Source organism: Symsagittifera roscoffensis, chromosome 2 (assembly GCF_963678635.1).
Source record: "Symsagittifera roscoffensis chromosome 2, txSymRosc1.1, whole genome shotgun sequence".
NCBI lineage: Eukaryota > Metazoa > Xenacoelomorpha > Acoela > Convolutidae > Symsagittifera > Symsagittifera roscoffensis.
Genome location: NC_087063.1, coordinates 27,730,887 through 27,858,706, shown reverse-complemented (window position 1 = coordinate 27,858,706; position 127,820 = coordinate 27,730,887). Strand labels below are relative to the sequence as shown.

At 39.2% G+C, this 127,820-nt stretch overlaps 4 protein-coding genes across 9 annotated transcripts; all 4 read left to right on the top strand.

The window, feature by feature from the left end:
* The first annotated feature begins 22,298 nt into the window (after positions 1 to 22,298).
* LOC134840519 (AP-3 complex subunit delta-1-like) lies at positions 22,299 to 117,200 on the top strand. 5 transcript variants are annotated; one of them, XM_063856372.1, is made up of 33 exons: positions 22,299 to 22,308; positions 86,732 to 86,835; positions 87,348 to 87,443; positions 87,606 to 87,686; positions 87,843 to 87,923; positions 88,004 to 88,180; positions 88,424 to 88,487; positions 89,431 to 89,570; positions 90,016 to 90,089; positions 90,282 to 90,331; positions 90,847 to 90,875; positions 94,194 to 94,217; positions 95,288 to 95,336; positions 96,324 to 96,469; positions 96,671 to 96,819; positions 100,985 to 101,111; positions 102,730 to 102,936; positions 103,819 to 104,016; positions 106,509 to 106,637; positions 107,156 to 107,362; positions 108,116 to 108,284; positions 108,608 to 108,875; positions 109,326 to 109,467; positions 109,761 to 110,081; positions 110,274 to 110,396; positions 110,691 to 110,729; positions 111,266 to 111,454; positions 111,726 to 111,884; positions 112,209 to 112,346; positions 114,476 to 114,561; positions 114,966 to 115,087; positions 115,390 to 115,472; positions 116,015 to 117,200. In XM_063856372.1, exons 2-33 carry the CDS (start codon positions 86,740 to 86,742, stop codon positions 116,111 to 116,113), a joined length of 4,062 nt encoding a protein of 1,353 aa, XP_063712442.1. In that variant the 5' UTR covers positions 22,299 to 22,308; positions 86,732 to 86,739; the 3' UTR covers positions 116,114 to 117,200. The 5 variants fall into 5 exon arrangements, with proteins under 5 accessions (XP_063712442.1, XP_063712441.1, XP_063712445.1 ...); XM_063856371.1 differs by having other exon boundaries at positions 90,826 to 90,875; XM_063856375.1 differs by lacking the exon at positions 94,194 to 94,217.
* On the top strand, positions 43,541 to 57,525 carry LOC134839284 (protein SCO2 homolog, mitochondrial-like). Of its 2 annotated transcripts, none has more exons than XM_063854782.1 (4): positions 43,541 to 43,807; positions 43,907 to 44,050; positions 52,958 to 53,163; positions 57,129 to 57,517. In XM_063854782.1, exons 1-4 carry the CDS (start codon positions 43,585 to 43,587, stop codon positions 57,408 to 57,410), a joined length of 855 nt encoding a protein of 284 aa, XP_063710852.1. In that variant the 5' UTR covers positions 43,541 to 43,584; the 3' UTR covers positions 57,411 to 57,517. The 2 variants fall into 2 exon arrangements, with proteins under 2 accessions (XP_063710852.1, XP_063710854.1); XM_063854784.1 differs by having other exon boundaries at positions 43,667 to 43,827; positions 57,129 to 57,525.
* On the top strand, positions 57,748 to 86,610 carry LOC134839784 (uncharacterized). Its single transcript, XM_063855406.1, has 13 exons — positions 57,748 to 60,529; positions 65,329 to 65,384; positions 70,284 to 70,493; positions 70,778 to 70,910; positions 72,473 to 72,590; positions 72,956 to 73,041; positions 80,390 to 80,581; positions 82,621 to 82,774; positions 82,978 to 83,202; positions 83,944 to 84,138; positions 84,569 to 84,930; positions 85,363 to 85,515; positions 85,908 to 86,610. The coding sequence occupies exons 1-13, from the start codon at positions 57,806 to 57,808 to the stop codon at positions 86,037 to 86,039; spliced, it is 4,740 nt and encodes a 1,579-aa protein (XP_063711476.1). The 5' UTR covers positions 57,748 to 57,805; the 3' UTR covers positions 86,040 to 86,610.
* LOC134840520 (mediator of RNA polymerase II transcription subunit 8-like) lies at positions 66,611 to 70,198 on the top strand. Its single transcript, XM_063856377.1, has 4 exons — positions 66,611 to 66,871; positions 68,375 to 68,616; positions 69,032 to 69,294; positions 69,750 to 70,198. The coding sequence occupies exons 1-4, from the start codon at positions 66,665 to 66,667 to the stop codon at positions 69,998 to 70,000; spliced, it is 963 nt and encodes a 320-aa protein (XP_063712447.1). The 5' UTR covers positions 66,611 to 66,664; the 3' UTR covers positions 70,001 to 70,198.
* Positions 117,201 to 127,820: the final 10,620 nt, after the last annotated feature.

The window sequence follows — 127,820 nt, the reverse complement described above, 5'->3', positions numbered from 1 at the left end:
ATGAGCAAGACCGAATCAAAATTGGCAAGAAAAACAGAAAAAACGACTGAATATGGATGTCAGTCAGATCCAATCGAAGTGAAAAAAGTCATAGTTTGCTTTTAAAAAATTGGTTGTCTAGGGGCGCAACATTGGCGTTAACTTCAGCAAATCATAAAGATGAACTTGAAAAAGATTTTTTTTATTTGACTACACCTATAAATGTTGTAAAAACTGAACTCTAAATGCAATCAAAAAGTTATCTACAGAACAAATGTGGTGGATTGTGAGGGTTGATTAAAACTGGTCTTGCAAAGTATGCCTAAATGAAAAATTTTGATAAGACAATGAAAATTAACCCGAGCTGTGGTTGGAAAACCATTATCCACATAACTGACTTCCTGCGGTTGCATCTTCAACCCTCAAAAACGCATGGGGGAGAACTAAAGGCAGTGACCTATGCCGTCCATGATCCCTTGAATGCGGCTTATCGACATTCAGTGAAACATGTCAGCTTGATCAGCGTCCGAGATGGGACGGCACTGGATTGGTACAAGCAAGAGCACTTGAGAGCACAGATGAGCGAGACGGTGCTGTTTGGAAAGATCAAGGATCTTCAACTGATTGTATGGATTTTTAGAGGGCAACTGCAATGCAGAATGGGCGGAAAGCGACAGGGATCGATTGAGGCCTACCCAAAGTTCTGGAACTTGAATCCTGTTGAGAAGCAGGCTGGAGAGATCTTGAGAATCCCGGCTTGGACGGAGACTTTTGAGTTGATAAGGGGGTAGCTGGGTGTAATTCTTGAGCGAGATGTGATACCCAACGCACTTCCAGAGTTCCCCATCGTTAGGAGGATGACTCTTGAAATGGCCAGTCCCTGTTTGGTCCCGTCCGTGCATGCTAGGAGGATGGTGGAGCGACAGCAGAGAGTGTTCATGCATGGCTGGGATCCCCTCTTCTTTGGGTATTCCCTAGCTCTAGTGAGATCAAAATACATCCTGGACCGACGCGGCAAGAGTCATGAGGGGTGATCTGTAAGCGAAGCTGATCTGTAGCACTAGGGTATATCTGGTGCCTTACGGGTTGGAAGAGTTGGAGCTGCAGATCTAGGGACACAAGCTTGATGCAGCTGGCGCCCTGTACACACCTCTTAGGGAAAATAAGAAGCTGAACAAGATTACACCTCGCCTCTGTTCCTTTCTTGACGAATTGAACATCATGCGAGCCAATGGAAAACAATAAAAGTCAAGGCTTGACTATTGTTCAATATATTCAATTTTTCTGGATGGAAAGCCCCTAGCTGTTTACCTCCACATACAACATTTTCAGGTCTCTAATGATCTTTTACTACCCTAGCATACCCGCAACAGAACCCAGTCTGACTATTGGATTCTCCCAGTCAGCAAATGATACAGCATTTAGAATGCTTTATGAGCAAGACCGAATCAAAATTGGCAAGAAAAACAGAAAAAACGACTGAATATGGATGTCAGTCAGATCCAATCGAAGTGAAAAAACTCATAGTTTGCTTTTAAAAAAATTGGTTGTCTAGGGGCGCAACATTGGCGTTAACTTCAGCAAATCATAAAGATGAACTTGAAAAAGATTTTTTTTATTTGACTACACCTATAAATGTTGTAAAAACTGAACTCTAAATGCAATCAAAAAGTTATCTACAGAACAAATGTGGTGGATTGTGAGGGTTGATTGAACTGGTCTTGCAAAGTATGCCTAAATGGAAAAACTTTGATAAGACAATGAAAATTAACCCGAGCTGTGGTTGGAAAACCATTATCCACATAACTGACTTCCTGCGGTTGCATCTTCAACCCTCAAAAAATCATGGGGGAGAACTAAAGGCAGTGACCTATGCCGTCCATGATCCCAGTCCCTGTTTGGTCCCGTCCGTGCATGCTAGGAGGATGGTGGAGCGACAGCAGAGAGTGTTCATGCATGGCTGGGATCCCCTCTTCTTTGGGTATTCCCTAGCTCTAGTGAGATCAAAATACATCCTGGACCGACGCGGCAAGAGTCATGAGGGGTGATCTGTAAGCGAAGCTGATCTGTAGCACTAGGGTATATCTGGTGCCTTACGGGTTGGAAGAGTTGGAGCTGCAGATCTAGGGACACAAGCTTGATGCAGCTGGCGCCCTGTACACACCTCTTAGGGAAAATAAGAAGCTGAACAAGATTACACCTCGCCTCTGTTCCTTTCTTGACGAATTGAACATCATGCGAGCCAATGGAAAACAATAAAAGTCAAGGCTTGACTATTGTTCAATATATTCAATTTTTCTGGATGGAAAGCCCCTAGCTGTTTACCTCCACATACAACATTTTCAGGTCTCTAATGATCTTTTACTACCCTAGCATACCCGCAACAGAACCCAGTCTGACTATTGGATTCTCCCAGTCAGTAACCAAACACGTAAAACGTACAGCAGTTGTTACGACTGCCGGCGCCAACTCGCCTATGGACTTCAACCTGAAAATTTCTCCTCTCCCATCATTTCCATTTCCATCCGTTAAACCATTCCGCCTTGAGCGAACTGGTTTCACAATTTTGCACTCTTCGCGTCGTTCAACTCAACAATCTACAATAAAAACGGTATGAACTGACTTTTATCTGTAAGACTACTAGCTCAGTTCATCTGGAAATGTGCAATGACATATCATCCGATGCAGCTCTGACAGCCATCGGCCGCTTCTTTGAAAGAAGAGACACCGCTTTAGAAATACACTCCGTCAACGCTACGAACTGTACGGCAGCAGAAAGAGAACTGTTGACCACAATCGACAGCTCCTCAATTAACATTTTTTTTGGATACCACCAAATATCTCAGAAAAACAACCACACCTATGCATCACTTTTTAGAGGCGTATAGGAACGTCTCATACATAGCCGTAAGAACCATTCTAGGCGACCATTGAATCAAAAGCCATTACAGATGATACTTTCAACACATTTTTATGTGAGATTAAACAGTTCATCAACGCAACGACCTATCACGATCACGTGCAAATTTGCTGGGGGTACGTAACAAGAAACGCTGAATGTTTTTCTATTAGCTACAGTCCCATAGCAGATTACTGCGGAACCATTCGTGTAAATTACCAAATCTCCTTTTTCGACCAAAAAGATGAATTAACGCATATCATAGTTCCACCAACCATGCGATGTTTGACCGATTTTCGATTTACGATCCTAATGAAAGCGCAGTTATGTTTATCTAAGAACAGCTCCTGTGATGTCTTCAATACCTCGTGTGATGTCCTCATGACATTTCCCACCACCCAGATTCACACCAGAAGTTGAGAATCCATTGCACAATGATTTGAAATTGGAGGCTCTTTCGAGGAAATGAAGTCTCTCGATGAAGACCCCATGCAATGGCTGTGTGTCCAGTTGTTGCAGGTCTCGCACCTCAGGCAGTTCCCTGTTGACCGTGCACAGACTGTGCACGCTTCTTGTTGCTGTTTTGCAGCTATTCTAGTCCCCGTTTTCGAAGGCATATTTCATTCAAAAAGATGGTTTGGTTATGAGATAAACTTTGGCGTTAATTTTAGGAAATCGTTGGCTGAAAAATTATGAGGATAATCTTTAAAAGTGATTTTCAATTATGTCTATACACATTTGTATTTGAAAAGTAATGAGCTTCTATTGCAAAAACAAGCCGTAAAGGCATTAGAAATTTTTGGAACTAAAAGCCTTGAGCCTTTATTGCCTTTATTTTTGATCTTGTTGTAATTATTAATTGGATTTATAAAGCTGAATGCACTAAAATTGTGCAAAAAGATTTGTTTTGTTTCACATTTTTGAGGTATTTGGTTATTTTTATATCATATGCTTTCTCTGATATATAGCAACAGCATTTGACTTCTTGTCTGGAAAGGTAACAATCGCTCGCTTCGGTCACGTATGAGGTTAAGAGAAACTTGCCCTATAGCCATTGACTCAGGGGTCAAAGATACTACCTCTTGTGTTTTTTTACCTCATTCTGTCGGAGCCAGTTCGTTTCGCACATGGGAACTACAAAATCATTTTACAGCTTTAAAGGCCACTACCAAAAAACACCCCACTCTAGAAACAAGAACCTCCCATGGCTAGGTCTCTAAGTACCTGAAACACGCGAACGCCGTTCAAAACAGGGTTGGAAACTCAAACATACCATCGGTTTTTATTGACAGTGAGCCTTTGATATATTTCAGATGCATCAACCTAAACTCGCCTTATCTCAACATGACCGTGTAAAATACACTCAAACGAATTAAGTTCAGTACTCACATACTGACGCGACTTTAGAATTAAGTAAATAAGATAAGTAAAGCAACTCTAGAAGTTTTAATAAATATCTAGTTTCAGCTCAAGTAGTTTTGTTCTCTGGACCCTTGGGCAGATTCACTCGGGGACCTGCCCAATCGTTGTTCTCTTTTGCCCAGCGATGGCACTCTCGTAGAATTTCTCGATGTTCTCTATCAGGAACAATACAGCTGTACTCGAACAGGTTATTTCAGTAAAATTGCTAACAGCATTTTTTCTAGAACAACTTTTCGTCAAATTTTCCGCAATTATAACTTGAGTGTTCTGATTTTTTTGACTTGTTATTTCAGGTGCTGTGATAACTTTGAGCATGACATGACCAATTCGAATTTTTCAAAAATTACCGTTCCCCCCAAAATCAAGATAAACTTTACAGCTTGACCAACTGGCACATACCCGGAGTCAAGATCGATGTTATCATCGCGCGTCGTCGTTATGTCATCAGCCTTCAGAATGTTTAGTTTATCCACGATATAGTGCCAATAGTCATTTACAGAAATTTGCAGGAGACTCAACCTTATCTACATCCCCAAAATTGCGGCCATATTAAATTGTCGTTCTATAGCTAAACAGCACTCAAAATGTTCATGCAACTGCACCCTGGATTTCATCTTTAGAAGACATTTTGAAAATTTTTTTGATTAACCCAGTCAGGCTATTGTCATGCAAAATTTTGATATACAATAAATATGGTAGAATAGATAGCAATTTTTTGTAGTTTAAAACTCAGTTTTATGCTCGCTCAGATTTCATCTGATTTCACTCTCAAGCCCAATTCCTTTCCCTGCGCAACACTCAAGAACTCACCACGAGTACCTGACTTAATTCCTGCCCCTTGCCTTCGAAGTGCTGGGTCCAGACGCATCATCTGCCTCATCAACTCTTCTTCATCCTCGAGATTAATCACAATTTCTTCATATGCCTTCAGTCGCTCATAAGCCCGCATCTAATCTATCTGTTCCCGCAATCTTCTGGAATGGTTCGGTAGTTTCTTTCACTTGGAATCTGTTCAAGCAAAAGGAATGATGTAGGCTCAAGCTCACTTTTTCCGCTAGATCTTCCTCCAGTATCGACTCCCTCGCTTTAGTGTTATACCTTCGCAACTCATTTCTATCCCGTGGTTATCTCAGTGTGATGAATGAGCAGCGACCTACTGAATGCCTCAGGCCCTATTTACTTCCTTCAGGAATTGACGGTACTCCTTTTGATGTCTCCCCATGTGGCTCTTTGTCAAGGCATACAGCCAAGAGGTCAATGTCGCCCTGAACCATGAGAAAAATTGCAGACGGCTCCAGACACGCTTCACTTCTATCGGTATAGTGAATAACCTGCAAGCAGTCTGAAACAACACTAATTCTCCTGCTGTAATCCATCGCATGTATCGCTTCCACAGTCGGCGCCTTCAACTCTTGGTATTTCATAAAGTTCTCCTCGATCCGTCATAGCACCAGCATCGAGCTGGCCACGAAGACGGTCACCTTCTGTTGGTGATCTGGTAAACCTATTGCCCGATTTTCCTGAACATTCAATATCAAGCAGAGGTTGCTCTTCTCTAGATACCACACGGTCTGTGCCACACAATGACATGAATAATATTCATGCGTCAAGTTGATACTCCGGAGACCGCGCCCTCCGGACGCTTTGAGTAAAGGTTCAAACTCCACCATCTTCGTGTGGATGGAGTCATTTTTGACCACGGCTGGGGCGTTTTCGAGCACATTGCCATTCGTACTTTGCTTTTCAAAATCCCTTCTCGAGACTCAATAGTTCTTCTCCCCAAGTATCACTCAACTCCTCTATTCTGGGTCCAGGCACCGCTCCCCACATATTCTTAAGCAGCTGTTTTGAGTGATGTGACATTGTTGCCAGTTGTACACATTTGGGTACCGAGAAGGTATTGTCAATCATAACCTTCTGGCTAGATGCTTCCACCATCGACATGTGTATTGGGTAATGGCTCCCGCAGAAATTTGCCATTACCGATCCTACCAAAGACTTCGCATTCATTGACAAGCTATAGGCCTCACTCACTGGGATTTCAATTTCTGCTTCCAATCCCACCTTCCAACCCTTGATATGCTTCTGAATCATCTGCAACACTCCAGGCCAGGTTTCCACACTCAATGCCGTGACCAGATGCTGTTGAGATTTTAGTATTTTTAGCGACTCTACACTGCACATCTTCGAGAAGAATCCTAGTGCCGTTGCCAAGCTCATGCTGGTGCTTGCGTAACAGTCAGATAAGATTTCTATCTCGCTTTTTTCCTGTTCTGTGACATCACCAAACCAAATACATGGCCAAGTCTCTTCTCTGGAATTCTCACGCATGATTGATCATCACATGAGTGCCGTGAGCCCCGACTGCCAGATCGAGACAAGTACTAACTCCCTCTTCTTCCCTAGTTTGTCTCTAGATTTATCCGCTGTGTCTTTGGACTCTTCTCGATGGAGCAAAATCAGCTTGTGTATTGCATTCAAAATTCCTAGATACTCATCTTTACCTGGTGACAACCTTATACGCTCGGTGGTCTCTTCATTTAGACTTGCTCGAGGATGTTGGCACCAAAGGGTCTCAACAGCTTACAGACCACTCCTAGGTTTGTGAAGAACACGTTGTTTTCACCGCCCAACTTTAATTGCACTCTTTTTTCTGATCGTGGCCCAAAGACAGTCTCGGGTTCAATCTCAAGAAGCAAGCCCAGGTTAGGCTTCTCCATCTCTGTCGCGTCGATCTCAATTTTTTTTCGCCCAGAGTTTCAACAACTCTCTGAACCCAAAAGAGTGGCTGGAATCATCGTCAATCTCAATCCCAGCGTTCTGGTATACATTCAAGATGATGCTCGGGACCCTATTCTCAAGTGACCTATTGTTCGTAGCCTTCTTCCATCGCATCGGGTATCACTGACATGATTGTCCCTGTACGCCGCAGTCTTCCTTCTCGCAAGAACTATCGAAGGTGTCTCTTTCAGGTTCACCTCCGACACCCCTTCCACTGAGGTACTCCCATTCCTCCCTATCGCTAATTTTTCCTTGACCTTGACTCTTTGTTCGGGAGTGTAGACACGATCATCACCGAAGCGGTCTCCTTCTCTTGACCCTCTTCTTCTGACTCTTGCCTTCTCTGTTCTCTCGTCTCAAGTACCTTTTCCCCCTTTTTAGTATTAGTTACAATAATATTTTTAGCTATAATAATGGGTTCATCTTTATCACTCCTCTTGGTCTCAACCTTTTTTAAAGTTTTCTTTTTAGAGTAGAGCTGTCTTTGCAGGATCTAGGTTGAGTATTTGGCCTAGTTTCTCGGATATGAATCATTCTGCTAAGCAACTCCTCTCTCGCCACTTTCCGGTCCAGTTTCCATCAAGATAGGCTCTTCGAACTCCACCACTATGTGAAACAGTTCCTCCTTGAACTCCTCGACATCTACTTTCCGCTGCACTTTCCGAATGGAAGCCGTCAAGAACTTTTGCCATCCTTCTTGATCCAGAGTATTTGAGAACATCGTTTTGTGTCCCCCGAAGATGTTGTTCTCTTTACTCTCGTTACTCAAGAATACCATGCCCAGGTCTGCTGGCTGACTCCTAATCTGTAACTCCAGATTCTTTCAATGGGATTTCAGAGGTGCCGTCGCCGTGTCTGCCCTTCCTCTCCAATCAGGTCCTGCAATAGCTCTGGCGTGGTGCCAGGACTGTACGTCTCTACCACCACCTCTTTAGCTTGGGTCGTGTCCACTTACTCCTCCGATTCACTGAGAGCTTCTTCCATTCTTTCTGCTTCGGCTACTCTGAGCGCTCTCGTTTCAAGGCACTCTTGAACCTATTTTTCTCTGGAAGATTTTTTTGTCTCCAGTAGTGTCAACTGACAGAGGTGAGGTTGTTACTGGGTTTGGCCTTCTGTACTCCGTGAGAGGTACGTAACGAAAATCAAGCCCATGCCCCTCGAGTTGTAACTCCGCTTTTTCCAATCCATAGAGCGCCAGATGCTTCCTCATGCTGCATCTCGGTTCCGCCTTCTGGACCAAGTGTCCTTCCTCCACTATTTTTCAGCCATCGTCCTATACTGGGTCCTTCTTTCGAACCCGGCCTTCTCAAGCACGCTTTTTACGTCACGCACGTCACATTTTGGTGGCATTGAGATCCTCATCTTTCTTGCTGTGTTCGTCCAGGCAAGAAGTTTGTCAAAGTTTTATTCATTCAGTTTTTCCCAGTAGCGTTATCGGTCATACTTTTGCTTGTGTATGCGGAATGCAACTCGCCTCTGTGTTTTTATATCTCTCGTTTTTCCTTTTTATTCTTCAATTGTAACATAATTCGAAGTTCTTTTTTTAATCAGGGAGCTCTCTCCCTATAATTGTTGAATTACAAGTGGTGAGAAACCCAATGAACAGGGGATCCAGGCATGCATGAACACCCTCTGTTGCCGCTCCATGATATTTCTGGCTTGCATCGACGGCACTAGCATTGAACTACTCATTCCCAATGTCAGCCACCTCATGGTAGGGTGTTCCGATAGAGTAACTGGTAGCATGTCCCGCTGAAGAATCACCTGTAGCTCCTTTCTTATAGAGTTGAAGGCCTGCATTAAATCAGGTTTGTTCAAGATCTCTCCAGCCTGTTTCTCCAGCGGGTTCAAATTCCAAAACTTTGTGTAAACTTCGATCGGACCCTGCCGTTTTCCACCGATACTGCATTGCAGCTGGCCCATGAAGTTCAGCACTATCAATTCAGGATCCTTGCGTTTTCCAAACAACACCATTTCGCTCATTTGGGCTCTCAAGTGTTCTTGGTCGCATCAATTCAGTACCGTCTCATCTAGAACGCTGATCAAGCTAACAAGTATCACCGAAGGCTGATACGCCGCAATCAAGCGGTCTGCAATGGTATAGGTTACTGTCGGTCCACAGACGCAGGTCGGCCTTTTTTCAGCGCTCTCACACTCCTAGAGAAGCAGATCGCATTGCTAGGCTCAGGTCCGTCCATACCAACATAACTTATTCTATAGCCTTCGGGTCCGTTTCTTCCCCCATCAAGTGCCTATTCTGCTTTAGAAGGTACTCCACCAGAAGCGTTTTCAATCCCGCAGCACATTACTGAGAGTAGGTTTCAAGACTTGGATGAGCTCCAGCCATGGCCATTGGGTCCACATACTTCATCAGAAGATGAAATACCGGAGTTTCCCTTGTGTTAGGAGGTTCAGCGTCAAGTGTCTGTCGATCCTCAGCGTCTCCACAACCCTGCTAAACATGTAGGAAGGGCCCATGTTGAACAAGTATCTAGGGAACACCAGGTATAAAGCCAGCAGTGGTTTGATTGACCTGCTCAAGAGGTCCGTGATGAACGTATCAAAGATGGTCTCCCCAGCGGAGAACAACCTATCCATATACTTCTTCTCCCACCACGAACTCAATAACTCCAAGATCTCATGTATCTTTCTCTTTCGCAATTCTCCCGAGGCGTGATCTTTCCAGAAGCCCTTGATGGTCGTCTTATTTGTCAAGGAAACGAATGTTCCCACCCTCAATCCCTTCTTCTCCGCTTGCGCGAGTTGGATCTGCATAAATTTTTTACAATTGTCTTATCAAGGGAGGCGCTGTGTCCTTCGTCTTGTCGCCCACACTCTCCAGCCTCTGTGTAAAGAACGGCCATCTTCCTCTCTCTTGAATCAGCTGTACACCTTTGATTCCAGTTGCTTTTCCGCACACATCAAGTTTCTTCGCTCATGGGCTGCATCGAGCAGCTCGTGGTGCCCACAATCGTGAGTTCCATTTTCCCGAACCAAAAGCACGCGGTCAAGTGGCTGATCACATTATGTTAATTTTTTAATCTCTGGCTTGAACTTGAGTTGCCTCGCGAGATTTGATGTATCTAAGAACAAAATTTCATCAAGTACTATCAAGATATCCGCCAGCTCGTAGAAGCCTCTCAGGGCATGAGATATGTCTGCCCAGGCTGCCGCCGCTTCCGACCTCAAGAGTCTCAAGCTCTTTGATTCTAGTTCCCGATTGGAGGCGGCCATCAGCATGTGCAGTCCGCTGCCTGTCGCTATTAGGACCAGCACCGCATACTCGAATTGAAGGGTGGCGGCGTGCTCGCGTGTCCTGGCGACGTCCTGAACGTCACCTTTGTCTTTGCACATTACTGAGAGTAGGTTTCAAGACTTGGATGAGCTCCAGCCATGGCCATTGGGTCCACATACTTCATCAGAAGATGAAATACCGGAGTTTCCCTTGTGTTAGGAGGTTCAGCGTCAAGTGTGTGTCGATCCTCAGCGTCTCCACAACCCTGCTAAACATGTAGGAAGGGCCCATGTTGAACAAGTATCTAGGGAACACCAGGTATAAAGCCAGCAGTGGTTTGATTGACCTGCTCAAGAGGTCCGTGATGAACGTATCAAAGATGGTCTCCCCAGCGGAGAACAACCTATCCATATACTTCTTCTCCCACCACGAACTCAATAACTCCAAGATCTCATGTATCTTTCTCTTTCGCAATTCTCCCGAGGCGTGATCTTTCCAGAAGCCCTTGATGGTCGTCTTATTTGTCAAGGAAACGAATGTTCCCACCCTCAATCCCTTCTTCTCCGCTTGCGCGAGTTGGATCTGCATAAATTTTTTACAATTGTCTTATCAAGGGAGGCGCTGTGTCCTTCGTCTTGTCGCCCACACTCTCCAGCCTCTGTGTAAAGAACGGCCATCTTCCTCTCTCTTGAATCAGCTGTACACCTTTGATTCCAGTTGCTTTTCCGCACACATCAAGTTTCTTCGCTCATGGGCTGCATCGAGCAGCTCGTGGTGCCCACAATCGTGAGTTCCATTTTCCCGAACCAAAAGCACGCGGTCAAGTGGCTGATCACATTATGTTAATTTTTTAATCTCTGGCTTGAACTTGAGTTGCCTCGCGAGATTTGATGTATCTAAGAACAAAATTTCATCAAGTACTATCAAGATATCCGCCAGCTCGTAGAAGCCTCTCAGGGCATGAGATATGTCTGCCCAGGCTGCCGCCGCTTCCGACCTCAAGAGTCTCAAGCTCTTTGATTCTAGTTCCCGATTGGAGGCGGCCATCAGCATGTGCAGTCCGCTGCCTGTCGCTATTAGGACCAGCACCGCATACTCGAATTGAAGGGTGGCGACGTGCTCGCGTGTCCTGGCGACGTCCTGAACGTCACCTTTGTCTTTGCACTTTACTGAGAGTAGGTTTCAAGACTTGGATGAGCTCCAGCCATGGCCATTGGGTCCACATACTTCATCAGAAGATGAAATACCGGAGTTTCCCTTGTGTTAGGAGGTTCAGCGTCAAGTGTCTGTCGATCCTCAGCGTCTCCACAACCCTGCTAAACATGTAGGAAGGGCCCATGTTGAACAAGTATCTAGGGAACACCAGGTATAAAGCCAGCAGTGGTTTGATTGACCTGCTCAAGAGGTCCGTGATGAACGTATCAAAGATGGTCTCCCCAGCGGAGAACAACCTATCCATATACTTCTTCTCCCACCACGAACTCAATAACTCCAAGATCTCATGTATCTTTCTCTTTCGCAATTCTCCCGAGGCGTGATCTTTCCAGAAGCCCTTGATGGTCGTCTTAGTTGTCAAGGAAACGAATGTTCCCACCCTCAACCCCTTCTTCTCCGCTTGCGCGAGTTGGATCTGCATAAATTTTTTACAATTGTCTTATCAAGGGAGGCGCTGTGTCCTTCGTCTTGTCGCCCACACTCTCCAGCCTCTGTGTAAAGAACGGCCATCTTCCTCTCTCTTGAATCAGCTGTACACCTTTGATTCCAGTTGCTTTTCCGCACACATCAAGTTTCTTCGCTCATGGGCTGCATCGAGCAGCTCGTGGTGCCCACAATCGTGAGTTCCATTTTCCCGAACCAAAAGCACGCGGTCAAGTGGCTGATCACATTATGTTAATTTTTTAATCTCTGGCTTGAACTTGAGTTGCCTCGCGAGATTTGATGTATCTAAGAACAAAATTTCATCAAGTACTATCAAGATATCCGCCAGCTCGTAGAAGCCTCTCAGGGCATGAGATATGTCTGCCCAGGCTGCCGCCGCTTCCGACCTCAAGAGTCTCAAGCTCTTTGATTCTAGTTCCCGATTGGAGGCGGCCATCAGCATGTGCAGTCCGCTGCCTGTCGCTATTAGGACCAGCACCGCATACTCGAATTGAAGGGTGGCGGCGTGCTCGCGTGTCCTGGCGACGTCCTGAACGTCACCTTTGTCTTTGATCCCAGTCTGACCGCAACCAACTCCTGTATCTCATTCATCTCATTCATTTTTGTGTGGTGTCTGTGATATTTCCCATCGACGTTCTTCTTGTAGTTTGCGATAATCGCACCCCTAACATGTTGTTTTCTCCAGGTGGGTGGCTCCCCATCCGAAAAATGGCTCTCGGGGGTTCTCGACTGTAGTTTCTCGTGCAATTCTTTGAGACGCGAATTTCTGGCGCTGACAGGGCGTCATGCCAGGTAGCGCCACATCCACTGCAAGCGGTTTTGATTCTGCTCTCTCAAGAACGGCGTTGGTTCCAGAGAGGGCCATGTCTCTATCTCTGCTTATTTGCACATGAGCTATTCGATCGAGGTCGAATCGGACCAGTCGCCCGCGGTGTTTCATCCACTTCCATCTTCGATTCCGGCCTTGATTCAACCATCAGAGTTTAATTCGGCGTGCTCATCTTTCGCTCTTTACTATTTTTCGCTTCTTGTTGCCGCCGCTGCATCTGTTCGAGTTCCGACTTCAGCTGATCGCAATTTGCCCTGGTCTCTTGCAACTTCCAGGTCTGCTTTAGCTCAGCCCTCAATAGATCTCTCTCAAGTACGGCTTGGTCCTTATCACGAGTGGCTTATTCTCGCTCACCTTGGGTCTCCTCTAATTCCCTCCTTACTGTGTTGGTGTCCGGATATGATTCTTCCGTTTGTTGGGCTCGAATCATCGACGTAGGTTTGCCGCTAATCGAAACCCCCCTCGTCGGGCTTGGCTTGGCAGGGAGGGGAAACTCGCCAGCACCATATTCCGTGGTGTTGCCCAGGCCAGGATTTTTTGCCAAGTCAAATCCTCTCTACCTCCGTCGGTGCCCCATGACAACCATCTGGCTTGCTCTTGGTTTGATATTCCATTCGACGTGTAGCCCACCATTACCACCACTTCCATTGCCGACTCCCTAGCTTCTTCTTGCGACTCCAGCTGCAGGATGGCTTTCAACATCACCGCCATCCTCTCATCCACCTGGGCCTGGGAATAATCCAGATCCCTCAGACGCCTGTACAGTTGGTCAAGCGTGGGCTTTTTTAGCGCCGCTAGCATTGATTTTGAGAAGCGATCGGTCATAGTCGAAAAATGCAGAGCACTCGAGAAAATACTGAACCAGATTACCACTCAAGAAAGTACCGAACCAGATTAGCACTCAAGAAAGCATCTAACCATTTCACTATTGAAGAATGTCTGCTTCAATGCCTCGTGACAGGACAGTGTGCATCACAAGATCCCCAATGATTCTCTTGCTTGTTTATTTTTATCGCATCAGTTCTGTTTCTTTCGACAATTTTCAATCTGAGTTTTCGTATTCAATCTGAAAACAAAACTGAGTTTTAGACTTGTGCGATTCTTACCACGGTTTTAATTCTCATTCCAAGGCTTCTGAAAAATATTTAAACAGTTTTGATAAAAAAAGTTTTTGGTCAATAAAAATATGCAGTTCTTATTATATTTCAGCATTGTCTGATTTGGATCAAAATTTTAATTTAACTCTTAAGCCAACTCGAGACCCTTGTACCAACTCAAGACTCAAGCAATGCTCAGGTTATATTTCTTGTGTAGTTGTAATGTTGTTTTTGTTTCAGCGAAGACCACGTGTAAGATGGCATACAGCTCCCGAGGTTTCAATTTGCCTCTCTTCGGATCATAAACTGGTATCGAGACCTCTTTTGTTTCGCTCTCGACCAGGAAGTCTCTTAGTCTCTTCAAAGTTAGTAGCACATGTTCAGGATCTACCAAATTCTTTTCACTGACCTTTGTTACCAAAAAGCACCAACGCTGCCAGTCCCATTCCCGGTCTCTCTCTGAACAGTAACTCAACATTTTGAAATTCTCTCTTGAAATTCGCCTCTAGCCTGCTCCTGAAGCTTACATCTGCTGTCTGCAATGAAGATGTTCTCCGAGTATTCGTTCGGTATTTCCAATTTGGTCTGGAAATTTTTTCCAGTAGTGGATTCAACTCTTCTTGTTCTACATCCAGTCTACTGGTTTCTCTTGTCTCCCTGAGCATCTTGATATTTAAATTTTTGGCGTGGGTAAGTCCTACCCCACTCCTCGGATAAAAAAATATCGACGTCCTCGTCGATGGTGCTGACTCTAGGTTACTTGAGGGTATGTCTAGTGGTCTTTCCGTCGCTACTCATCGAAACGAGGAGTTTCTTTCCTTAACATATTTGGCTGCAGATGGGCCGACTTGTTGCTTGCTGTATCCATCTTGTTCACCTACTGGTAGGCCAATATCCACACTAGAAATCTCAAGTTCGTCGGTTCTTTAATCTCACTTGCGATCTGTTCCAGATCCATCTCCCTTTCTGGTACACTGTGATCCTCCTGCCAGAACGATTCGTGACAACCCTTGATCTGCCAATCTTGGCTTGGGAATAAGTCACCTTTGCTCACCATCTCTACCACTATCTCCTCCGATTTTATTTTGTCTGCATAAATCCACTCTCTTGTTTTCTCTTGATTGCCTCTCTCACGTAAGCCTAGGGTGAAGTTTTTTGTCCTTCGTATTCTGGATAGAAGAATGTCAACGGCACAGTCTTCTGTCTGCCCTTGAACATCATGAAGGGACTGATTTCTATTGTCGAGTGTTGCGTGCTGTTGTATGCGCCCACTACTGGCGGAAAGTACCTGTCCCAATCCGCCATGCACCAAGAGCAGTACACTCTGAGCATGCTTACTAGTGTGCTATTCTGCCTTTCTTTAATTTGTCTGTGGATGATAGGTCGTTGAGTGTGGTTGAGTGATATGGGATCTCTTCATCATTTCTTTCGTTGGATCCCCGACAAAGGCTTTCTTGTAACCAATTGAAAGGTCATGGGACAACCATACCTTGAGATTCAGTTGGTGATTATGCGATCACAAGTTTCCTCTGCTTACGCTGTCTGGCAAGGTACTGCTTCCGCCAGTCTAAGATCACTAAGATCTGGTTGTACTCCGTCTCCGTCATACAGATTTTTTGGTGTTCTATCTGCACAATTTCAATGAATTCCGAGCTTTCACATTAATTGAGAGGGAACTTCATTTTTGTTTGGTCTTTCACCTGCAGGCATGACAAACATGCATTGACCCATCTCTCGCAAGCCTTCCTCATACAAGGCCAATCAAACCTATGAAGTATTCTCTGTTGCACCTTGTATATTCCCTAATACCCCATTTGATCCTGCGACCAAAGCAACACCTCGCTCTGATACAGCTGCGGTAGTATGTTCAGATTGTCTTTGTGTAGTATTTTTCATCATCTCTTCTCTTAAATACCACCACACCATCCCCCGTGTGATAAAGTAGTCCCTTCCGTTCCTTGTAGAACTGGCTCAAGATCATGCAGCTATCCTCCTCTATCTCCCCTTTTTCCTTCTCCCCCGTTCTGATCCATTTGGAGAGATGGCTTGGCAATTTGTCGTTCTTCTTTGCTCTAATCAGGCCCGATAGCCTGTACCTTGCATTCGCTTGATATTTCACTGCCATAATTTTCCCTGTCATTTCTTCCGGATTGTGGATGTCATCTCTAAATTTGACACACACTATCTTACTCAAAATTTTCCTGTTGCTCTCGGGCTCTAGATTCGTTCTTTTGTTCAATTTGCATGACAAATGCCTGAAGGGTTTCCTTGACGCCGCTATTATTTGCAGTTCTTGTCCTCTTGCATCGTCAGAGTCCAAGTTGTACGTTCCAGATGAGGGATCCGTGTGAGCCTCCCTGCCCCCATTCCTCATCTTTCATTCAGCTAATATCGTGCACAGGCTGTCTGGCTCGTCTTAACTTTCCGTTGAGTCTTCATTCGCCGCTTCTAACTCCCGGACAAATTTTCTCCTGCACTATCTTCCAAATGCATCATTCACTAACCGGACTCTTGATCTGGTCCGAGCTCTTCGGCCTCCTCTTTGAATGATACCCTTTTCTTTCTTAGTGTGGCCTGCATGACAAGTATCTTATCAGGGATCCTCTCGACTAACGTTCGCACCACTTCTTTTTTCTAGTTCTTTGTTTTCCGGTCAACCTACTATGGTTTTCTTCATTATCATGATTTCTGGTTCATTCATCATTCTTTTCGTTCGTGTCCACGGGTTTGTTGTCGAACAGCTTCGGCAGTATATTCTTCAGATCTTGTCCCACCACTGTTCTCCTTTCTCGACTTCCTCTAGGTCATAACCGTTTACCTTCAACGTCTCCCTAATTAGTCTTGACTTTAGCAAGAGCTCCATTGGCATTCCCGATTGCCTCCCTAAGTTTTTTTTCTCCTGGAGTTCAGCGGGTATCTCAGGGTGATCCTCGATTTGTTTCCGTGATTTATCGAGCCATCTTGTGAATGGTAAGCTGTCATAATTTTCCTTGTTCAGAAACAAAAAATTGTCATTTATTTCCGGATTGTCAGCTTCCTTCTGCTCTTGTCTGTCGTTGAATTCCGTTTCCTTACTCAAGTTGTCTGCATTCTGGTGCTTCTCTCTGGTCCTGTGCTCATTATCATATTTTAACCATCTAGACCCAATTTGCATGTCCCAATGTAACTTTGATTCATTGAGTATGTTTTCAGCCTAGACAGCGCTCTGTTAGCCACCCGTAGTTTGAATGATTCGCTGCCCAGATATGCTCTGTACTTTTCTACGAAGGTAACTACCGCAAAAATCTCCGCCTTGGGCGCACCGTACTTCATGTCCGTATCGCTCAGGACTTTGCTCGCGTACGATATTGGTCTCAAGACAGTTTTGCCATTTCACTCTTGCTCTTGATGGAGTATCACAGAAATCGCGACCACTGAGGCATCTGTATCTAGGACGTTTATGCCATTCATTGTTGGCATGCCCAATACCGGAGCCTCACACAACTCGTTTTATTCTCTGAAAGGATTTCTTTGCTGCGTTGTTCCACGTAAATTTTTTGCCTTTGTTTCTCATGAGTTGTTGCATCAGGTATACCTTATCCGCGTATCCTTTGATGAATTCTCTATACTAATTCGCGAAACCAAGAAAGCTCATCAACTGGTTCTCTGTCTTTGGCGACTTCCCTGTAAGGACTGCCTCAACTGCGTCTGGATCTGGTCTGATACCATGCTTGTCCATCATCCTTTCGAAATATTTCATCGAGTTCTTCAAGCTTCGCATTTTGAGGGCTTGCATTTCAATCCTGCCCTTTTCAAAAATGCAAACACATCTTGTCGCTCGATTTGATCTTCAAGGGTTGGTGTCGCTATCATCCAATCATCCACGTAACGCATTACCAAGTTTCCGTATTTCTTTGTTTTTCTTGTTAGTGCTTGTGACATCAATCTCTGGAAGGTGGCTGTTGCGTTGCAAAGGCCGAACGGCATCCTTTTCTATTGAAACAGTCCCAGCTCGCAAGCAAACCCTGTTTCCTCTCTATCTTGTTATCTAGGTGGTACCTGCCAAAAAGCCGATCCCAGATCAAGAGTTGTAAAATACTTTGCATCCCCAAATTTTGATCTATTCTCGGGAGATGGGATAAGCATCCTTCGCAGTGACGGAGTTCAGGTATTGAAAGTCACAACAAAATCTCAGTTGATCTTCTCTATTTTTGGCCAATCGTACTCCACACGCCCACGGTGATTTAGATGGTTCTATCATGTCATATTCTAGTTATGTTTCTTTTTCTTTTCGTGGGATCCGATTTGTGGGAAGTCATCCGCCTCGCTGCCTCCATGTGCGGTACAGCCGACTTCTCTAATTCAATTTCGTGTTCCACAAAAGTACAACACCCGAGATCCGCCTTGTGTTTCGAAAAAACGTCCTGGTTCCTGCCTAACACATCGTTTTTGGCTTCGAGCTGTTCGTCTCTTATTTTTACCCTTTAATGTGCAATTTCTTGTAATATCGGTTTGTCCATATCCAACTCCTCGGGTGTGGGTCTTTCTGGAAAATTTCAACAACTCGACAGTCCATCACCTGTTTCTGACTTAAAGGAGGTTATGATACTCGATAAAAGTTTTTCTCGCTTCAATCTACTCAAGATAAAATCTTGTCCTTGTGATCCGGACAGTCAAGAACTTCAAACTTTTTAACAATTTCAGTCAATTCATGTCTGGTTTTCAACGGCAAAGCATATCTAATTTGCTCCCTCGCTGGATTGTGATTGGTGTATCAAAAGTGTTCAACGAGACTCTGACGCAGAGACCACTCTTGGTGATCGAGAGTGATCTTTCTAAAATAGCAGCAGTTTGGCCATTTGGTTTTGGTACTACACATACCTGTTTATTATCACTGCGTTGATTGTAGTTCTTCATTTTCAAGCTTACAATTGCAGCCTCATTGGCTTTCAACTTTACCCTCCTACTCAAGAAAACCAGAGCTTTACACTCCTGTGTCAATATCATTTTCACCGGTTTTGTTACGTACTGCTTTTCCGGGTGTCGAATCCTGAACATCGCAATATTAGATATATTGTTACATTAAAATTTTTGATAAACTTTCGGCCTAAATGTCTTGATCTGTGTCATATAGATTTCCACTACCAGGAAGCTCATCCACGGATTAAGTTCCCCCAAAATTATTGTAATTATTGGTATTCTGGCATGCACCTTCAGCGCCCCTTTGTTCGCTGCTGATGGCCGGATTCTGAAGACTATCGGGTCATCTTTGTCAAATGCCATCTGTTTCCATGTTTCTACTGATATCCCACTGAAGACATCTCCCGTATCTACAAGCCCGTTCAAAGGCGTCTTCTCTCTGTTTATATCCAGTACATGTTCGGACACGTCTGCTTCCGTGTCCATATGTATGGCGTCCTCCTCAAGCATGGCGAACTGTCCAATTGATTTCACTTCGAGCTCCTCTCGACCCACGAAGATTTGGCCCGTCAGGTCATCATCACAAGTCATCATCGTCTCTGTATAAATGTTGATTCCATCTATATTTAGCATGACCTCGTGTGGACCATACGTCTCGGTGTTTCTGCTCTCTACTCTTATCAATTTTCCACCGCCTCATGTCAGTAATTTTCTGATCGCTTTCGACGGGGTTTGAGTACTAAAAGCGCGCAAATATTCCACATATACATCTATATGTATTAGTGTTTGGTCACTTGGTTTAATCAGGTTCCTCATTACTTCGTGACCATCTACGGTGATTAATGACATTTTTCTCGCTCCAATCTTCGTGATACCGAACGGCTTCCCGTTTTCCTTTTTCAAGTTATTGCATTTGCTCTTGATCCTGAGAGTGTCCCTCAACACAGGTTTGATTCTTACTCCTGACAAAAAATCTCCTCTTTAATGATTTTCAATTTCCTGTCTCAGCCCCTGTCCAGCTTCCTTTGTTGCAACATCTTGTTTTACCTTGTTTTTTGCATTTGCTGCTGCTTTCTTGTAATTTCTCCCCACTGTTCCTTTTGCTTCTATTCTTTTGGGTTCCTTTTCTTCGGTTACAACTTTTACGGATTTCCTCGACAGTTCATCTTTTATTACGTCCTTATTTTGCAAGTCATTTTCTGATTGTATATTTCTAATGTTCTGCGCTAACTTGTGCAGAACTTGTGTTTCGGGTGATTCTGATTCTTCACTGGTTTCCAAAACAGAGGACAACCCATTCTGAGGTAACGTTCCTGGCCACAGAAAAAACATCTCGCGCCAATCTTGATTTTCAAGCTACTGTAGAATCGTGCTATTCCCTTTTGTTCATGTCGTCCTCATCTGGTGCATAACTCGGGCTTTTTTATACCTGGTTTGTAAGAGGTGCAATCCGCTACGTCATGATCCGCTAACGCGCAATTCGCGCACATACTGCGCTTTTTATGTCGTCGCTCAGATTATACCACGTTGATCTTTGCTGTTAACTCCCCCTTCGAAGATTTCGGTCCGCTGAAAATGAATGCTTCTTTGGTAAAATTAACATGTTTTCTGTAGATTTCTGTCTCAATTACTATGGTTTTGGTGCACTGGATAGCGTATATTAGATTGCAGACATTGTTCTCAACTCGGTAAATTTTGAAGCAATACTACAGCTCCTCTGGTTAGTCGACTCTTCCGGGTCACTTTTTCTTCTCAAGCGCTCTAGATCATACAGAAATCAATCAATCGATTTGTTTTTCCTTTGCCTCCGCTTTTCAAACCGGAATCCAGGGACAAGTCTTTAAAATCCGGGGACAAGTCTTTAAAATCCAGGGACAAGTCCTAAAATCCGGCCAAACAACCCACTTTATCTCGAGTTGACTATAGGTTAACTTTGAGTTTTAACTCCTGTTTCTTGTCTTTCTTGCAATCAATTATGACTCTGATTAGCAACCAAATTGACGATGCCGATTGTTTAGTTACAGTAATAAATTCCCTTTCTTACAATTTCATACCACAACTTTTGTCTTAACCAACCCCCATGTCTAACTTCCTTCTTTATAGCTCCCCACTTAAGTGAAAAACGCTTAAGCGCGATGGGCTCTAAATCACTCAAGTGAAATCCCGTAGAACCTGTTTTCTAGCTCTAGTCGAGTAAAACTTTTGCCTGAGTCAAAATGTGGGGGTGCCGCTTTGTCACTTTTATGCCTTTATCCTAGAGTAAAAATTGGATGTTAACGGTACCTCTTTGACTAAACAGCCCACTCCGGTGTTCTCCTCTAGTAGTCAAGTTGCGCCGGTCACTTTCTGATAGCATTTTTCCCAGTTATGCCCTTCGTTGATTCCAGGGATTTCAGTAATCTAGAATGGGCTTGTAGCCCAGAGTTGTGTCAAGTGGGTTCGATCTTGTAGTCACGAGTTCGTAACACACTGAGGAGTGGCATGAAAACACTATGTAACAGTAGTCCGCTTACGTTATTTATGATGCTAGGAGAAATAGGCCCTATAACCATTGGCTCAAGGGTCAGGGACACTACCTCTTGTGTTTTTGTACCTCATTCTGACGGAGCCAAGTTGGTTCGTTTAAGAAATGGGATTAAAAAATCGTGTTACAGCTTAAAGACCATTATAAAAATACCCCCTCATCCCGTTCTAGAAATAAGAATGTCCTCATGGCTAGGTCTCTAAATACCTAAAACACGCAAACGCCGTTAAAACAGGGTTGGAAACTCAAGTATAACATTACTTTACAATAGACAGTCAAGATGGATGATCCATTTCAGATGGATGAACCTAAAACCCGCCTTATCTCAATATGACCGTGTAAATTATAATCACGAAATTAAATCCAGTACTCACAGAGTGACGCGACTCGAAAATTAAGTAAATAATGTAATTAAAGCAACTCTTGAAGTCTTAAGAGATAATTAGTTTTAACTCTAGTAGAAAAAGAAGGAGAAAGAATTTGTTCTCTGGACCATTTGGCAGCTTTGTTGGTCGACCTGCCCAATCAAGGTTATCATTTGCCAATCGATGGCACTCTCGTTCGATGCTCTCTGTCAGAAACACGACAGCTCTGCTCGAAAGGATTATTTAACTCTAGAACAATTTTCCCGCAATTATATATAGTGTTCTGATTTTATTGACTTCTTATTTCAGTTGCTGCGATAAACTTGAGCATGACATTGCCAATTCGATTTTTTCACAAATTACCGTTTCCACCAAAATCAAGATAGAACATGAGCGACTGGCGCAAAGTAAATTGTAAAAATCAAAGATTTCGCGATTTCCTAAACCCTTTTAATTTGATAGGTTTTGCGATTTGATCGTGGGTTTTTAATGTCGCCGAGTTTATCTGATCAAGTTAATCTTTTTGAGTTTCTTTCAACGCTGTTTTCTTATGGTTTGCATCTCGACTTTCTTTACTTTCCGTCACGTTATACTTTTCTTTACACTTCTCTTATTAAATTCCAAGGGTTTTGTCGACTGGTTGAAACGATAAAGGATGAGTGTAGAGATAATTTCTAACCTTTTGTTTTTTTAAATGAAAAGATGAAGCAGTATAGGTAAAAACAAACGCCACAATAGGCTTATTGTCTTGTGTGCCATTCTGCCAGATGACACAGCGCAACCTTCCGGGGACATGAAAAAGAACGAATAAAGGCCTTATTAACAAAAAAGTATTGCAAAGGAGGGTCAGAATATTCTGGAATTTTTATTTTTAAAATTTCGATTTTCAAGTTGACATTTCTGAGAAATACAAAAAGACGGCCATTTTGACCAAAAAAGCTGAGAAAATCAGAACAACGACAAATATTGTGAAAATTAGTCGTACAAGAGACGGAAAATACGAAGCCTCTTATCGTGGCAACAACGCACGATAAGACACTTGTCAGCGGATACTAGTGGAGAAGGAAGCTTCAGTGGGGAAGGAGTATTCCACGGAACCCTCCCGGGACGCAAATTAGAAGAGATAAGAGCGTTATCGCAGGAATATCACGGGAGCGGAGGCTTGGTCCCCCAGAGACTGTTTTATGTGAAGGGACTGTAAAAAAACTGACTGTATAGCTACTTGGATGTCGTGAAACTTTAAATTAACACCGGTGTAACTTGATATTTTAGAATATGAGTAGCTAGAAAGAGGAAAGGGTCAATCCATCTCCAATGGATTTAATATAGAACTGTCACACAAAAACATATTAAAATAGGTTGTTTGAGCCGTGTTTTTAATGACAATCACGTAGTCTGAGGATCCGAGACTCAGCTATGTGGTTGTGTTCACATGTAAACGAAAGCTGATCAAAAGTCGTTTGACTGATGGCCTAAAAATGGTAACTTTTTACTTTGCCCTAGACAGACCAGAAAATCAACTGGCAAGGTCGAGAGGGTGAAAAGCGAGTAGGATTAAGGTAACTGACGCCTGCCAGTCGTTAATAGGTACTTTTTCTACGCTCCGTCGCTGTGTAGTATTTGGGCGAATGTTACATAGACGTTTTTATGGCGCTCCTGGGTGGGCCTGTCAAAGGCATAAGACCATCATGATCAGCAAGCGTTTCAGCGACGAACCCTCCGCTCCGGGCGTATGCCCGAGGTAGAGGCCTTAATGACCGTTGTTGTACTGGGGGGAAGGTGCGTACCCTCCGTCCAGTACTATTTAGCTTTTTAACTTAGTTAACACCGAAAATTCCGGGGGCCGGAGGGTTAGGTGGGAAATCTAGAGCCCGCTTGTCCTGAGGTCCCAGGACCAAAAACAATTAAAGAGAAAGCGTAAAACCAAACAGAAATAGTGTATAACCAACAAAAAACCAAAAACAAATTTATTTGAAAACAAAAAAGTACAAAAAACAGTAAAAAACCCAAAAAAGACCAAAAACAGTAAAAAATGTAAAGTGACAGTTTATATATTATTTCCGGACGAGATGTGATCTGACCTTCCTATTTGTTGTTGTTTCAGATTGAATTATTTCGTTTCTGATAGAAAGATTGTGTGTTTTGGTGAAGGGTTGGGTACCCTCCCTCGAGTGTAATTTGAGTGTTTAAACACGTTAATGGTGATTTTGCTGGTGACCGGAGGGTAGAGTGGCAAGCTGATCAACGTGTTCCACACTCAACAGGGACATCAGGGACAACATCCGCAACGACTGTTGGGTATCGTTGAATCAATTTTAGTATCGTTCGGGTACTATTTCATTAAAACTTACGTGGTGGGGGGCACGATTGGCACGGTCCGATTGTACCCTCCATCGATTACAAATTTCCGAGTTAAGGGTCTTAATTCGGGTATTTTGGTGCAAAAGAGGGTATAGTACTATTCATTAACGACTACTAATAGGTTATTAACCTTATTACATATTACTTATCTCCTAAATTAGACCCAAAAAACACCCAATTTTGTCGAAAATCATCGATTTTCGATCAAACTGTAGACCCCCAAATTTTTGGATATCCGAGCTTTTCCGAACAACAAAAAGCTTTTATATAGGGAGTAGCTACGTAGTTCGATCCCCCTAACTAAAGAAACCGCGTGAGAAAAGACTCAGTCAAAGTTGGAAAGAACCAAAATTTTTCGGTCAAAATTTCGATAATGTTCTGGATTTTGTCAATCTGTTTTCGGGATCGAGTTTTTGAGTTTTTAGAGTTAGAGCAATAAAATTTTTTGTGTTAAGAGCGTGCTAGCATAACGTGCTCGGCTGCCAGAAAAATTTTTGAGTAACCCACCGATCAGCTCCGTAGATAGAGCTAACGACTTAAGGATCGGAAAAGGAAGGAATCGGAGGGTCCAAATTCGATAGTTATTGGCCAAATTTTTGCCTCCAAACCAATTTTGATCCGGTTTTTTGCACTATTCCAGTGCCGTACAGGGCTACTACGCTCGTTTCAGTTATTTTTAGGCACTTTCGATAGGAATTGCGGAAAAAGTTTCTCAGAACTTATATAGGTGGTGAAAAAGGGCCATTTGGACAAACACTTTTTTGGCAGTTTCTCAAAGACTAGCCAACCGATCGGGATAATTTTGGTACCATAAGTCGACGTTTTGTACCACTTTTTCGGACCGCAACCGTTTTTGGGTTGATAATCTCGGAAAAGAAAAATTTTTTAGAATTTGTTGGTTCGGAGGGTCCAAACTACAGGTAACCCTCCGAGCGGCAGAAAATTTTATCAAAACACCTTTTTATCCAACTGGGAAGGTTGACCGTGTCAGCCAACCTAGTTTTAAGTCAGGTAGACCGCTTTTGGAGACTTTATTGCGGTAACATAACCTTTTTTCTTGATTTTTGGGGAACCCTCCGAGGTAACCCTCTAGAGTCAGCTAAGGCCCTTAGCAACCCTCCTTAGTGGAAAACTTCCACGAGGTTATCCAAAGAAGTTAAAACAGCCCCCCATAGAGAATTTAGCTTGTTTTGACGCTTCCTGAAATTAATTGAAGGCCCTTCTAAGTGAGGCTCAGAAATTTGAAATTTGGAGGTACCCTCCGAAGTAACCCTCCGGAGCATATTAAGCATCTTATTGACCCTCCTTAGTAAATTTAGGGGGACCCTCCGAAGTGACTTGGGTGATTAAGGTACCCTCCGAAGTAGGCTAAGTGTCTTAACAACCCTCCGAAGTAACTCTCCGGAGTGTCTTATCCCTTCTAAACAACCTTCCTTGTTAGAAACTTGAGGAAATCTTCTGTGGCAATTTGGGAAACGGAAAATACCCATTTAATCAGAATTATATTAGGATATTAGGCGCTCATTAGGATTATAAGAGCCCATTTTGACCCGGAAATTTGTGATCAACTTTGGATTCTAGATCGGGTGTATCAGAAGTACCCGAACAAAATTTTTTTTATTGTGATTTTGGTTGTGTGGTTGCCTTGAGCTACTTAATAGGAAAGTTCGGGCAATCCGGGAACAAATAAAGGAATACCTCGGTGAGTGTATTAGGCGAATACACATTCACTTGAGAAGAAAAGTTGTTCCCTACTCTCGTGCACTTGGAGCAGTCCGGGTGTGGGAGAGCTTTTTCATAGACTTTAGAAATTTTCGATCAGAGGTTGCCTTGAGCCACTTAATAGGACAGCTCGGGCAATCGCAGGGCACCTGAAAGAAGACCTCGGTGGGTGTATTAGGCAAATACACACCCACTTGAGAAGACTGTGTCCTGGGCTTTGTTCTTTCGGATCGTTCCGATTGGGGGAAGTCTTTTTCTTTAAGACTAAGTTTTATTGATCTGTTTCTGAGTCATCACTGCTTTTTATCAAAGATTGTTTAATTTTAACAAAGCAGCGACTTGATAAAATGTGTGGCGATAAATTGATACTGACAAAAGGTCGCTGTCACCTGTAGGATATTCTTATCTGATTATCTATTGTGTTTTGTGTGTTGATTATATCTTGCGAAAATTTTGTGATACTGTTATACTATACGACAGGGTTGTGTTAGCATTATATCAATACTGAGCAGGCCCTGTGTGTGTTTAACTCTAACTGAGTCACTAAGATTGTCGTTGAGAAACCTAAGAGACACTCTTGATAATTACGAGATCGAGGAGGCAGCGTTAATTAATTTAGCTTGAACTTGTTTGCGGTACGTGTGCATCGCCACTAAATCATACGAATATTGTTTTTTGTCACAAAGCATGCAGCGCAGGGATTCGTTAGGATTGACTACTAAGATTCCCAGGCTGAGCAAGGGCAACACGTGAAAATTTAAAACTAGGCGTAGCCAGTCCTCGTTTAGCAGCGCCTCCGACGTGTTTACCGAAACCGAATCGACTAAAGGTCAACCTGATCTTTCAGTGAGCGAAATGAGATTGAGGAGCGAGAAAAATCTCGATGGCGATCGAAGGCGGAGCGCCGAAGCCGGAACCGCGAGCGAAACGCTTGTGGACCCCTTTGACGAGGGAGAACAGACGCTCATTTGACCCGACTTTGAGCCGAGCGAGGACCTCGAGCGGGAGGAAGTCGAGAGGACGGAGGAGACCTCGGAGCGTTCCGAGGTCGAGCCGCGAGAGGAAGTGTTATTCAAGGGAATGTCCAAATCGGAGACCAAGAGTCACAGGTGGAGGGGAGAATACTCACATTCGGCTAGTACCCACTCATCTCTGGCCAAGCAGAGCAACAACGCGATGATGTCGAGTATAAGCCCGAGTGAAGAACAACCGGGTTCGAAGGCCAAGAAGAGTTGGAAGTCTTTGTACGACGAGCGCGTGGCGTCACTACCAACTGTAGGTTTAACTTCCAGTTATGACTACCCGGAGATAGCCCATCCGGATGTGAACTTCACACCGTGCCCAAGGAATGATATGAGCAGGAAGGCGTCGTCGGCCTCGCCGACCAGGCCCATGTCAGATGGGATAACGATGGGAGCGTCATCAACCTTCGATAGATTAATGAAGTCGATGAGCAAGCAAAAAGGCGGTGCGTCATCAAGCACCAGGCTGCAGCCGCAGTTGACCTCATCTTCTCTGGGACTAACCCCGTCATTTGGGGCCACCGGCGACATAAGTGACATGTTCGCTGGCGTAATGAATGGTCTAGATGAACTGAGACGGGATATGACCAAAAGAATAGATCAGGTTGATGAGAGAGCTCACAAAGGTCAAGAGGATCTGATAGATGAACTAATGCACGTGAAGTCGCAGGCGAGGATTGATCAAGCTCAGTTGATTCGCAACACCGATCAATGCCTGGCGGAGAGCCTGGCACAGGCAAACAAGGAGTCATACGAAAGAGAGGCTAGGATGACCAGGGAGATCGAACGATTGTTGAACGATCATGATAGTACCCACGCCCACACGATGACTAGCCTGGAGAAGAGGTTAGATGCAAAGTCTGACTTAATGATGCGGAAGCTTGACGCGATCCTGAATGGGAGTAGTTGGCAGGAGCGCTCCAACCCAAGGGAGCGCTCACGCCATGCGAATGATGGAGATAGTACGGGCAGCAATGCCAGAGCCCAGCAAGGCTCGAGAACGAACTACGAACCTAGAAACAAGGAGCGGCCAAGGGCAGCCCCGTCGAGGCCTGGCTGGACGAATCCAGTCCCGCCGGAGGCAGATGCCACCCCGGAGACAAGGTTGCCAACCGTGCCACAAGTCAGTTCAGTACCAGATCTGACTACAGTCTCACAGGACACAACAATGTATGCCTCGATGTTTGAGCCTCTGAAGAGATCTCTCGAAACATTCATCACCAAGCTCTCGAAGTCAACCGAGAGAGGAGAGAGGTCAAGAAGGACACTGAAAAAGCCGAAGTCATATAAAGACGAGTCAGACGGCTGCATTGATACTTGGATAGAGGTGATGAAGTTACACTTTGAGGAAGAGAATCTCTCCAAGAAACAAGAGTGCAGCGCGCTGACGAGCAACCTGGAGGGTACTGCATTAAGTTGTGTAATGGCGAAAAGAGCCAATGAGAGAGACAGCGCTCGCAAGATATTCGACATCCTATTGAATCGTTTCGGCTCTGGAGTACAAGGGCACCAGGCTATGGTGAAGTTCGAAAAGAGGCGTCAAAGAGATGACGAATCCATAGATAAATTCTTGGACGACCTTGAATTGCTTAGGAGGAGAAGCAACCCGGATGAGAGAATATCCGAGCGAAACTTGACGATTGCTTCGAATTTCATGGACGGAGTAAGGAGTGAGGAGTTGAAGACGATGTTGGCCACTCACTTCACCCTGTCGCTTGACCAGGTACCCACGCCTGACGACTTGCGTATGAAGTCACGCGAGTATTTACTCATAAAACCGAGGGCGCAAAACCGTTACAGCAATTATGGCAACTATAGCGGGACAAACACTGGTGCGAATTCCAGTTGGTACAAACCTCGCGATGACATGGATAAGAGGAGGTCGTGTGCGAATTGTGGTTCGATGGACCATCACGTTTCCGCGTGTTCTGCATACAAACAGAACATGAAGGCCATAGGCTACTTTCTCGAGGACGCCGACGCGACCGACGAGGATCATGAAGAGTACGTCAGAGGGCTCATCATGAAATATGGTCCGAGGTGTTTCTTCTGTAACTTGGAGGGACACTTCAAGTCGGATTGTACTCAATTTTGGGATGCAAGAGGCGCTTTCGGGTGTCAAGGCCAGTCGAGCACGTCTGATGAACGAGGCTGAATCTCGGAGAAAGGAGACGACACCGAGCACCTTCACGACCAAAAAGGTTAAGACATGGCCTGACGAGGTGGTAGCCTCGAACCTCGAAGCAGAGTCGTCTAGCCCACTCAAGGTGGATTACGGCCTGGCAGCAAGGACAGCGCTGCAGAATGTCAAACAGGACCTAGCCACGAAAGAAGTGGAGCAATGGGTAAGGTCGGAGCTGGAGAGCACAGATCTTCGGGAAAGTGTTAATGTTCTGGGTAAAAGGACAAAAGTAGAAGACAAAGAGGAACCCAGGAAACAGGGACTAAAACTGAACGTTATATCTGGTAAGACTTTCGGCATGACGAAGGAGGGGACCAAAATAATGTCCATCATCTCAGTCGCAGGGCACCAGGTGGTCAAGAACTTGAGTGAACCATCCGAGATTACACTAGTCCACCTGGACATCTATGCCGACTACCTGAAGGAGAAAGATCCCAAACTGGACTCCAGGGCAGTGCGAGCGCTGCTCACAACGGGAGGTCCGAGGCTGATGAAAGTGGACGGACATTATATCGATGTCCATGGCCCTTACCCGATCCTGATGAATGTGGATGGCATCAATATCTACACGAAAGCTCACATAACTGCTGCGAACGATCAGATTGGCCGGATATACATTGGTCAAGAGGAGCTGAAGGTTAGACGAATCGGACACAACGCGATGCTCGAACAAGATGCGGTGCATATAGGTTGCGAGGCCAATCTGGCTGCGCACGTGCTAGACGTGCAAGGCAGGCAACTTTCCGTAAAGGGATTGCTAGACACGGGAGCAGTGGTTAGTGTCATGCCAGTCAAAACTTGGACCGACATGGGTTTCGAGAGGTCGGATCTCATACCGACAAACATCAGGTTGGCAGCGGCCAATCAGGGAGCGATCTATGTCACTGGCCTCTCAGGCTGTTCCAACTTTCCTGAGAGGCCGACAGAAGCAGAGTTAGCAGCGAATAAACCAGTTCTACCTGAGATAGAACATTTGAAGGGTAAAATAACAGACAAGGAACTAGATTCGCTCAGAGCGGTGCTAAATCGGAGCGCAGACGTTTTTTCGAAACATAAGGCCGACATAGGTTGCTGTAATTTTGTAGAACACGAGATTGAGATAGAAGAGGGCTCGGTACCTCATAGGGAAGGGGCGAGAAGAATGACCCCAAACAAGTCAGAAGCGTGTAGAAAGGAAATCGAGATGTTAATGGAGTACGACATGATCGAGCCGTCGAAGTCCCCGTGGGCTTGTGGCGTGGTCATGGCGAAAAAGAAAGGGGGACAACTCAGATTTTGTTGTGATTTCCGTTATCTGAACGCAGTGACTATAAAGGACGCATACCCGATTCCCCGCATCGATGAGAGCCTATCCAAGCTGGGAGACGCGAAGTTCTTCACGACGTTGGATTTGGGCTCTGCGTTCTGGCAAGTGCCACTCAGAAAGCTAGATCGAGAGAAAACAGGCTTCGCGTGTGAGATGGGATTGTTCCAGTGGAAGAGGATGCCATTCGGATTGTGCAACGCGACGGCCACATTCCAGCGACTGATGGCCCAGGCACTTACGAGCGTCACTAAGAAATACGGGAATCTCATCATGTGTTATGTTGATGATGTCGTGATTGCAACACCAACCTTAGAAGACCACATAGAGAGGTTGGAGGAGGTGTTTTCTTGCATGAAGCAGGCGGGTCTGAAATGTAAACCCTCTAAGTGTGAAATCCTCAGGGACTCCATAAAGTATCTGGGCCGCCTGGTTGACAAACATGGAGTGAGACCAGATCCCGAAGCGGTTGAAGCGGTGCTGACCTGGAAGGCACCTAAGACAGATACACAGCTGATGAGTTTTTTGGGATTCGCTGAGTTCATCAAGGGGTATGCTGACAAAATATACCCCATGCAGAGGTTGATGAGAAACAAGGGCAAAAAGTTCACCTGGACTGATGAGGCACAAGTTTCATTTGAAAACATCAAACGTGAACTTTGCGAGGTCCGGTCCTCGGCATGCCAACAGAGAAGGGGATGTTCGTGCTGGATACGGATGCATCAGTGGTTGCGATCTCGGGCATACTTCACCAGGAGCAGGAGTGGAACGGGAGAACGGTTTTTCGTCCAATAGCCTACGGGAGCAAAGTCCTGAGTGATTATGAAATAAAGTACGGCGCACCAAAAGCGGAGATGTTTGCGGTGATCACTTTCGTGGAAAAATACAGGGCCTACTTGGGGAGTGCTCCCTTCAAGTTACGTGTGGATAATTGTGCCCTTGCCTGGCTGAAAACCTATTCAATGGACCAAAGTTATATTGGTCGTTGGATCGTGCGCCTGGATGGATACCACATGATCATAGAGCACCGTACCCGTGACAAGCATCAGAACGCAGATAGCCTCAGTAAAAAGACAGAATTTTATGAGCGCCTCGAGGATAAACAGGCTAACCAATCAGTATTCAAAGACGGGTTTTCCTTTCTGGACAAAGAAACCTACGAAAAACTGCCACTTACTAGGTGGTTAGACAAGTCAGGGCATCCTATACCCGGACACCCTGACCTTCCAGTGGAGACGGCCGCGGAGATAAAGCTTTTAGCCAGAGGCGAGCCCGTTCCGTTGGATCTGCTAGTCCGATCCAACTTGGTGCAGCAAGAACTTACCAGATTAGGTATAAACAGCATGGCTCTATTGAACAGAACGGTGAACGTGGCGCCGGACGTCATGGGAAAGCTCCTTGACTTGTTGGACAGGGAAGTGGTTAGGCATGATCGTGAGTGGATGGAGACCATGCAGCGGGTGACTGTCACCGAGAGAACAGAGAAGAGGCCAGTGTCCATTCGCAGCCGAGGCGTTGAACGGGATTGCAGGTCGATAGTCAACCAACTGGTGAGCTCGATGCCGAGGGATGTCTTATTAAGAACTTCGTTCACTGAATATGGAACACTGAGTCAGAACCAAACCACTGAGGAAGTCAGGATCAAGTCGAAATCTAGCTTCACGAGGAGAGTGCACTTCACGGATGCAAAAGAAGAATACGAGCCGAGCCCAGATTGTTCGTCTGTGGACGAGACAATGTCCGGGGAGTCTGATACCTTCGAGCCAGTCAAGGACGACTCGTCTGAAGAGTCAGACACCTTTGAGCCCGTGCAGGACGACTTGTCCGAGGAGAGGTTGACGAGACCACCTAGGGGCAGAATTTTGTCCGGGGAGTCGGGTTTGAAGCGACCGATGGACAGAGTTTTGTCCGGGGAGTCGAGAAACATCTCAGACAACTTGGAATATGATGTTGGGAAATCAGTCGACTCAAGTGTTGACTCGAGGCCCCAGTCCTGGGACAACACATCTGAAACAACTTCCAATTCCGATATGTCAAAGATCGCAATCCACTCCTTATTGGTAGATTGGGAGCAGCGTGGGCTGGACCGAGAAACGCATCAGGATCCAGACAGAGACAGATACACCTCAGATGAAGCGGGCACTGTGGTAGATAATGCCGCAGACGAGCTCGAGCTGATAGCAGTTTCGAAACGCCCAACCAGATTGCTGCCACATGGTACGGTCGTCCATACCAATCTGGAACCATCTGTGCAGGAAGCGACGCCTTTGAAAAAGATATGGTGTGTCAAGTTGATGGACGATGCTCATGCTCCGGAGATAATGAGTGGGCAAATGAACGTGGTAAAGACGTATTTGAAAACCAGATACAGGCTGTCGGATCTCCTAAGGGCTCAACGAAATGATAGAATGACGAGCAGTCTGAAGAGATGGATCGAGAATGGAGCACCTGACAAGGGAGACTTAGAAGAAGACAGCTACAAGATCTTGAAGCAATTCTACCTGAAGCGAAACGACTTGTTGTACCTGAATAAGGACGGAATCGTTGCATGCAAGCGAAAAAAGGAGGACAAGGTCCTCTATAAATACAATTCAAAAGTGTTACCACAGTTGTACCAGACCGAATTGCTCTTTCGCTCACATGATCAGATGGGCCATCAAGGCGTGGACAAAGTGTATAACAGGATACAGAAACGATTTGAATGGCCGGGATTGAAAAAGGCTTGTGAGAAGTGGATCGCCGCATGCCTGTCATGTCAACAGGCAAAGGATCCCAGGAAACTAAGGTTCCCCCTACAGTCAATAGAGTCGTCAGATTTCAACGAAGTGGTGCAAATTGATCATCAGAAAATCTGCATGACAGCAACGGGCTATAATCAGGTGCTGGTAATGATCGACCATTTTACGAAGTATGCGGAAGCAGCACCCGGCATGACAGCATCGGCGGAAGAAACATGTGATCATTTGATAAATGTGTGGATAGCGAGGCATGGCTGCCCCATCACGTTCCAATCGGACAATGGCAAAGCATTCGTGGGTGATCTCACGAAGGAGTTGATGAAAAGGTCGCAGGTAGCGCAGGCCCACTCGACCACTTATCACCCGCAAACGAATGGCCTAGTCGAGAGGCAAAACCGCACACTGGTATCCATGCTGAGAGTCTACTGCTCGCGTTACATGGATGACTGGGACAAGCACTTGTCGCAAGTGATGGGTGCGTACAACAGCACGGAGCATTCCACCACGGGAATAAGTCCGCACATGATGTTAACGGGTCATAAAAAAGCGCTCCCGTTGACGTTTTTCTACCCTGAATATGAGGGGAAGAGGACAGCACCGCAAACGTACGTGCGGGATGTTATTAGAAGACAGCAGGACCTCAATGACTTATGCAGGAGGAATACGCAACATGCACAAATTAGACAAAAAAGGAGGTTTGATAAAAGAAAACCTACTCAGTTGGCGACTACGTCTGGGTGTTCCAGGAAGTGGTTCCACCAAAAGGAACCAAGAAATTATTAAAGAAATGGCGTGGTCCATTTCAGATAACAGAAGTGCACCAAGGAGGTCGTTTTTATTGATTGAGCACTGGAAGAGCAGCTCATTATGAAAACATCAAACCACACAATGCCTCGTCAGAGGATTGGTGCATCCCAGCGGACATGCAAGAGGGAGACTATTTGATAGTGGATCCTGCTTGTGAAGTGAATGAAAGGGGTACTCGCGACAAAAACGACGGGAATGAGGTGGTGGACGACTGCGACCTACCACTGGATCTCGAGTTGACCGAGCGAGTAGAGGTGGACGATGAAACTCTACCCTATGCCGAGGAAGACTGGGGCTGCCCGGAACAAATCGAAATTGACAAAGGAATACAGCCTGACTTTCCTCTCACTATAGAAACACGCCAAAGCAAGAGAGGAAAAAACCAGAAGAAATACAATCCGTACGGCGAGGATTTCGTTGTAGACAGGATAGTTGTGAGTGATGTCATAGGGACTGGACGAAGTGGCGATGCTAGAAGAAATCAACCTGGTGAATGATATGGATCAAGAATGGATCGACGATCGATCAGAACCGGAAGTGGAGTTCGAACCAGAAGCGGAACAGACTCATGAGCAAGAACTAACAAACTTGCGCGTGCTCGAATGGCTCCATGATCTGCCGACAGATCCAAAAGAGACGATCCTGACGATTCAGGACGTCGATAAAGACGGCATCAAATACATCAGTCATGACAATACCGAGTCCAACTGGGTCGCCCCAGATGGACCTCTACGTGTTCCACAATCCAACCTCGATCTCCTAGACTTTGGACGATCGACGGGGACGTCGATGGATATTTTTGTCCGGGGAGTGGGGGTAGGACTCACCCACACCGAAAATCTGATAATAAAAAAATTGAAATCGACAAGAGAAACCGGAGAACTAGAGACAGAGGGCGAGAATGCTAAAAAACCACCTTTTGGACGAATCTTTGAATCGTATTTTGATCTACCGAACCATTATTCGAACAATATCGTCATAACGGACAGCGATTTCATACTCACGGAACGCACGTGCGCCATAGCGATAACCGCGGACGTAAGCTTCAAAACAGCACTAGCGGCTGACTTCAAAAGAGAGTATAAAAATATCGAGTTTTTGTGGAAACAGAGGCCTGGTGTGGGAGGGATGATAGCGCTGCCCCCTGTTGCATCACAGATACCAGGGAAATATTTGTGTTTCCTGGTTACCAAGGCCACTGATAGGCAACACGTAGATCCAAAGAGCTTGGTATTGGCCTTGACTCGACTTAGGGATTTTTTGGTTGAGAGAGGAGTGACCTCTCTCTCGTTGCCAGTATACGATCCTAAAAGGGGAAAGCTACATCCGAGAGAGTTGTATGCACTTATACATGTGATATTTTCAGAGACTGACATAGAAGTTTACTTACATAAAAAATACTATCTGAGCATATGCTAAGAATTGCGCTCGGCGATAAGTGGTTTGTATTAAGTTACTCGATAAGAGTTAGAGTCAAGTTTTAGATTAGGTTAGGTTTCAGGTACAGTATTAGGGATTATGTTTTTATGTGATAGTATAGGTGTGTGATGTTTATGTGTTTATGTGTTATGTTATTGTTATGATACGTTTTATGTTTTGTGTCATAAAAGACCTGGGGTACTCCAGGTCATCAAGGTGACAGCGCTCATTGAGGCTACTTTGACAAAGGTAAAGGTGGACGATCCACCTTGGTGCTAAATTTTTAAATCAGAATTGAAAAAAGAATTTCAATGGAGAGTTTTAAAGAATTGAATGATGTTGTATCCAAAAATGATGGTTTTAAGTCGCGACTTGTTTTTTTAGATCTTGATTGATCGGAAATTGTTTACTATAAACTGAATCAGACGAAACAGAAAGAAATTACACGACTTGACAACAAGAATCAAAACGAGAAGAAATGGGTGACACGAACGAACTCATGGAATTCCTCTCAGCGAGTCTAGGAGCGACTCTAGACGAGATCTATCAGCGGCTGATCGATTGTGATTTCACACGAGAAGACCCGGGGTTGGCGATGTTTGTGGTCGCGCTCCTTAATGCACTAGGACGAGAGGGTCGAGGGAATCGCCCTACGGAAGTCGTGTTGATGTTGGCCTTCGGTGAGTCCGGGACCGCCGAGAGAGGTCGAAATCGACTGATGAGATGGAGGCGTGGAGAAATGTCTGGCCACGACCTGGCTCGTGAGCCAGGACTAGGTGAGCAGAGGGACCACCGGCTAGGTGAGATGCCCTTACCAGTCCAACCGGCGCAGCCACTCATCGGAGCGAAGAGACAACGTAATGGGCCAGGCCCGTCACATTCGGTCGACTCTCCTACAGCTGCTCCTCCTTTGAAGAAAGTGAGGGTGAGTGAGATAGAGATCCAGACGTCGGAGACGATCGAGACGCTGGAAAAGAAGGAGAAAGATCAGAGCGAGCTGTGTGCCAAACTCCAGGAGTATAGGGCAATAGCTCGAGAAAGAGACGAATGGAAGAAAAAATACGAAGATCTGCAGATGGCTTATAAGGAGGATGAAATAAAGCACCTGAAGGAGCTGTATATGGCGAAGGTGAGCCAAGTGTCACCGGAAGTTCTGGCGAGCATGAAATCCTCGGAGGGATCCAACGACACACGTCCCGGGACAACAGCCCAGGAGCTGTGTGTATCGAGAGGGCCCGAGGTTCTGGATTTACGTGCATCGAGAGAGCCCGAGGCTCCCCAGCAGACACGACTGTCTGCTTCCAATCAAAGGTTCACGATACCAGACCCTTCTGACACTTACCTCGCTCCCCGGTTCCAAGAATCGTTCAACCAAGTGGCCAGAGCAACAATGGATGAGATCAACCGAACCACTGGACGGACATTGGGTACGATCGTTCCTTCCCAGCATCGTGATCAGTCATCTAATAGCTCGGAGCGAGCAACCCACACGATAGTGCCCTCGGGGACTGCGCATGGCAGAACCTATCAAAAGACCCGCGTGGTGGATATTAGGAAGAATCTGATGACACGGCACCAGTTCACGCAAGTAGCTGCGGAGCATCCTCGAGCCTGCCTGAATGACATGAGCTGGAACCCCGCTACGAGCGACCAGGTGATTCCCCCAGGGAGTCGCCACCTGATCATAGCAGACAGTTTGGTGAGGGATCTGAATGAGATCTTCGTCTATGGTCAGACAACCACTTTGTCCTTTGGAGGAGCTTCAGTGGCTCAGGTCATCAAGATGATGGAATTCCAAAGCGAGGATCACCTGGATACGCTGGTGATAATGCTAGGAACTAACGACGTCTCGAGAGCCCCAGTGACTCCCGAGTGCAAGTGGGAGCCTCTGCTGGTATGCCTCCTGAATGAACTGAAGGAGAAGTACAGGCCCAGGTTTGTGGTGCTGTGCACTATACCACAAAACCCGCTGATGGGCACCACAGTGGCAGATTTCATGAACGGCAACGTGACACGGTGAAACGAAATGATCCGTAATCTGGTGAGAAGCAACCCTGGCGAGTTGCGACTTCTGGATCTCGAAAACACGCTGCGCATGATTGATCACATTGCGCTTACCAAAGATGGGATACATTTCAACACCCAACGAGGGAGACCCTGGATGAATGATGTATTTCAGACGCAATTGAGGAAAATGGAGCAGGAGTCGAGGGCGACCAGTTCTTTGGCTCGGACCAGCTCAACGACCGGAGGAAGTAGAATAAGGGCAAGCGTGCCCGAATCCCTCGTCAACCGCCTAGGGCCCTTGGCAATGGAGACGGCTGTAGCCGCACCCACCGCTCCGAGCTCAAACGTGAGAGAGAGGCTAGGGACTGCTCCTCCTCCCAGAACACAACCGCTTGAAAGCCGACTCGGCAGATCAGTGGTTCAGAACAGAAATAACTCCCAGACCGTGTCTAGGAGGAACGATCCGCCCGCCACGGCAAACCCTGCTCCAGCAGCAGGACCGTCTACGAGCGCCGTGCCTGCGGAGGGAGTTGAACAAGGCAGCTTGCTGCTTTGGAACCGATCAGACCCGAGTCATTGGGGACAGTACAAGACAGACATGTCCACGAAATTGAACATGAATACCCTGACGTGTCGGGAGGACGCGATGAGAATGATTGGCGGAGAAAGTCCCACGGTGTCGCGATTATATCGGATATCAGGCGTGGATTGGCTGCTAGCAGAGCAGGAGCAGTTCAGCTCTACGACTACGCTCCGACATGCAGACTTGAACGGGTTGCCTCAGCACAATACCTTTGGACCCTTGAACACGCGGTCCCTTACGGACGTCCGACAAAGAGCCCGGGAATTGACGCCACCTGCTCGAAGGGGCAAGTTTCAGACAGAGAACAAGCCCAATAACAAGCATCATAAGATGTACAGGCAGTTCGCTAAACCACCTGGTCAGACGCCTGGCGAGTATTTAAGGGACTATCCCCGAACGACCACGGTAGATGGAGATGACCAGAGATATGGGAAACTGAAGGCCCCAATAGGCGACGGCCTGTTCGCAGCTTACGATCCCTTAGAGATGAAAGCTGCAAAGTATCTGATCGTAGCCAGTTCCGATTATCTTTATACGCCCCGTTCTCTATTTTGGCCCGACGTGATTTTCTTGACGGCACCTAAATTGGACTGGGGACAGGCAATCGGCATGATGATAAGTGTACGAAGGGTGGTCAGCATGGAGCCGCAGGTGATAGTGGTTGAAGGCTCAAATGATCATCTGCAAAGCAGGGGCTTATTGTCACGTTTGACGGATGGGTCGATCCCGAGCAACGAGGTCATAGGGAAGGCGATAATGACACTGCTCTCGGCGATGGCTGAGGTAGAAGCAGCAGCAAAACAACGTTTCACCCAAAATGTGGTGAAGGTGGTCTTTGTGTTGTCACCAGGGTACGCTGCATTGCCAGAACCCCTTCAGTTTGTATACACAATGGTCACAACGATAGCAGAGGGGAGGTTCAACGTGATAATTCCGGCCCCGAACAGAGTAGTAGACCCTGACAATTACTACCCGTCCCGATCTGAGCTCACCGCCGTTTGGGCTGACATTTCCAATGCCATACAGGGGCTCAGAGATTGTAGCACAACTCGGTTGGTGCTAGATGAGGTTCTGGGGTTGGAGCTGTCCAACTTTGCCAGATTGCTGAAGTTAAGACCAGGGGTAGATGACGATCATCTGTTAGTACAACAGGTGGCTGATGATCTCTGGTTCAGACAGATGGATCATGCCGAGAATGAGCAGGGCAGGAGTCAGGAAGAACATGACATCAGCGGAAGAAGATCTCATGGCAATGGCTTTGCGCACGAAGCCGCACAACAACATATGGTTGTACTTGTCACCAAGGCTGTGCACCTTGGGTGAGGACGCGTTCGAGCATGCGCCGGCAGTGATTAAAGAGATACACGTGTATCTGAAAAACTTGTTTGATGCCCGGGAGTTAGCTGGGGGCATGATGTTGAAGCTGATGCAGGACGTAAACACGATGTCACTCGACAAGTTCCAAGCTGACGTGCTAGCCACGAGGGCACAGTACGAACGATCGGATGCTATCTTGGGTGGAATGGGAGTGGGATGGACGCCATCCTTCCTGTCGACGTGCTATCCTAGGGCATCCCGGAACTTGATCGCGAGTTTTGTCAGAGACATCAGGAAATTATCGATTGGCCTGGTATTAGCCTTATACGTGACATTTGGTCACGAAAATTTCGTGAAGGGGCCGGCGAATCTCTTCACCCAAGCGTTGGCAGATTTGAGATTGGATGGACTCCTGACCCTGATTGCCATGACCTACGGTCGACTGGGTGATTTGCTTGTGCTGTTACGTTACCCTGAACAACTACAGGGACCCAGTCGTGAGTTCAATGCACAGTTGGAAACCGCCTCGCTCAGGAAGATGAAAGACTGGAGGACTCTCCTGCTCCAATATCTCTTACAACAGAACAGAAGCGTCACGGGAGAAGACAAGGTGGCGACGGATGCGAGTGAGTGCAAGCAATATTGTGGCATGCCCTTGCTGACAGATTTGCTGTCATGATGCGGATCGATCCGTTGGCTCTGATTCACGGATTGCGGGAATTCGTCACGGTGGTGTATGGACCGGTGATGTCTTTCGTGTTCCTGGACGTGCAAGTCAAGGCATACAGGAATTCGGTGTTGTACGTCAACCTGGTCTCAGTCGTGGACTGTTTCGTGCTGAACTGGGTAGAACAGAGGGAGTTGAGAGGGCTGGCCAGTGACGATAGGCTGTTCGGAAGAATAGCGGTGCCAGGTTGGATGTTGATGGATTTCAACAACCACTTCAAGTGCCGAATGGGCCGTGAGGAATTTTCTCACATCCAGTTCAACCCGAACTTAAGACCAGTAGTGAAGGATACGGGAGCGGCTATGGGAGTGCCACTCTTACCAGAGGCCTATGCACACGCTAAGGAGAACCAGCAAGCGTGGCTTTCTGGGTCCAGGCCGCTGCCGGACCAATGCCCTCGATAACCACCAATAAGGAGGATGTTGTTGGGAGTCACATCTCCCATCGTTGCCCCTCGCATCGGAGCAGCTCGTGATGCAGAGAAGAGAATGTTGAAGTGGAGTGAAGGGATGGAGCCGCGCTTCATCGGCTGGAATGTTGCAGCCGCGCACACGTTTGACTTCTCATTTCCTGATGCTTGGAGTAGGAAAAAGATCAAGGCACTACCTTCCAGGAGACCAGAGGTCTCGGCCGAAATGTGGAACGAAGTGTATTCTCCCACAGATGACTTATCAAGACTGAAGTGGTCAGGAGAAGTGAAAGTAGTGATGATGGAAGTGGCAAAGGAGAGCAGAGGAGGCTCATATATAACAATAGAGGACCTGGCACCACATGGCGAGGAGTACGTAGAATTCCTGGTGAATGATGAGTTGTTTTATCATGAAGGAGACATGACCGTACCGGCTCGGCCGGACTCGGGCATAGACTCACGACAAAGACCTTCAGAACCCAGGCCGAAACCTGATGCAGGTGATGATGATTTGATGGATGCGAGGACACAGCAGGTGTTGATTGATCAACTTTTCTCGGTGCCAAAGTGCGTGAGGTTGGCCAGAATGTCGGAGAGGTCACATGATTTGTTGGCAAAGATCTTTCGGGCAGTCCCTAAGAGATCTGAAGGCGAGTTGCAAGACGTAGTGGGCGAAGAGTTTCTGAGATTAAACGAAGGCAATGTGAGTGAATTCCAGAAACAGAAAGCGAGTGGAGCGTTACCCACTGAATTCCTCACCATAGAAGAGAAAGACGACTTACACAGAATTCTGATGGAGGTGGAACCGTTGCTGGGAGCCTCAGGGTATCGGACCCGAACGAACATAGTGGGAACCCATGGGGAGTATCCTTGCCACTGCTTGGCGCAGACGTTGTGGTACCCCAAACGCGGGAATCTGATGCTAGTATGGGACGTGGAGGAGTTGTACTCTACGGGGTTGCCTGATCAGAATCAACAGGTGTCAATCGTGGTGGTTAGTGCCATGCTGGCAGTGAGATGGCTGGAGGCTAACGCGGACACAAGTGAGCAGGAGACGGCCGTGCCGACTCCTGAGCAGCTGAGCAACGTGAAGATGAGTCGTGAATTGGATCTTTTTAGAACCACCTGCAAGGTTCTGAGGATACCTAAAGCCATTGAAAGAATATGGTCAAGGCAAAGATTGATGCCTTGGTTCCGTGCAGTGATGACATCATGGATGTATGAACGCGCCAAGCGTCACATGTCGAGGAACACGGAAGCTTATCAATCTTTCCAGCTAGATATAGGACCAGGAGCCTATAAGAGAGCATTCTTGACGCACAGAAACGCGGTCACCACGGCGGTGAAGCGAGTAGCTGGAGCGCCTTGTGTAACTGAGGATGAGAAGAAAGAGGTCTTAAGAGCTGACCTAGAACGAAACGTGAGCCTATGTCTTCAAAACAGCTTTTGCAGGAACCGGGAGCAAAAGGTTAATGTTGACTTGCTACCTTGTTGCAAACCGAGGCTGTTGGAACAGGAGAGTTGGGGCACGGCCCGCAGCTCCATGGACATGCTGGAGAAAGTGTTGGAAGACAGCGAAGATCAAGATGGAGAAGTGATGGAATGAAGATGAACAAAGAAGAGAAGAGAAGGAGAAAAAACTTGATTATCTTTGTGTGCTAAAACTTAAACCAATCAACCAAGTTTTGATTATTGAACTTGTGAAACTTTTTGTTTTGATTTAGTTTGGTCAAACCAAACTTTGAAAATTGTTACAATTGTTGAATTGTTGAAAAAGGAATTTTAGCTAGGACTATTTATGTATGTATATATAGAACATAGGTGAGTATATTTACCTATTTAAACACGATTGCAGTTTTTAACCTGTGTAAGACACAATTTCACTTTGTGGCGACATGGTAAGTTTGAGTAAACTCGCTCGAGAAGGGTGGGTAACTCAATAATTTTCCTAGCCACAGAGTTTCTTAGTTTTAATATTGAAAGGACCGCATAAATAACTGATTATACTTGGTGAGTGACGTTAAGTTAATTTTAACGGGTGCGTGGCCGTGCCACGTCCCAACTTTTTAATCACAAAGAGCGAAAAGAAATTTTATGGCAAGACGACGTAAGTAGTCAGAAAAGAAATTTTGTCTAGGACACTCCTCATGGTGCAAATTTTGTGAAAATGTTGAAAGGCAGTGAGATGTAGTACGATGCCATTTGTGAACACGTAGTGAGTTGAAGTGGAGTAGATAAATTTCATTTTTTTATGCGATTTGTAAGATTGATTACAGAAAACTGGATAACTACTTGACGATAACCCGGTGTTGTGCGATCAATGGGGACATTGATGGGGACTGTCCGGGGAGTATGTGCCATTCTGCCAGATGACACAGCGCAACCTTCCGGGGACATGAAAAAGAACGAATAAAGGCCTTATTAACGAAAAAGTATTGCAAAGGAGGGTCAGAATATTCTGGAATTTTTATTTTTAAAATTTCGATTTTCAAGTTGACATTTCTGAGAAATACAAAAAGACGGCCATTTTGACCAAAAAAGCTGAGAAAATCAGAACAACGACAAATATTGTGAAAATTAGTCGTACAAGAGACGGAAAATACGAAGCCTCTTATCGTGGCAACAACGCACGATAAGACACTTGTCAGCGGATACTAGTGGAGAAGGAAGCTTCAGTGGGGAAGGAGTATTCCACGGAACCCTCCCGGGACGCAAATTAGAAGAGATAAGAGCGTTATCGCAGGAATATCACGGGAGCGGAGGCTTGGTCCCCCAGAGACTGTTTTATGTGAAGGGACTGTAAAAAAACTGACTGTATAGCTACTTGGATGTCGTGAAACTTTAAATTAACACCGGTGTAACTTGATATTTTAGAATATGAGTAGCTAGAAAGAGGAAAGGGTCAATCCATCTCCAATGGATTTAATATAGAACTGTCACACAAAAACATATTAAAATAGGTTGTTTGAGCCGTGTTTTTAATGACAATCACGTAGTCTGAGGATCCGAGACTCAGCTATGTGGTTGTGTTCACATGTAAACGAAAGCTGATCAAAAGTCGTTTGACTGATGGCCTAAAAATGGTAACTTTTTACTTTGCCCTAGACAGACCAGAAAATCAACTGGCAAGGTCGAGAGGGTGAAAAGCGATTAGGATTAAGGTAACTGACGCCTGCCAGTCGTTAATAGGTACTTTTTCTGCGCTCCGTCGCTGTGTAGTATTTGGGCGAATGTTACATTGCTGTTTCAGTTAAATGGACTGATGTTCACATGATAATTTGAAGGTGAAAAATAAAAGATGGATGCTGTTCTACGATGTAGACGTCGAGAGATATCTTTAACTTTATCGCGTAGGTTTTCTCGGTTCAACCTTCGAGCAAATAGCGGGAAAAATCTTGTTCGACTAATTGAAAAGCAAAATGCTTCTTTGGTTATTGTTCAAAGGAGAAAGATTTCTGCGTGGGAACGAGGCAAAGCTGTGTGGAAACCTTCAGTGGCATGTTTTGTGACTGGTTTAGCTGGTATATACGAGTTAAAATTGGTTAATGAAATTGTGTAATGAAAAATTTGCGTCGTCGGAATATCCTGTGATTCTTGGAAGCCTCTATCTGTTTTTTTAGGTCTCGTTGGTTACTATTTCTACCTGGTAAAGCAAAAAGAGTGGGAAAAGCAAGAGAAAGAGAAAATAAAAGAAGCGAAAAAAGTGGAACTGGATGAAAAATATAAGCCAAGAATGGGTTTCTTTCAGGCTATCGATACAGAAGGTAATTAATATCTAATGACAGATTATCACACTTGCGAGTGATAATGTATTAGTACGAAACTGCGTGTTTTTCTGAGCTAACTCGCAAATAAAAGTGTTCATTGAAAGTATTCTTTTAAGGGAATTTTCATTGTAGCATCTGTCCTCTGCTTTATTTGTGGCTAGTGTTTGTGGTGTATTAAGCGTCCGTGGCCGAGGGGTTTGCGTGTGAGGATCATTATCTCTAAGTTGGAGGTTCGAACCCGAAACTTAGCCGATTGCTTACTAATTCGAGGCTTATTTCTACGTTTTTACTGCTGTTTATAGAGCTATTTTTGTTGTGCTCTCGCTAGTGTTTGCGAAGCGCATCTGTGTAAAGTTTTCCTGCGATCTGATTGCTGCATTTTGAAAACATGCAATAGGGTAATAGACCTTTTTCATTGAAGTAAGTATGTGCACATGACTAACATCCTGGATCCTGGTCTCATTATCTACTGGGCTTTTCTGTTGCAACATACATATTTTGAGCATTACAGAGTTTTAATTATATGGCCTTATTAAAGCTTGTGTTAGAGTATGAACTATAATTTTTTTCCAGCCCAAGTCGCAAATATTGTTGCGACGCAAATATTGTTGCGACAAAATGTGTTCATTTTGATCAATAACTTCTAATGCGTCATAATTGGCTTGCGTCACCTAGCAATTATGTAGACTCATAATTGGTGTGCGTCACTTAAGAAATTTTGTAGACTCAAAGTTTTACTCATTAAGTTTTTCCCAGTAGCGTTATCGGTCATTTTTTTTTGCTTGTGTATGCGAAGTGAAACTTTGCCTGTGTGTAAGTATTATTTACAATTGCGAAGCAAAGTGTATTTGTACGAACTTTTTTCCAACGTAAGTCGCGAATAAAAGTGCTACTGTCGGTGGCATTTTTGAATCGGTAGGCTGCGGTAGCAGTATAATATCATACATGCTTTGACATTTGATCAGTAAAAAGTTATTTGTTTAAACAGCAGTACAATGATAAAAAGCTCGTTTTCAAAAATTTTCCAACTCAATGTATCTTGCAATTTTTGTTGATAAGCAAATTCATACATATTTTGGCTTTATGCTTTCCAATTACTTACATGCAATTTTGTGTCTTTTTTGTATTTGGTGCGAAATTTGCTGCATCGAATCGGCAATTAATTAGCAATTGTAGCTGCGATATTGGTGGCTAGTTTTGGGTGATTTAAGCGTCACTTAGCAATTATGTAGACGCATAATTAGCGTGCGTCACTTAAATTTTGTAGACTCAAAGTTATACTCATTCAGTTTTTCCCAGTAGCGTTATCGGTCATTTTTTTGCTTGTGTATGCGAAGTGAAATTTTGCCTGTGTGTAAGTATTATTTACAATTGCGAAGCAAAGTGTATTTGTACGAACTTTTTTCCAACGTAAGTCGCGAATAAAAGTACTACTGTCGGTGGCATTTTTGAATCGGTAGGCTGCGGTAGCAGTATAATATCATACATGCTTTGACATTTGATTAGTAAAAAGTTATTTGTTTAAACAGCAGTACAATGATAAAAAGCTCGTTTTCAAAAATTTTCCAACTCAATGTATCTTGCAATTTTTGTTGATAAGCAAATTCATACATATTTTGGCTTTATGCTTTCCAATTACTTACATGCAATTTTGTGTCTTTTTTGTATTTGGTGCGAATTTTGCTGCATCGAATCGGCAATTAATTAGCAATTGTAGCTGCGATATTGGTGGCTAGTTTTGGGTGATTTAAGCGTCACTTAGCAATTATGTAGACGCATAATTAGCGTGCGTCACTTAAATTTTGTAGACTCAAAGTTATACTCATTCAGTTTTTCCCAGTAGCGTTATTGGTCATATTTTTGCTTGTGTATGCGAAGTACAACTTCGCTTGTTTTGAATTTTGCTTTTTGTTTGTTTAAAACTCGGATTGTTAAAATGTCAATTAAAACAAATTTAACAGTTTTCCGGCTTAATAAGTTTCGACTTATTTTAGGTCGGCTTAGTTCTCTGTTATTGCGTCGTTTGTTGTTTGCGTGTGTTCATGTGTTTGTGGGAGAGGAAGGGGGGACTTGAAAAATTTTTAAGAGTCGAACGTGAACGTAAATCAGACTCTTATGAAGGCCGAGGTTTTTTTTTCGCTTTTTTGCTTCAGGATATGTCTTCAAATTTGTTCAGGCTCAAATTCATTTTTTTTGCGGTTTGACTTTGGCTTTCTTTTTTAGTTCAGTTCAGTTAAAAAGGAAGGCATACTCCACTATCGACCAACAAAATAGTAAAGGTCACGAAAAACGTAATTGCCTTCTATTTTCGAAAGTGGATTTTAGTATACAGATTTCTCAGCGAAAAAAATTTTACCTATTGATCCAGTTTTCTCAAATTGGGTCGATTTTATTGAAAAAGTTCAATCATAAATTGTTCTAGAAATTCAAATAGCTGAAGGGCATTCTATTTTTTTCTTTGAAATTCGAAAGTTGATGTTTTTAAAAAAAACAAGTCAGGGTTTTTTTAAATTGCTTTCATTGACTCTTTCTCAACTGTATGTTGGCCTGAGCTGAAACTCTTTTTGCGAAGAATTTCTGCTCTGGTATTTTTAGCTTTACCGCTCTGTAAGTTTTGTTCCGATGCTAACTTAGCATTCTATTGTCTGAGCATTTTTTACACAGCTGTTTTCATTCATTGTGGTAGATCTGGATGTATTGCAAGTGGTGTGATGCTCAGCTTCGTCTTTGTAACTAAATAAGCAACCCTCATGCTAGAATACATTTTCGATTTTCCTCAGTATATGTCAAACATTACTGTCTTTTTTTATTTTCTGAGTAGAGTTAACAGGAACCAAACCAAGAATAATTTAAAACACAAATTCCATTCAACTACCCCAAGCTGCCACCCGGAAGTTATTTCACTCTGCCCAATTCAAGCTACCCAAACCCATATCCATTCAACTACCCAATCCAAGCTGCCATCCGGAAGTTATTTTACACACCCTTGTATTTGATTTTTTTTTGTCTTTTTCAATGTTAGCATCATTCGAAATGTTACTTTATTTTTATCTAGTAGCATGCCGCATTGTTTTCACTTGCGAGCATATTGTAGTAGGACAAACTTTTTGCACTTGTGAGCTTAGTCTAATAGTACGACTATTCTTTTTGTAATCTAAGTCGGAAATATTGTTGCCACATTTGGTGGCACTTTTATGGCTTTTTCATTGAATGTGCGTTGACTGTCGATTAGTAAAAAGTTAAATCGCAAATAAAAGAGCTCATTAAAAGTGTTCACTTGGTAACATTTTTGCTATAATTACGATCTTTAGCGTTGGAAGTTTCATAGCATCATCTGTTCTCTGCTTTATCTGTGGCCAGTGTTAGCCATTTGTTTACCTTCCGTGGCTGAGTAGTTAGTGCGCGAGACTCATATTCTCTAGGTCGCAAATGGAACCCGATACATAGCTTTTTTTCACTGATTCGAGGCTTCTTTTCTTGAACTTTTTAGAGCTGCTTTTTGTATTGTTCTCCTTAGTCTTTGCGTAGCACAGCTTTGCCTTTGTTTATATTGGATTAAGTGCTTTCAAGACTTGCTTTTTGGAACGATAAATGTTTTACGCAACAGACTGATATTTAAGGATGCCTTATTTGATTACGGTTGCGATTAGCAAGCGTTATCAAATAGGAATATAGACCAAGTGATTCTGTTAAACAAGTTAAGAACTTGTTTAACAGAATCACTTGGTCTCTTGGTTCATAATGAATTCAAATTTATAAGCGTCTCTGGCGCACCTAGTCTGGGGGTAACGAATACGCCTGGGACGGCAAAAATCCTTGGTTCGAATCTGACCACGACCTGTTGTTTCTAAAACGGGAACCATTCCGTTTCAAAAAAATTTTAAGACCTATTATTTATCTGCTTATGTTTTGTCGGCGTAGTTGCCACATCTCTGGATTGTTTTGAGGGTTGGAGTTTTCATTGTAGTTGCTTTTTATGTTGTCATTTACTCATGCAGTTTGTAATTCTACTTGCCTTGACTTCGTATATTTTCCTTTTTTGATTTTTTGCCTAAAAGCTTTTCAGACTAATTAATTTTGGCTGATATTTCATCCGTTTACTTCAAAGTTTGGGTTGTTTCAGGGAAACATGATATGTTTTTTTTTCGTATAGTTTTATTAGTTGTGGTTTCTTCGAAAGTTGATTTGTTGCTCTTCGGCTTAGTTTTGTTCGGGCTGGCGTCTTAAGTCTGGTTTTATGGTTCGTGAAATGATCAAGTTTATGGCCCATTGAGCGGTTTGAAAAAACGTTTTTTTTTTTTAAATCCAAAAGTGTCCTGATGAAGAATATCTATTCTTTGATTTCAATCTGAGATTTTGTTTGTCTACAAAGGCATTTGGCGAGTTTGAGTTTGAGCGTTGCAAGAGCTATCAAAACGTAAAATAGATTTTCTGGTAGGCAACTGGTCTTATGTTGTAGAATTGGCGAATTCTTTATCTTCGATCGACAAAAAAAGCGATTTTAAAGATTGATAGCCGGTCTTAAGCAATTAACACAGAAGTTCGATCACGGTAAAAACATGGAAATTTTTAAAATTGCCTTGTTTTTTTCTTAAGCGTGATGAGAACCTGAACCCAATCCTTAATTTTTGACAGTAATTGTATTATAGGTTTATTTGATTTTCTATCATTATAAAATGAATAATATATTAAAAAGTTTCATGTTTTTTTTTCAAAATGTTTGAAAGTTTCGATTTTTATCATTCCAAAGAGGGCGCTAACAGAAGTTTTGAAAACTAAATTTACTTCAGAAAAACTATAATTTCACGAATTAACTGGATTTATTAGCTTGCTTTTAGATGCCTATAATAAGCTTGCTTGCCGTCTTTAATCGCTCGAACGTGAAAAAAGTTCAAAATTTTTAATTGTTTTTGTCAACCCAGAGAAGTTCTCAAAAATTTTCTAGAAGGTTTCGAATCACGACTGGAAGGGCTTCAATGTGGTATATCACTCGACCCCTTCTTAAACTCTGGAAAGAAAGCTTAAATACAACAGGAAAAGCTGTTTCTCTGCAAGTAGCTCAGAATATTTCGACCTCATTCATTACCCTTGCGATAAGCAAGGGTATTGCAATCGGGTACTAGACTTTTTTCCCGTAAACAACTTCGTCCACAGGAGTCACCTCTGGGCTACTTCACATCTGCGTCCACTTACTCCTCAAATCCTCCTCTCCTACTCTCGGTTGCAAATATTAAGCATAGTTGAGCATGTTATTTGGAATATCCGTCCTTTTCAAAATTTGGTTTTTATGTTGCTCGTGGTTTTTCCAACTCGATTTGTTACATTTTTGTTTAATGTTTTTTTTTGTCCTTTTTACGGCTCAATATGCTTCAGTCTACTTTATATCGGCTTACTGGCCTAATTTTTAGTAGTTTTTTCAGGAAAACATAATTTTTATGCTCACCTCTGGATCGCACAATATGCTAAAAATCTTAATAGATTTTATAGTTCAAGTTTTTCATGATAATTTGTGTTTGGCTTTTTTCGGCGTAAGAAGGTTCGGCCTATGTTTTATCGGTTGAATGGCCGCATATTGCGCCTTTCGATGGGCGAAATAAATTGTGTGTGCATGTCTGTGTTTTGAGGGCGAGGGGGTCTTTGAGGGGACGAGCTGTGTATGTGTTCTGAGGGTGAAGGGGACTTAATGTTATTTTATTACTCTGAAAATTGTTTATTTTTGGCTTTGTTTTTTTTGTTTTCCTTTTTTGATCAGCTGAATAGGTTTCGGCCAATATTATATCGACATAGTGGCAGCATATTGTTTCATTTGATGCTTGAATGAATTTTGTGTTTGTGTGTGTGTGTGTGTGTATGTGTGTGTGTGTGTGTGTGTGGGTGTGGGTCTTTGTTTGATGGTGTGGGGCCTTGATAGTTTTTTTAAAAAATTTTCGCCCTACTGGGTGTCTACTAAAGTATTTCCGGCTGTGTTAACGCTTAATATTTTCTGTTTAGATGCTATTTTCACATTTTTTTTGTCTTGGCTCGTTTTTGTTTGAAAACTAGCCTTATCGATAGATCTAGATTTTCGATATTTTCGATTTTTTTACCTAGCGGCTTTCTTGTTTTGTATCGCAAGTGGTTCGAAGCTCAGCTTCGCCTGTGTAGAAAGTTATAAAAGAGTAGCGTTTTAAAAAAGGAATGTCAAAAAATTCTATTTTTTTTGCCCTTTTCCAAACGATTTTATACGGCCAAGCACAAGGAAGTGCTACATGAAGCTTTCAGAACTAATTTTCTGTGTAATAGAATCTGCTTTTAGCCTGAATGAGGCCTGAATTCATATAACGAATGCTACTCTACTACGTGCGTGAATTTAGACAAAAGCAGGTTTTACTCGGCTCTGGGAAACGTTTTTGAAAATAATATTCGAACCAAGACTGAAAAATCATTCGACCCATTGCCATGATTACTTTTAGTATCTGAAAATAAAAAGAGATTGTTACTGAAACGCACCCGAATAGAAAGTTTCTGGCGATTTTCAATGTTTGGGAAAACAATATCGAAAACAATATCAAGTTTTAATATTGCATTGAAAGAACCATTCGTTCAAAAACAGCCCTCAATTATACTCTTGCATTTCTGAACACAGTTGTCCTCTGTAACCTACACTACCTTGCCATATTACTAAACGGAGTATCGATTCCACTCAAAAATTAACAAAGCTGAGGAATTAAAACCTGCTGTGACTGTGCAAAACGACTCATTGTCGGTTTGTCGATTGTAAATGAATAATTTGGAAAAATAAAAACAAATTTTAGTAACGTATGAGAAAAGAAAATACGAAAATCACCGCATTGATGCAAAAACATGAAAATTATGTAATATGTGCGAAGAAATAATGAGCAATACATAGATCCTTATTTGTTTGGAGTAAGATTCAAGAGTCAAGTTTTTAAATGATGGTCAAATCTGGTGCATAATTGAATGCGGGCTTCACTATCTCACCATGCTTAAGCTTTTTCAACATATTGTTCTTGCATGTGTGACGAAAGAATTTTTTAATGTTTAAGCTATATCGATATTGCAATGATTAAGAATTTTTTTTCCAATTTTCCTGTTCGAATTCAGTGTTTATTTCACCAAGTTTAAAATAAGCAGCCCAATAGTGGGATGCTGTCAGGGGTTTGCCATTTCCCCTCCAATTATGAATGCCCAGATCTTTTTAGTGTACGAGCTACGAATTTTGTGATTTTTTCAAAAATCTTCGGAAAATTCAAATTGAGTGTTCTCAGAATACTCTCAAGGATTGCGAATTTTGCCTCGAAATATGACTGCTCAAATCTGTGTAGTTTTCCAGATGTAACATGTTTTATGAAATCTTTTTTAATTTTTCAGAAAACTGAGATTTCAAAAAGTTCAAAAGAATTGAAATTCCCAACCTTATAGTTGGGTATTGTGAGAAGTACTCTCAGGAGTTTAAATTGCAAATCTTGCGGCCAACTGCGACTGCTTAATTGCTCTTGGTTTCCGAGATAAGACGTTTGTTATGTCTTTTTTTAAAATTGTTTTAAACTTAGATATAAAAAATTTCAAACACCCATCTCTATAGTGAGGCTCTCTATCAGGGTACGCTACCAGAATTTTCGAATTTTGCCTCCAAGTTTGACTGCTCACATCGTCATACTTTTCGAAATTCGACGTTTTTTGTGATTTTTCAAAAAAATTTCAGAAAACTTAAATTATAACTTTTTTCAAAATTTGAAATTCCCAACGCTGTAGTTTCGTACTGTAAGAGTACTCTCAGGAGTCGCAAAACTTGATCTCACTTTGCTTTTCTGCTTATTTTCTACAAATTGATGTGAACATTGGATTATCTTAGAATTAATGTAAACACTTTATATTAATGTAAAAACAAGACTGCTCGTATCAAGAGCAATTTACAAAAAAAGTAAATGTAATAAAATAAAATGAAAGAAAAATTCTAAAAATTGAATTTTTTTAAATTAAATCATTCCCCCTCACCATATAAAGTATAAAAGAATAGATTTGGAACGATTTCTAAAACAGAATAAATCTCCGCTCACGCGTTAGTAGCGCGAAATATATCGCACGTTAATTGTCCCAAACCCCCATAATTTTGCGAAAAACTATCACAGGTGAACTATCTTTTCAAATTCAAGCTCAGGACAACAATACCTTTTGAATGATATAAAAAAATCCCCTCAAAAATGCATAGTTAAAAAGTCGAAATTTGTCTGAAGAAAAAACCCACCCCAAGCACAAATATTCCGTTAATTTCGTATCAAAAGTCGGAACAATAACCAATTTGTGCAATTAAATGCCTTTTAGAGTTGAATTTTTGATTTTAAGAAGGAACTGGAAGCGTTAAGAGAGGATAAGTTCAACTACACAGTTTTATTTTAGCGATAATTTGTTAACATTTAGCCACTCCTTTACCGCGTTGAATTAGTTTTTGAAAATTTCAGTGGAACAATTCGATCTTTTTATTTTTGTAGCATTTGCAAACAAATGCTTCTTTCAAGCAGCATTTAATAGCCTGCGCTTAGATCCGCTTCATCGAAGCAGTTCATTGTCTGGTAGTATTTGTGGTACGGTAAGGCTAGATGGAGCACTGGTCGGGGAAAGTAACCCAAGATCAGGTTGGATCCCACATTAAGACTATCGGTTTTTAAAAGCGCTCCAGACAATTGTTTGTTCTCAAAATCTAAGATCTTTGGCATATTTTTGCTTTTTTCGAGAAGTGCAGCTTAGGGCATGGCTTTAGAAATCTATGAGCCTTCCATTCCTAATTTCACATAGTCTCGCTGGAGAATTTATGGCGCTTTTGTCGAAAGCTGGATTAGTTTTATTTCAAATTTAAACGGTTTTCACTTTTGCATGGAGTGTTATGGTCTTGTTTTGTTTTAGGTAGAACTGTAACAGACAGACAATTACGTAATAAGTGGCTTCTCGTCTATTTTGGCTTCACAAACTGTCCAGACATATGCCCAGAAGTGCTGGAGAATCTATCAGACACTGTGGATAACTGCAGCTCAGTGGTCAAACTGCAACCTGTCTTTATTACTGTAGATGCCTATAGGGATACACCTGAGAAAATTGACAAGTATTTGAAGGTTGGTGTGCAACATCTAATTATGCTAAAACACGGTATCCTGTTTTTCTTTCTTGCGGTTAACGCAAATGTCTATAATTTGATGTCATAGTTTGCATGAATTGCTTTCAAACACCTTGATTAAATAGGCGGTACCTTTTTAGATCAATTGGCTTTTTTTTTCAATTGGCAAGGGTAGCCGGCGTGTTTTTGAGTCCGGTTTTTTTCGATAGCAGGTGTTTTGTTTTAGCAATTTTTGACTACAATGAGCTTTCTGACTTCTATCGAAAACATGTTTTTCATGCATCCTTCAAATAATCTACATGGCAAGTTAATCGATCTCGCATAAAAATAGCATCCCATGTGGAATTGCAGTTTGCGCTACAAATGGCACTTCAATGAAAGTTTCGAAAGTGAATTATATTTTTAGTATTCAGAGTGGTCTAAAAATTTTCTTTTGATCTAGTTTTTCAAGTTATACCAGTTTTAACACCAAAAATTGTGAAATAAAATTTTTTATTGAACTTGAAAGAGCTATTGTAGTTAACTCTAATGCAGCTCGAAAAATAAACGGAAAATGATTTGCCTGAAGGAAGGTGCATTACGATCTACACTTGCGATTAGCAAGCTTTTAAACTCGGAATATAGACTCTTCTCGGAAGAACAACTTGTTAAAGTGAATCACTTGAATCTGTTGGTATCTTGGTTCATTACGCTAGCGGACTTTAGTGGGCGTTAGTGTAAAAATACGACTATTTTTTTTCTAATCTAAGTAGCAAATATTGGTGCCAATTTTGATATCTTGTGCTTTGACATTCGAATAGTAATAAATTACCACAGTTGATGCATTTTTGATTCATCTAATGAACAAAAAACAGCTATTTACTTCAAACAACAAGAATAAAAACTCGATTTCAGAAATTTTCTAAATCAATATATCTAGCAATTTTTTCAAATGCATAATTATTAGTTAATAATGTGGATTTATGATTACCATTTCATTACATGCAAAATTAGTGTGGATGCCTTCAGTTTATTATATTCCAAATTATTTTTCTTGCAAAATTGTGTATATTTGTATTTCATGCCACTTTTTGCACTTAGCAATTTAGCATAAGTAGCTGCTTTATTTTTGATTAGTGTTTGCTGGTTGTTAAGCGTTCGTGGCCGAGAGGGCAGGGCGTGAGGCTCCAATTCTCGAGGTCGCAGGTTCGAAGACAATACGTAGCAAAGTTTTCCTAATTTGTGGCTTATTTCTATTTTTTTTCTCATTTTGCAAAGCTGCTTTTTTGTCGTGTTCTTGCTAGTGTTTGCGAAGCGCAGCTTGGCCTCTGTGTGATAAATTGAAATTTTCTAGCATATCCGGAACACTTAATCGGAAGTAACGAGTACGTCTGTGGTGGCACATGTCCTCTGTTCGAATTTGACCAGGAGCTGTTATTTTCATAAATTGAAAATATTGCGGTTCCAAAAAAACCGGTTCAAATTGTTGACCTTTTTAATGTCTGCTTATGTTTTGTCAGATTAGGTGACGCATCTTAGAAATTGTTTTTTTTTCTGCTGTGCTCAATCGTCCTGGTATTTGCTTTTAATGTTTTTATTTACTTCTCCAGTTTGTAATTTAGTACTAGCCTCGACAAAATTCGTACTAGACTTGACTTCGTACATTTTTGCTTGAAATTTTTATTCGGCCTACATATTTTTGGTTAATATTTTTCTTGTGTAGTGACTCAGTTTTGGTTAGTTGAAAGGGAAACGTAATTTTATGGTCTCATCGGATCGCATAAAATGCTAAAAATCATTGTGTACTATTTTAAGTTTTTTCATGACCAATTTTGTTTTCAATTCTACGGGAAACTACCCAAGGTTTGTCGGGTCTGTTGCTGATCGATATTTGTTTTGGAATTTTGATACAACTTCGTCGATTGTGTATCTGAACTCCCAAACTGTGTGTCATTCCACAAATCGTTGGAAGTTTTGTTAGTTGTGGTATTGAAATATTTCCTTTTTTTAACCTAGTTGATCTACCCTTTCCTGTCTGCTAGCGTGCAACTTTTATGTGGTATCGCAAGTGATTATGGGTAAATAAAGTAACCAGTGAAAAACGTATTGCAATCGGTTACTAGACATTTTCTCCGTAAATAACTTTGTTCACTGAGCTCATCTCCTGAACTCATTCATATTCTTGGCCTTGCTGTTGCAACATACTTATTTTGAGCATGCCAGCTTTTTAAATATCCCGCCTAATCGAAATCTGCCTTTTATGTTGGTTGAACTTTTACCATCTTGGTATGTTAAAATTTCATTTTTTCCCCGGCTTAATAGGTTTCAGCTTATTTTATATCGACTTAGGGACTCTTATTGCGTCGTTTGATGGCCATGAAAAGTTTCTGTGCGCGTGCGCTTTGGGGAAATGGGAAATTATTTTTTTTTTAAATTGAGAATTTTGAAGCTTTTTATTCGAAGGGTTCCTGCTCGACGTTTTTTTTGTTATTCTTACCGCTTGATAATTACAAGTTCAAATTCAATCAACCATCCGTCGCATCTTGCATAGAGGCTACCCAATTGCTTGAGACGGCAAAGGCTTGCATTTGGAATCCTGCCGAAACCTGTTTTTTCAAACTAGATTTTTTTTGCTTTTTCGGACTGTCGTCCGACTGTTTATTTTTGTCGGCGTTGTTCCCGTGGCCCGACTTTTTCTAGGTTCGATATCAGCGAGACCTGATTTACTGTAATTTGAAAATTTTCGGCTGGTTTTTATTATGATCTGTCTGCTTATTTTTGTCGGCTTAGTTACGCAAAAGGGAATTTTGAAATTTCGGATTTTTTCTAGCATTCTCAAAGCGTCGTATTTTCCGGATAATTTAAGCTTTTGTTGCAAGTTTTCTAATTTTGATTGACAAACCATTTTTTGAAGTTTTTTTCATTCTTAAATTTTTTTATTTCGGTTTTTTGCTAGCATTCTGAAAGCTCCTCGGAAAGCTCTATTATTCTGCAAGCTCCTCGCTTTCTGAAAGCTCTTCGTTTTTCCGGATGTTTTGAGCTTTTATTGCATCTTTCTTAAAATTTTTAATGACAATTATTTTGTGAAGATTTTTTTTCAATTTTTATGTTTTTCTTTTCGTTTGATTTTTTTTTTATCACAGACATTCATTTTTGTATCGCAAGTGGTGCAACATTTGGCAAGTGGTACCATGTACAAGTTTTTCGAAGGTTTTTCAGTTTTTTCTTCATTTGATTTACATCACAGTCGTTCATTTTTGTATCGTGGAGCCAAGGTCAGCTTCGCTTCTGTCTATAAAAAAATAGAAAATCATTTCAGTGAGCTAAAGTTTCAAATCATTCGAAAACTTAACTTTTTTGATTACAAATTTTTGAAGGTTTATTAATTTTTTGGTTCTGATTTTTCACAAATGATAACTTTGTCAATCGAGTTTTTTTCGTAAATAATTATATTTGTAGAGAATTCTGTCTTTTTCTAACGTGTTGTAAGTATATGATATGGTGCAGGTTTTTTTCTTACCCATTTTTTTCTGGCATATATTCGTGTATTACAAGTGCTGTAAAACTTCGTTTCGCCTCTGAGTCAGTATAACGATTTTTAGAGTTTCGTGGTGCTCCGCTTTGCGTCTGCGTATTTTTAAATGGCTGCTGTTATAATAAAAATGAACAATGTTTCTGTTCTCGCTGTGCACGTTTTTAAATTCCCGTGTTTTCATTTTTTTACATATCTATGATCAACTCTCGTTGGTTATCAGAAACCTTGAAATAGTTTCTTCCAATCACAAATTATTCGGACTCGATAAATTGCTGCCTTAATTTTTAATGGGAATATTTGAATTGAAAGATCACATCAGGATATAGGTTGCTTCGAAGACAGTGTTTGACCTTCGCTAGTGCTTAACTTTCTACCAGTTAGTTCCTCATTTTCAAAAATTGTTGGGTTGGTCTGTTTTTGAGGCCTGTGCTAACTTTTTCAAACTTCAGGATTTTCGATCTGACTTCATTGGGTTGACTGGGTCCAGTGAGCAGATGAGCAAGCTGTTTGGAACCTTTGGAGTCTATGCCAGAAGCAATCCAGCAGATGATGACGGAGACTACATTGTAGACCACACCATCATTACCTACCTGGTCTCTCCTGATGGAAGAATCATGGAGATGTTCACAAGGTACCAGGAACTGGATAAAGTGAAAGAATTGATTTTGAATCATTTTAATAACTACAAACCAGACAGCGATGATAAACCTTATAGCGCTAAATTTAGATAATACTTAATGTTTTTATCACAAATGTTTCAATTCAGATTCTTGAAGTTTCCTAGTTTTCTATGTTATTTCGAAGTAACCATGCTGGTGTGAATATCATTACAATGAAGTGATTAAAATAAGTAATTCATTCTACTCTAGAGCATTGCTCAGCTACAAATGCAACCTAAGAATTGGGCTTAAACGCCATGTAAAATATCCGCAATAGCTATTTCAATTGGTTCTGTTAGTTTTGCCTTGATTAGTCATGTTCGCATTTATACTAATCATGTCCCATCTTACATATCAATCTGAGTCTAAATCCTGTAGCTCCTGCAATCTAACGACTAATTTCAGGTTAAAATGACCCAATCTATATTTTCTTTTCTTTTGTTGATGATCCTTCACTAAAACCGACCATGTCAATGAGGGGATCGAAACGTGCCAGTGGGCGACCTCAAAAGGTCCACTGTCGGTCGGATATGCTATACGAAGATGAAAATCAGAAGTTGTTTGAACTGATTGGACCCAACTGTGTTACCCAGGCAACCGCTGTAGTCCGGGTATTCCGTTGTCTACCCTCTAGTCCCAACCGGTGGACGAAGATTGGAGTTGGTGTGGCGACTTTCATCAAAGACAGTAAATTGAAATCTTTCTTCATCCGAGTCTATAATCTGAGAACGAGCACTAAAATTTTCGACGAGGAAATCTACAACGAGTTTGATGATTACAAGGCTGCTTCTAGATACTTTCATCACTTCTCAGGCGCAGTAGGAGTTTGTGGGTTGAGTTTCGCTGATGCAAGCGAAGCTGACTTTTTCAAGGCCATTATAATAGATAGATTAGAAGCACGAGCACAGAAGCGCCGTGCACGAAAACAAAAACAGATGAAAGACCGAAACGAAATCAGATCCCCCAGTCCTTTCACATCTTCTCAAACTTGGACTCCTAATATTTCAAACCCCAATTTTCAACAGAGCAATTATACTAATTCAATGAATACAAATAATTCGAATGGAGAGATCTCAGGAATGCATGTTGTTGAGGTCGGAGGGAGAATGGACAGTAGTAGTCGGTCCATGAGTATGAGTTCAAACTCAGTTAATAAAGGAAGCTCAAGTATGCTGTTTCCAACAAAGCTGTTGCCTTCTTCGAAGAAGAACAAAAGTTTATCCCAGAAAAAGAAAGAGATTAGCAAAACTGACATTGGAACCCCAACTAATTTCAGGCATCTAGAGCACGTCGGTGGGGGACAAAAACGAAGCACGTCATACACCATGGGAAATTCGAATTCGAACAATTTGGAGCTGCTGGGAAGAATGTTAGTATCACATAATATCTGCACAGAACAGGAACTCCAAAGTCAGAAGTTCCAAAGCGCCATCAATCAGTTTATTTCTTCAAAGGCATCAATTGATGATATTATAAAAGCATTCAGTGCAAATCAAATGGCATCATCTCCGACGAATCAAAACACTAGTCCTCCAACCAGCAGTTCGGTAGATTCGATTCACAGACGACATTCGGTCCATTCGCCTACAAGCCCGAAACCCAATGCAAATAATAACACCGTGAATCAAATACAAAGCAATCGACAGAATACTAACAGCAGAAGTTCATTTAGTATTCAAAACGGATCCATTTCAGTTAGCAAGCCCCCTGCTCCAATAAGAAGACCACCACCCGAACCGAATCGACGAGACACTACAACAGCCGTATCAGTGTCTCCCCATAACCGAACGGGAACGCAAAACAACGGCTTCCAAAGAAGTTCCAATCCACCCACGAGTATAAATGACGTACCTGCAAGACCTCCTTTGCCGGCGGGCAGACCGGCGGGGTCACCTGTCTTTCCAGCAAATGCTTTTAAGCACGACCAGACTACAAATGTTGCAGCATACGATGGAAACTTCCCATACACACCTTACGCCAGTGAGCGAGGAGCTGAAACTCATAAAAGAGCCCCTCCGCCGCCACTAAGTGCTCCTCAGGGAAATAGTATGATGCCCTCCAGAGCACCACCACCCAAAACATCACCCAGACATTCTTCTGTTGACAGATTTGGGACGAATGAACAGAAGACTCCGCCGAAGCAAAATAACACGACAACAATACCCTCCTCTCTGTCTCGACCCGGCTCAAGAACTGCAATCTCGGCTCCCTTTGAAGAACCCTCAGCGTCTCTGGTGAAGACATCATCGTCTTACATCTCTACAAACAACTCGACTAGCGATAACAATAGTACATCTGAAAAACATGATCCACGGAGAAAGATCAGTGGTTCTAGCGCCGAAAGTTCTCCGACAATCAACGGAGGACAGTCTCCAGTTACTCTTGAAAACTCAGGTTCCAATAACTCGACTGCGCAGAATCTGAATAGATTCAATATGATTTCGAGAGATCAGCTTCAGAAGAACCAACAAACGCCCAAAAGTGTTCCTCCGAATAAGGCATCTATGGCTGAGTCTCACGCGACAAGCAAAGTTGCTCCTGCAGCGCCTGCATTAGCGAGCTCGAAGCCAGTGGCTCCCCCGAAAACATCAAAATTGAGAGCATCGCCATCTTCTGCAAAAGGAGAGAAAGCATCTGCGCCGAAACCCCCAACTGATGTTGCTTCTAAGAGTGTTCCAGCTCCTCCGCCGCCACCACCAAATGTCCCAGCACCTCCTCCTCCGCCTCCGATTGGAGTACCTCAACCTCCACCAGCTCCAGCAGCACCATCGGCTGGACCCTCGAGAAGAGAATCATCAGTTGCGCCTAAAATGGTTCCATTGACGAAAGCTAAGCCTGATGATCTTCTGGACGCAATAAGGAAGGCTTCTGTCAATCAGCTGAAGCCAGCAGAAGAGCGCACTCTTGAACCAGTTAAAACTACTTCAGAAGATCCTAAATCGAGTCTTCTAGGAGAAATCAAAAACTTCAGAAAAGAAACTGTTCTGAAGAAAGTGGAGCCTAACAGCCATCCCAAAGAAAGCAGCGGGGAGCAAGGTTTCAACCAGTTGCCTGGGCTTTTAGGTGATTTGGCGAGAATGGTAAATGAGCAGCGAAAAACTATGAACCCGGATTCGGCTTCAAACTCAAAGTCAGGAAACGACAGCGACGAATGCAGCGATGCCGACAGCTTTGACGACGATGACTGGGATTAAAGAACACAATGGAATTGAACCAACCAAAGTTGTGAAGTCCAGCGCCAAGAAAAGTTTGTTGTGATACCGAGAATCATCATATTGAAAGAAGAATCACCCTCAACTGGTGTTTAGGCACATATAATAATGCCTCATGCTGATGAATCTGTTAATCCGAGGGCATATTAAGAGTAATGAACGTAATGAGTAATCGAAAGTGGAATTTATTTTTAAGATATCCCAGCGGAATAAAAACTTCACCTATTGATCCAGTTTTCTCAAGTTGGGATCATGTTATCAAAAAAGCGCCGATCATAAATTGTTTTAGAAATTCAAAGACCTTAAAGGACATCTATTTATTCTTTAAAATTCGAAAGTTCAAATTTTTTCAAGAACGTCAATGTTTTTTGTTTACTTGCGTTCATTACTCTTTTCCAATCTTTGATTGGCTGTTTGAAATTTGGTTGAGAAACTGAAAGATATCACTCAGCTGCTGTAATTTGGGCGTTAAACGGGTATTTTTGCAAGTTGCTGGTGCTTTAGAGCATAAATAGTGTTCTGAATTCTGTTTGAGACCTTTGTTTAATCTTTAATCTTCATTTGATTACCCTTCGAAATATACTGCAGATTAATTTGTAGATAATTAATAATTTGTAGCTGCTGGACGGATAATTTGAATTTTTTAAGTATTCATATATCTACAGCTTCTATTTTTGATAGAAACATTGGCGATAAGTTAAAATCTCAATCTGAGTGACGAGTGAAATAGTTCAGTGTAAATTTGTAGCAGAGTAGTACCCGATTGTGTTCAGTAGCACATATTTGCTGGCAGAAGAGAAACTTAAGTTGGTTTTTTGATTCTTTGGTTGTTTTTACTTTAATTAAGGGTTGAATTTGTTGCTTATATCGCCTGAGGGGTGAAGAAACTTTGCCATGCTGTATTTTTTTCACGCAAACCCAAGTTCCATATTGGAGCCAGAAGGAGTCGAGTGGTCAATCATTGTGAAGCGTTTCAGTCGTGATTCGAGCTGCAATGAAGGTTTTTAGAAACGTTTTGATGGTATCTAGAAAAACTTTAGTGTAATTTCGTTTATCGGATCCATTGAGAGTTGAAACACTTAAGACAGGTAGTTCAAATCAGTTCTTATCTTAACTTCAGCCGTCACGTTAACTTCACTTCTTCGACCGTATCCAGATTAGTGGGAATTTCGTTTAGACTCAAATACTTTTCAAGAAAATTTATATTTTAAGAATTTTATATTAGTTTCAATTTAAAGTTTTTTTGTTCGGACCTATCTCGAAGAGTGGGGAGGAACAGCTTATACCATCATAAGAAAGGACCGCCACGACAGGAAGGTGGATTACTTACTGCCGTACACAACTAGCTTGTCTGCGAAGAGTTGAAAACAGTGGAATACGGGACTTTGGCGGCGCAATGTTAAAATTGAAGGCCAATAAAAAGAGCCTCGGGGGCTATTCTCATGGGCTAAGAATTGAACGAGCGAAAAACTCATGGGCGAAGGGCCGACAACAGAAACAATTGAAAGTTGATTATTCAAATGAATCAATTGCTGTTCAACCAAAAGGAATTAAATGAAGCAATCTATTAAATTTGTTCCGGTTCGCCGACGGTCAGTGACTATTTGAAAATTTTGCGTATTTCTGCCTTTTATGTATTCGGCCAATATTAATATTAGGTCCCTAGAAATGTTTACTTTCTTTGAGGTTTTCTCGTTTTCTGTCCAAATTTTGGAATACTGAAATCTGATTGGCTGATTTTTATTATCGCCCATTCGTTCCTTTGCCTATACATAATTACATTCCCCGCGCAGTAGTTACCCAAAACATTAAGGTTTCTATTACTCAACTGCTTGCGAATAGCAATGCTATTTTAAAGGCAGATGCAAATGCTCGCTCATCTATCTGGTGTTCAAATGATTACGTCTCAAATGGCATAATTCCCAAATGGCATAAGAATGAAAAAATTCCCAAATGGCATAAAAATGAAAAAATTCCCAACTGGCATAAATTTCATGCAACAGTTGCATTAAAAAAACGGAGAACAATTTTTTCGTGAACAATGTGAGAAAATTAGTCAAGTTGTCAATTCAAATGTTGATTGACATTTTATCTTGAAAAAGTTGAAGAATTTTTTTTATCAAAAGCAAGAAGCATAAGCTTGCGGTTATTAATAAGCTTCTAGTGGTCAATTTTTTTTCGACAAATTTGTTGCGTAAAATTTGTTTGGAAGCAATTAATTCCAAGTCTTGTTCACATGCTTTCGTTCCTGACAAAATGTTAGAATTAGAAATTGATAGAAAACGTTTAAACTACAATGAAAACTTGAAATTTATGCCATTTGGGAAAAAATTCCACTTTTATGCCATTTGGGAATTATGCCATTTGGGAAGTTACCGTTCAAATATAGCGGATAAAAAGTGCTACTGAAGGAGCGAAAATTACTGACTCCTGACTCCACCCCTTTCAGTGAATGGGGACAAAGGCACCTTACGTCCTGAAAAGTTGGGGGTTGTGTTTTATCGAAGAGCCTCAAAAATGGCTTCTTTGAGTTTTGCTTAGAGGCCAAGGTTTTTCAGTTTATATACAAATGCTCAAGCAATTTACAGTAATTAATGAGTGATCAACAGTAACGCACCTCCTAGCCAGCTGAAGATGTTTGATTCACAAATTCAAGAAAAACTGAACTTAACAGTAACTACGCCCTGCCTTACAAACTTAGGTTTTCGGAAGCACAAAGTTAAAAGATCAATTCACTGCAATAGATAAATTATGACAAAGTTGAAAAAAACGAGCTATTTTGGACAATGATTCAAAAATCTCAAAGGAAGTATATAGTTTAATCAGTTCGATTTCCGTTTTTCTTTCTTTTCTTTTGGTCTAAGATTGACTTGTCATGTTTCGTTTCTTGTTTCGTTGAACAATATTTGTTCCGCTGGCTTCTAGCTTCCAAATCACTAAATTGGTGGATTTTTTAGTTTAAGTTTGGGTGCTCAGTGTTTGAAGCTCGTATCAATCATTGGAAGCCGATTATTGTTTCCATGTGTCGGTTTTTCACCGCTAAAATGGGAAGGTTGTTGGCAGTTTCTTATTCTGATTGTCGGCATTAGTTTTTCTGACTTATTTAAATGGACAATTAATTATTTTGATTAGAGAGCTGAACTTTTTCATATTGTCAAGTGTCGAGCGGAGGTGTACCCGGAGGATAGGGGGGGGGGGGACTTGGAGGGGGGGGGGGGTTAACATGAGAGTTAAAACAAAGTCTTTAAGAAATTTGCTGACTTGTTAGCGTTAAACGCAACTCAGATTTGTGGTTATATTGGACCTATCTCAAGTTTGGCATTTCGAGCTAGTGTCATCATAGGGAAAAGTAAATGTGAAGATTGTGTAAGAGGCATTAGCTAGCAATGTCACGCCTCATAGGGGATCTATCTTAATTTGAAACTCAAATAGACAAGCACAGGTAAAGGATAGTATAAAACCTTACCCGAGGCAGAACTATTTTTGAGTGATGGATAGTCTTTTCTCTAATTGCTAAGGAGAATTGTTGGTTTTCAGGTGAGAATAGAATCGGAGAGAGCTGAAGAAAAAACGCCCAGCTAAGTGTTTATGTCTCAGTTAGTGAAGTTGGTTTGTTTGTTGAATCAAGCTGACCTGAGGTTAGATTCGCGTTAGTTGCCGTTGAAATAGTTCCTGGGAAAATTGACCCTGACCATTAAAAATGACCTTTTTGCTATTTTGGATAATATCGTATTGCATAAAGAGGAGAACATCTACAGAACGGTTTAGAGGAGAATATTTGCGGCGACTCTGAGTCGAAATATCTGCGGTGAATTTGAACAAAAATTCCCCATATCTACATAGATGTTGATATTTTCTTCGATAGAGTTGTCTACGCCTTTTCAATTTCCATGATTATTTTAATGTATAACTCATGCACTGTATATTAACCGATAAGATGTCTCCCGTACCGAACTTTTTGGCCATAATCATATCTGATCATTGTAAAATCATGCAAAATTCATGTCTGTAACAGATATGCAGCATGTCTATATTCGGCATGCACATACCTGCATCAGACCTGCATCAGGTGTGCTAACTGAAGATATGCTCACACCTGCAGCATGCATGATCATGCCTGAACTGAACATGCTCACACCTGCAGGATGCATGATCATACCTGAACTAAACATGCTCACACCTGCAGGATACATGATCATACCTGAACTAAACATGCTCACACCTGCAGGATACATGACCATGCCTGAACCGAATATGCTCAAATCGTTATCTTCAGTATTATAAGATAATTAAAGAAATGGTTAAATTGTAACAACATCATAAACTCAGCTTGATAATGTGACACTTTACTTCAAATTTTAAGTTTTTTTTCAGATTTTTTTTGACATTGGTGAAGTTTTTTGTTGAAAATTTACTGTAGCGGTTAGATGCATCTTTCTTTAATTGCCAGCAGGGAGTCATTGAAGAAAATTGAAGGGTTATTGGCCAAAAAATTTTGTGACGAATTGCTTCAATTCAATGCTTTATAGTTCAAACCGGGGATTCTTAGTTTTTTCGACTATCCCTCCCGTTGCCCCCTGAAACTAACCTGAAGTCCTTTTTTTTGGGATGTAGATGCGACATAATTTTCTTCATTTGAAGATATTTGACTCGAGGAGGTAAATTTGGATAAGCTCATTTCAAACAAAATCTGAAAAAGTGAAATTTTTAACAAGAAAGACCAATTAGTCAAGATAAGAAGTAATGTATAAATAAATATGAATTTGTCAAGTTTTCAGTCAGTCGTTATCATGTCTGCGACAGGCATGAACATGTTTCACTCAGGTCTGATCATGTAAGATCCAGGTATGACCACGTCTGTAGAAAAATACGCATGCTCACTTGTGAACAGCCCTGCATAATGGGGGAACAGTCCTGAGAATATTCTCTCCCCTGCTAAATGGATGATCAGCCGTGAAATGGCACAAAAAGTTCAGTACGGGCTGTATTGAAGAGTAATGAACGTAGTGAGTACTCTTATATAGGTCTGGCTGATTTTTTTGTTTTTGTTTATGAATATATAACTGCTCGGGATGTAATGGTAAAAAGCCTACAAATAGTCTTACATCTTACTTGTACTTTGATCTTCGCCGTCAGACGGAATTGAATCGCCGTCAGACGGTGAAGTTCATCGTAGTTGTTTACATAATTCGAACACAGTCGAGCTGAAAATTATTCTGTCCAGTCGGTCGAAACACTTTGCCTGTTTCGAACACTTTTCATTCGAATGAGTCTAACGAAGCCTAGTTTGCTAAGGTCAAATGCATGTGAACACGTTTTTTTTCGATCGAGGCTGTCGACAATTTGGGTCGAGCACAGTCAAAGGTATCTTAGCTTCATTCGAAACAGCAAGTGTGGGTCGAGTTGGCCGACTTCTAGTAATTTTTGGTCAAAAAGCGCAAACCATTAGTCGATTATATCTGTGATTTTGTTTGAAGACGTTAATTCCTGGCATTAACTTAATGTGAAGGCTACTGAATGATTGTTTCTGTAGCTTTAGTAGAAGCGCTATCAGATTGAGATTGAACACTTACCTTAATCGGCCCCATTTGATCTTCAGGGCATGGCCTATCCACCGAGTTTATACTGGTTGAAAAACTCAATGAAATATAGTACGCATATTTAATTAGCGCTGCTTTGAATGCATAAATATTTTCAAACGCATTTTCTTTTGTTTATTCAAATATTTGTAAATGAATTTGAATTAAGATTTCGAACTTTCAAGTTTTTCAGATATATCAGTTAAATTACAATTAATTACAACGCTAGGATCCATGTTTTATCGAAACTGATTTAGTTTCCGCTCATATCTCCAGTACAAATCATCATCTATTGATAGTTAGAGCTGTCTTAGTTGTTCAACGGTTATCGAAACTTGACTAAATTTTTAGAGCATAATCGATCTATCTAACTGAAATTAAGAGATAGGAACTGTAATAGTTGACGATCTTTAAAAACGGTTCGAAATAGTGAACTAAATTAAAATTAAATCGAAGTAAGATGGAAATTATTTTCAGGATTTCGAATGAAGTGCTATTTGAAATAAAAATGATTTGATTTCTGAATTCTACCACGATGCTTGCCAATCTAGCAGCTGCGAATGCGCAGCAGACGAATAGTATCCCATCTAACTCAGGTGGAGTTGGACTGCTTGTGAATCAGAATCAAACCAACAACCAGCAAGTGGGTGGCAATAATGATGTGGCGATCCACTCGTTGATTGAAGAGCTGCTGGTGTCTGTTTCTGAAATCAAAGTGGGATTAGAACAGCTGTTGCTTAAGGTACTCCTTCAGCTCATTGTCAATAAGAAAAATCTTATATTCAATTGTGTTAAGATTCAGTTCGAAAGTATCGAAAATGAGTTAACTGAGATTTGTATTTGTAATCTTCAATTTGAATATTAATTTAGATATATTTACTTCTTATTTGGTGAAGCGCTGAATGTTTCGACTGCCCTTTATCGTCGATCATAAGTGTTTTGGTTAAAAAAAATCTTATCAAATGTTCGAAAAAGTGAGAAAATTTTGAATATATTTCTGTATATATATATAAATTTTTTCATTTCTTTATTTACACCAGCGACTCTAGTGAGCGTTAGTGTAATAGTACAACTATTCTTTTTATTCTAATCTAAGTCGCATATTTTGGTGGCACCTTTAGGGTTTTGTGATAGCATGTGTTTTGACATTTGAATAGTTAACATAAATGATGCATTCTCAGTGTATCAAAGGAGCCGAAAACAGCTATTACTTTCAATAACAAAAACTCGATTTCAGAATTTTTCCAACTCAAAATATCTAGCAATGGTTTGAAATGCATAGTTTATGCATAATACGGATTCATGGTTTCCATTTTATTACTTGAAAAGTTAGTGTGGATGCCTTCAGTTTGTTATATTCCAAATTATTACTCGCAATTTTTTGTCTACTTGTATTTGGTGACACGTTTGCTGCATGGCATTGACAATTTTGCATATGTGGCTGCTTTATTTGTGACTAGTGTTTGCCGGTTGTTAAGCGTTCGTTGCCGAGATTACAGGGCGTGAAACTCCATTTCTCGAGGTCGCAGGTTGGAAGCCAACGCATAGCAAAGACTTAATTCGAGGCTTATTTCTATTTCATTTTATAAAGCTGCTTTTTTGTCGTGTTCTTGCTAGTGTTTGCGAAGCGCAGCTTTTTCATCCGTTTTTTTTTGAGCGAGCATTTTTCATAGACTTTTAAATTATAGTCAGAAATTTCAAGGCGTCGCCGTGATACGGCACTTCAATTGAAATTATATTAGTCAGTCGTCCCGAATTCAAACTATTATAAATTGTTGAAAAACTCTCCATGTGTCATGCGCAGGATTTTTTTTGACTGGGAGAGGGCGGATTATTTGACTTTTTCGGCCGGTAACTTTTATTTTTTCGAGCTCTGCCGACTCCTCAGTTTTGGGAGAACATGCCCATTTCTGAGAGTTTTTGGAAGGTTCTGACCAATAGATTGTGTCGGCAATGCCCCTTCAAAAAAGGCTATTTTGATGGGGCTTAAATTTTGGTTTTTTTAAAACGAGGAAAGATAGCTTTTGTCTTTTGTCCTGAAGAATTTCAGATTATTGAGTTGATGAAGTACTTTTGGCTCTTTGATGGATACTTACGTACGATCTTTCTGTGTTAATAAATGTTGCCCTACCTAATATCCTCAAGGAATGAGACAAAACCATTATGCGTCTCAAACCACAGGAATCTCGATTGTGAGATGGAGCTTCTTAAAGGTTCCTTGTGGGTCATTCTCCTTTTTTTTCAGGTTGATTCTGGGGTTCACACCAACTCTCTACTGGACAGCCTCTCAGTCACCTCTGGGCAGATGCACATGTTATGTCGCAAACTCAGCCTCAATACACTCGTCCCTATCGCCTCCTCTCCAGCAGGACAACAAAACCAACAGCAGTCAAAGTATTCTCTCCTCAGTAGTGTAGTGTTCACCCCTCAAAATCTCTCAATGGCACAGGACGACCATTTGGCACAATTGACCGAAGGAAGAGCTAGGTTTGAAGCATCTTATCACTAAACATTGCATTACGGTAGAACTGTAAGTGAAAAGTCGTATGAAAGTTTTCAGAAAATGCAAATTTCTTGTTTCTGAAAGTATTGTGTGTCGGGTTGGTACTTTTCGAAAGTACAAGGGGTGGGATGGGTTCTTCCCATACGACGGAAATATCAGCATATTACATCGAGCGGCTGTTTAGAGGAAAGTATCGCCTTCGATGAAGTCTAATAGCTTTTTCTTGGTCTGAAATATATTCGCTCACTGTCAATCAATTATTTGTTGAACTGCTATGTATGATTTTTCGACTTTCGTGGCAAAAAGGTTCTTTCGATTCACGTGAAGGCTTAAAAGTAAATAAAATCATACATAGCAGTTCAAAAAATAATTGATTTTATGTTGGCTTTGCGTGTTCAGATGTTTCGACCACCAGTTGGTTCCTCTCTACCTGCGCACGAAATTGATTCCCACACTGGAAAACAAACTACAGATCCTGGCAGAGGAGGCATCCAGCAAGGACTCTGAGCTACAGGCATCGGTCGGAAGCAACCGGGAGCTATTGCGCAAGATTGTGGACGAAGTGGCTTCATTAATGGCATCAGTAGAGGGTGACTTGAACAGGAGTGCCTCTGAAAATGCCATACAGAGTTGCACAGTCAACGACACCGCAGCTCTCCTTGGTCAGTTGCGATCTCTTTGACTATTTACACCTTTTGCAAAGGGGATTCTTTTTTCTAGGTACAAAATCCCATATGCTTAACCGTTGAATTATTTCATTATAGGGGTGGCAATTCCTTATTAGGTACCAAAGGGGAAAATATTCAAAGAGGTCCGTCAATTGAATTTTCAATCAAATTTTTCTTTAGAGATATAATGTTTTTCAGATTTTGAAGTCTATGATTTGCGTGAAGTGTAGTCCAATGGAATTTCTGATGTGGTAATTTTAAGAAAACATTTTTTCGAATTTTGTTGAATTGTTGTAATTTGCTTGCACAATCCCGCACTGTTTTCCAATTTAGCCACCTTTAGAAATTATAATAATCATAGCGGATCCTCCCTCTGATGTGAAAGGGACAGTGGGTAGTAGTTTTCTTCCCTTGTAAAAGTTTGCTGTCAAATTGAATGAAAATTTAAGCTGCCGTGACTGAAGGACGTGGTATCAAAAATCAAGTTGCAGCTGTTCACTCAAACACCATGAAACAATTCCCGAATGTTTCATTAACGCATCTGCAACAGCAACCTAATATGAATATGATGTCGCAGCATAACCCTCAAATGAACACGGGTGGGGCTCAAATGGCGAGTGGGATGGGCAACAGAGGGAACATGTCCCAGGGGCAGACGCAACCGACGCCCACAATTGTGAAACCTATCATCAGATCTTGATCTTAACTAATATGTTGGTTGCTGTAAATTATGTTGGCTCTGTAGCTCTTGCGTTCGAAAAAATTGTGTTATGTATATCATTGTTGATTGTTCCCAAGTGTTAGATGTTTCGAAGTGACTGTACCTATCGTTGGTCAAAGATTTTTTGATATTAAACTAGAAATGAAATGATTGAAAAATATTATTCTAATGCTTCTGGATCAACGTTTTAAAGTGGTTTCGGATAATCAAATAGCTGCGCAAGACAATGCACCAGTCTTCAAATATATTGGCTGCTTTTCAGACGTGACATGGTGGACTCTGGTCCGAGTAGGGGTGAGACAGCCCTGGTGAACAGACCCCTGAATAAATTATCGAGTAAAAATGCCGACATCAATTTGTCCGCGTTCGCCCTCCTTTTCCGCGAGATGGTAGACTACTGTGACTCACGAGTAACCACGATTGAGGAGCAGCAGCAGAAATTGTCAGAGATGGGACAACATGTCGGTAGCAGGTAACCTAGAAAAATCACAAAACTTCAAAAAAAAAATTGTTTATGATTTATGCAGCAGAATGCATTGAGGACTAAATTTTAACTCTGAGCAGACCAAAAACTGCTGCGCTCAGATTAACCTGATTATGAGACGACCTTTCGACTCAAATAATGGAAAACGCTATAAACAATCTTTTAACGATGTCAGAACGATATCACAAAAAATTGAAACCCAACTTCCAATAATTTTTAAATTACCGAGACGTTAGTTAAGTCTGATAACGTCTTTGGCTTTGGTTTTGCAGGTACCTGGAGCTAGTGTGGTTCCGAGAGAAACAGACGCGGAGAGAGAATAGATTGATTCATCTGTTGACTTTTGTGCAAAAGAATCTGTGGAGAGCATTATTCAACAAGGAAATTGAAACCCTTGAACAGCAGGTGAATTATCAGCTACCTTAAATCTTACAACTCTCACGACGTTTTGTCGCAGTTCGAAATGTTACGGCTCTTTTCCACTCCGCATTCCAGTTTCATAACATTTTTTCCGGCTTTCATGGCTAAATCCGTGATATTACAATGTTAAGAATGATGCAAAGAAGTGTTCAGAATAGTTAAGTTTTTCAACATGCAAAGTTTCATTGCACGAGGACAATGTTGAATGTTTTTTTTTCAACTTGAAATTCAAATGTGATGCAGGTAGAGTTGAAATACAGCCAGTAACAAATCGTCGTCAGATACGAAATTTTGCCTTTGCGAATCGCCTTCTGTGACTAATTGTATCATGGAAGCGTGAGTGACTCATAATTGCTAGAAAATTATTTCAGGCGAGTTCTGCATATTTCATGTACTTAGCTAATGTAATGAAGATTTTTCTGGCTCTGTCAAAACTCCAAACGTCTGTATTTGGCAAAGTTTTCTGCGCCGTGGAAAATTTTCGTTTGGGCGCTTATGGCAAATTTTGTACAAAATATCGCGTTTTTTCGATACGCGCTTCTTCAAAACAGTGTATATTGGCACCGAAGGCTAAGGCCTCTGCTGGACAAATAACTGGGCTGATTTGATGCCTGTACCCGCATTAAGATTTACCTTAAGTCGATTGTACTCAATGACTGTGGAGTCTCTATGAAGTTTTGTAGATTCGACTAAAACGTGGTCTTATAGACAAATTGTTGGCAATGTTCTCAATTTTTTGGTCTTTCGTGTCGGAAAAACAGGAGGGTCCTAAATTTATTTACAACTTTTTTTTGTGCTTTCCATACATGTTGCCGTTTTAACATTTGCGATCAGTTTAGTGTGTTATTACGAACAATCTTTTTTTTTCTAACCTAATCGCAAATAAAAGTGTTCCTTAAAAGTGTTCACCTATGTGGAAATTTCACTAGCATTGTAAATTGCATACCATCTGTTCTTTGCTTTATTTGTTACTGAGTGGTTAATGGTACATGTTAAGCTTCTGTGGCTTATTGGTTAGTGTGTGAGACTCTACATCTCTAGGTCTTAGGCTCGAATCTCATAGGTAGACCAATTTTTGCTAATTCGAGGATTATTTCTAATTTTCATTATTTTATTTTATAGAGCTGCTTTTTGTCGTGTTCTCGCAAGTGTTTGCGAAGCGAAGCTTCACCTCTGTGTAAAAAAAATCATGTTCTCTTTTTTATAACGAATGGTTTCCTTTTTGCCTTGAGTACTGTGCTTTCTAACTAATTTGATTAGTTGAATATCTTTAGAGACAAAAATAATCCAATAGTTAGGAATGTTTGTGGGCTAGAGGTAACGTTTTTTGGTCACGGAGCAGGCAACTTCGCTTAAGCCAATTGTTTCAAATTAGCCAGTGAGTGATATTTTTCTGATTAGGTCTTAAAAATGTACTATTAAAATTAAAGCCCAACTGATAATAAAATCCTCCGATTATATGTAAGATAAAATATCAGATTTTTGTTTTTTGAAGACACAACTTTTGCTACAAGCTTGGCTGACTTCATTCATTCTGTTGTTGTCAGGTAGACAGTGAGAATGCGATCTACTACCTAATAGAGAAGGAACCCCTCGTGAACAGACTAGTGCCCCTCGATGGATCGGGACTCAACTGCGCCGCGTTTAACGCTGGCATTGTCCAAGGTACACGCTATAATTATATTGCCAATTTTTAACAGTTGAACAAGATGGTTAATATAGAAAATGATGAACATTTTTACAATTTTGTTTTGGAGATTAATTGCAAGTCTAAATGTTAGTATCAGAATTTGCAAGTTATTTACGAATATTTTTCAGCGGATATTTTGCTGGTGTGAAAACGAACTATGGCTTGAAGTACTTGAGTTCAATTTTTATGATGAAAGTTCAAATGAAATTTTAGTCTTCGGTTTTTGCTCAAAACGAATTTTCTAAATAGTTTCTCAAAGAAGATTGCAAGACTAATAAGATTGAGCTGATTTAATCTCTTAAAATCTGTTTTTTTTTTCTATCTCGGCTTTTGTTTCCAGCTTTTTTAACTGGAGCAGGATTTCCCTGCACTGTGACGACTCACTGGCATAAGGGGACCACTCTTCTAATCAAATTCGACAATCTCGTGGCAGAAAGAACCAAACAGATGGAACAGAACAGATGACCAATCAAAGTCGTCCTCTTTTTGAAATTAATTGAAGTTGTGGTTGATTTTGATCGAAACTGATTTTAGCCGCTGATTGATAGTCCCTATTCGAAGTTTTAAAATATGAGTTTGGGTTTGCATTCAATCAACAATGAAACAGAAAGCAGTCTAACAGCAACATCTATATTGAAAACAATGGTTGCGATGCAAATTACCATTTGAGATTAAAAAAATAATTTAGCAACTTAAGTATAAAATAACTTGAAAAGTTTAAATTATAAAATAGTTAGTTTTAGTAAGAGAAACGATTGGGGTTCGATTGTTAGATCCCTTTGTTTCAATTAATACCTAAAATTATAAGTTTCATTTAAATTATATAGATCATAGTCGATCTGATCCTGGAGTTAAAATGATAGTTATATAAACAGATAAATTAAAAAGAATGATTAAATAGACAAAGGTTAAGTTTTATGCACAGCTGTTCATCTTTTGTTAACTTTTACCAATAGGAGGGGATGTTTATTTTATCAAATTATTTGTTTTTATTTCTTACAATATTCGTTGAAAGGTAGAGGAGAGAAGGTGCAGAGAAGTTGATGTTCAATCGTTGCTGGGAAGGGTACACTGTCTAGTCTTCACTGTCAGTTTGGTATTGTCCGATGCTGGGGTGGTGGCAATTCGATTTCCTTTCGGTCCGTTAAATTTGACTTAATAAATTTCTTGACTTAAATTTGTTTAAGCTCTGAGTGACTCTATTTAATGTGAAAATTTACTTTAAGACAATTTAAGATTTATTATTAACATTTTAGCTGGCCGTTTCAGCGTAAGAAATTAGTCACTGAAAAATGCAGGCAGGATCAATCCGAAACAATTTGAGTTTGGATTTCCCTGCACCTGCTATTAGACTTCAGTCCTCTCCTTATCTCTTATCCTCCGCTTGATCAGGAGACTGACATTTGCATTTAATTTATTTTTTAATTTAAAAAAAATCAATATTTAGTTTAACTGGGGAAATAATATTTCCACCTGCTTTAATTACTTTAAACTTCAGTGCAGCGGGGAATTTATCTATTTTCAAAGTCAAAACAATAAAGACACTCCGCGTGACTGGCGTCGTGAATAAATACTCAGTTCCCTCGATCATGCGTTAAACTTTCTTAAAAATCTTTGCCTTTTTCCAAGGTTAATAAAACTGAAAGAATGAAAAAAAAATCCGTTCAGATTTCGAGAAGTTAAATATACTTGGATTTGACTTTAAAAGTTTTAAGTTAAGTTGTTCAGTTGAAATCTGAATCAAATGTTAAAAGGACATTCTTATTTTGAGGTGTGAACAAATTTAGAATAGAAAAGAGTCCGCTCGGATCTTATGTTAACAACTAAAACAATAGCCTTTTGTATTTGTGTAGCATTTCCAATTCTACATAGTTTTAAATTCATAAAAAAACATGGTAAATGGAGGAACCCATATCATAGGATTCCACGGATAGAAACACTTTGGTATAAGATGCCGAATATATTCCGAATTCCACGGTCCACGGATAGAAACACTTTGGTATAAGATGCCGAATGTCGAAATGACCCTCTTTACCCTGCCCAAATCTCAATTTGTCTCTGCCGATCGGCACTGGCTCGGGCAGTTCTTAACTGGGCTCTGCCGCTCAGCAGCAATCAGTTTCCACTATCGAGTTTGTTTCCGCTGCGGGGTTGCCTCTGCCGAGTTTCCGCTGCATTCTTTCTCTCTCTCTCTCTCTCTCTCTCTCTCTCTCTACCCAACACACCCCACCCACTTGCCCAACCCTCTCTACCCTGCCCTGCCATACACCCTCAAATACACATGGCGGCTCGACAATGTCTTCTACTATGCTCGAATAGGTTCGAATATTTAATAATTAGCAAAACACCATGTTTAAAGGCTTGACTCCGGAATCCTGTGGCGACCGATCACAATTTTGTTAAGCTGATTTTGTAATAGTTTCGCACTGTAATGATAATTCTGATGTGCAAGGTCATCAAAAGGCTCGTTAGGCCTAATCAGGCGATGCCTTAATTAAGCTTTACATTTTCTAAGAAGTACTAAGAAGTTTTCTTGATAACTTCTATCAGTTGTCCATACCCTACAAACTCCCCTCTTTTAGAAATAAAAAGATCTATCATTTCTTTATTATTTGTGATGTATAAATTGCGAAAATCATGGAAAAAAGTGTTTAATTGACTATCCTTAAAATAGCTGACTGTATCAGCAAAAGCTTTGAAAAACTGTTGAATGAAATTGAGTAGTTTTGTTATCCTTACACCTAATCTTTTCGGGCTTCTACCAGTGAAATTATTCGTTGGTGTGATTTTAAAAACTCATCTATGTTTCAATATCTGAATCTCCGAGTCCAAAATTGAGTTTTTTAGGAATTATGTTTTTAAACCCTTCCGTAAAAGCTTAACTAAAGTTTTGAATAACTCGTATATGTGCAATTGTTTCACTGAGCATATCTTGTAGGTTTCTTTAAAATGTGTGACTGACTGATTTCTCCGTTTTCTTAAATTTTCTTTGTCGCAAATAGTGAATTGTGGATGAATGAAGTTTTGTGACGCCTCATGAGTGTATATGAGATCTACAGTTTCCAGCGTAGGTTCCAGCTAAACTGATAGCTGAATCGGGGAAAGGATTGCCTCCGAAGAATTTTTTCAGTACTTATAAAGGACATGCTGTTTCTGTACACAATTATCTCGTTTAACCCAGATTTCTGATGATCGATTTTGTTCTGTTTGTAACAGGTGGTTCCTTATGATTCCTTTTGGATGCTTAATCTACTGTTGTTTCTTCCAGCAGCTGCGACTTTGCTAACAATTATTGCTTTTTCATCTTCTATGGTAAGGCTTGCCCTTTTCATGTTGGTGTTCCATTGTAGATTATATATAAAACGTAATGATTTTTAATATTTTTTCATAAAAAACGTTTGCTCTCCATTTTTGACTTCCTGCTCATACTTCTTTCTGTAGTTAAAAGAAACCCAAAATTTTGACTTGCAATTATTTTACAAAACAGCAAAACAATTGAAGGTTTAATAATGGTTCTCTTATTTGATTGAATTGTGTGTTGTATGAGAATTATTGAAGGTAAAATTGGCTGTCGAGTAGTGTAGTCTTAAAAATACCAGTAGCATCTTCAAAGAGAACTTGATTCAGGGACTGACCTAGGGTTTTTTCCTCTTCCTCTTTTTGAAATTAATTTAAGTTGTGGTTGATTTTGATCGAAACTGATTTTAGCCGCTGATTGATAGTCCCTATTCGAAGTTTTAAAATATGAGTTTGGGTTTGCATTCAATCAACAATGAAACAGAAAGCAGTCTAACAGCAACATCTATATTGAAAACAATGGTTGCGATGCAAATTACCATTTGAGATTAAAAAAATAATTTAGCAACTTAAGTATAAAATAACTTGAAAAGTTTAAATTATAAAATAGTTAGTTTTAGTAAGAGAAACGATTGGGGTTCGATTGTTAGATCCCTTTGTTTCAATTAATACCTAAAATTATAAGTTTCATTTAAATTATATAGATCATAGTCGATCTGATCCTGGAGTTAAAATGATAGTTATATAAACAGATAAATTAAAAAGAATGATTAAATAGACAAAGGTTAAGTTTTATGCACAGCTGTTCATCTTTTGTTAACTTTTACCAATAGGAGGGGATGTTTATATTATCAAATTATTTGTTTTTATTTCTTACAATATTCGTTGAAAGGTAGAGGAGAGAAGGTGCAGAGAAGTTGATGTTCAATCGTTGCTGGGAAGGGTACACTGTCTAGTCTTCACTGTCAGTTTGGTATTGTCCGATGCTGGGGTGGTGGCAATTCGATTTCCTTTCGGTCCGTTAAATTTGACTTAATAAATTTCTTGACTTAAATTTGTTTAAGCTCTGAGTGACTCTATTAAATGTGAAAATTTACTTTAAGACAATTTAAGATTTATTATTAACATTTTAGCTGGCCGTTTCAGCGTAAGAAATTAGTCACTGAAAAATGCAGGCAGGATCAATCCGAAACAATTTGAGTTTGGTTTTCCCTGCACCTGCTATTAGACTTCAGTCCTCTCCTTATCTCTTATCCTCCGCTTGATCAGGAGACTGACATTTGCATTTAATTTATTTTTTAATATAAAAAAATCAATATTTAGTTTAACTGGGGAAATAATATTTCCACCTGCTTTAATTACTTTAAACTTCAGTGCAGCGGGGAATTTATCTATTTTCAAAGTCAAAACAATAAAGACACTCCGCGTGACTGGCGTCGTGAATAAATACTCAGTTCCCTCGATCATGCGTTAAACTTTCTTAAAAATCTTTGCCTTCTTCCAAGGTTAATAAAACTGAAAGAATAAAAAAAAAATCCGTTCAGATTTCGAGAAGTTAAATATACTTGGATTTGACTTTAAAAGTTTTAAGTTAAGTTGTTCAGTTGAAATCTGAATCAAATGTTAAAAGGACATTCTTATTTTGAGGTGTGAACAAATTTAGAATAGAAAAGAGTCCGCTCGGATCTTATGTTAACAACTAAAACAATAGCCTTTTGTATTTGTGTAGCATTTCCAATTCTACATAGTTTTAAATTCATAAAAAAACATGGTAAATGGAGGAACCCATATCATAGGATTCCACGGATAGAAACACTTTGGTATAAGATGCCGAATATATTCCGAATTCCACGGTCCACGGATAGAAACACTTTGGTATAAGATGCCGAATGTCGAAATGACCCTCTTTACCCTGCCCAAATCTCAATTTGTCTCTGCCGATCGGCACTGGCTCGGGCAGTTCTTAACTGGGCTCTGCCGCTCAGCAGCAATCAGTTTCCACTATCGAGTTTGTTTCCGCTGCGGAGTTGCCTCTGCCGAGTTTCCGCTGCATTCTTTCTCTCTCTCTCTCTCTCTCTCTCTCTACCCAACACACCCCACCCACTTGCCCAACCCTCTCTACCCTGCCCTGCCATACACCCTCAAATACACATGGCGGCTCGACAATGTCTTCTACTATGCTCGAATAGGTTCGAATATTTAATAATTAGCAAAACACCATGTTTAAAGGCTTGACTCCGCAATCCTGTGGCGACCGATCACAATTTTGTTAAGCTGATTTTGTAATAGTTTCGCACTGTAATGATAATTCTGATATGCAAGGTCATCAAAAGGCTCGTTAGGCCTAATCAGGCGATGCCTTAATTAAGCTTTACAATTTCTAAGAAGTACTAAGAAGTTTTCTTGATAACTTCTATCAGTTGTCCATACCCTACAAACTCCCCTCTTTTAGAAATAAAAAGATCTATCATTTCTTTATTATTTGTGATGTATAAATTGCGAAAATCATGGAAAAAAGTGTTTAATTGACTATCCTTAAAATAGCTGACTGTATCAGCAAAAGCTTTAAAAAACTGTTGAATGAAATTGAGTAGTTTTGTTATCCTTACACCTAATCTTTTCGGGCTTCTACCAGTGAAATTATTCGTTGGTGTGATTTTTTTAAAAACTCATCTATGTTTCAATATCTGAATCTCCGAGTCCAAAATTGAGTTTTTTAGGAATTATGTTTTTAAACCCTTCCGTAAAAGCTTAACTAAAGTTTTGAATAACTCGTATATGTGCAATTGTTTCACTGAGCATATCTTGTAGGTTTCTTTAAAATGTGTGACTGACTGATTTCTCCGTTTTCTTAAATTTCCTGTCGCAAATAGTGAATTGTGGATGAATGAAGTTTTGTGACGCCTCATGAGTGTATATGAGATCTACAGTTTCCAGCGTAGGTTCCAGCTAAACCGATAGCTGAATCGGGGAAAGGATTGCCTCCGAAGAATTTTTTCAGTACTTATAAAGGACATGCTGTTTCTGTACACAATTATCTCGTTTAACCCAGATTTCTGATGATCGATTTTGTTCTGTTTGTAACAGGTGGTTCCTTATGATTCCTTTTGGATGCTTAATCTACTGGTGTTTCTTCCAGCAGCTGCGACTTTGCTAACAATTATTGCTTTTTCATCTTCTATGGTAAGGCTTGCCCTTTTCATGTTGGTGTTCCATTGTAGATTATATATAAAACGTAATGATTTTAAATATTTTTTCATAAAAAACGTTTGCTCTCCATTTTTGACTTCCTGCTCATAATTCTTTCTGTAGTTAAAAGAAACCCAAAATTTTGACTTGCAATTATTTTACAAAACAGCAAAACAATTGAAGGTTTAATAATGGTTCTCTTATTTGATTGAATTGTGTGTTGTATGAGGATTTATTGAAAGGAAAAATTGGCTGTCGAGTAGTGTAGTCTTAAAAATACCATTAGCATCTTTAAAGAGTACTTGATTCAGGGACTGACCAGGGTTTTTTCGAGGGGGATTTTAATCAACCTTTTTTTCTCGAGGGGGGATTTTCATCAACCTTTTTTCTCAAGGGGTATTTCGAGGGGATCAACCTTTTTTAGGTCGACCAAATTGATCTTTTGAGCAATTCCAAATCACTATGCAAATGTTTGAAAAATCAGGCCAGCAGGCTTTATAGGGACTTTTTGGTAACGTTTCCCTGCTCAAAGTTAATGTCTTGGCGTCTCAAAATGGATGTCTTAAAATGGAAGCACAGGGAGGTTGACCGTTTGGTTGGTCAGAGGGTCAAATCCCTGAAAGGGAAGAAGCGTCTCCTCCCTTCTGGCTTGATTTCAAACAAATTATTTGAAAAATAATTAATTTTCTAATTTGGGGAATATACATTCGGGACAGATAGTTTAATTATGAGTTTTATTTGTATTTATTCTTGTTGAAATAACTGTATATTTTGGTTTTGAAATAAAACTGCTCGAAAATTTTATAAAATTCATTGTTTCTATATTGATGGCAATCTGAAATAATATGAAGGAATCTTAAAAGAGATATCCTGCATGTGTTATAACTGTTTTTGAAAACAGGGATGCTTTGCGGTGTAATAATTTTTGAATTTGCTTGAGAGTAGGCAGAATCATTGGACAAGCAAGCTCATTTTCAAATGAAAGTTGTCAAAGTGACCATTTTCTGTTTTGATGAAAGTGAATTTCAGATAAGTTGGACTCCTTTAATTGCCATCAAAGCAAACGCATAGCAAACTTCGACTTCTATACAGGAAGAGAAAAGCAAAATATCTTAGAGGATCGGGCAGCTAAACATTTACCTCAACTTCTTTTATGAGACTAAAGTTCTACATTTGGTTTGCAGAAGCCTAACACTTTTGGCCAACCTTTTATAACTGCATGGAAATGGTTGTGAGGTGTAAAGAACATCTTCAGAATTAGACGGAAGAGATCAATACAATTGAGTAGTCGACAATGACTAGTGGAAATGGCGTGAACACTGGAGGTACTGTTGGGGGAACGACAGCAGCGACCCGGCAGTCGGCAACTGGTGGAACAGTGGGAGCGGTGGCGCCTACTCCGGACGACTTCAAAGCTGCTTTAGAATTACATCATTATAATTTGAAACAGGGCCAAGTGGAAAGAGATAAACGACTGAAGGTGCGTTGTCTTTCATCCGATTTGTTCGAATATCAGCAGAGTTATATTCAGTATTGACATCATCTTAGCAACAGCAGCCTCCAGTTTTTAATGCTGGCACCTTTGCTCTTTTTTTTATGAGTTTTTACTATTGCGATTAGCAAGGGTATTGCAACCAGGCACCAGGTTTTTTTTAAGCGTGAACATTTTTGCTCACAGGACCCATCTGGATGTCATCTCTTGGTGGTACCTTGGTATATAGTTAATTCAATGTTCTTAATTTCTTCGAGTTACTCAGCTTATAAGCCTGGAGGTAAAAAATACGCGTGGGACGGCAAAGGTCGTGGTTTCGAATCTGACCTGGACATGTTTCTGTATCTGTATCAAATAAAATTGTCGGCCTATTATTTGTCTGCTGATGCTTTGTTGCCGCATCTTAGACTTTTTTTGTGCTGTATACAATTTTCATTGTACTTGTTTTAAGTGTTTTAATTTAGTCCTGCAATTTGTGATTTTACCAACCTTGATTTCAATTTTCCTTTTCGGTTCAAAAACCTAATTCGACTTAAAATAGTTTGGCCTATTTTTTATCGGCTTACTGACCTATTTTCGGTTCGTTTCAAGGGAAACACTCTTTATATGGTACGTTCCGTTTTTTATGCCCCCGTTTCTGCTCAATGCAGTGTCATCCGTGGGGAGGGAGATGTTATCCCATTCGCCATAGCCAGTCCCACTTTGAGGGGGAGGATGACACTGGGATCTCTCCAACAGTGACCGAAGTGGGATTCGAACGCACGAACTTCGTATTGAGAGACGTGTGCCCGACTCCACTGGGCCAAGGCAGCTCTTGCTAAAAGTTTAAGAAAATTATATAGTTGAAACTATTTCATGACAAAGTTTTTTTTTTGGTTCTACTCAAGTTTTGTCGAATCATACCGCTCGATATTTGTTATCGAGTTTTCAAAACAAAAACGCGGTCGATTGTATTTCTGGGCATATTTTCTGCAAGAAGTTTTTTTAGTTGTGAACTTTAATTTTTTTTCTTTTCTTAGAAAGCCGATGAACTTTGCTGAGACTATTATATCGGTCGTGCTCTAATTGCTCAAATTTTTCACAGAACTGCATTTTTATATATTACTTCTAGATATATATGCACTATTGAAGCTCAATTCAATTTCAACTGCTAAAAGTCAGGTTAATTGCGCTCTTCCATTGCGAAGTTGTAAAGTTCAAGAAAAACGTGATTGACTTCGAGTTTCAAAAATGGAATTTAGTTTTCAGATTTTGTAGAGCAGACTAAAATTTTTACATATTAATCTAGTTTTCTCCATTTTAGTTATTTTAATCAAAAAATTGTTCTTAAAATTCACAGAGCTGTCAAGCCATCTATCTTTATATTGAAAATCTGAAGTTGATGTTTTTTTAAACAAGCCAGTTTCTTTTTTTCTGTTTCCTTGCGTTATTGACTCCTTTCCAACTGTTTGTTGGACTTAGTGGCTTTCCTTTTCTCTGCTAGTTGCTATGCTATTTTTAAGTGGTATTGAAAGTAGTGCGAAGCTCCGCTTTGCCTCTGTGTACAATTAGTAAAAATTATAGAATTACTTTTATAACCCTTGCGATAAGCAAGGGTATTGAAATCGGCTACAAGAGTTTTTTCCGTTGATAACATTGTTCTCAGGCTCGGATCTCCGATTTCAAGTTGCGTATCAATCTCATATTGGGTAAATTTGAGGTAAATTAGTTTTTTTTTAAGTTATGAGTTTTCTGCAAGTTCTTTTTTGTGGAAATTGATTGGAGTTATTGTATCCCGAATCCTTCTTATGTTGTAGGTAATTGATTTTTTTAACAATCGAAAAATTTCTGCATTTATTAGCTTTCGATTTTTTAAACAACTTATTTAAGTTCTGTGTAGAATAACTTTTTGAAAATTTGTGCATATGTTTTTTAGTCACGAACTTTTTGAGAGAACCTCTAAGTGGTGTAGTCGAGATGTCGCGACTTTTTATTATCTTTGGATAGAAAAACTGGGGCGTGACTTATCAAGTGTTCTGTGTTTTCAGGCTCTGGAAGACGAGATGGTTGGCGCTGGATTGAGTGAGGAGGAGAAGGATGACAGGCGGAAGGATCACTACAAGAAGGAGAGCAACTATCTCCGAATCAAGCGCCAGAGACTCGCCTACTCCGACTTTGAGACACTCAAAATTATAGGAAAAGGTACAGTTGCAAAAAAGCTAGAATTCTGCAATGCAAATGAATCATGGATAGAGTTCTCCGTTGATATGAATTATACGGAAATGTTGGTCAAAAATCAAAAATTTGTATCACTAATGAGGATAAATAAAGTACACTGCTTGCAATAACAGTAATACTAATGAAAAAGAATGAACATACATTGCTTGAACAGTGCCATATTGTAGGTGCGTTTGGCGAAGTGCGTCTAGTACAGAAGAGAGACACTGGCCACACTTATGCCATGAAGATCCTGAGGAAGAACGAGACTCTGAGAAGAGCCCAGATTGGCCATGTGAGGGCGGAGAGAGATGTGTTGGTGGAGGCGGTGGACCAGGATTGGGTTGTGAAGTTGAGCTTCGCATTCCAGGATCCGTACAATCTCTACTTCGTCATGGAGTTCCTTCCTGGAGGCAAGTTCGAGTCTATAATGTCGTTTACGACTGCAAATCAAAACGATTTTAAGTGTCAATGAACGTAGTGAAGAGACTTATTTTGGTTGTGTTGGGCTTTTGTTTTTTTTTTGGTAAAAAGTTCAAGCTCAAATATGAGTTTGTTTTGATTTTTAATTTTATTTTATGTTCAGTTCTATTCTAATTAGGAAATCGCAAATGACGCAAAAAATCCTGAATGATTTTGAGTTTTGGAAGTGGATTTCAATTTTCAGGATTCCCAGAGAAGTAAAAAATTATCAGCGAAATTATCTAATGACCCATATTTTTCTAATTGTGTTAGTTTTGTCAAAGAGTTGTCAGATTTTTCAAAATCAAAGAGCTTTAAGGTCATATTTTTTTCTTGAAAAATTTTCAAAAAAAATTAGTAGTTGAGTTTGTTAAGACTTGCCCAATGTCTGTCGGCTGTTTTTTTTTCGTTTCGAATTTTTACATGCACACTTAGGCCTGAATTTTTTTTAAGGTGGTTTTAAATAATGATTCATAATCGGCGATTGATTCACATCTCCTCCTGTCTCAGTACTCCTCCTGTCTCAGCCTTTTGAACGCTAAAGAGTCTGCAATTTATGTTTTACTATTTTTCTCGTCTGTTGATGCGAATTACGATTTCGGCTCATTGTAGGACAATATATTCATATTTCGTTAAATGTTTGGAATTTGATAATTAACAGATGGCAATTTTTTATTTTGTCTGCCCGTTAGGTGATATGATGACTCACTTGATGAAGAAGGACGTGTTGTCCGAGTACGAAACGCAGTTTTACATAGCAGAGACGGCACTGGCCATCAACTACATCCACACGAAGCTTAGATGCATCCACAGAGACATCAAGCCAGATAACCTATTACTGGACGCCAAAGGACACATCAAACTGACCGACTTCGGACTATCCACAGGTAGGTTAAAAAATCCACTTAGTTAGAAATTGAAAGGATGCCAGTGTTAGCAGACAGAAATTAGCAGAAACTGTGCCTCAATCGTCTATTTTCTGAGTCTTATTTTTCGGGGTTTATATTCGTCTTCGCTTGCCTGTTTAGACCTTCTTTTATCGCGTTTTGCTCCTGGAAAGTGCTTCCGTTCCAGAACTTATATGCATTAGTTCATGATTTTGCGTATAATTGAACAAAGACAGCTGGTTGCAGTGTAAGTAGCACTGAATACAAAATACAAAAACTATTTAAAAAAGTCCAATCCGCTGCTGAACATCGAATCAACAAGTACTCAAAGCAACTCAGATATGCTTCTTATGAGAGAACATCTCATACATTCATTGGGAAGCTGTTATAATTTAGCGGTAGCATGATTGATATAGATTGATGCTTTCAGGTCACCGCAAAACACATCGCACAGATTTCTACAAAGACCTCAGTCAAGTAGAAGCACACCACTTCGTGCCTGCATCGTCGGCAGGGGATTCCAAACGAACAGCTGAGAAGTGGAAATCGTCCCGACGGAAGGCGGCCTACAGCACAGTCGGGACTCCCGACTACATAGCACCAGAAGTGTTCACGCATCAGGGATATGGCTACTCATGTGACTGGTGGTCTCTAGGTGTTATCATGTACGAGATGCTGATTGGCTGGGCTCCCTTTTCAGTACCAGATGGAGGCAACGAGAGAGAGGTGGCTAGGAGAATCATAGACTGGAAACATTTTCTCTCCTTTCCAGTCGACAGACCAATCTCAAAAGTGAGAAACTTGTTTCTTGCTGTATTATGTATAAAGAAACGAAAATACTTGATAAGTTTTGCGTTTTTAGTGAAAATATGGTGACGTCAAACATGCTTTGGTTTTAAAATTAATCGAAAGACCGTAAGCTACCTTGAGTTCCAAGTTTAATTGAATGTGAGGCAATAATTTCTAATGACCCGATAGTTTCATAAGCGGTTATAATTGTAAGATGTGTGGTCCGAAGTTGAAGTTGCGCCTCCCCTGCCGAAATAATGAGTTATGTGTTTTTACTGCTTGATATTTTAGCAACAGTTTTTAATGACTTCATTTATCACCTCCACGGCTTTTATACTGTAGCGGTCTGATTGAAATTGTGTTTGGGTTAGATGACACGGGTTCAACTGATTCGGAGTAGAAAAGAGTAAGAAATGAGTGCGATTGTATGTGTAGGAAGCTAAAGACCTGGTGAAGAAGCTGTTGTGTGAGAGTGAGAAGCGACTGGGCAGTCAGAAGGAGGTGGATGACCTAAGAGGCCACAGCTTCTTCGGCAGACACTTTGACTGGGACAACATACGCGAGAGACCAGCCCCATTCGTCATACAGGTACAGCAACACTCAGCTAATAGATGTCAAATTAGATGTTACTATTCATTTCTACAATAAACTTAAGTTTCGATGAAAATAGTTCTTCACATTTACAAGTATAACTTTCATTGCATAATATGACCATGCATTCACCCTGAAGAAATCGATAAAAATTGATCTGTGTGGATTAGTTACTAAAAATTGCAAGCTTGATTGTGGCTGAACTTGACAGCAGTTGAAAGCATATTCTCGAAACAAATACATTTTGTACTGCAGTTTCTACTTTTGAAATCAGTCTATATATTTAATATTACCATATAACAAGAATGAAGGAGACACTGGAGTTAATCCTTGGGATCTCGAATATATTTACGATGTGAAAAAAAACCTAAAAGCATGACCATGTTTAGGTTAATGCTATTGACGACACTCGATACTTTGATGAGTTTGAGAGCAGCGACCTTGTGTTCCCCGACTCCGTGCCGGAGACTGGCAACTGCTTCCAGAACTTTACCTACAAACGGTTCGATGGAATCCTGTAGTCAGCACATGACATGAGAATTTTGTTCAGGCAATTTCTCTTGAAGTCGATTTGTCTCATTGCGAAACTTTAATCTCTTGGACTGGACTACAATTGGGCTTCCTATTCTATTTTTGATCTCGACCAAAAACAACTGCTTTCAAAAAACAATCACAATGTTAAATGCAATCGGATCAACCAAGCAATTTTTTCTAAATCCTTGTGAGAGCTCCAAGTTCCACCCCCTGAAAACGATACTTTCAGTTCTAAAGCCAATTCTTCTAATTTTGAACCATTGAGCTGGACCCTATCAAATTGATCATGCAATTTGGTGAGGTATGGTGTTATAGGGTTGATCCTTTTTTGGTCGCTCATTAAAACAATAGTTTAAACCGTGGAAGAATATTAGCTCCCAGTTAAAGTAGCCTTGCACTTTTTCTTCAATAATTCTATTTGATTGAGTTTCGCTGCTCTTATTCTGTCAGCGATTAATGAACTGATTCTGAACTTGCCCAATGACGTGTAATACATTCAATTGGAATCATATAGCCTTTACTTATTCTAATTTATTACAATTCAAATGTCAAAAATCACCGTTTTGTTTAGTTCTAAATTGTACTTGGAATACGCTGTTGTTTGAGACCCAAAGAGGTCCAAAAGTCTGTATCATATATTGCGTTGTGTGGCATGTGTGTATAAATCTTGCGTTTTTTCAGACAGTCATGGCCCTTCGTAAAGTGAAGGGAGCAGTGGAGAGAGTGTTCGACAAGAACCTGAATGACCTCGTCAGGGGCATCAGGGCACACAAGGACGACGAGGTCTGTACATTTTAGTTCTTTACTCCAGTTACTCGCTCAACTCATTTCAATTGGCTCAGTACACAATATATGGTGGATGGGTTTCTTTAATTTTCCGAAAAAGCATGAATGTTGCTTTAATGAGTCGGGTTCATTTTTTTTTCAAAATAGAGGAAATTATCTTGGTTCTCTCTTTTTGCAACCTTGCTTTTATATTTGAGCTTTGCAATTCTGATATTTAAAAAAATCTTTTAAAAAGGCTTAGAAGGATCTTGCCAGATTTTGAAATGTTAAAAAATCGGGTCTGATATGATTTTAATTTCAAAGGAATTCAAGGCATGATGAAGTTTCAAAAAAAACAATGCATCTTATAAGCATCACTGTTGCGCTTAAACTTTAGTTAGCAACGAGGAAATACTGCGAGTTATTGAACTTCAATTATTGCATTTATTTACGTGCGATACTTCACTATGTCGACTTTTTATTATGTCTAGAGACTTTAGTATGGCGACTATTTATGATCTTTACCTTAGGCGAAGTTCATCGCAACCTGCATTGATGAGATCAAGCTGGAACTGAGACAGGAGTCTATGGATGTGAAAGCCAATGCAGTCATCAAACTAGTCTATGTCAGTTGAATAGTTTTTTTTAATACATGATAGTAGTTATGCAACCTCACTGATAGCACTTTTGCGCCAAAATTAAACATCAGCTAGAATTAGTAACAGTAGAAAATTAAAGGAGAGTAATCAAAATATGCGTGATTTCATCGGAGGAGTGTTTTGCTTCAGCTACAAATGCTGGGCTACGACATCAGTTGGGCCTGTTTCAATATGGTAGAGGTCACGAGCAGTCCAAAGTTCACCTTCAAGGTCAGAAAAGAAATTTAAAAAACTACATGGTCTTATTATTTTAAAATTATCCGAATCAGTATTAAAGGTAATGGTAATGAACTAACATGTTTAGTCAATTGTTACCATGATTAAAACGTGCCTTCTGTAAATTTCAAAATTTTATCGTATTTTCAGAGAACGGGATATCTGGCTGCCTCTCAGGCGTTCCGTGAAGACACTGACGTCATAATGCTCATGACTAATCTCATCAAAAAGGTCAGCTGGAAATTTCTTTTATTTAGATTAGCTACTGACGACTAGAAATGGTAATTTGAGCTTATTGAAATGTTGCACAGGACTTGGTTGTGAGCAATCAGATGTACGATGCCGCTAACAGTCTGACAGGGCTGAGTTGTTTCATGACTCCCGAGTTGGCCCAGGACCTAACCAATGACATCCTCACACTGCTGAGCTCATCCAAGCCTTATATTAGGAAGAAGGCTGTCCTCATCACCTACAAAGTGTTCCTCAAGGTAACTAACATTTGCATTTTGTTGAAGCAAATCTTGATTTACGTTGAAAAATTGGATTTTGTTGTTTACTGAATTTAATAATTAATCACGCTGTATTTTTCAATGAAAATTGTCAAATAAATCTTATTGTGCGAGCCTATTAACACTTTAACAAAAACCTGTTCACCAAGAAACTTTTTGTTCCTTTTACAACAATTGAGAGTTGAAAATCTTCGAAGATCTTTATAAGTCACGTGTTTTCAGTATCCAGAAGCGCTCAAACTTGCTTACCCGAAGTTGAAAGAGAGATTGGATGACTCAGATGCTGGTGAGTATCAAGTACAAAGTCTCAAATTAAAGCACAACGAGGATCAAGTTAATTTTTAAAATTGAGTTTCAAAAAACAGATGAATGGCACTAACGTAACAAATATAACATTTTGCAAGAAAGAACTAGACATGAAATTCATTTTTGGTGTCAAAAATTTGTTTTTCTGACGGTTATGTAAGGCAATTTAATGACAGTCAACAATACAGTGCTGATTTAAATTATCCGGACAAAACGAACAAAACTTGAATTTTCAAACTCGATTTTCTGAAATTGGGTTAAGATTAGACAAAAAGTGAACAGAACAAAAGATGCTTAGACTTTCATCAGAATTAATATGGTGCAATTTTTTCTCCGAATTTCTCAGCCAATATTTTACCCCAAAAATGGGTCATTTTTTTCAATTTATCAGAAAATACGCTGAAACTACTTTGTTAATTGATAAGAAAATTATATCACAAGAAAATTAAATCTCCAAAAGTTTGCGCAAATTGTTTAAAGTTTGTTTGTAAACAGAGGTTCTGGGTTTTATATAGTAAAAATCACAATTATTGACTATCAAGTAAAAAAATTTTCTCTTATACTAGTTTTTGGAGATTTAACCTTCTTAAACTTTGTTGGGCTGTGTAAGAGGCTTCTTGTGATCTATACTTTTTATCAATTAACAAAGTAGTTTCAGCGTATTTTTTGATTAATTGGAAAAAAACCAAAATGACCTATTTTTGTGGTAAAATTTTGGTTGTGAATTTCAGAGAAAAATTGCACCATATTAATTCTGATGAAATTCTAAGCAACTTTTGTTCTTTTCACTTTTGTCTAATCTTAACCCAATTTGAGAAAAACGTGTTTGAAAACTCAAGTTTTCATTTTGTCCGGATAATTTAAATCAGCACTGTATACTAGATAAAAGTAGTACGCGAATTAAGTGGTGCTGAATATTTTAGGTGTGCAATGTGCGGCAGTGAATGTGATATGTGAGCTGGCGAGGAAGAATCCGAAGAACTACCTGGCTCTGGCGCCTATTTTTTTCCGAATCATGACCACCTCCACCAACAACTGGATGCTCATCAAGATCATTAAGCTGGTAAGTCTATTGCTGCTGCTGAATAGTTACACGGGATAAGTCCTGAGATCCATACTAACTTGCTATAAATCCTCATATACAAACTTATTAGTAGTATCCACACAAACAAGACTTATGTTTCAAATTACCCCGATACCCCACTTAACTATAATGGTAATCTTAGTGATTCGAACTTTTATGGAAGTTTAATTTTCTTCCCCCTTATTTGATTTTCTGGCATTTGTGCGAAAAATATCTTACCGCTGAACTTTCGCGCTCTTAAGGATCCATTTAATTCACCGTTTGGTCATATAAGATGGTTTGGTTCAGAAAATAATAAATTCGTTTTTGGAAACCCAATTTACCATTCTTAATATGCAGTTGATTAATCAGTTTTGGTATGCCTTTAGAGCAGATACTGTTTTCTTGTTGAGATATCCTTTTTAAGAGTGTATCTTCTGTTCAGTTTGGAGCTCTGACCCCTCTTGAACCCCGACTGGGACGCAAACTAGTGGAACCACTGACGAACCTGATACACAGGTGAGTGTTGATTGATGAATGGCAAGGTTAATGTGGAAGCAATTTTTAAAAACAGTTGGCATCTAGACCTGAATTAGGCTTTATGTACGCAATAAAACAATTTAAAAATTTTATTTTTTTCAAACTTTGTAATTAACAAGAATTTACAAGAATTTTTCGCGGAATGTCAGTTTTGAAAGCTGTTTGTTATAGTACTTCGGCCATGTCATTACTGTACGAGTGCATCAACACTGTCGTGGCAGGTATGCTAACGTCAACAGATTCACTGTTGACATACTATTGTAATCTAAATTGCACGAGTTTTCCTTTCTCCTTTCTTTAATTTATTCTTTTCTTAATTTTCGGATGTGCAAGTATACTATCAAAACCAACAGTGGAACAAATCTACCAAACGACAGAGAATCATCATCGCGACTGATCTCATTTGTTTTGAGCTGATTTTTCAAAATTATTGAGTGGAAACAAATTGATCGCGTTATTTTTAATCATAAGCATTCCAAAACCAGGAGTGTTTTCGAAGTTAAAAGATAGAAACTTCATAATAATCAATGAAAAATATATAGAGATTTTACACTTTTTAAAAATATATTCATCCATCTGTCGCACATATACCTGATCTTTCTCGCTTATAATGTGTCTGCCTGTCTGTCTGTTTGTGTGTTCATTGTTCATTTCTGGCTCTGTTGGTAGTTGGGCTGTTCTGTTAACTGTTGTTTTGTTTTTGTGCTGCTTACAGTGCTCATCTCCATTTCTTCAGGATTGCCGCAACACAACTCCTCCATACAGGTAAACAACATCAAACAAACAAGTGACCACATCATTGGTCACCCTACCGCCCAAAGGCGAAGTGGTGGTACGTGAGTTGACTCTCAATCAGTAAATAATGATATACCTACAGACAAATAGTTTTTTTTAGACCGTATATGTAGCAAAATGAGAGAAATAAAAAGTAGCACATCTAATGTTATCAGATATAAAAGAGTTATAATGAAAAAAGCCAATAAGTGCGATTTATATGTTTTTATCATTTTTTGTTGAATATGAGAGGTCATTCTGTCGCTGTTCTGTGAGGGTGATTGTAGTACATTTCTATCTTAAATGGGCTTCTTTGTACGTAACTTGAGCTTCATGCCGTCGACAACTTGATTTTTCATCCTTTCAACAATAATTTTAACAGTCAGGCCTTTCAGCTGGAATAGAAATCTATTGGAGAGGTATTTTTCTGGTCGTAAAAACGAGTCGAGTTATCAGATATCTCTGGGACAAGTTTTTTCTGGGCTTGTAATGCCTAAAGCGGGCAGCGTTATTAAGACAGACCAAATTGATTTACTATAGGTAGGCAAGTTGCGCTCTTATAATAAAAATGCAGATGGCGCGAAACAGGGGGGTTGAATTACAGCCTCAAAAATGTATGGTTCTTGATTTACCCAGCTCATTTATCAAAAAATACTCATTTATCATATTTCTCATATTGGGTTATTTAAATTAAAATCAGCCATGACTTCTTTTTAAATCAATAATAATTCTTAGTTCGTATATTCTTTTCCGCGCCTTTGATGTAATAAAAAGCGGGCAGTTTTGCGATGTACTTGAGCTCATTGATATTTTTCCAACTGTCTGATGGCTATGTTACCCTTTTGAAGTTACCGAAGTCTGTGCACAAAAGTAAATATCTGTGTCTTTTTTGTAATCATTTTTCGTAATTATTTTTTGGTGACCTCTTTTTTTTTCATTTGATGCAGGTTTCTTCATTTAATGCAGTTTTGTAGGTTATTCTCCATGAAAGCTCGATTTATTTACGCGCAGCGATTTTAACAAGTTTCAAAGAGATCTAGCAACCATTGCAAATTATATTGAAGGAGGATGATCTGCCAAGTCATTGAAATAAGTGGACGGATCACTGCACTGATTGAAATAAGTGAATTTTGTTGAGTAAGGATCGATTCTGAGTGTTTTTTTTTATGTCGAAAGCTTCCACAAGCTTTTTTTTCCCGACTACATTGTATCCGGGTGTTTTTTCAGCATATTTTCAGATCAATTTTCGCTAGCAAACATCAGATAAAATTTTTGCTTCACCTATAACTCTTTTCTAGGAATTGTTTTACCAGTTGATTAAGCTTGTATTAACCAGTGATTGAAGCTTCTAATGAATCTTCCCCTCCCCTCAAATAATTCTAAACAATGATAGCTGGTTACTGTGCAAGTAGCACTGCATGATCCGGCCATAGCTTTAGAAAAGTACGAAAAGGGTAGTTTTTTTGCGTGGTGTGATAAAAGGATGTGAAGAAGAACTAGAACGTAGGCATAATCGACAGTCATAGTAAAACAGGCAAATTGGAAAACAGTTTTGTGGTAAGACTACGAGGAAAACAGAAATATATAGATTTTTGATTCCCAAAATGACCGTAAAAACTCCAAATACTAACTTTACTCTAGTTAAACTAAAATTAAGCATAAAGGAGTTATTGTAAACGGCTTAAATTAAGCATAAACAAGCCTGCTCGCTCGTTTTAGTCGCTCAAAATTGGACAAAAAATTAAAAACTTTCGGTTTTGCTCGACACTGGGAAATTTTTTGGTTTTTTTTAATGTGGTTCAGATCACGACTGAAAGGATTTTCATAAGATATATCACTCGACCCAATACGATGATTAATTGTGATATCTGAAATTTGCGTGGAAAATAAAAAGTTGAGAATACCTGAATAAAAAGTTTCTCCCCATTTTCAATTATTGGAACAAAAAGAACCGTGGTGTGATTTTTTTTGTGCTGCTTATGGTTTCAACTAAAACCTTTTATCTCGAAAACTTAAAATGCGTAGATTCTGAGGCTTTTTGGTCGATGTCTAAATTTTGACTCGAACTCAACTCAAGAGTAAGCCTGACAAGTATTGTGTGAAGTTTTAAAATATTTTTGAGATTGGTTTCGTTTTTTCTTGCTTTTCAAAGCTTTTTTCATGTTCATGAGTCGGTGAACGTGTAATTTTTCAAATTTCATCACTCGAAACGCTTGCGGAGCGAACTTGTTAAGGTTCAATGAACGTAGTGTAGATTCTTTTATAGGGCGTGATGCTTTTTTCAAGAAAAGTCTAAAAGTAATTACGCGCACATTTAATTTTTTACTGTTTAACTTTTGATTGCTCAAGGTCAGTTCGTTTCGTTTTTTTTTTCAAATTAAAGGCGAACTCTTCTATCGAACAACATTTAAAAGGTTACTCGAAACGTGATTGACTTTTAGTTTCGAAAATGGAATTTAGTTTTGGGAATTCCTCGGACTTTTACTTAAAAGTCGATTTCTCAAAAAACAGTCCGTTTTTTTTCCTGCATCCTTGCGTTTATTAATTCTTTTTCATCTTTCTATTGGCTATGTTTTTGACTGTTCATAAAGTGCAGCTTCTCACGTGTCATTTTTAAAATTCAATCGCACAAATAGTCTTCATTCGGTATGAAAGAATGTATAACGAGCTTATTGTCTTGGACTAAAGACCTTGGAATTTACAAAATCTATCGTAACACAGGGATTCAATGGAAAATATGAGAAGTTAAGTAATCTTCATGTGTATTGTACTCTTTAAGAGCTTTTACTGAAATTTTCAATTTAAAGGGCTTGCAAAGCGAACTTGTTAAGGTTCGATGAACGTAGTGTAGACTCTTTTACAGGTCGTGATGCTTTTTTCAGGAAAATTAAATGTAATTACGCTTAAATTTTTTTTTGTTCAATTTTTGATTTTTCAAGGTCTGTTAATTTCGTTTTTTCTAAAAGAAATGCGAACTCTTCTATCGAACAACAGATAAAAGGTCACGCGAAACGTGATTGACTTCTAGTTTTGAAAATGTGATTTAATTTTCGGAATTCCTCGGACTTTTACTGAAAAGTCGATTTTCCAAAAAAAAAACAGTCCGTTTTTTTAATGTCTCCTTCCGTTTATTGATTCTTTTCCATCCTTCTATTGGCTATGTTTTTGACTGTTCAGAAAGTGCTGCTTCTCACGTGTCATTTTTTATTCAAGCGTACAAAAAGTCTTCTTTCGGGATGAAGGAATGTATAACTAGCTTATTGTATTGGACTAAAAACCTTGGAGTTTACACATTTTATCGTAACACAGGGATCCAATGGAAAATATGAGAAGTTAAGTACTCTTCATGTGTATTGTACTCTTAAAGAGCTTTTACTGAAATATTCAATTTAAAGGGCTTCAGCTTGAGACTGCCACTTATTAATTGATAGTTCATGTTAAAGGATCTTCCGAGGGCTGGGTAATTGAAATGATAGACATTTGAGATGACATTAAAAGACATGTAGGGTGCTGATTTAATAACAGTCGAAAAATCGCATACAAAAAAGGTTGCTCGGCGCGAGTGGTACATTTTGCTCGAATATGTATTTGCCGCCAAATATATTTTTTAGTGTAAGAAGTACATAAAAGCATAAAACTATTTAGCTTATTTGTACTTTCTGCAAATTGAACTTGGTAAATTCTTTTGTACCTAATTTTATTTCAAGGGGTTTGTCTTGTTTTGAATGCCTGTTTACTTCATTACCGGTCCTCGTTCTGTTAACAGTTCTTTCTAATCAAGTTGGAAGTTAACACTTGTTGATGGGAGTGGGTTTCGTCTTAAAGTTAAAAACGAAATTATTGAATTGGCACATGCTTTTCCAAATACTGTCTTTGTTATTAACCTGCAAAAAATAACGAATATTAGTTTGGGGGGATTAACACGAGTGGTTCACTGAGATCAAGAACGAATGCGATATTATGCAAAATGTAATTTCGAAAGTATTCTTTCCTTTTTAAACTTCATGTGTTTTTTCGATACACTAGTTTTTTGTGTGTCATTTATTTTTTGTCTCCCTAAGTTTTCTGCATCTGCACGCTGGCTTTTAAGCATTTTTTCGATCACGAAAATCTATGAGCAACCTAAAGACGTGCATCTCCAAGTTTTACACTCGGCGTCGAATGCTTCGCAAACTAGAATTCGTTTGAAAAATAGAATATGGGATAAAAGGGTGATGGTGAAAAATGGGATTTCATTTGTCTGGAAAAATAAGAGAAGGACACTTGCATGATATAAGTTTTGGTTGTCAGTTTTAATTGGGGGGATTAGATGCAACTGATTTTTGGCAATATTTGTCGCCAATGGTATTTTAATCAGCTTTCAAAGACAGATCTGATGATTTACATCTTTTTGTGTTTTTCAGCTCTGTGTGGAGAAACTGAAGATTCTGATTGAAGACAATGATCAAAACTGTAAGTTAATTCATCTTATACTGTACGAATAGTGTGCCGGATAACTGTGTTAAAGCTCATTTCGGCTGTAATATTTCACACACAGAGACCCGTAAATAATGTGGAGCAAAGTGTATGCGGGTGCAGTATTTTCTTCTTAGTCTGCACCTAAGAAATAATTGTGATATTTAATCTTTAAGATTTAGATTTTGTCCTAATCCGATACTGCAGTTGCTGCACGTAATTGGGGTGGTCGGAACGGTATCTCGAAATTTGTATGCCCGACGGAACTGTCTCAGAAAAAAATTCCACGATGAAATTCCTAAACACTTTTGAAGCAAGTAAGGTTCAAACTAAATGTACCCAAATTACAGACTGGGTTTTAAAAAACGTATGGTCGCAATGTACCAACCAAAAGGTCTTTTCTGAATGAGTAACATAATTAATATGAAATGTCTTGCGTGAATGTAACACATGGAAACTAAAATAATATTTTCAGACTAAATTATTTCATTGTGTAATAATTGGATCATCCTCGTGAGATTTCAACATTAATTCGTCTTTGTGTTTTGCGTAGCTTTTTTTATTTTCCCATGTTTAGACAAAGAATCATTTATTGATTGTGAAAATATTGAACACAGTACCAGTTAGTCAAGTATCCCTAGCCCTCTTTTTCTGTTGAAAGTTTCGTATATTCTGTTCACAAATGGCGTGTTAAAACTTCAACGGGATCCCTTGGAGTCTTATTTTGTATTCACTCCCTTGTGGAATTTTGAATAACTTTGGATCTATCACCCCATGTCGGGTTTAATAGTTGAACCAGTTAAGAGAGGGGCGGTCTATGATTTTCACGAGAAGGATTTCAAAATTGGCTTTGTTCTAGGTCGGCCCAATTTGCTGAATGCTTACTAAGTATATATTGGTGTATATATTTTTGATCATATTCCAAAAAAAAAACCTAGAGAAAAGTTCTTTATTGAAATTAAAGGATCATGTGTTGTGTTGCAGTAAAGTACTTGGGTTTGCTGGCTATGGGAAACATTCTGAAGACGCACCCGAAGAGCATCCAGCCTCTGAAGGACCTGGTACTGTCGTGCCTGGACGACAAGGACGAATCAATCCGGTTCAGAGCTCTGGATCTTCTCTATGGAATGGTGGGTTAATGGTCCTTCAATGGTATTCAATTCTTACAACAAACTAATTGCAAGATTCCCGCGAAGTAGGAGAGATTTTATTTACGTTTGTGAGACTATGTGTGTCATGCTAATCCTTTTCAGGAATAGAGCGAATATTTTCAGTGGGCGCATCCAGTGCGCTTGACACGAAGAACATAATTAATAGCCTCAAGTTTTCAGATTAACAAGAAGAATCTGATGGAGATTGTGAAGAAGTTAATGTCGCACATTGAGAAGGCGGAGGGTACTCAGTACAGGGATGAGCTGCTGAGCAAGGTCATCGAAGTGTGTTCACATGAGAACTACAAAAACATCACCAACTTCGAGTGGTTAGCTGCTGTTGATATTAGCAATTCTATTACAGCTCTTTTCTTCCATAGTGCTTGATATGTTTGCATTTGCTAAATGGCAGGAAAATTCCGCTCTTAATTAACAAAATTGACGGGAAAAATGGATGACTTGAAACATCGAAATTTTGGAACAAATTTAATTTTTAAAATGACCAGTGAAATTAGAAAATTATCTGCTTATCCAGTTTTCTCAAATTTGCTTTGTTCTATCATATAAAATGTGTCAACACTAAAAGTAATTGATTACTCGTGCGATAAGCAAGGGTATTGCAACCGGGTACTTGACTTTTCCCCGTAAACAACTTGTCCACAGGACTCGTCTGGACTCATATCTACCTTGATTCATAATGCATTCAGATTTGTTAGCGTTCCTGGCCAACTTAACCTGCTGAAGGTAACGAATATTCCTGGGACGGCAAAGGTCCTAGGTGCGAGTCTGACCAGGATCTGTTTTTTTTTTTTCAAACTGGAAATATTCTGTTTAAAAAAAAATTGTCGGCCAATTATTTGTCTGATCATCTGTTGCCGTCTTAATTGTCACATCTTGGAATTGTCTACGCGCACTTTTTAATGTTGCTTTTAGTAATTGATTTACGCCTACATTTTGTGTTTTTACTTACTTGACTTAATATTTCTTTCGTTTTTTGTTTCGTTAAAAAAATTCCTCGGCTAAAATTGTTTCGGCCTATTTTTTCATCAGCTTGATCACCAAATTTTGGGACGTTTCAAGATCAACCCAGTTTTAGCGCTCCCCTTCGCACTTTTTAACTTGTTTGTATGTTTATCAACCTGTTTGATGAAATTTCTTTTGTTTCGTTTTGGAAAATTTTTTTCACATTTTGCAAAAATTTTAGTTTTTCTCAGAAATTCTCCTGATTTTCAAAAAAGGAGTATCAATTGAAAGACCGCTTATTCGTCTATTTGCCTACTTACTTAAAAAAAAATTAAACCCCTCTCTACAACCTTCGAAAAAGTGTGGGGGAATATTTGACCTCATATTTTTGATTTTTTTCGTTTTCTCGTAAACTACCTGTCTCAAATGTGAGTTTTTGGTTTCAATGGACAGAACATTTTGAAAAATCCCCTGCAGAATGGGCTACGACCTTTTTTTGCACATAAAGTTATGGCCCTCGGAATTATCAAATTTTTAATTTTTGACCGTTTTGTTGATCTTTTCGATTTTTCTCGAAAAATAACCTTTCAAATTTAATATTGTGAGTTCAATGAGATAAAGGAGGTAGTGGGAAACTCCTATGTCTTAGCGGATACTAACAAAAAGTTTTGCACAAGAAGTTATTGCCCTTTGAAACGTCAATTTTTTGATTTTTTGACCGTTTTTTAAAATTTTTAAGAGTTCTCGAAAACTACTCTGCTATCTGGGATTTTGGTTTCAATTCTCAGGACGGGCTTCGGAAAAATCATTTGCTTATGCAACTACGCCCAATTTTTTTGACTAAAAAGTTTTGGCCCTCAGAAAAATATAATTTTTAATTTTGTGACCGTTTTTCTTAAAAGTTTTTGAATTTTTTTACTCGAAAACTACCCTAGTAAATCTGAGATTTTGGTTTCAATTGGAGTTACAGATTGCTTGTCCCTCCTTTGTAAGAGAAATGTTATCTCCTTGGGAAAATCGATTATCTCAAAATTTTGTTTTCCTACTCAAGTTTGTAGAGAAACAACTAAGGTCTTAGGCAAAGTCCAATTTTTGAAATCACACTTTTGATGACGCATCAGTGTAGCAAATCATTCAATGTTAAACTCGTAATTCCGGCTTTAGCTGGGTCTGTAGTTGTTTTTATTGAGACTTATGAAAAATTGTGTTCACTTAGTTTTCATCATCTAATTTTTTATATTTGAGTTTTAATATTTGTGTAGAAAAAAGCCAGCAAAATAAATTGAGTTTATTTCTTAAGAGCCATCAACGTATTGAATATTCTTACATAAGTCTTGGTGCTTTTGTTTTTTTTAAGGAAAAAATCTTACAATTTGTTTACGTTAAAGTTTGATTTTTCGTGGTTTGACTTTTGGTTTCTTATTGAATTCATTTCGTTTCCTTTGTTGAAAGGAATGAAAACTCCACCATCGAACAGCAAAAGCTTAAAGGTAACAAAAAATTTGATCGACTTCTAATTTCGAAAATAGGAATTAATTATCTGATTTCCCAGCGAAATAAAAGTTTAACTTATTGATCCAATTTTCTCAAATTGGGTTAGTTTAGCAAAAACGTGTCCATCATAAGTTTTTTCTTCTTTTTTTTTCTAGCTTTATCCATTTTGATAGGTCTAGTTTTTTGAAATTTTTGAATTTTTTTTGGATTTTTTTGCGGCTTTCTTGTATTGTCTCTTCTCTTCTGTGCAATAAATTTATAATAATTTGTTTGCAATTCAAGTTCATTCGCTGTCATCTTCAAGGCCATATATCTTTTTCCTTTGAAATTTTAAAGTTGAATTTTTTTTCAGAAAACACAAGTCAGTTTTTTTATCTGTTTTCTTCATTCATTGACTCTTCCAATTCTTGTTTATGTTGTCTCTCTTTTTAAAAAGTTTTAGCCAAATTGTTGCTCCAATTTGTCCTATATGTCGTTTGTGGTGATTGGCTTTTGTCAGGAAACTTTCAAGATCTAGCTTTTGAATGATTTTGCTGAAGTGTTCCTCAATTTGGTCCCAGGTTCATTTTTTACTGATTCATAGTTCTGCTTGCGGAAGCCACAGCTGATATAAGTATCTTAATCTGTCATTTCCTAATTTGAATTGTTTCCTTTATTGTAGTAAACTTCCGAAAATTGTTATTAAAATTGATGCATATTTAAGTTTCCAGAATGTTTTAAGTCACATTAATCGTGATTCCGAAACTTTAATTTTTCTTTACAAATGTCGAGAAACATCGGATTGGATTTGTTGTTATTCAATCAATTTCGAGCTAGTAGGTCTTGACAGGACAAAACTTTTTCTTAAAGCCGTGAAAAAAAATTTGCTCAAGAAAGATTAGTACTCGAAGGCTTTTGACCGCTTTTTCTTGGCAATAAAAAATATTTAAGAATCGAAAAATTATTTTGCAAAATTTTTGAAAAAGTTTGGATTCCTTCCATCACAGCTCGTAGAAAAAACTACACCAAAATTTTTTTCTTTTGATCTGAAAAATGGAGAGGAACTTGAGTATTCGGTTTTGTAGTTTACTTTCTTTTTTGTTCCGTTCGAAAGTGAGGAGGAACTTTGTATTCGGGTGTGTTTTAGTTTTTCTTTTTGTTTTCCATGCAAAATCAGGTACCACAAACAATCCTCGGACTGGGTTGAGTGATATATCATATAAAAGCCGATACAGTCGTGATTCGAAGCACATTTAAAAATTTCACATTGTCGAGAAAGAAAACCGGTTTGAAATTTTTGTTTTTTCGTCTTATTTCGAGCGAATAAAGAGAGCGAGCGGTCTTATTTTAATTTCTGGAAAGCTTACAATAGCGTAATTTAAAACGCTAAAACATAGTTTTTCTTGGTTAACTTCAGTTTACTTTGAGTATTTTCGCGCCTTTGATCATTTTTTTTTTTCGTTTTGTAATTTTTTTTTACAAAAACTGTTTTTCAGTTTGCTTTTTTTAGTACGGCCGTCGAATATACCTAATCCCCAGTTTTTTTTGTTCAGATTCTTTTATCGCACCACGCAGAATAAAACGACACTAATTTGAAAAAAAATCTTCTTTTTTTTAAGACTATGGTCGGAACTTTCTGTGCTATTTGCTCAGGAACCGGCTTTCCTTGAATTTTTTTTTCTTCTTCCCCACGCAAAATCAGGTATCAGAACTAATTAACGGAAGCTCTGTGCAAATCTCAATCATATCGTATTTAAGCACGTTGCCAAACTTTTTACCAAGTTTTTTTTCAGTGGCGAGAAAAATTGAATTCAAACTTTTGCATTTCATCATTTTTATTGGCGCGAAACCAAGGCAGGTCAATCAAGGCATTGTTTTATTTGATACTTAAGCTTAATGAGAATTGTTAGTATCTAGTTTGAAATCTTCATTTTACCCTGTCTCATGCCTCGTGTCTATAGTAACAAAAAATAACAAAGCGGATGTTGTAAAAAAAAAGAGTTTTCTCAGTGTACCGTAATTATAAGGTGGATTATATGTAGTTATGTTTTGATTTAGGTACATTAGCATCCTGGTGGAGCTGACGAAGATGGAGGGTACTAGACATGGGAGGCTGATCTCTGCCCAGATGCTGGATGTGGCTGTCAGGGTCAGGTCCATCAGACAGTATGCTGTCACTCAAATGGTGCGGACTTTTTACGCACAAATTTCAATTAAATCTCGTTGCCTAAGTCATTTTGATTCAGTTAGTTGACGCAGGGTTCATAATTTGGCCAAAGTTTTTGATGAATTTAAAACATATATGGTTCGGTTAACTGCCATCGAGAAAGTTGAGCATGATCAGCTTATACACAGTGAATTTTAGGTTCCCCTGAGCAAGCGCTTCCCAAAATTGGCTTTTTCTTGTTTTTTTTTCTTCAAATAATTGTTTTTACCGAGTCGTTTGATAAAAGGATTTGACAAAACCGACAATTTAGACATATTCGACAGTCATATTAAATTAAGCAAATCGGGCAACTTTTTTAATCGACAAAAGACAAAAAAAATCAAATTTCAAAAAAGTTGTCTACAATTTTTTTTCGAAGAAATTCGTTCGAAATTTTGTGATTTTTTTTATTTCAAAGATGGCGCTAAAAAAACTTCGAAAAAAAATTTTACTGGAGTTAACTAAAGTTTCATGGCTTTTTTCTATAATAAGTTTGCTCGCTTGCTTTACTCGCTCGAAGTTCGACAAAAAATTTTCTCGACACTGGGACAAATTATTTTCGAATTTTTATAATTTTCGAACCAGGGCTGAAAAGGATTTTATGTATATCACTTCGCCCAATAAGATAATTATTTGCGGTAAATACTTATAGTAGAAAAACAAATAAAGCCTGCTCGCTCACCTCATTCGCTCGAAATTCGACCAAAAATCAAAAATGTCAAACTGGTTTTTCTCGACATTGGGAATTTTTTTGAATGTTTTTAATGTCGTTCGAATCACAACTGAAAAGGCTTTAGTTTGATATATCGCTCGACCCATTGCGATGATTATTTGTGGTAGCTGGTTTTGCGTGAAAAACAAAAAGAGGAAAAAGCTGAAACACACCCGAGTACAAAGTTCCTCCCTATTGTCAATGGCCGGAACAAAAACGTAGGAGTGGGGGGGGGGGGGGTCGGAAAAAATGGAATAACGGCAGTTGTGTAAGAGTTAAACGTAATTTGTTGCTGACTGGTAGCTGCGAGAGAAACGTAATTGGTAGCTAGTCTTTTAGGCAGCCAGTAGATTCATCATGCCTATTATGATGACTAGGCTTATATGATTAGGCTTAGATTAGGCACTTTGTTGGTTGATTAAGAGTAATGAACGTAGTGAAGACTCTTATATAGGTCTTGCTTTTTCTTTTTTTTTCAGGAAAAAGTCTTATGGACTTATTTATATATGCACTTTTTGAGTTCAATTGAAATTCATCTGCTGAAAGTGACGCAAATAGCACTCCCCAAATACGAACGTGCAAATGGCGCGAAAAAACGTGAACGATTTCTAGTTTTGAAAGTGGAATTTAATTTTCAGATTTCCGATTGATCCAGTTTTCTCTAGTTGGGTTAAAGTTATCAAAAAAGCGCTAATCATAAATCGTTCTAGAAATGCAAAGAGCTGAAAGGGCATCTATTTTTTCTTTGAAATTCGAAAGTTGAGAATTTTTCAACTAAGTCAGTGTTTTTTGTTCACTTGCGTTCATTACTCTTTTCCAATTTTTCGATTGACTTGGCTAAATTGTTGCATTATTAATCCAGTGCTGCCAATATTTCTTGTTCAGGCGCTATTGGTGGAAAACAACAACCTTCTGAGTGGTGCAATCAGACGCAATGGTATATCGGAGGTGCTCTATGCTGCCGGGTGGATAGCGGGGGAGTTCAACATCTTCCTCTCGGACCCCAAGACCACGCTGATGGCCATGTTAAGAGAGAGGGTGGTGGAACTGCCTGCCAACGTACAGGCAGTGTATGTCCAGAATGCTCTCAAGGTTAGCCTCATTTCTATTGATTTTTACACAAGCGAAGGCCGCTAAAATTTTAAAGCAGAAATGGATTATTGTCATGTGCATTTGAGTTTTTCGGCTTTTGCGTACTTGTGGTTTGAATTTTACAGACACTGTAAACATTCAAAGCATCTCTAGTAGTTAAAATTAGCCTTTTGTTGCACAAGTAAAAGCCTGTGTTGTGTTACTAGTTCTTATTTTAATTGCTACCTGATCTATGCAGTGCTCATCTGCTTCATCCGCATTTATTGGTGACTGGTGTTTGGAAGTAAGCAAGATCATGTGGTGCAATTATCAAGATATTTTCAGAGCCTGTTTTCTCTTTTTCGTTTCAATTTGAAAGCTCCTTTTTGCTAGTGTTTGCGAAAAACTGCTTCGCCGTTACGACTAAATTTTATATTTTGCCGTTTACGACTAAATTTTACGTGCAAGCGAAAATTAGTGCGATAGAACTTCACCTGTGGGATGGAAAAATTGGTATTTTATTGTGTCAAATCTGTGTCAACCCTATAAAACTATAATGCAAATTGGAAATCAACTTCCAACGAACAGTAAAGAGCTTCGAAAGTCTATTGCTCTATAAAAAGATGTCATTTTGGCCCTTGATTAGTTGCGTTCTATGAAATTCTAAAAACTTGAAGGTCATTTATTTTTTCTTTGAAATTTGAAAATTGATTTTTTTTGTACAAAAAAAAACAAATTATTTTTGTTGTTTCCTTGCGTTCATTGACTCTTTCCAAATGTCTGGTGGCTATGTTTTAGGTTGTTTAGGGAGCAACCTGAGTTGAATTGTATCGCGTAAATTGACTCATCTTCTCTTGTACTGTGAACTCAGGCCATGAGCTGAACTGTAATTGTTTTCTTTAGCTGTACTCAAAGCAGATGAGAGATATGCGCGGCAAGATAGGAGGCAGTGAGAATGAGGAGCAAGAGGAAGAAGCTGATGCGACTGAGTCTGCCGGGAGATCAGCAGAGGTCAAGCAGGAGATGAAAGAGTTGACGAAGAGTGTGTTGGAGAAGCTGCCACAGTTCGCCAACAGTCCCCATATGGAGGTCCAGGAAAGGGTAAGGGTCAATTGTTTCAATTGTTTTTCCCTGGCATCACTCATTATTTTCCTTGAAGTTTGACGATAGTGGAAAAACTTATTCATATTGATGATAATCGATATTTTGTTTTTTGTTCCGCAAAATTTTTTTTGAACATCATATCAATGAGTTATTACCCTTGCAATAGCAAGGGTATTGCAATCGGATACTAGACGTTTTCCCCATAAACAACTTGTCCACAGGACTCACTTCTGGACTCCTTCACAAATCCTTTTGCAAATCCTCTTGGTTGCCTGGTTGAGCAATATTAAGCATGGTTGAGTGTGGTATTTTCGATTAAGTTTTATTTTTTGTAATTTTTGCGGCTTAATAGGCAAGGGCCTATTTTTCATCGGCTTACTGGCCTATTTTCGAGTGGTTTCAAGAGAAACATAGTTTTCATGCTCACCTCTGGATCGCACAAAATGCTGAAAATCTTCATAGAAATTATAGTTCAAGTTTTCTTGACAACAAATTTTTTTGGCTCTTTTATTTTTTTTTCGTCTTGATAAGTTTCGGCCTATATTATATCGGTTTAATGGCCGCATATTGCGCCTTTTGAAGGGCAGAAAAAGTTAATGTGTGCGTGTTTGTCTTTGGAGGCGGAGGGGGACTTAATAACTTTTTAGTAGTCTTAAATTAGTTTTTTTTTTCGGCTTTTTTTCTTTTTCGGGTTAATAGGCTTCGACCAATATTGTATCGGTATATTGTCTGCATATTATTTCATTTGACGCGTGAATAAAGTTTGTGTGCGTGTGTGTGTGTGTTGGTTGGTTTGTTTGATGGTGTGGACCACTTGATAATTAAAAAAAAAATTTGGCCTGAAGGTATTTCCGGCTTTGTTACCGCGTGATAACTTTTCTTTCGATGCTAGGTTCACATTCTATTGTCTTGGCTCGGTGTTTTTCAAACCTAGCCTTATTGATTGATCTAGCCTGAAATTTTTGCCTTTTTTTCAACTTTGCGGCTTGCGTGTTTTGTATCGCAAGTGGTGCGAAGCAAAGCTTCGCCTCTGTGTAAAGAACTCGGTTCACTGTATTTTCATTAAGTAAGCGCAAAAGCCTGAATACGCTAGCGAACAGCTAGTGCTTTAGTAAGAACCTTCTTTTTTTTCTAATCTAACTCGCTAATAAAAGTGTTTAGTAAATGTGTTGACTTGTGTTCCTCTTTGCTATAATCATGATCTGTAGCATTAGAAAATTCGTAGCATCTGTTCTCGGCTTTTTTGTGGCTAGTGTTTGTGATGGACGTGGCTGAGTGGTTAGTGCGTGAGACTCATAATTTCGAGGTTGCAGCAAGTCGTAGGTTTGAGTCCGTGACACCGAATTTTTAATAATTCGAGGCTTATTTTTACTTTTTCTTTTTTTTAGAACTCTACAGCTGCTTTTTGTCGTGTTCTCGCTAGTGTTTGCGAAGCGCAGCCTCACCTCTGTGTTAGATTAATTTTAAGAGTCATGTACGTAGTTAGTACTTTTAAATAGGTCTTTGTGATTTTTTAAAGACTCGTGAACGTAGTGAGTATGGTGATTTTTTTTTCAGGAAAAAGTCTTGTTTGTTTACGCTCAATTTTGATTTTTCGCAGTTTGACTTGTTTTTTTTTTAGTTTAGTGCATTTCCATTGTTAAAAAAAGCAAACTCCAATATCGAACAGCAAATGTGTAAAGGTCACGAAAAACGTGATCGACTTCTAATTTCGAAAAAGGAAATTAATTATCAGATTTCCCTGCGAAGTAAAAATTTCACCCATTGATCCAGTTTTCTCAAAAACGTGATCGACTTCTAATTTCGAAAAAGGAAGTTAATTATCAGATTTCTCTGCGAAGTAAAAGTTTAACCTTTTGATCCAGTTTTCTCAATTTGGGTTAATTTTAACAAAAAAGTGTCCATCATAAATTGCTCTACAATTTCAAAGAGTTTCAGGACATCTGTTTTTTCTTCGAAATTCAAAAGTTGAAGGTTATTGAAAAAACAAGTCTGCTTTTTTTTAGTTTCCTTGCGTTTATTACTCTTTTCCAACCGTCAGTTGGCTATGTTTTTAAATTTGTTTCTTTAAAAGGAAAGCAAACTCCAGTATCCAACAGCAAAATTACCAATGACACATGAAAAACGTGATCGGCTTCTAGTTTCGAGAGGATTTCCTAGCGGAATAAAAACCTCACCTATTAATCCAGTTTCGTCAAATTTGACTTGGGTTAATTTTCTCAAGAAAAGTGTAATTCATAATTTTTTTTCTGAAATTCAGATAGTTTTAAGCTCATATAATTTTTCTTTGAAATTCGAAAGTTGTTTTTTTTTTGCTGAAAAAATAAGTCAGTAATTTTGTTTCCTTGCGTTCATTGAATCTTTTGCAACTGTCTGTTGGCTATGTTGTAATTGTCTTCTGATTTGTACTCTAAACTTGACAGGAATTGAAGATGTTTAGGTGCGCCTTACACTCACACAACATAGACATTGGGTTTGTCTGTTTGTAGGCGTGCGTGGCGCTGCAGATCCTTCGCTATATTGAGAGGTATATTGACAAAGACGATGAGATAGTAGAAGACTTCCGACTCCTGTTCGCAGAGGATCTCAACCCAGTAGCCCCCAAGGCACAGCGAAAGGTATATTACTGTGTGCATATTGTTTTTGTTCTTGTTTGTTATATATACGTCTTTAATATTGAGCATTGAATGGCAGTACTCGGGTGTAGATAGTTTTCTGGTTTTCTCAACTGTGGGTTTTTTACCAGTCTATGCAGCTGCAATTGCACTGCGCCTTGTTTTATTAGGCAAACTCATAAATTAGAGATATCAATATTAACTTCGTTCAAGTACTTAAGATTGCTATGTGAATTTCATTCAAAAACTACTTGAAAGAAGACTACCCGTTGAAACTTGAAAGATAGCAGGAAAGAAGTTCAAACTTGAATGTTTTTTTTTTTCAAAAAGCATCGTCTCATGATGGTAGGACCCACTATTATTTTGCCAGTTATGTAGGATCGTTTGGTTCTTTATGGGAGTCTTTGATTTCAAACTGTCGAACCGGCTTAGGCTGGGCTGGGCCAGGTTCTATAGTCTCCTGTAGCTCACGACAATTTTCTATATTGTTGGCTAGTTTGTATGGTTTTTCTAATGATCAGGTTCCTGTTCCTCCGGGGCTTGACCTGGACGAGTGGATAAATGCACCTCCCTCAAGCAGCGAGGATGATGATGTGCCGGGAGCTGCCAATACATTCGTGGATGACAGACACTACGGCAGTTCATTGGGCAATAAGGCAGTGTCCAGTGACCCAACAGTGAGCATCTTCGCCAAACCCAGAGAAGTGTCGGAGCAAGAATTGGCCAGGGTTAGTTCAAGAGCTCAGTAGCTTTTCGTCCGCGCCCGTAACTGTATCGTATAGTGGTGAACATTGAAGGATCCCTCGAAAGGATTCGTAAAAAAACGTTCTCTCTTAAAGGTTAACGCCATCTAAATCGTCGTCACTGTTCTCGTCTGGAGCTAAAAAAAATTTAAGTCTTTTTTTATTGAATAAGATTTAATTATGATAACAGATTATCTTTTTTTATCAGCGCGTACCATCTAATCTTTTGTTCCGACCACTTCGCCAAGTGGGAAGGAACTATGTGCTAGGCATGATTTTTCACAACAATTTCGACTACACTAAAGAAAGCTCGTCAGGGGGTCAAATAACGATATCATATTGATGTACTTTTGGTCATGAATCTGATTCCGATTAAATATTTTTAAATTGTCTGTTTCGAGAAAAATTGGTTTCATTCTCTCATCGCTTTTCGTTTATGTAGAGAGAATGAACTCGCCGTTTATTTATTCTGCAATTTCTAAATTTATTTATTTAATGTTACCTCTCATTTGGCAGATTTTTTAACGTTATTCAATTACTCTTTTCCTTAAAAAAGACGAGAGAAATTTGCGCAAAAAAATGGTAAAAATGTGTTGTTTTTAAATGTTTTCATATTTTTTTCTTCTGTTTTTTTGATTTAGTATTCGATGCTTGTGGTGGAAAAACTTTTTTTGTGCCGCTTGCGCAGAAATGGTAATCCTTTTCTGAATGTGGAAAAGATGCGTGAATTGTTTTAAGGTGCGCGAGGAGCGAGAGAAGTATGTTTCGAACAACATGTACTACTTGAAGAGTTCAAATGCCAGCAGCAAGAACAGTTCTCCTCCAGGGAAAAAGCCGCACTCAAGTAAACAACAGCAGGAAGCTTCTTCGGTGCCATCCGAAATAGACTTGAAGCTGGAGATACCAGGTTATTATACTTGAACACTGGGACTTTATTCTGACTTCTCTGAATCTCAGACAATCTTAGCCAATCTGTGAAGCTGAAATGTTGTCGCAATGGAGGAAATTTGAGTCGTGATCCTGACTGGAGACAGATTATTAGAATGTCAAAAGCTTAAAAGAGAAGACGTAGGGTTTTTAAACAGAAATCATAAGCGGAAGCCAAAAATGATGTCAACCAATCGATATGAAGTCAAAGTGGTTAGAATACAAATATTGAGTTGTGCTCCATTTTTATAGTTAATCACAAATTCGTCAAGGTTTTCTTGGGTTAATCTGGAAATTTTGAAGGATTTTCGCTGACGGAAGCAGAGAAGAAGGCGATGAAGAAGAACAAAAAGCGCATGAAGGGCAAGAAGAGTCGTTCGGGTGCGGGGGGAGACGAAGGCGGCGTGGATTCAGAGGGGGGACTGTACGACAGTGACGGGGCTGGAGGAGGACCAGTGGTGGATATTGTGGCTGAGGACATGCCTGAGGGGGCGTTGCCAAGCGACGAGGAAGACAAAGGAAGACATGCCAATGATCCGCACAGATTGCTCGACTTTGAACTTGAAAGCTTGTATGTCAATGTTATCATATACATCTTTTCATTAATTTTGAATGATGAACGTTTTTGGTTGAACCCAATCTAGATTTTTTTGGACAATCGATAGGAGTTTGTTTGCAATTTTGAACGCATGGGACGACAAAGGAAGCAGAGAAGGAAGCAATTTTGAACGCATCTGCTTCACCACCTATGTGTAACTCGATTTTTAAAGTATTCTCCTTTGTTCAAAGTTGGAATATAACTTCCTGATTGAAGCAAAACAAACATAGATAAAATTTATTGCAAAAAACTAGTGTATTGATGTTGGAATCACTCTTAAAGAGCTTTACTGCGCTCAATCATGCTGGGATTGGAAATTGAACAAAATAAGCCATTCACGAGGGCCATAATCGAGACAATAAATTGTTAAATCGGTTATTTTTGCAAAAAGAGCCTGAGTTGTAAAGAGAAGAGTTGCTTTAGAACTCCTTTCGACGACAAGACGGACAAGAACAAGAAGAAAAAGAAACAAGATGAGAAAGTGGAGGAGACTGTGAGTGCAAGTGGAGAGAACAAGAAGAAAAAGTCAGACAAGAAGTCCGAAAAGGAGAAGGAAAAAGACAAGGTCAGTCTAAAAGTCGTTTTTTTTTGTGTAAAGTATCGAGTAATCTGATGTAAAGCGGGTTGTTCTGGTCCATTTGCCTCGATACAATTTCGCTGGCATGAGCATGCCTTTAGTTTTAGGACTAAGTGCTGTTTCAAAATCTAAATTAATTGTTAGCAAGTGTTTGATGAAATCCTACTCAACTCGTTCGGTATGTTTTTCAGAATAAAAAGTAATGATATCAAAAACGATCACCATTATAACCTGGCTTATAATGTTGTTTGGAGGGTTGGAAAAGAACTATTCAATTTCAGGCGGAAACCTTGACTAGTAAAAAGAAGAAGACTAAAGAGGCGAAGCCAGTCAAAGAAGAACCACAAGAAGAGGAGATCCATGTTATTTCATCCAAGAAAAGCAGCAGCAAATCCGGGAAAACTAAAGAAAAAACCGGAAAAGAGAAGAAAAGCAGTAAGAAGGGGACTGTAGTCGGCGAGGGAGATGAGCCCCATGTAGTGGAGGGTAAGAAGGAAAAGGGGTCTCCAGGTGCAGTGGGTGGGGACGAAAAAGGAGAGAAAAAGGAAAAGGGAAAGAAGAAGAAATTGCTGAAGGAAATTGCCAATGATGAGGCATCCGCGGTATGTATGAAATATATAAAACGTTAATTTGTAGTAAAAAGATGAATCCATTTTCATAAATTTGAATCTTAGCTAGTTTTGATGACTGTTTGAGCCTCAATGTTCAGTTTGTTGACATTTTGAAGCGAAGGCGTACAGTTGACCTCTAAATTGAAGGATTATGCTTTTAAAATGCTAATTTTGTGTGTTCAGCCTGGTACTGGAGGTAACGAACAGCAGCTGCTGAGTGTGAACCTCATAGACGGATTCTCGTCAACTGTCTCCTCTCACTCACTAGTGGATGTGGCAGCTAACGGAGACCTCAATAAGAGCCAGGCTAGTCACTCCTCGCTTCATCAGATCTATTTTGAACATGATGATTTGGATCTACTTAACAACCTCCGCCCCTTTCAAGAAAGGGGGGGGGGAGATTGTTAAGTAGATCAAAATGGTCGATTTTTCGACCAATCAGAATGCAGCAAAATCAGAATTCTCAATAGAAAGCTCAGTCTTATTTTACTGTATTTGTTTATAGGCGTGGAGTTTATTAAGTAGGTACCATAGGGGGATTGTTAAATAGATCCGATGATTTTTCAAGCAAAGCTTAAGCAACGAGAAATAATGTTTCAGGCGGAAAATCTTGATTTCTGGCTCGACGGAGATGATCAGGTGAGAAAAAGTGTAAAACAAATTAAGGACATGGACTTCAGACTCTCACATTTTTTTTTAGTTTATCGTACTTTATTTCTCCTAGCGATTAATTTTAAAGCCCATTCTAGTAACGACAAAGGATGTCATTTCGATTGTTGTCGGGAGCCGATTTTTTTTCTCAAATTGAAAAGAATTTTTTTTTGGAAAAAATTAGTCCGACTATCCTATGTCAGCTTATCTCACGCGCTGTTTAGTGTAATAGTACGAAGCAAATTTTTTTCCTACCGAGGCTGCAAAAAAGAGCTACTTTAGGTTGCTTTTTTGAAAGTGCTATGGCTGCTTTGGCACTAATAAAGAAAAAGAAAGAAAAAAAGAAAGAAAAAGTATTATAATTTACAGAAAAGGCAACAAAAGATAGTGCGATGCAAAATCATAAAAAAATCTTGATTTGTAATGAGCTGTAAGTCGGAACTTTTCCAATTTTCCTTTGGTTTTTTGAGAAATACTGCTTCAACCGTCTATTATGATATTTGAAACATTCATGTTTGCTTTAGAGCGGCAATAAAGGAGCTGCTGGAGTCAAAACTCCTTCAGCAGCGGACACTTCAGCAGGCAACCAAGCAGTCGCAGAGAGTGATCTCTATCTGGCACTAGATGGGATCCAACTGTCGCCTGTCACAAACCCCTCAGACATGGCTCTGCCTCTGTTCACGCCTCTAGCTGCAGACAACAAACTCCACATTGTTAGCTTTTTGCGAAAAGTTTGAGATTTTTTACAATGTAAATCTTAAGAATCAATTCAAAAAATGAATTTTTGGACAATATCAAAATGTTTTGTCTCAAGTTTTGCTCAAACAAGCGAGTAAGTTTGACTGTTTTTGAAAAAAAAAACAATTTTTTCCGTAGTTATAAATTGCCTTCAAGTGCGTGTTATTTAGGGAGCGTGATACAACATCGAATATTTAATTTTTATCAAAATGTTTTCAGTATTGTGAATTTGTTTGTGTGCTGCAGGATTACAAGTTGGAAGTTGAGGAAGTGAGTGGAGATGTTTTGTGTGTGGAACTGAAAGTGGCCAACATCTCCTCATCTGAAGCATCCACTGAGTTTATTACTCTGAAGAGTATAGAGTTGACCATCTCGGACGGAGTGAGCATTCATATGCGCCGAATTGTGAGTCACAATTGACGAGAGAAATCATTTTTTTTGTAGTATAATTTTTTGTCATTGAATGATGCGAAGACACCGTTCTTTAAGTTTTTTTTTTCAGGTAAAATTGATAAAACTTGTTCACGCTCAAATTCATTTGCTGAATGGAAAAGAAAAATCTTTTTTGTTTTCTTTTTGTAGATTGAAAAAGAAAAATCTATATTGACCCTGTTTACTCTAATTGGGTTAGTTTTATTAATCAATAGTCATCTACAAAAGAATCCTGGAAACGAAAGAGCTCAAACTTTTTCAGTCTTTGTGTAAGTAAACCAAATTCTGGTAATTTAGGGTTCTTCAGCCCACGAAGCAGTGGTGTTGGCGAAGAAGCTGTTGCCTGGCGAAGAGATCACCCGTAGACTGGAGTACACGTTCAAAGACATCTACTGGCCACAGAAACTCAAGGGCACTGTTACTTACATTGCATCTGTAAGAGGATACTCCTGTCATAACAGCATTTATTGGTGCACAAGCAAACACGAGTGTTATACTACGTGTTCACTTTTCCAAAGATTTTTTTTTACAAAACAGGCAGTTTTTTTTGTTTCCATGCTTTAATTCACTTTTTTCTACTTGTCTGTTGGCTAAATTTGCTTTTTTAAGATTAATGAACATAGTGAAGACACTTGTATAGGTCAGGGCGATTTTTTTTCCAGGAAAATATCTTAAAATTTAATATCGCTCCTTTCTGACTTTTCGCGGTTTGACTTTGATGTCTTTAATTTAAGTTCATTTCCTCTGTTTACACGAGCGTAGCGTAGTTTGATAGTACGGTAGGCAGCATTGGGAGTATAAATACCATTGACATTTGATTACACTTGCGAACTTAAGTGAGCGTTAGTGTAATAGCACGACTATTTTTTTCTAACGACTATTTTTTTAATTCTTTTTTTTTGGTTAATGGTTTCGGCCTACTTCAAATCGGCTTTGTGGCCTTATATTGTTCCATTTGACGGGCGAGTAAAGTGTTCTCATATTGCTTTGTTTGAGTGGTTAATTTAATTTTGTCTCTGTGCTGAGGGTGAGGCTGAGGGGGACGTAACAAAGTCTTTTTTTTCAGCTTAAGGGTTTCGGCCAACGTGTTTTCGGCTTTGTTACTGCTCGGTAAATTTTGTTGTGATGTGAATTTTTGTTTTGGCTTGTTTTCGGTTTTAAAACTAGCTCTATTCATTTTGATAGATCTAGTTTTTTCGACTAAGCGGTTTTCCTGTTTTGTATTGCATGTGGCGCGAAGATCTGTTTGAAGTTTGATCACCAATAATTTGACACAATGAGGCCCTTTAATTCATCTAATGAACCGAAAAGAGCGATGTTCTTCATACCATAGCTTAAGAATGAAAACCAATGTGATATTTGAAATGCATAATTAACACACCATTTCATTTTTTACGTTCGAATATATGTTGCTTTAAGGTTATTTCATTCCAAACAATAAGATGCAAAATTAGTGTAAGTGACCATGTGTAAGCCAGGAGTCCCTGCAAAAATCAAATGTGACAGAGGGGTGACGTATAACTGTATTTTTAAGCAAATACAGCATTTAAAGAACTCAATGGACGCTTCTTGGTAGTTTTAAAGATTTTTTTCTTAAACGTAATTAACTGCCTCGTTTACGGTTATTATAAGATGCTTTAATTGACATCACCGAAGCATTAAGTTCAAAAATGTTGAGGCACTATTTACATAAAGGAACCTGTTTCTTTCTTGCTATCCTTCTATCATACTTGTACCGTACCGGGCATGTTAAAACTCCTTTTTGCCGCTTTTTCTTACGTTTTTACGAAGTTGCAGCTTGCCTCTGTGAAGAAAGTGTGCTAACTACTTAAGGAAGCGAGGTGATATGGCGCAGTTGACTCGTCTCATAGATGTGCGTCTTAGGGGCGTGAGGAATCCTGTTGTCGGCTTTTTTTCAAAGCTCTCTTTTCAGCGTTGTTTTGTTTGTGTTTGCGTCTTGCAGCTTCACCTCTGTGTGAAATTTTAAGATGTCGGTTACATGGGGAAATAAATGAACTTTTCTTTAACATAATAATATTTATACGGATCGATCGACATACGGTTTTCTTCAATTCGCGTTAAATGAAGAGTGCTTTACACTGATTAAGAGTAATGAACGTAGTGAGTACTCTTATATAGGTCTTGCTGATTTTGTTTTTTTTTCAGGAAAAAGCCTTAAATTTTGTTCACGCTCAATTTTTATTTTTCGCGGCTTGACTTGTGATTTCTTTTCAATTTCAGTGCATTTCTATTGTTCAAAAGAAGGCAAAATCCACTACCGAACAGCAAAAGTGTAAAGGTCACAAAAAACGAATTGGAAATTAATTATCAGATTTCCCAGCTAATTAAAAGTTTTGCCTATTGATCCAGTTATCTCAAATTGGGTTAATTTTAACAAAAAGTGTCCATCATAAATTGTTCTACAAATTCAAAGAGCTTTAAGGCCATCTATTTCTTCAAAAGTTGAAGGTTTTTGGAAAAACGAATCAGTTTCTTTGCGTTCATTACTCTTTTCCAACTGTCAGTTGGCTATGTTTAATATTGACGCTAATGCATTTGTTCAGTCCGGGGAAAGTTCGACGCAGGACAAGATTGACTTCAAGCTGAATGTCCCGGTGTCTGCCTATCTCATGCCACTGCCAATGGACGGGTAAGAAAATCCAAAAGAATATTATGAGCTCAGAACTTTTTCAGTTTGAAAGGCTAGGTTGGTTGTCGTCTCCGTTCCTGTAATCCGGCTCTTTTTCCCCCACCTGCACTTTTTTAAGTGATCTTTCTGTTTACATTGTCCGATCGTTACGAAAACTGGCTTGCTGACAAATATTATTGGTCTTTATACTTAACCTTGATGCTAATGTGAGGTTGGGGAAAAGAGCCCTTCTCCGGACTTGAGATGATTAATGGCTTTCGTGATATAAATGAACGCTCTATTGGCAAAATCGTTTTTCTGTAAATCTGTTGATTCCTCTCTTGATATGATTTTACTGTTTCTAAATGTCTTATATGCCGCTGTCTTAAATGAATTGCTATAAATGAATCTTTGTTCTGTGTCAGCATCAGCTTCAAGAGTCTGCTATCTTCTGGGGGGTTGCCCTTCAAATGCAGTGTGAGTGTGCAGTCGGCCGAAGTGTTCACCAAGGCATTAGCAGTACTCGCTCATCACATCCACTTCACAGGTGAATGCTAGGGAAAAACAAGCAAAACAAAATTATGGCATGGAACACAGTTTCGCAATTAAGTGTAAATCATTTCAATAAAAATGATCAAATATAAGAAAAACAATCAGTTCACTGAAATAAAAATAACTGAGTTAGAATTAATTCATATTCAAGTTTTTTTCACCATAATTTGAGATCACAGGTATGCTCAAAAATGGAATCTGTTTTTTAAATCATAAGAGAAATACTGAATTAGAAGAAGAAGGATAAGACGAATTTATAGGAAAAAACTATTCATTAACTTTGCCAATATGTTTTAGTTGTGGAGCAAATTGTTGAAAGCGCCTCTCTCTACTGCAAGTCTGCGTTTGGAGATCACATTTGTGTGTTGTTCAAGGCTAATGTAAGTGCGATTTCTTAATCATTTTATACGAGAGATATTTCAATGTATGTAAAAAATGATTTTTCTTAGTTTTTATAGTTTCTAGTTTTTCCAATGCTTCATCTTTACTTTTTTTGCGGCCTGACTTTTCATTTCTTTCTGAATTAAATTCGAATTCATTTACTTAAAGGAATGTATATTATGCTCTCGATAGCAAACTTTGAAATGTCGTCAAAAGACGTTAATGAAGAAGCTCAGATTTCAAAATTGTTCAGATTTTTTGGAATTAAAGAAATTACCCATTGAATGTGTTTTTAAGAGTAATGAACGTAGTGAGTACTCTTAGATAGATATTGTTTTGTTTTGGTTTTTTCAGGAAAGTCTTGAAATTTGTTCACGCTCAGTTTTGAATTTTTGAAATAAAAAGAAGTATCTACTATTAAAAACAGTTGAAATTCAAGGAGATTTAAAGTAGCTTGTTCTTCTTTTTCATTCAGTTTTTCGACCTCCTTCCCTTCATTGACACTGTCCCGACTGTCTGTTGACTATTTTTTGTATTCTAGCCACAAGGGGGCTTCTCGTGTGACATGAAATGCAACCACGAGCAGCTGATGAAGCAGGTGCAGACGGAGATCGAACACCTGTTCCAGCCAGCATTGTAGACTCATCGCCCAGAGGCACACACTGAGCCGACATTCCACTTAACCTTAAATTATACCACTACAAAATACAAACTCATAATTACACACTGTTAAAATGTAAAATCATCGGATCAGACAATAATGTAGCTTCTGATAATAATAGTATATAGTGACCTATTTATCTTAAATCCTAGAAATGCGCGAGAACCCATGCGTTATTTATGGAGGCAATTTCAAAACCAGAAATAAGCTGCTTGATGCATGATAAATTCATATTTTTATTGTTCCGACCACTAAATGGAGAGAAGGGGGAAGTTCGCTTTAATCATGGATAAGCCCGTGTTTTTTTTCTCCCGATTTTGACTACCCCAAAGAAAGCTAGAAGAAGGATCAAGCCTGGGATCATATTAAAGCTTAATCAGTCGTTATTTGGATTCCAAATAAACAATTAAAAGTTCGAAAAAGTTGTGTCGCTGTCAAGAGTTTTTTTCGTTTTCTGACTAATTATGATAAAATTTTCAATTTTTTGTTCAGTGTGGTCGGCACATTCTGTGCTAATTTCACAGCATCCGGCTCTCCTTGTTAAAAAGTATTGGATGTTTTTCCTGTTTTGGGTCGTGTAGTTTGTATGATACTAGTCTTGTGCTCATTCCGTAAATATGTGCAGTATTTAGCTGTTTCTTCGAATAGTTTGGAAGAGCGTCTTATGTTAAAGAAATATAATGTAAATCTTTGCGCGTTGTTCAAAAATGTGAATTCTTGCGATCCAATTTATAAATTTGCGCAATATGTTATGGCTCAGTAGCGGATATAGGCATTGTGTAAAGGCTATTTAAAAAAAAGTAATAAAAAATTGTAACCAACGTGTCATTTTTGCCTTAATCCGCCTCTGTTACCAATTAATTATTCTCTGAATTATGCAATGCATTCTAGTTCTAATGTATATTTTGAAAGTCTTTCTTAAACTACATAATTTATCAAATTGTTACAACTGCAGATTTTGTTGGAACGCAATTCAGAAAAACCTAGCTCTGATGCCCAAATTCTGCCTCAAAAATTCGTTGTAATAGAAAAAATGTACCTTTTCAATAAAAGTTAAGAACAGAAATTGTATAGAACAATTTTTTGACTTTATAAACAATACGAGCTTGCGAGCGTAGTATTGAACGGTCAGCCCACTTTCACTTTCTCCCAGCAAGTCACACGTTTAGGAAAAATTTCTGAAAATGTTATCGAAATAATAGGTTTTGAGAGACTTTGAAAACACTTTGGGAATGTCAACGTTTGAGCACAAATGTAACAACCTGCTAGCATTTTAAGTAAAGGTTTGGAGGTTTGAAAGCTGACAATTTATTGGAATAAGTACCGCACAATATGGACATGTAATCTACCTAGATTTCAGCTTACCACCCAGATCTACACACTAAATAATAACATTTACTCCATAATTATTTCGTAAGTAACTTTGTTCACTTGGCTTATTTACTGGCCTTTTTTTGGAAAAACGTTTTTTTTTTTGGAAAAACAAACATTTTTGAGTATGCTGGCATCTTGCATTTTCGTCATACTTAAAGTTTGCTTTTTTGATGGCTAATTTTTAAACTCAATTTGTTAAAGTTCAAATTTTTTTGTGCGATAATATATCAACTTATTGGCCTCTTTTTTCGTTAGTTGATGCGCAAAAAAAATGTGTGTGTGTGTGTTTTGAGGAAACGGACATTTTCTGATTCAAATTTCATGTTCTATTGCTATGGCTCGTTTTTCAAAACTAGCTCTTCGTTTTTGATAAACCTTAGTTTCTTTTTAAATATTTTTTGATTTTGGCTGTTTTGTATTCTATTGCAAGTGGTGCGAGGCTTCGCTTCATTTCTGTGTAATAGTGGACTTTTTCCACTAAATTTGAAAATTTTTACCACACTGAAATGTCATTGGGAGAACTTTAAGATTTCGCTGCGCGTTTTCATTCGTCTCTCTTGCATTGACTTTCGTTCTTTTCTAAATATCCATTGGTTGTCAATAAATCATAATTACAATTATTTGGTACCGAAGAAGTTCTCAGATCAGCTCTTACGGTAGTAAAAATCTCTGTAGTTTTTTCTTACTCTGATTTTCGTTGCGTTCTTTTGGTTACCTTAGGTATTTTCGTTTTTCTGAGCTTGATATTTTCTTCACATTATGTCTATTATGAAAAGTGTCAACGACAAAGGGTGTTTTTTTAGCATTTTTTTAGAAAACCTATATAGTGCAAACAATCCTTTTTAAGCCGTGATTTTCAACTTTAAAGACTCAATAGACCTCATGAAACGCACACCAAAAATATAAAAAGGAACAACAAAGAATTTTTTTCACAAGAAGTCAAATGCTACAAGGATTGTAAAATCAAGCAAACTATCTAAGACAAAGAATATACTAATTCTTACTGATCAGCTTCTCTTGCAAATTTTCATAAGTTTTCCACAAACTCAAATCTCATTGCGAGAACAGTGGAATTTTGCTGCGCGATTTCATTCGTCTCTATTCTTACCTTGACTTTTGTTCTTTTTTAATAAACATTGATAATCAAAGATAAATAAAGCTCTTTGGTACTAAAAAAAGTGTTTAGGTTTTCAGAAAAGCCCTGAATCCATAGTACAAATTCTTGGTAGTATTTTCTTACTCGGATATTAATTGCGTTCTTTTGGATACCCTTAGTATTTACAGGTAGCTACAGAATTGCATCATACATATTAAGACATAGACGAATGCTATGAAGGTAACTCGTTTTTTTTAAACTTATTTTGAGTTAATTTTAAGTTCAAGTAAATTCCGCTGACCAGTAACGAAAGCGGAATCGGCGCGCAAAATTGTGACCGATTTCTAGTGTCGAAAGCGAAACATAAATTTAAGAATTGCTAGCGGAATAAAATATTACTACAAAAGCGATGTATCTTTTATTTTGTCAGCTGGTGTGCTATTAAAAATTCAGTACTGTGTTGAGATCTGTTAAGTAAAAAATATATAAATGTTTTTTGGAGAAGCAGAAAATAAAAACTGAAAGTGGATTTTTTGGTGTATAAATACGTTCAGAAAATTTCACTTTATCTGCTCTTCAAAAAAACGATTACTTGTTTTTTTTACAGATGCCAATAGAAAGTTTTCCAATCACATTCTCAATTTATTCATATTGAAATCAGTTTTTTTGTGGTTTCATTAAACTCTTTTCAAACAGAAAACTCTACACGATTACTTGTTTTTTTTACAGATGCCAATAGAAAGTTTTCCAATCACATTCTCAATTTATTCATATTGAAATCAGTTTTTTTGTGGTTTCATTAAACTCTTTTCAAACAGAAAACTCTACAAGTAACATGACATCGTTTTTCCTAATTTAGATATTTACTAGTTGTTGAGAAACATTATCGGGTTAATTGAACAATGAACACTTTCAAGTGTCCCTCCAAAAAATATCTTCTAAATCATGTCTCAATTCCTTGGCTTAATCTAAAGTAGAAATTTTTACAGCTGGTGAAATATTTTGAAAATCGTACCCGGCCAAAATCAAGGTTTGCCCGAATTAATTTAGAGTTTTCACGGCTGCTTATATACCAAAGTTCTTCGTGTAAAAAGCATTACGTACCATCTGAACACACCAAACACCAAAGTTACTCCGTTTGGAATAATAAATAATTTTCATTGAACTATTGTTATCTTTCTATTAGCTCGTGTTAAGAAGAAAACAATTCTTTGTCAACAAAAATTCATGCAGCAATTTAGGTAATGATCAATTTCAGACAGTGGTTTTTTTATAGGAAATAAAGACTTTCAAGGTCTAAACAATTTTCACTTTAAAGTGAACACAAATGATCTCATTTCACACGTTTCTGTGTCTCAAATTTTCTGGATAAGAAACTTTCTGGCTTTTTGTGCCGACTTTCCACGAAAAAAGTTTATTTATGCATGGGATGTTTTTTTGTTCCAACTTTTGAAGAAAACGAACTGTTTATGCCTGGAGTGGCTGTTTTTATTAAGTCACTTTCGCCTATCAAAATAATAGTTTTTAAGAAAAATTATTGTACCCCATTGAAGACATTGAATCAGTGAAATCACATTTGAAAAAATATTTACCTTTGATCATTTTTAGCGAAGTTTGTAAGTTTAAAAAATGCTTATTTAGCCATGATCTCGAGTATTTTATGCGCGTTTTGAAGACTTAACCAGACTATCCTGAAGAAATAACCCAGACTATGTACCCGTGGCAACTTATTCCGCAAAGCAAAATTGTTCCAATTTGAATTGAGGCTTGCTCTCAATTGTTTGCAATAATTTGGTACGACTCAATTTTTCCCACTTGATCCTTGATAGTGTTCAAAATTTATACTTTTTCAATATTTTTTTGTTTAAAAAAGTTCGATTTGGATTAAGGGGCAGTCGGAACATTCACAGATTTGCTTTGATATATGAGCAGTCTTGTTGAGTTTTTAAGATGCTTTGTCCCGTTCTCTCTTCCTATTCTTCTCTCTCTCTCTCTCTCTCTCTCTCTCTCTATCTCCTGAATCTTTCTTTCTCTTCTCTCTCTCTCTCTCTCTCTCTCTCTCACACACTGTCTCTCTCTCTATCTCTATCTCTCTCTCTCTGTCTCTTGTTTCATGCGCTTTCTGCTTGATTTGGGGTGATCAATTATTCGCCTTTCATCTCCTTTCTTTTGCTCTGGAAAAAACATAGAAATCGTTCTTGTCAGAAATCTCATCAAACTTTTAAATGGACTTTTCCTCAGCCGGTAAAACCCACAAAAACATCAGATAAAAATTTCAAAAAAAAAAATTAAGCAAGGATTCTCGAAGAGAAAAGCCTATTGGCGACTAGAAAAACTACTGTATAAAGATGGAAAGCACAATTAGAAGATTTGATTTACGCTATATTTGGCGTCAATAAGCAACGAAAAAATCTTTTTTGAGCCTATTTTTTTTTTAGAACAGGAGAGCATATTTGCCCAGGTTTTTCTGTAACATACGCATACTAGAAAATCCCAAGTAAAATTTGGATATCAATAGCACTCAAACACAGACGTCAAAAAAGATAGAGACTGCCTAGAATACAGGTCTCTAACAGATATGGCTACATCATTATTAAAGAGGAAGAATGGATATGAGATAAATTTAATTAAATTTGAACAAGAACAACAACAATCAGGTTTATTTGAGAGATCCGATACTCTATTTTTCTTATACTGCTATACATTTGTGCGTAATAGACAAGCAAATTTTGATTAATATCAAATTGACCAACGCTACAAAAAAATCTCGGAAATCTATTGGAACTTCCATGCAACAAGAAACCTCACTATACTGGGGGAAAATTAAGCATTTGTGCCGATTGTTGCGTAACCAGGGGCGTATCTAGGGTCTTAGGTTTTCTCGAGAGGAGGGGTGGATTTTCCAAAATAATTTGGAAATTTAGTCGAACTTTTTTTAAATCGACCAAATTGATTTTTCGAGCACTCCCAGGTCACTACAAAGACCTTATTTTGACGAAAAGCTTTCAAAAATAAAAAAAAACAGGTAAACAGCGGTTTTTGGGCATTTTTCGGAAAACTTTGACCTAAAAATTGCGTTTTTTTTTGGCGCTCGCGCCTCTTCAAACTTAGTATACATTGGTATTTAGAAAAGTTTTAGGGTTGGTTGACCTAAAATGGATGTCCTGAAATTTGGCTTATGAAGGAGTTGAATGCCCGAGGAAAACAAGCTTCCATTCCACCCACCCCCCCCCCCCCCCAAATCCACCCCTTAAAGGAACATATAGTGCTTTGTCTTTCAAAGATGAAATTGTTACAGAATATTATTTTAAATGCCATTTCTTTATCAAATTTTTTAATCGGAAAATTAAAACAACAAAAAAAATTTCGATGTTCTCAAGGTTCTGAAATTTGTCACAGAAAGTATCCACTAGGTTCCTAAAACGTAGCTATTCATGTTAAGAAGATGTTATACATGCATGTTCACTAATCATTCACAGCGATAATGAGGTTTCTTTTCGCTATATGTTTTTCAAAACAGAGGAAAAATAATTAGTGAACATTTTCATAATCGGCCTGCACAAAAAAAATTGTACAAAAGGAAACTGATAATCATAATATACTGTTTCGAAGTGAATTCACTACACAAACAAAGTTACAAATGAAGAAGAGAGCGCCAAAGAACTAAATAAAGCCTAATTTCGGACTTTTGAGAGCAAGAATCAGAAGTGTTATTTTTTTTGTTTTACTTTGCATACTCTGGCATATAAAAAAAGTCAAGTGAGTGCCCAAACTGCTCACAAAAGATGAAAGGGAAAAGTTTACCGTTTTTTGAAGTTGATGCTAGAACGCAACAAAGAGGAAAAATTTTGAGACTTACAATAAATTGTCTACTAAATAGCTTATTCATAAAGTCAGTATTAGATTGCATAAAGTTATTTTAAAACTGATGCGTGAAGTCGTTTAGTTACCGGTTAATGAAACTTTTGATCTCTAAAAATTTTGGTAATAAAAAACAAATTTTTGAGGAGGAGATGAACTGTAGGAGTAATCGAGTGTTTAGATGCAAACATTTAAGCATTAGAACAGCTTTTTTAGATGAAGTTTTGTTGCAATACATAAAAAATTACCATTGACACATTCAGATTGGCATTCACTTCTTATTATTTTGCGCAAAGTTGTTTAGTTGTTAAGTGTGTAGTTTTTTAACAAATATTTTTTTTTCATTTTTGTGATTTATGGGTTTGATCAATTCACAATTTTTCTTCTAACATACGCTTTTTTAACACGCTTCTGCAGCGTTTCCAAGTTTTATTATTTTGTTTTATTAATACGTAAAGGAGAATTCTATATGGTAAAACCAGTTTTCCGAAATCAAAAACATTCCCACTATAAAAAAGCACCTTTTAAACGATTTTTTCTTGAGAATTTTCCATCTATAACTACTCCAAAAAATTTGATAATTTTGAGGCTTTCTAGTTTTCTGCCTGAATAGTTGTATCTATTGATTTTAAACTGCTGATTTTTGCCGAAACACTGAGTTTTGCTCTTTTCAGTGTTGAGTGTAAATTTTTGCGTGTTAAAAAACTTATTTCATCTAAGACTTTTTGTTCACCCGCTTTGAGACTATTTTATGAAGAGATTGGTTTTTTATGACTGTATCAACTTAAATCCATCAACTTTGCATTTTCTCTCAAGATGTATACATATTGAAAAATGCTTGCCAAACACAATTTTAGTGAATTAGAAATAAGCCCCCTAAGATCATATGATTGGCCACTATCCAGCAAAAGACCATGGTCGAATGGCATTAAAATCTTATAAAGTCTATAAGGTGCACTGAGATGAAACGGATTGACCAATCCAGTTAAGTCAACTTTCTTGAAGTTGCAAGATGAAAGCATCAAAAGCGCCAATTTTTGTTCGAAACTGATCGTTAGTTGTTTTGACCAAACACGTTAGTAATTTCCAACAACATATTTAATCTATCGAACTTGAACTTCCCAAAGTCGAAATTTTGTGATGAAGATAATGATCTATTATTTCACAGATTTTCGTAATCACTTCTGTGATTTGATATTATCTTTTGCAATTATTTGGGGTCCGGAAAAGCCTAGCAAAGAAAACCTTTTTGAAGAAGCGCTTTCATCAAGAAAGTACATGCTGAAGTTCTTTTGAGTAACATAAGCCGTTAATTTTATGTACACTTTTGACAGTTCTTAATTTTTATGATTTGTTTCAACCTTCATTTTTTTTGATAAAACACCCTATTTTCAAAGCTGATTTTGCTTAGCCGTTGTTTTGGAACCGAGCTTTTTGAAACTTTTAACAATATATTTTTGGCGGAAGCGATTTATTTATTTATTCTTTCAACTTTTTGCCTTTTTTGGAAAATTTGTTTGGAAGACTCAAATCAAGTTTGGCTATCTTCTGCCGTTCGACGAGAATGCATTTTGGTTTTTATCTGGAAAAGAATTGTACAATACCGCGAAACATACGATTAAAAATGTTATTTGCATTATGAGCCAAAAAATGAGGCTGCGAATTGTTCGAAAAAGCTATTTCAACTTTTGAATGAGACTTGAGTGAGACGTGACAATCAGAACATTTGTGACAACTGAATTCGCGAAAATCCAAACCACGGTATACGCTATCAGACTCTGACAACGTCTCTGGCAACAAAAAAATAGAAAATAACGATTTGCGATCAATCAATTGCGGAAAAAAGCTACCCGGTAACAAATGATTGTACTGTTTCAATCGTTACCGCGCCTATTTCACTGATCGGAGGGGTTGAGGATGAGAATAACAACTTTTCCTGGTGTTGAGGAAGACCATTCTTCAACGAAGACCGAGAAAGCGGAAGGAACTGTCGTTGGACTTGAAAACTGTATTTTAATCAATTTTTAAATCTCTGGACATGTTCAGAGTTGAATTTGTTAGAAAACGTTCTCTTTTTGAAGATTTGAGGAGCTAGAGGCTAGGAAAAGATTGATTTATCCCCAATGGATGGGTTCGATTTTTCTCTAATTGGCCGAAAAAGTTATGTAACAGTCCTGTTTTTGAATAACCTCATAGTATGCGGATGCTGACACCCAGCCATGAGCTTTATATTTTATGCATGTAAGTAACAAATTTGAATGGTTGGCCGATAGCCTTTAACGGGCAACAGTTTCGTTAACCCGATTTTACGAAAGATAATTTTGAGTTGGCTTTGGCAGAGACCTTTAAAAGTGCGTTGAACTCTTTCTTGACGTTGGCGAGGCCTTATAAAAATTAGTTGATTTTTTATTAAATTTGTGTTTCTATTGAAACTTTTGTTATGTTGCCCATTTTTCTGTAAGTTGCAGTTTACTCCAGAATCTGAATGCCAGCTTTAGAATATTTTCTCTGATTATGTATGAATTTGCAGATTATTTTTCAAGTAATGATCTTTTACTGATGTCGGATTGGCTTTGTTTGACACGTGATTGCAGAAGAAGATGGCTAGACACGATTTTTTTTTACAAATTTCTGCATGCGGTTGCTTGCTATTGGCAAATTCGGTTTCAAAAAAATTTTGCAGCCTTATGAATTCTTTTTACTTTTGTTTTTCGATCAGTGTATTTTTATTGTCGAAATCACGGCACTGCATGGGTTGACTGGGGGCCAATAATAAGTTTATCTGAATGCTTATGAAGGTTTTGCGATGTTTGGAAGTTAACTGCGCTGGATGTTGCATAAACACACGGAAATATTCTTTTTTCATTTATTCGAAAGCTCATAATGTGGATAATGTTCAATTTTAATTTTTTGAGTACTTCAAAATGGACATGTTTTCTGACTTTTGTTAATCTTCCTTTTGTTGTTGAACCGTCAAATTAAAAATGATCAACATTTAATTGAAAATAGCTATTTGATTGATTTTCATAAGCCAGTTTTCTATTATATAGGTTGTTTTTGGTTTCGAATGAAGCTGTTTAACAACAATTTCAAATACGTGAAAGTTATTTGGATGCGACCATATGTTCTGTAGTAGCAACTGATACTTGAATGCGTAGTTTGGTGCTTTCACTGAGTATTTGTTCATCCTCTTTCCTAAATAAGGTTCATGAACGCACTGTAATTTTACGTACTCTCGCTTGAGTAGTCAACTTAACGAGAAATTAAAAAGAAGTTTCCATTTCAGCATCTCACTGACATTACAGTTATTTTGCTTTTGTGCTTGTTTTTTTGCATTTTTAGAAAAAAATAATTCGTGTATAATTAAGCAATTTTTTTGCATTTCCTAAAAAATTTACAGTATAGTTTGGATGCGCACTTACATAGTTATGGAAAAAATATACAATTTTACCGAAAAGTTTTCCGCTTAATTTAGAACAGTTAAGATTGAATTGTACATTTGATACTGCACCGATAAGCCATAATGACGGACCCCTGATATGATGTATTGTAATTGTCCTCGACAGCTAAGCATCTACGTGACCTAACGGCCCTCTTGAACTAAAACTACGTCAAACATTTGTCTTCAGTAGATAGAGCTGCCAAAGTCAAGTTATTTGCGTTTGAAGGCAACTATTCAAAACTCAGTTAAGTACCCATACGTTTTGCGAAATAGGGAATTTAGGCGACCCGACTCGGTCGCAACATGAGTCGCGAACCTTGGCCCGGGTAGCAGGATTTGAGGCTGCCCTCGCAGTATAGGTTCACATTACTTTGAGCAAAGTCTTAGCTGCTGGTTCCTCGTCATTTCATTCATGCGTTTTGTCACCTAGTTCAATAGTCTTTTCTAGACAGCAAAAAAAAATTGACAAAAAAAATGATTTTTTGTTGACTTCTTCCATTACGAGGCCAAACTGTGCACTGCATAGATGCACAGTTTTGTGTCTACATGTTTATAGTTTCCAGATAAAATATTTTAAATTTTTGTCGGAACAATCAAAAAGAATAAAATAACAAAAAATAACAAAGGGAGCGACCTTGATGTGGAATCCGCGTTCAATTCACAAAATACACACTTTCGCCTCCTTATGTGTCAAATTATTTCCTTGTTTTTTCTTCTTTCAGTGTAGTCGGAACAAACTGCGCTCATATAAAGGCAAACGAGCATCATAGTTTCTTTTTTTCTGAAAGATCAGTTTCAGGATATTTTTAAAAAATTATTTAAAACCGGTATATGCATCCTACCGGGTTGACTAAAAATGCTAATCATAAAGTTTTCTTATATGGAAAAATGCTACTCATACAATTTTCTTGCAATTCCTGTAGTATAGTTAATTGCGTGAATTGTTTATGATTAGTGAGTTTTCATTTATGGAAATTGTATGACTATCGTTTTCCCATAAACCAAAAAAAAAATGATTTTTTTTAGAAAAAACAACTTCTCAAAATTTTTGGAATGTGTACGTGACTGAATACAGGTGACAAAACCATGCTTAACTTCAAATTAGAGTCGTCAAAAGTTCAAAAGTTTAATCGCCTTGCAATTACAAGACTTTGGAAATTTGATTCGCGGTTGAAAAAAAACCTTTGGGGGCATTTTCGAACATACTTCCGGAAATTTTTTGTTGCCGCAACTAACAAATACTAGTCATACAAGTTTCATATATGGAAATTAAATAATTTGCATTTTTTTGACAAAAACCAATTCTTTTCTATATACTATGATACACCAACTTTTATGCAAGAAAAAAGAAAAAATCTTTGAAAATTCAAATACAATAATTTAGCAAAATGTATGGAGTTTGTATGATTTGTATTTTTTCATAGACCTAGTTTATGGAATTGCTTGATTAGCATTTTCGATCTATGGAGGTCACCCCGGGTTTTTGCTTGGGCTCATTGTCGTAGCTTCATATGCTACCGGGTGGTTGCTAGTGTCTGGCTATGTCTATTTTCATCGTTTTCGTAGCTTTTAATTTGAATCTTCATATACTGGGCTAAGTATGTCTAAATAAGGTCGGTTTTTTTGATGTACGAAACTGTAAGAAACAATTTTGAGTTGATTTTGAGCTGATTTACAATTTCAGTTAGTTTTTCGCTAAGCATGAATCAGTTTGATCATTCTTCAATTAAGCCTTTTTTTGCGTCTATTCGCTGCAGTGGCGTTTGATTGTGTTGTTTCAGGTTTTATACCCATAGGCTTTTCGAATTATATTCGCTCGTTTCCGAAGCGTATCGCTATCTGTAGATACTTCTACATTGTCCAATCGTTTTTATAAACAAACATTTTCATCTGTTTGCTTGCTAATTCCATGG

Excerpts from the sequence above, each read along its gene's own strand:
- LOC134840520 (XM_063856377.1), top strand. The coding sequence starts at position 66,665 with ATGCTTGCCAATCTAGCAGCTGCGAATGCGCAGCAGACGAATAGTATC. Across the intron at positions 68,617-69,031 it reads TTGACCGAAGGAAGAGCTAG|ATGTTTCGACCACCAGTTGG; the intron begins GTTTGAAGCATC and ends TTGCGTGTTCAG. Across the intron at positions 69,295-69,749 it reads CGACACCGCAGCTCTCCTTG|CTGCCGTGACTGAAGGACGT; the intron begins GTCAGTTGCGAT and ends TGAAAATTTAAG.
- LOC134839784 (XM_063855406.1), top strand. The coding sequence starts at position 57,806 with ATGTCAATGAGGGGATCGAAACGTGCCAGTGGGCGACCTCAAAAGGTC. Across the intron at positions 72,591-72,955 it reads TAACGCTGGCATTGTCCAAG|CTTTTTTAACTGGAGCAGGA; the intron begins GTACACGCTATA and ends TTTTGTTTCCAG. Across the intron at positions 85,516-85,907 it reads CAGCCCCATTCGTCATACAG|GTTAATGCTATTGACGACAC; the intron begins GTACAGCAACAC and ends GACCATGTTTAG.
- LOC134839284 (XM_063854782.1), top strand. The coding sequence starts at position 43,585 with ATGGATGCTGTTCTACGATGTAGACGTCGAGAGATATCTTTAACTTTA. Across the intron at positions 43,808-43,906 it reads TTTTGTGACTGGTTTAGCTG|GTCTCGTTGGTTACTATTTC; the intron begins GTATATACGAGT and ends CTGTTTTTTTAG. Across the intron at positions 53,164-57,128 it reads AAATTGACAAGTATTTGAAG|GATTTTCGATCTGACTTCAT; the intron begins GTTGGTGTGCAA and ends TTCAAACTTCAG.
- LOC134840519 (XM_063856371.1), top strand. The coding sequence starts at position 86,740 with ATGGCCCTTCGTAAAGTGAAGGGAGCAGTGGAGAGAGTGTTCGACAAG. Across the intron at positions 96,820-100,984 it reads AACATCACCAACTTCGAGTG|GTACATTAGCATCCTGGTGG; the intron begins GTTAGCTGCTGT and ends GTTTTGATTTAG. Across the intron at positions 101,112-102,729 it reads AGTATGCTGTCACTCAAATG|GCGCTATTGGTGGAAAACAA; the intron begins GTGCGGACTTTT and ends TTTCTTGTTCAG.